Source organism: Scomber japonicus, chromosome 4 (genome assembly GCF_027409825.1).
Source record: "Scomber japonicus isolate fScoJap1 chromosome 4, fScoJap1.pri, whole genome shotgun sequence".
In the NCBI taxonomy this organism is placed as follows: Eukaryota; Metazoa; Chordata; class Actinopteri; order Scombriformes; family Scombridae; genus Scomber; species Scomber japonicus.
In genome coordinates this window covers 24,054,497-24,198,675 of record NC_070581.1, presented here as the reverse complement: position 1 = coordinate 24,198,675, position 144,179 = coordinate 24,054,497, and the positions used below count along the sequence as shown (strand labels likewise).

Sequence of the window (144,179 nt, the reverse complement as noted above, 5' to 3'; positions counted from 1 at the left end):
GATTAGTCATTTAGTCTACAGAACATTAACAGGCAACTATGTTCATATTTTAGTCATTTTTGAACAAAAATATGTCATTAGATTATTAATAGTGAAGCATCAGTGTTAGAGCAGCATGTTACTGTTGTAGCTGCTGGAGGTGGAGCTAGTTTATACTACTTTATATACAGTTAGCTAGTTTATACTACTTTATATACAGTTAGCTAGTTTACACTACTTTATATACAGTTGGCTAGTTTATACTACTTTATATACAGTTAGCTAGTTCAGTCCAGTGGTTCCCAACCTAGGGGTCAGGCCCCTCCAAAGGGTCAGCAGATAAATGTGAGGGGTGGTGAGATGATTAATGGGAGAGGAAAGAAGAAAAAAACTTAAGTTCTGATACACAAATGTGTTTTCAGTTTTTGGACTTTACTCTAATCTTTGATTTTTGGTGAAATATTGGATCATTTGAACATTTATTGAAATGAAACCATGTGAGAAGTTTAGAGGGAAAAATCACTATTTGGTGGAGCTGTTAACAACTCATAGACATCTGAAATGTGAGCCTGAGTCAAAAACCAAAAAGGTGTCATCTTTAACAATGTGTTGCATTATATTACTTTATAGAATTAGCTAGTTTAGTCCAGCGGTTCCCGACCTAAAACACAGCCAGCATGTTCAAACTGTGGAAAGCTTCAAACCACCTACAGGTGAGTGTATTTTCAACAAATGCTCACAGGGAGTTTGTCTTCTCAGAAGACTTGGCAGCCACTGTGTTATTCCAAACTTTTGGGGTTGAGCGTATTTTTAAATAAATTGTAAGTCTAAGAACAAAACATTACAGGATGGTAGAGTTCACAAAAGGCAAAGCTCCAGCACAGAACAACTTTTTATCTCCATGCACCTTGGAAGTAGGAGAATCTGTGCCAGAAACCTCTACTCTGCTTCTACAGATGGTAGAGTTGCAGCAATTGACAGAAAATGATTTGGCACCTATTGATAATTATTATAATAATAATAGAATAATCATTTTGGTATTTTTTTTATTGCAAAATGATCAGAATCAGAAGTCCTTTATTGATCTTGGGGGGGGGGAATTGGTTAGATGAGAGGATATCACTCTCATCTGTCTTTTAAATATGATGCTGCAACAAGGAGACGCTTGTTTTGGCATGAAGACTGGAAACAAGGGTAAGCTGCTAACGTGGCTCTGTCCAAAGGTAACAAAGTCTGCTCATCAGTACCTCCAAAGCTCATAAATGAACACATGATCTCATTTTAATCTGTACAAAGGTGTAAAAATGGCAATTTGTTGTTTTTATCAATCTTTTCATCTAATATTTTGCTAGACAGTGAATAAGCATATTTCCCAGAATGTGTAACTATTCCTTTAACATTCGTCAAGCTGTTTTTTTGTGTATTTTCTGTGGTTTCAGACCTCAGAATCTGATCGCCCAGTCTCAGTCTGGCACAGGTAAAACTGCTGCTTTTTCTCTGGCCATGCTCAGCCATGTAGACACGGCCAACAAGTGGACTCAGGTAAGCAGAACATTTAATCTGCGCCTCCAGCCAGGATTCACTAGTCTGTAGTCTGAAAAGTACTCATGGGTTTAAAAACTGTTTGATTCTTCCAGTGTCTCTGCATCTCCCCAACATACGAGCTCGCTCTGCAGATTGGACAAGTGATCGAGCAAATGGGGAAATTCTACCCTGATGTTAAATTGGCATATGCCATTCGGGGCAACAAAGGTAAGTAACTTGACTGTAATGGTAAATGACGTCTGACGGGATCGACGACAAAATATTTCGAGTCATTTGGTAGACATGGTTGGCTCTGTCGCTGCATGAATTTGTGCTCTCTGTTCAGTGGAGCGAGGCATTAAGTTGCAGGAGCAGATTGTCATCGGGACACCGGGCACCGTCCTCGACTGGTGCACCAAGTACAAACTCATCGACCCCAAGAAGATCACCATGTTTGTGCTGGACGAGGCTGACGTGATGATCGCCACGCAGGGTCACCGAGACCAGAGCATCCGTATCCATAGGTGGGCCAAGTTCAGATAAACCTACAAGTATCCACTGATGATGATGATGATTCATGTTTATTTTATTCATATAGCACTTTAACCCTCCTGTTGTCCTCGAGTCAGGGAAGGAAGTTAGGAAAGGAGGGAGGGAAGGAAAGGAAAGAAGGAGGGAGGGAAGGAAAGAAGGAGGGAGGGAGGGAAGGAAGGAAAGGAAAGAAGGAGGGAGGGAAGGAAAGAAGGAGGGAGGGAGGGAGGGAAGGAAAGAAGGAGGAAGGAGGGAAGGAAGGAAGGAGGGAGGGAAGGAAAGAAGGAACAGTCAAAACAGATGGGGTCAATTTGACCCGGGAGGACGACACAAAGGTTAAAAAGCAAATAGACTTCACACCAAAGTGCTTCACAAAGACAGATTATAATATATACGCATATACAAGCATGAAAGGATCAAAATTAAAATAGAATTAAATTTAAGTGTAAAATTCAAAGAAAACAAATAAAACAGTTTCAATACAATTTAAAAAGCCAGAGAATCAAAGTGAGACTTTAGCTGCTGTTTAAAAGCGTCAATAGACTCTGGCCTCTGCTGGTGCTGGAAGGGGCATTAAGCTCCTCTTGTCACAATATTGCAGGGCTTAAAAAGATCAGGCATTGATTATTTTTATATTCATATAACACTTCTTGCTTTCTTGCTTTAATCCCTCATTCTCTTCCTTACTGTTGCAGAATGCTGAATAAAGACTGTCAGATGCTCCTTTTCTCCGCAACCTTCGAGGAGTCCGTGTGGAGGTTCGCCGAGCAGGTGGTCCCCGACCCCAATATCATCAGGCTGAAGCGCGAAGAGGAAACGCTGGACACCATCAAGCAGTTCTACGTGGTCTGCAAGGAGAAGGAGGACAAGTTTACCTCCCTGTGCAATCTGTACGGGAGCCTCACAATCGCACAGGCCATGATCTTCTGCCACGTGAGTCAGTTACTGCCACTGTGAAAGCATCATCGAGCCCCTAGACTCAATTTATACAACAGCTATTAAATGGATTGCCGTGTCGGTTTGGCTCTGCACATGAAATCTCTTCACATTAAGTAAAAATACAGAAAATTGCATCTATTTCCACAGCAGGGGTTATTCTTTCTTTCCAGGAAATGAAAAGCTTTAAGACAGGGATGTCAAACATGCGGCCCGTGGGCCAGATCCGGCCCGCCAAGGGGTCCAGTGCAGCCCACTTTCCTTATTCCTCCCTTCCTTCCATCTTCCCTTCCTTCCTTCCTTTCTGTCTTCTTTTTCTTCCTTCCTTCTGTCCTGCCTTCCTGTCTTCTTTTCTTCCTTCTTTCCTTCCTGTCTTATTTTCCTTCCTTCCTTCCTTCCTTCCTTCCTTCCTTCCTTCTTTTTCTTCCTTCTTTCCTTCCTTCCTTCCTCCCTCCCTTTATTCCTTCCATCTCTCATTCCTGTCTTCTCTTCCTTCTCCTTCTTTTCCTTCCTCCCTCCCTTTCTGTCTTCTTTTTCTTCCTTCCTTCTATCTGTCCTTCCTTCCTTCTATCTGTCCTTCCTTCCTTCTATCTGTCCTTCCTGCCTTCCTTCCTTCCTTCCTTCCTTCCTTCCATCTTTTTAATGGATAAAATTGGGCAGTATGTGGCCCTTGAATGAAAATGAGTTTGACACCTCTGCTTTAAGAAAGGGGCGCCTTGCTTTTGGGATTTTTTATACAGCAGCTTTTCATACAGCGTCATTGTTCCTCTCTGTTGCCAGCTCAAGAGGGAGAGAGCGAGAGAAATGACGTCATTTGCTCTCCAGCAGAGGTGTCTTGACTAAATGCCACCATCATTCACTGATACGACCCGAATCTCAGAGGAGCGCTACAGATGTGACGAACTGTGCCACAGTTTGTAGCGGTTTAATACGTTCTGCCTAAGTAACCACGTCAACAAGCCGAGGGATGGCGAAGGCAGTTGGGTCTTAAACATTTCAACATCTATTTGATGGATTGTTGTGGAATTTTTTGTGCAGGCAGCCATAATTTAGAGAATGAAACTGGCTACAGCTGCAGCAATTAGTTGATTAGTCGATTAAAGGAATAGTGACAATTATTTTTTTTATAATTGTTTGACAGTTTTAAAGCAAATATGCCAAAAAAAACTGGATGGTTCCAGGTCTTTAATGTGTGAATTTGCTACCTTTCTTGGTCTTAGGTTATAGGAAACATATTATTTTGGGCTTCTTTTTTTTTTTTAAACAAAACCTATTTATTGGCGTCACTTTCTCCAAGTCTCCATTATCACCGATTTTTTTATTATTATTATAATTATTATTATTATTATTATTGTAATCATGGTTTATTTAATAGGGACAGATACAATATATATAGACAGGCTAGAATAACTGGCTGATGTAAGTATCACAGTGTTTATAGTGAATGTTAATTTGCAACACCTGTTCCTAGGAGGGCTTTTGTGAAAGTAAGAGATGAAATATTTAAAGAGTAAGCGAGAGATCAGCAAGGTCAAACATGGTGCACGGTACTGTTAGATACTCATACAACTGGGCAGAGTACATTTCTGTTGATGAATTAACCAAGATTTCAAGTTTCTAATCTAGTGGAGTATCACAACATCTTCCAAGGCTTAATATGAGCTGTTCAGTTTAGCTAATGTGTTTTTGTGTTCTTTTTTTTGTCTTCTGCAGACTCGCAAGATGGCTTCTTGGCTCACTGCACACCTGACCAAAGAGGGACACCAGGTGGCGCTGTTGAGCGGGGAGATGACCGTGGAGCAGAGAGCTGCTGTCATCGAACGCTTCAGGCAGGGCAAGGAGAAGGTGCTCGTGACCACAAACGTGTGCTCCAGAGGTGAGAGAGAGAAAACATGGTGTTACTGTTAGGAAGTGAGGGTCAATATTTCATCACTTACTCATTACGTTGCACAGGTATCGATGTGGAGCAGGTGTCGCTGGTGGTGAACTTTGACCTCCCTGTGGACATGGATGGGAACGCTGACAACGAGACGTACCTTCACCGGATCGGCCGCACCGGGCGCTTCGGCAGGAGAGGGTTCGCCGTCAACATGGTGGACAGCAAGCACAGCATGGACATCATCAACCAGATCGAGATGCATTTCAGTACGGGCTCCTTACTCCTTTCCTTTCTCATTCCTTCCTTCCTTCCTTCCTTCCTTCCTTCCTTACTTCTCTCCTTACTTCCTTCCTCTTTTCCTCCCTCCCTCCTTACTCCTTTCCTACCTTCCTCCCTCCCGTCCTCCTTTCCTTCCTGGCCTTGAAACACACGGAGTGACACATGTATTTTGTAGCTGACAAACCTGCTAATTTAAATGTTTGTACTTTAAATTAAATTAATAAACTAGAGTCAGTTACTTCTGTTTATGGAGACGCTCATGATTTAGCTTTTGATACATATTGATTGATGATTGATTGATTAATACTATCAGTTTAAAATCAAACGCATAATATCAGTATGAGTGTATATAGTGATGAATTATGAAGGATATTATAGATAAATGACATACTTAGTGTAAATGTTTTTACTTATTTAAATTAGGATGCCAACATGTTTTTTCTTTCTCCCACAGACAGGAAGATCACAAAACTTGATACCGACAATCTTGAAGAAATGGAGAGTCTGATGACCTAAGCGCTTCGTTTCCTTGCACTTCCTAACCCCGAAGCAGTTAGACGTGTTACCTCAAATGTGACTTGAGTTCTTTTTCAAGGGTTTATTGTTTGCATTATATTGTTTACATAAAGAGAGATGCGTGCTAATGTTTGAATATGCAATCTTTCAAGGCAGTAACTGTTTTCACTTTAAGATTGAATTTGATTTGTCCGACTTTTTGATTGATCACTGAAGTCACCTTAAGCCTTAAAATGTCTCCTAGAGGCGTAAAAAAAACTAACCACTAGCTGTTTAACAGCATCTTTGATGGGTGGTGCTTAATATTGCAGTTTATGGTTTGCTGTGTTTTTGATTATATGAAGTGAAATGTATTAGTGTGTCTCAACTCTAGATGTTTTTGCATGGTTTGATCAAGGTTGAGTTTATTTAAAATATCCACGAGTGACTTGAAGCATTTTAAGGGGTGAAAATGCCTGTTTCAGCTTAGTGGTAGTTGACGTCTTACTTTCCTTCAGCATTTATTTTGATGCTTTATGAGACTGTGAATTCAGAGCCGTTGCTCAGTTTTTGTGTGGACAAAAAAAAAAGAAACTAATAAATATATACTGTGAAATGTGAAACCTGTTGAGTTTATTGCTCCTGAAATGCTGCGACCAGGATTTTGAACTTTAACAGTGTGATAGATTGTTTGAATAAATCTTCCAGAGTGAACAGGTGTCATACGTCTCAAGTGTATGTTGAAGGATATTTGATTAGTCTTGAAGTGTTATTTTCGAGTCGTCATCACACACACTCCTCTCTTATCCATACAGAAATAATATTGTGACTCAGTTCAGTCGGGTACAATATAACAGTTGAGTGCTCACTATTTTTCTTGTTCAGCGTGCATTCATCAGATATCTCTCTTTTTTTTTTTTTTTGCGCTGCATGTTGCGTTTGTCTAGACTCCATGACTCAACACACACTGGTTAAAGAGGCACAGTCACAAGATGAAGGCTAATTTTCACTGTATTAATGTTCATTAACACTCTTGAGAAGCAGGACAGTAGTTTTAGTATTTAAAAAAAAAAAAAAGTACTCACCAGATATTTTCAACCCTTAATGAGCGACCGTAATGAGCTGCTGGGTCTCGGCATCCTAATGAGAAAACTTTTAATTTGGCATTTAAGAACATTTAAAGGAAATGTGGAAATGGGAAAATAAACAGATTGCATTTGTCAGCATGCCTGTGTAAATACAATAACATCTGATTATACTTTGGTATTGAATGCCAACACTACTGCAAAATTTACATACTTAAACCAGATGCTCATGTTTAAATCAATACATAAAACCATATCTATATCTGAGTGCTTACTGTGCTGCTGCTTCCATTCAAATATTGTGAAATCTAACAAATAGAATATATATATATATATAATTGTAAATGTCCATAGGGCAGCTGTGGTTATATACAGACATAAGATACATTTAAATGCAGCTGTCTGGATTATTATAAGGCTGCAACTAATTATTATCATTATTGATTTTTTTTTTTTTTTTTTATATTAATTGACTAGTTTGGCCCAAAACATTTCAGAAAATGGTGAAAAAAGTTGATCCTTGTTTCCCAAAGTCCAGGCTGACTGTCCTCAAATGTCTTTTTTTGGGTCCGCAACCCAAAAAATATTCAGTTTATTACAGAAGACTAAATAAAATCAGAAAATATTCACATTTGAGACGCTGGAATCAGCAAATTTTGACTTCTTTCTTAACCCTCCTGTTGTCTTCCCATTGACATGCAACTTTTGTCCTCGAAACTGACTCGGTCTGGTTTGACAGATTTTACACTTTTTTTTTTTTTTTTAATTATGGTCAATAAGCGTCATTTAAATGAAATAATACCTCATTTTTTAGTTCATGTCTGCTGTCCCAGGGTCAATTTAGACCCAAGAGGGTTAAAAATGACTCAAAAACGATAAATAGATTATGAAAATAGGTGCTGATTAGTTGGCAACCAATCAATCAATTATTATTATGTGCAATAGTACAGCAAAACAAGTTACCAAACTTAATAAGTGGATTTAAATGTACTGAATAAGCTTTAGTAACTGGAATAGACAACCCTGTGTATGTATAAAAACCACCAGGTAGTCTCATTTCAACTGCAACAAACTGGACTTTAGTGACTCAGACTCTCTCCTGCTCCACCTCGCTGTCAGTCTGAGAGATGCACAGCACGGATCTGTTCACGATGCCACACTGGCCCAAAGTCATATCCATGTCTGTGAAGGTCCTGCGTGGCACGTCCATGGTCTCCACGGAAACCTCTCCGTACCTGGTCCCGTACCTGGCCTCTGCGCTGGCTCTCACCTTCCACAGAGCGTCTGAGGGGTCAAAGTGCTGCTGATACCTCCTCCCACATGGGGCCCTGATGGCTAACAGCAAACTACCAAAAGAGCCATCTTCTTGTATCTCTTTGGTTATTTTTGTGTCTGGATCAGGAGGAGGTTGAATCCCATCAGATCTCTTGTTCACCTCAAAGCTGCTGGTGTTTGTCACAACCATGGCTGAGGGGAGATCCGGCTCCTCATACCTCTGCCTCTGCTGCAGGAGAGCATCATCACACAGGTGCAGCTTTGACATCTGTTTATCCAGATTTCTTGCAGGACTCGCCTCTGACCTCCTCCTCTCGATGGATGGGAGCACCTTGTACTTGTTTAAAGACTGTGGAAGGGCAGCAGGGGCTTGTTGCAACATCTGCAGGACTTGATCTTGGCTCAGCTGGCCGGCCTGCCACATTATGGGCTGAGACTGGGAGCGCAGGGTTTTATCAGGCCTACTTAATCCAGACTCAGGTGGTCTGTCTGTGTCACCTCCATACAGAGAGGTGTTGACAGCGGGCCTGCTTCGTCCTTTGGAGGATTTAGGTCTTGTTAAATGCATTAATAATCAGCTGTTGAGGTTTCTTTTCTTGCAGTTGGAGTTGTTGTTTCTCGGCTTCAATCCTTCATAAAAAAAAGAGCACAGAAAGTTAAAACACAACAATAAGAGAGAGTTAAAAAGCTGTCACATACAACACGGAAGATTTAAACCACACTACTGCCGCTAAATCGAAGCTTTAAAAGTTAAAAATGCCGTGTCTTTGCGTTACTTTTGTGTCGCTTTCCATGTAGTTTCACGGCGTCAGCAGGAAGCTCTTCTGCTCAGCGTCAGCGCGGTTGCCATGGCAGCCCGGTTGCCTTGACGACGGCCTGCTGCTGGAGACAGGGGAGCCTCCTGCTGTCAGAGCTCTGTAACTGTGCTGCAAGATGCTCATCTGCACATTTCTAGTGTTAAGTACCTAAAAGCTTGTCAAGGCAAATGTGAAAAAGACTGTTTAAATGTGCAGAAGTAGTGTCTGTGATTTTTTTTTTAGACTGCGGTCTTTTTTTAAGGTGGAATTTGTAAATACTGACTCAATATGGGAACATATATGCTGCGGTATTTCTACTTTTAAAGATCTTACTACTTCTTCCACTACTGGTTATAGCCTATACAATGCATATATATGTTTAACGATATATATATATAACGAAGCTCCACGGTAATTTATATACTTTGCCACCTTTATAAAATGTACAAGTTGTGACAGAGGGAAGAGTTAGTGCTTCAGTACATTTCTACATGTTGGGCTTTAATAATAAAGTAAGAGGAAAATGGTTCATTATTTTCATTTTTTTTTAATTTCATTTTTACAACAAGGAAATAAACCCAATGCCAACAAAACACGAGGATTGAAATATTCAACAGTAATGTGCTGTGGACATTTTATGACCAAAGTTATAACTATTATAAAAACATGACGTGTTCAAAGTGAAATTACCTACTTCAGACGACAGGTAACAAAGTGTTCTCAGGTAACAGACCAAAGTGTTTCTGACATTGATCAATAATCAGTTATAAAAAATCAATTTAACATCACACACATTAACAACCATCAGATGGACGTTTTGTGTTAAGCTGTACTGTTTATGTAAGCAGATATTTCAGTTTGAAGTAACCATGTAATATATATTATTGTAAAACAATAAACCATCACTTCAAATAATGAGTAACCCATTATCAACACATTTACCTTTAACTTTAACATCAGCTATAAACATAGCATGTTTTATCATTTATACAGTAAATGAAATATTGAGATCATTAATAGTGGGGTTAACAACTCTGAGTCCACTACCAACAACTTTTGTTTCATTCAAAAAAAAAAAAAAAAAGAATAAAATTAGTGTATTTTAGTTTTCTTGGTTTTAATATTTTGACCTTTTTTTGTCATTGTTGAAATAATTTGAAAACTGCTGCTCTCACATTAAAGCTACAGTTTACTAAATAGTATTTTAACTGTAATTTTGGTGTTTTTTTGTATTTATTTACTGTTAAGGCTACTAAAATTGCATCATTTAATCTTAGATAAGAGCAATTCTAGCTGTGTGACAGCAGCATAAATGTGTTAATATCTAAATGAAATATCTATGATCTTGAGAAACCTTTACAGTGCTTACAGTGTCTGATATTAACATTAAAAATGATTGGTACCAGCTCTAATTAATGTATCTCCTAAATGACCAAAGACTTCTGGACCCCACTGTAGTTTCCTTTTATCTATTTAAATTTTAAAAAATCTAAAAGTACAAGATGATGATTAAAAAGATAATTGAGAAGTGCATTAGAGAGTAAAGATCAACATGCAGCTGTATAATTAACAGTAGTTTTATATTAAAAAGGAGGGAATGCAGTCAGTACACATTAATGAGTGAAGTTATGTTTGTGCACAACATTTGTACAGATAATACACATCCCTCAAATCACCAAACTGTAGCAGCAGCTAGTTTGACAGCCGGTCATCAGGAACTTAATCCTGTCATGTATGAAGTGGTGAATCATAGCACTTCTTTTCCCTCTAAGGTAAATCCAGCATGTTATGTTGAGCGTAAAGGTCCTCTGTGATCTGATACACCTCAGAGATAAGAGGCAGAGCTTCCCCCAGCATGGCAACGACCTGCTCCGGCTGGCCTACATTCATCACTTCAAAGAACGAGAGGCGGCCTGGAAGCATGCAGAAGGCCATGCCCGCGGCTTTACGGACCACCCAAGGATGGTGCTGGGAGAGGGACTCGTTGTAGGCCTCCGCACACATGACGGAGGTCTTGGAGTCCTCGTTGCTGGTACGGAGGCGCTCCAAGAAGAGCTCCAGCCACCTCAGCGCACGGTGGAGCCTCAGCAGAGTGCGGCAGCCGGACTCAGGGTGGCTGCCTCGCTTGGTGAGGTCGACCAGTTCGTTCTCCAGCTCGTATTTGACCATGGACTGGACGGTGATGTACTGGGACCCGTTCTCGTCGTTCATGTGGTTGACCAGGATCTGGATCTTGTTGACAGCGTCCTTGGAAATGAAGCCAAAGACGCTTCCCAAGCAGTTCAGAAACCTGTTAATGGGATGAAGAAAGACAGAGAGTTGATGTATCTGTTACATTTAATAGACTGTTATAGCTTAAAGTAACAAATTAGAGCTGCAATGATCAATAACAGATATTTAATATACAAATATATTGATAGCTGAATGACCATTTTAGTCTTTTTTTTTAAAGCAAAATGACAAAGATTTGCTAGTTGCAGCTTCTCAGATGTGATGATTTGATGCTTTTCTGTTTCATAGATGACAGTAAACTGAATAACTTTGGATTTCAGGCTCTTGATCAGACAAAACAAGACATCTGAAGACATCATTAACCCTAAAACTTGCATTTTCACTATTTCCTGACAACTGATAATAAAAATAATAATTACTTGCAGTTGTAACTGAACATCAGTGCCTTACCCAACCTTCACTTTAACACACAGATTGATGAGTACTTTTAGACTGAAACATTTAATAGACTGTTACAGTTGAAAGTAGCAAATTAGAGCTGTAATGATCAATTAGGCAACCAACAAAAAATTAACCTGCAATTATTTTGATAACTGAATGACAATTTTAGTCTTTTTTTTAAGGAAAATGCCAAAAAATTTGCTAGTTGCAGCTTCTCAAATGTGATGATGTGATGCTTTTCTGTGTCATAGATGATAGTCAACTTGGATTTTGGGCTGTTGATCAGACAAAACAAGACATTTGAAGACGTTAGTTCGGTGTCTCAGTAAGCTAAACTGTTAAAATCACTTGATAATAAAAAATAATAATAAGTTGCAGCTGTAACTGAGTCATGCTATCCCCATCCTTCACTTTACCACACACAGATTGACGAGTACTTTTAGAATGAAGCATCTAGATGTAAAAAGTAGTTTTGTCACTTAATTCCTTTAAAGTTTGGCTTTTTTATTACCAAAAGATTTTATGTTCATGTGTTTATCCCAGGGTGCAAAATTGACTTTTTCTGTCCACCAACCAAATGACTAGTGAATCCTCAAATGTGCATATCTTACCAGTATTTCAGTGGTGCTAATTTTGTGCCCTGGTTAGTCCCACATCTTTGTATTTGGTGAGGTGGCGCGGCATAATTTCCACAATCATGTGACTTTATCATGTGAGGATTATGAAGAGCTAAAGCACTGGTGCCCAACATTTTGGCTGACATGACCCTTTATAGACACATAAAGCCAGGTTTGTATGAAAAAGAGCTGCAATGATTAGTCTGAATAATCCATTAGTCTAAGAACAGAAAATTAATTACCAACTATTTTGACAGTAGATTCTTTCGACTGTCATTTTTTTTATATCTAAAAAAATCCCTTAAGTTTATTTGGGTTGTGGAGAAAACATTTAATGAGTTTTATATTTGCCTTTTGGAAACAGGGATTGACATTTCCCTCCTTTTTCTTGACATGTTATTGACCAAACAACGAATCAATGAATCAAGAAAATAATTGACAGATAAACTGCTAATGAAACTAATTGATAGTTGCAGTCCTAAAGTGTATAATCATGCTCTAAGTGCCTTGAAAACATAACCAATCCACACAAAAAAATGAGTCTAAAAGGAGTCATATATCCAACATTATATATTACAAGAATTGACCCTAAATGACTTACTTTATTAGTCCACGCCAGCCAGCAACGTAGTGTTCAAGGTAGACTTCTTTATTTTCTGACAGACACAGTTTAAAAGTGTTGAGCACCTCCTTTAAGCAGAATTTCTGATCTTCTACAGTCACAGAATCAGCCATGGTGTCTATCAGGAAGTGCTGCTGACAGATGAACCAACAAACGATAAATTAATGAGAAAATTTGTTTAACGGTCGCCAACGAGCCTGAGATCGATAACAAATGTCCGCACTGAAGTAAGGAGTCTAATAACACAGTGTTACCTGCGAGAAAACTTCAAAGTGAAAAGAAAATTAAGCATTTCTCTCTGTTTGTCCGTGAGTCTGCAGGTCGCACTCTCTCTAATCCGCTGCTACTGCGCAGCCGCAGAGTCGAGCCGGGGAAACGCCGGAAATTGGCGACGTTGCCTTCAAATTAAAAGCGTTAGTAGTTAAAGGGCAAGTTCAAAGTTGTTTTTTACGTCTGATTTAAAACAACAATAGTTTTGGACGCCTCCAAATAAACACTGAAATAGGTTTTAGCAGTATGAGGGGTGGAAGTAACAAAAAATTGAGGTGAAATTGCCTTTTTTAAATGATTTTTTTGTTACTTCCACTCTTGAGGCCACTTTTCTAAAATGATAAATGGCAATTTTGTGTTGTGAATGATGAATGATGAATGTAAGACAGAGAAAATTATGAAACATGTTTTCATTATAGACTTAAATTAATCAAATCATGTGATAATTGATTACTCTGTTTTTTGTTTCATATCCATTTGCACCCCTTTATTTTTCGTTCCACATGCATTTTCATCACCTCCTTTTTTATCAATTAATTGTTACTTCCACCCCTCATAAAGCAGAAGCTTTGACTCTTAATTAACCTTGCTGATTGCTGCTTTTATGCTCTTATTTTTTATAATCTTTTATGTTTTTTTAGTCCATCTTTTATATTGATGCTTTTATTGTACTTTGAGATTTGCTTCAAATGTAAAGCGTGTTACAAATTAAATGATTATTATTATTATTATTATTGTTATTATAAGTGGCTATTCAGACAGTGACATGCACATCACATCAATATAGTATACTGCATTTGACTTTTATTGCACTAATAATATTACCATGCTTGTATCATTATTATCATAAAATCTTATTTTTGCGTTTTACATGTTCTTTAAATTGTCCTGTATTTTGCAGCTTGCTGACTGTGCTGCTCTACATGCCTCTGCAAATTGCCCCTAAGAGACAAATAAAGTCTTTTTGAATTAAATTGAATTAATTAGAGATCCATGTGCCTCATATTTGCTTCTGTGGCAGAGAAACAACATTCTCCTTCATGAGCAAGCAACTTGGCGACAGCTGCAAGAAAAAAAACTCCCCTTTAAATGTGAAGGGAAAATCAAGCAGAACTGAGCTGTTGGTGGGCAGCCATCTGCCTTGACCGGTTGGAGTTGAGAAAGAGAAAGAAGTATTCTGCTTGTTGCAACCTCACTCTTAACACGATTCATCTCTGTACAGCCACTGACCAGAAGTCTCTGCAGAAAACAGTGAGAGCAGCTGGAAAGATCACAGGTGTAGAGGACATGGCATCTAAAGGGATCAGTGTGTCAGAAAGGCCATCAACATAATGACTGCCCCTCCCATCCTTCCCACCACCTCTTTGCACTCTTGCCATCTGGAGCATCCACACGTACGCTGCCCTCCAACACCATGAGATGATACATCTGGAGACAAATGCACCAGCACTTTAATACATCAGCACTACCTACCTGTCCTTTAACCTCATTACACAAGTAAACACATCAGCACTTTCCTTTAAAAGCTGCTCTTTTTATATGATGTTAAGTTTTTATTCTAGGATCAGACCTTTAGTGGGGATCAGCTCCTAATGACAATTTAATATACAAGTGTTCAAACCCCCTGCTAAATGACTAATTCATTGGATAACATAAATTACAAGAAATACAAGAAATATTAATACATAGTTGAGTGGAATGACATATAAAGACAGATATTAATGACAGAACTACATTACAGTACATTAGACTTGTTAAAATAAAACTATTTTAATTTTTAGGGGGAATAAATGCTGATATTTTAGAATTTTTAGAATTTAGGGGTACTTGGGCATCCATAAAAAGGGTCTAAAATCGCCCCTGCTTTAAATAATGTCAAGCTGATCGTTGAGTATAAGTCTAGTTACTAACAGGGCTTTTATTTTGAAATCGGAAACATCGGAAGTCTCAAAGCGGGTAGTTTGACACTGATGTGAAGACTACATGAAATATCCACATGTATACAACAAGCTAAACAATACGTATTTCTTTATAAACTAATTGTAATTCATCGGAAGGAGTCAGGGCGTCTGTGTTTACTTACTGACCCTCATTTAACTGCAGAAACAAGCTGCTCAGATGAGAAAACATGCCTGAAATTAAAGTAACACCGCTAGGTGAGTACAGAGCTACTTAGCATCTCGAAAGCTAGTTCCGTCAACATTAACTGCGTACTTAACTTTAATGTTATTTGTACAATAAGTGTGCAGATATATTTGTGTAGTAATGACGCGTGTATTTGCTGTTTAAAGTGGTTTAAAAACAGCTTTAAGTTGAATAGTTTTACTGTTTTGCTGCAGCTGTTAGCAGCAGAAGCTAAAGTCAGTGTGCATACTGGTGGTGCGTTTATGGCCTGTTGTGTTTTTAAGTTTTCAATCAGCTCAACTTAAGTTGTTCTCTCTCCAAGGTGCTGGACAGGATGTCGGCCGCAGCTGCATCCTCGTCTCTATCGGAGGCAAAAACATCATGCTGGACTGTGGCATGCACATGGGATACAACGATGATGTGAGTGAAGAGGCAAAAACAACAGATGGATAGTGTGTCAGGGATCTTTCATTGGTTTGGTTTAGTAATAGAGCTGCAGTGATTAGTAGGGTTGGGTATCGTTTAAAAAATGATGATACCAATCCATCCAAGTACCCTTAAAGTGATGCTGATACAAACTGAGTACTTCATTTGATACCCATCCTTTGAATAGAAGCGTTAAATTGCATGAAATGCCACGACTCCTCCACATCTTCAAATTATTAATGTCTATTAAATACAAAAATGCTCAAAATCAGCATGTGGGTCACAGCATACATCACACACTTAAAAATCAAGTTCTTACAAATAGTCATATTTTCTAGCTCTGGGTGCAAAAAGGATCGATTGAAGGTATTGTTTGACGAGAGACGTTTCTGTACTACTTGGTATCAATTTCTTTTGGTCGATAGGTTAAAGGTATCAAGTACCGATACTCATCCCTAGTGATTAGTCAATTAATCAGTTAATTGCCAAGTATTTAGATACTCCATATTTGATAAAACATTATTTGAAGAACATTTCCAAATTCTCTGATTCCAGCTTCTCAAGTGTAAATATGTTCTGGTTTCTTTAGTCTGGTTCCCAACTTTTTTTTGGCTTTACAGACATCAGGGCTGCAACTAACAGGTTATTTTTGTTATCAGTCTGTCAGTATTATCTGCTGGTTATTTTCTTGATTAATTGATTCGTTGCTCAGTTTATAAAATGCCAGAAAATGTCTATCACTGTTTCCCAAAGATCAAAATGCAACCTAAAATGTCTTATTTTGTCACAGCCCAAAGATAGTCCATTTACTATCATAAAAGACTAAATAAACCTGAAATATTCACTTTTTTCCATTTCCCTTAGAGCTCGCTACCTTTTAAAAGGTATCAGCCGAAATAAATCAATACCAAGTAGTATCGAAACATCTCCCATCAAACAATACCTGCAATCGATCCTTTTTGCACCCAGAGCTAGAAAATATCACTATTTGTACAGACTTGCTCACAGCCAATCAACACAATAAAAGTAAATGTGTAAATGTGCAATACAAAATAAGTAATGGGTATCATATGAAGTACTTAAAGTATCACTTTAAGGTTACTTGGATTGGTATTGGTATTGGTATTTTTTAAACGATACTCAGCCTTTGTTCCCAACCTTTTTGACTTTATAGACACCAGGGCTGCAACTAACGGTCATTTTTGTTATCAGTTAATCTGCTGGTTATTTTCTTGATTCATCGATTCGTTTCTCAGTTTATAAAATGTCTGAAAATGTTGAAAAATGTTCATCATTGTTCTCCAAAGGCCAAGATGCAACCATAAATATCTTGGCCCAAAGATAGATAGTCCATTAACTGTCACAAGACCAAATAAACCATAAAAATATTCACTTTTTTCCCATTCCTCTTCCCATTTCCTTTTTGAGTCTCACATGTTTTGTACCTTGTGTGTAAATCTGTCATTTCAGAGACGATTCCCAGATTTTTCCTACATAATCCAGAATGGACGCCTGACCGACTTCCTGGACTGTGTGATCATCAGGTTTGTTTGAGAAGATGTAACGTTGCCATTTCAATCAGTACTGTGCAAAAGTCTTAGACCAGGGGTGTCAAACATACGGCCCGTGGGCCAGAACTGGCCCGCCAAGGGGTGCAATCCGTCCCACTTTCTTTCCTGTGTTCTTTTCCTTCCTTCCAACTTTCCTTCCTACTATCCTTTCTTTGTTCCTTCCTTCCTTTCTTCCTTCCATCTGTCCTTCCTCCCTTTCTTCCTTCTGTCCTTCCTCCCATCTCTTCTTCCTCCCTTTCTTCCTTCCTTTCTTCCTTCCATCTGTCCTTCCTCCCTTTCTTCCTTCTGTCCTTCCTCCCATCTGTCCTTTCTACTTCCTTTTATCCTTTCTTTGTTCCTTCCTCCCTTTCTTCCTTCTGTCCTTCCTTCCATCTGTCCTTCTTCCCTTTCTTCCTTCTGTCCTTCCTTCCATCTGTCCTTCCTACCTTTCTGCCCTCCTTCCTTTTGGCTCTCTTTCCTTCCTTCCCTTCTTATTTCCTTCCTTCCTTTTTTCCCTCCATCTTCTTAATGATCCGGCCCACATTAGATCAAATTGGTCTGTATGTGGCCCTTGAATGAAAATGAGTTTGACACCCCTGTCTTAGACACTAAAAGTAAAGTTCAGCAAACAGAAGAAACTTAAATTAAATCAGTATTTATTATGAGCAGCTTTGCCTTTAAAACAGCAGCAGTTCTCAGTAGGTCGGTTGTTCCTCCATCTTGGTTCCTCTGCTTCTGTCTCATCATGTTTATCCCAGACTGACTCCATTATGTTCAGATCAGGACTCTGTGGGGGTCAAACCATCTGCTGCAGGACTCCTTGTTTCTTTTATTGATGTCGATAGTTATTTATGATTCTGGCTTGATGTTCGGGTTCTTTGTCATGCTGCAGAATAAATTTGAGATGCCTCCCTGCTGGTGTTGCATTATTGTTAAGAATCTGAAAGAAGTAAAACCCAATCCTGACTTCACTTGTTCCTCTCTCAGTCATTTCCACTTGGACCACTGCGGCGCTCTGCCCTACATGAGTGAGATGGTGGGCTACGACGGACCCATCTACATGACCCATCCCACTAAGGCCATTTGTCCCATTTTGCTAGAAGATTTCCGTAAGATCACCGTCGACAAAAAGGGAGAAACAAACTTCTTCACCTCTCAGATGATCAAGGACTGCATGAAGAAAGTAATACCTTTGAACCTCCACCAAACCGTCCAGGTGCTGTGCTGATGTCATTTTTTTTTTCATGTGCCCAGATATCCGTCTTATTTATCACCTCGGCACCAGCTGCTCGTCTCTTTTGATGGCAAATAAAGCTGTTTTCTTTTTTTTTGCGCTGGTTGGCAGGTGGATGATGAGCTAGAGATCAAGGCGTACTATGCAGGCCATGTCCTGGGAGCCGCCATGGTGCACATCAAAGTGGGATCAGAGTCTGTGGTCTACACTGTGAGTGTAAACAAGCCTGCACTGTGTTGGGAGTCAGTGTATTTGACAGGCACAGTCTCACACAAGAATAACTTAAAACTTCTTTTTTTTTTTTTTTTTTTCAGGGAGACTATAACATGACACCAGACAGGCATTTAGGGTAAGTGAGTTTTACTGTATTTAAAAGGGGAATCCAACAATAATACACATCAAAGTGGGTTTGAAGGCAGTAACATTTTGACTCGCCTGCCGATGAAAAAATCCACCGACCAAGAATATTTTTTACCAGCTGAAATAACTAATTGCTTTTTTGTATCACATGTACATTTCATTGAGATAATAAGGTATTATGTTGAATACAAAACTACATACAAACAGAATTTAAAGCTAAATTATTTTAATACTTAGATCAACATTCAATCAAATCATGTCAGGTTTGTATGTAGACATTTTAACACATTTAAAATCAAGAGTTTAACACACATAAGTCCCTGTGATTTGGCTCTGTAGACTGCCAAAACACAATTGACCTACGCTCAACACTGTACGTGAACGCCTCCATTTTAGATACCCAGAAAGAGCAGTCTCTGCTGCTGCTCTGCTGTGTTTTCTGCGTAGACCTTTCGGTGTCAGGCCGTCTCAAGAGCTCATATGTTTGCAGCACAGTTTAGATGTGTAAAAAGACACATATGGTGAGTTTGTCTACACTGTATAGTGACAAAAATAAGTAATTTCGGAGCAATCATGCCGGATATTTTATTACATGAGAGATTTATTCACCGAACAGGAAATCTGCCAGCATTTGGCTCTTTGGGATGTTAATTTCAGATTCTATTTACAGATGTTGGGGAGTACTACTGCATATGTGGCAGAAATGGTAAAACTGTATTAAACCCTTTAGTGGAGCTGCACAAACTTTGAACTTTCCCATAAGTGACGTCACTTCAGTCAGCATCGTCTGAGGCTGATGACAAGTTTGAAAATGTAAAAAAAATCTGATTGTGTGGAGTAAAAAAGACGAGAGGTTACCAGTACAGCTGATTAATTAATTAAAGTTACTAACAACTAGGAAAAAAAAGTTTCTCTGATTCCAGCCCGAGAAAAGTGAATATTTTCTAGTTTCTTTTTCTGAGATTAAACTGAATATCTTCGGGTTAATGACTGTTGTGGACAAAAGAAAGCATTTGTAGCATCACCTGGCGCTCTGGGAAACAGTGATCAATGTTTTTCTGACATTTATGAACATATCAATTAAGCAAGAAAAGAATCGACAGAATGACAATGGAAATAACTGTTAGTTGCAGCATTAGTTACCAGACCTCTGAAGCCCACTCCTCGTCTCTGCTACCCAAATCTGTAGAGAGACTCTCAATGGACGACTACGAGCTGCAGGTAAAGGATCACAACACCTTGAACTGCCTCTGTCGGTCACTTGATCATCTCCTAGCAGGTTGTAGTTGTGTGTCGAGTCTCCCTAATCTGTAGAGTTGAGCGAATCAAGGATTGTGGGTAATGTAGGCGTAAGGATTTGAAGAAGAAAGCATTAAATAAAAAAAGACAATATCTCTAGTTTTTCCTTTTTTAAACAACATTTCAGAGTGTAATATGAGACTAAATAGAGAACTCTATTACTGTGTTTCTGTTGTAGTGTTCGCCTGCATGCTGCACAGCCTCTTCATCCTTGTGTTGTATATCTTTAGTGCCGCATGGATCGATAAGTGCCGTCCAGACATCCTCATCTCAGAGTCCACGTATGCCACCACCATCCGAGACTCAAAGAGATGCAGAGAGAGAGACTTTTTGAAGAAAGTGCATGAAAGCATAGAAAGAGGAGGAAAGGTAATGGCTGCAGTTAGTTTAACACCATATTTTGATTTTTGGAAGTTTTGGTTTTATTCCTGTTTTTGTATTTTGTCACTGTGTCATTTTTTACTTTCTTATTTTTCCAGGTTCTCATTCCAGTTTTCGCCCTCGGAAGAGCTCAAGAACTCTGCATCCTGTTGGAAACATTTTGGTAGGGTTGATGTTAAAAATAAAAAAAAATACTTTTATATATATCCTTAAACGTCTCATTATAAGTGTGTGAATGGTAGAAAGACAGTGACGGGTCGAGATGAATAATAAAGGCCATTTTTCTTCTTTTACTTAATTGTTGGTGTTCCAATTAAATAGAAAGTCCTTTCAATCTGGAGTAAAATTGCACATAATTATAAAACATGATTGTCATTAATTGTCTTGACTTTTAAAAAACATATCAGCTTCCTGAAATAGCTGTATTCATTTTATTAAGCCTGACGGACTAACAGTTGATATATGAACTGTTTTATCATTAATTGGTGGCTCATTGGGAAGAGACACTGTAATTACCTCCTTGTCACTCCACAGGGAGAGAATGAACCTGAAGGCACCAATCTACTTCTCCACCGGCCTGACGGAGAAAGCTAATCATTACTACAAGCTTTTCATAACGTGGACCAACCAGAAGATCCGAAAAACGTTTGTACAGAGAAACATGTTTGAGTTTAAACACATCAAGCCGTTCGATCGCTCCTACGCAGACAATCCTGGACCTATGGTAAGTCATTTTTTTCGCCCTTCTAATTAAAAAAGTTTCAGGGTCAAAAATTCGTATCATCACAGCTGATGAAACAATATGAATCCTTTCAGGTGGTGTTTGCTACACCAGGTATGCTGCACGCCGGTCAGTCGTTGCAGATCTTCAAGAAATGGGCGGGAAATGAGAAGAACATGGTGAGCCTCTTAACCTTTGTTTTGATTGTTCCTTCCTTCCTTCATTCCTTCCTTCCTTCCTTCCTTCCCTCTTTCTTTCCTCCACCCTTCCTTCTTTCCTCTGTCCTTCTTTCCTTCCTTCCTCTTTTACTTTCTCCCTCCCTCCTTTCCTTCCTTCTTCCTTCCTCCCTCCCTCCCTCCCTCCTTTCCTTCCTTCTCCCTCCCTTCCTTCTTTCCTTTCCTTTCCTCCCTTCCTTCCTTCCTCCCTCCCTCCCTCCTCCTCTTTCTTTCCTCCCCCCTACCTTCCTCTTTCCCTTCTTCTTTCCTTCCTTCTTCCTCCCCTTCCTTCCTTCCTCCCTCCCTCCCTCCTTTCCTTCCTTCTTCCTCCCTTCCTCCCTCCTTTCCCTCCTTGACTTGAGGACAACAGGAGGGTTAAAGAAATGAAAGTATATATATTTTAAAAATGTAAATATTTGACGTATACTTGGTTTTCTTTTCGTAGGTAATCATGCCGGGGTATTGTGTACAAGGAACAATCGGTCACAAGATCCTGAATGGACAAAGAAAACTGGAGATGGAAGGAAGATCAACAGTGAGATTTTTTTTATTCTTCGTTGTTACAAAGATCGTTTTTGATTTCCTCGACATCCTTGTGTTTGTGATGAGATCATACTGTGTTTTATGGCTTGAATGATTTCTTTCAGCTCAGCAGATAAAATCACATATTTCATACCTGTCACTCATTAACTCTATCAGGACATATCATCGTTTTCTCATCTTTATTTCTTAGGGCACAAGGTGACATCCTCAAATTCAAAAGATACTCAGTTAACTATCATATACGACTTATAAAAGCTTAAAATTTTCACATTTGAGAAGATACAACGAGCAAATATTCAGCATTTTTCCTTTAAAAAATTACCAAAACAACAATTTCATGATCAAAATTGGAGGCCAGTTTTTTTCTATCACTCAACTAATTGATTAATTGACTTATTGCTGCAGCTCTACTCAACTTCCCTGTGATTTTTATCTCTTAATTTAAAGATTCCTGAAAGAATAATTCAACATTTGAGACTTGAGCTTATTCCCATTCTTGCTGAAAGTTAGATAAGATAAGAAGATAAGATACATAATTATATGTTTAAAAAAAATGAAACTACAGCCAGAAGACAAATAGCTTATAAAATAGCCTGGCTTTGTCCAAAAGTTCTTTTGAAATCTGCCTGCCAGCATCTTTAAAGCTCCCAAGTAACAAGCTTTTATGCTGGACTGGGCACAGTGACTTCCTGGAGTGTTATTCTCTCCTTCAGGTCGCCAGGCAACAAGCACAGCCAAAATAAATGGTCCATAACTGCTCATAATACAACAAATTGTTGTTTTTACGCAGTGGTTTTGGTACAGGTTGAACAAACGTGATTCAACATGTTAATTATAGTTTAGAGGTGCAGACTTTCTTTTTTTAACCTTTGAACAGAGCCAGGACAGCTGTTGTCTCCTGTTAACAGTCGTTAAGCTAAGCTAAGCTACCCGTCTCCTGTCTCCAACGTCATATTTAACAAACAGATATCTCTATTTCTCTCCTAACTCTCAGAGGGAACATAAGTATTTCTCAAAATCTCCCAATATTCCTTCAAAAAGAACCAAAACCAGAAGACATGAAGCTGCTGATCCATGTGAAAAACAACACTAGTCTAGACTCTTAATCTCTCTGTGATTCCTGCAGCTGGATGTGAAGCTGCAGGTGGAGTACATGTCCTTCAGCGCCCACGCCGACGCTAAGGGCATCATGCAGCTCATCCGTATGGCCGAGCCTCGTAACATGCTGCTGGTACACGGAGAGGCGGTGAAGATGGAGTTCCTCAAGGGCAAAATAGAGCAAGAGTTTAGTAAGTGAGACTCACATTAGACCTGTCGTACACACATCAACAGCAGGAGCAGAGGGAGTTGTGGGAGTCGTGTTAATATTTGATGTTTTTCAGGCATTGATTGCTACATGCCCGCCAACGGAGAGACAACCACTGTAACGACTAACCCCAGCGTACCTGTGGATATGTCACTCAACCTGCTCAAGAGGGAGATGGCTCTAGGAGGTAACGTTAAAAGGGGAATTTGTTTAACTTATCACCAAATGAGTAATAGAGCTCAGTAAAGATACAGCTTGGTACAGGGAGCCCACAAAGACTCACTTTCACATTTCTTTTTTTTTTTGGGTCTGACATTTTGATTTCCGTTGACATTTTCAAGTGAGTCGTTACCTACAGTATGTATGTACTGTATATATACATATGGAAAATATCATTTAAGTGTCATAACACTCTAAAATCAGGTACAATGAGGACGTCACATGTATGAGTACAGAAGTAAGAAGTCCCCATGTTCATTCTCAACTTTCTGTTCAACAAATTTCACCGGAAATGAAACTTGTGGCTCTAGTGTTGGTTATACTGTAATCATATTTTTTATTCTTCACACTTCAGTTAAAATGATTAATTGTTTGATTAAACACCCTAATCCTTAATTTACTTTCATGGAGGACAAAAAAGCAAATTATTAAGCTACAACTAGTAAATTTTTGCTCTAAAATGATTCATAAAAAATAGTTCCAGATTAATTTTCTGTTGATTAATTTTTTTTTGGCTCCATGATGCTGCTTTAAGCCCCAAGGTTATTAATAAGGCTTCTTCTTCAGGGTTACGTATGTTATGTTAGAGCACGGAGCTCTGAGACAGAAAGAAGAACAGATAGTTGGAAGAAGATTGTCTAAAGCAGACGTTACAGATCTGAGCTTCAGACAACTTCAATGCAGAAACCCCCCTCCCCCCCAACACACACACACACATACACACACACACACACACACACACACACACACAAGGTCGTCCAGCAAAAATATTGAAGTTGGTTCAACTTTCTCACTTTCAGCACAATGCAACATCACATGGTGCGTTGGACAGTTAAAATATCTGCAAATGTACGTTTAAGAAGAGAAATGTAAGGAGCTGGTGTGTTGGCATGTAAAAAGTGAAATGATGGACTATGATCCATCAATGCTAGGTTTATTAACAGATTAATGAATTTAAAGGTTTATTAATCACAAAACACTGCACAGGGTTTTATGAAATGACTTATGAGGATTTTACTGCTCTGAAATGTCATCTTGTAAATCTTTAATCACAACAATCATGAGTTTAACAGTAGAAATACAGCGTTAGAGAAAGATATCTACATTTCCCAGGATGGACTTTTATGTTTCAGTGCTCTGAGGTGCACAACTTTGACCATCAGCATTTGTTTTTATTCCATTTATCACCTGTTTATTTATTATATTTGGTGTTTTTTTCATTAGGAATTAAACATAATAACATAGAGGTGCGGTTTCCACAGAGGAAATTAATTAATGTATTAAATTAATGTAATCACAAATGTAAAAAAAATAAATAAAAAAGATAAACAAACAAAAATCAAGAAATAAGAGCATCAGTTTGCACTCCTACTCCTACAAATCTCTTGGCTTCAGTTGGTGAAGAAACTAGCAATTGCAAAAAGAAGTGAAACTAGAAGGAAACATCCTGAAGGGGAGATGCCCAAACCTGATGCAAGATAGTAATAAGTACCTTTTAGGCAGTGGCTCCCAAATCTTTTCATCTGTCTTATTATTTGATAAGTTGTGAGTAGAACCAGAAATGACTCAACTAACTGTAATCATAAGAGTATCAAGATCTTTAATATGATACCCAGCCTTTAATTTAAATGCATTTAAAGGCTTGAGAATGTAAACCTATCCAGTATGTTGGTTGTTTTTGCTTTGTTTTCTTGTCAGTCATCTCATGACCCCTCTAGTTGATCTTGTGACCTCTCCCTTTTAACTCCCACTCACCTTGAACATTATGAACAAGCAGATTAATATTTTTTGTAGGTCTAAAGAGGTTAAACTGTCTATTCTCGTTGCAGGGCCTCTACCTGATCCCAAAAAGCCTCGCACAATGCATGGAACCCTGATCATGAAAGAAAATGTAAGTTTATTATTATCCCACCTTTACATGCACACAATAAACACTCCATATCTCTGCTGGTTTTTGATGCTATAAAGACTTTTTGAGCTGCAGTCTAGTTGGATTTATTTGGTTTTTACTATTTTAAAAATGGTGATGTAATTCCATTTCGCAGAGTCTGAAGCTGGTGTCGTCGGAGCAGGCCCTGAAGGAGCTGGGCCTCAACGAGCATCAGTTACGCTTCACCTGCCGCGTGCAGCTCCAAGACCCCCACAGCGACCCGGACACGCTCCACAGAATCTACACACACCTGAAGAGGTGAGAGTATCATCACAGGAAGACTAAAGTCACCGAGCCTTCTGCTTTTATCCGCTCATCTGCATTATTTTGCAATTCACCAAAAACACAGCAGCAATTTTTACATTTTCTTTACATTATTCATGAAAACTGTAACAACTCCTACTTGTGGTTTATTTATAACCGTTATGTTATTTATTGTGACACATCCTCAGGTCCATATCAGTTACATAAACAGGCAGCAAATGGTGTGTTTCATATGTAATGTCTGAGAATTGAACATTTGAAGCTAAAATGTTGCGTTTGAGATTTCAGTGACACTCTTAATTTCTTCTGCATTTTGTGACACATAAGATTATATCTGATGTTTATTTTTGCCTCAGCGTATTAAAAGGTTACACCATCCAGCACCTCCCTGATGGCACCGTCATGGTCGAGTCTATCGTCATCAAAGTCTCCTCCTCCGCTGAAGACAGTAAAACTAAGGTCATACTGCTGTCCTGGAGTTATCAGGTAACACATTTGCATTGTCTGTGTATCACTGTGTTAATTTTAGTGATATCTAAATGGCTTTTTAAATGACTTAAACATCCACACAGCTGCTTTGAGTTCAGTTCAGTTCAAATCTTTATTGTCCCATAAGAGGAAACGTATTTTGCTCAATACAAGGATACAAGGATCTTCGTCATCTCACCACAGTTAAATTCATACCTCTCAGTTCGGTGCTGCATATGATTTCATAAAATTTAGTTTCCTGAGAAAGTAGTTTAATATGCAAAGAGTATTTAAAATTAAAATCACTCTTATGAAACGGGCTAGAAAATTGAGCTAGGACTCAAACTGCTCCTCACTCCTCAGTAAGACTTGACAACTGGTAGTGTGATATCGCTGTTTTATGACACTCAGAGCTGATGAGCAGAAAATTGTAGGTTTTTTGACAGTTATTTGACATTTTTGGGGGGGTACGTATACATACAATAATTAGTTACCAATGTTACAAATGCAAAAGTAAGATACTAAAATGAAAACATAGCTTAAGCATGAAAGCTTCTACCTTATGTCCCTTTTTAAAATGGGAAAATATATTTGTTAGCTTCTGCCCAGTCTTGGGGAAATACACTGGACTGATATGAACTCATCTCTCAAATATAAGTTGGTTAGTTAGTTAAGATGCAAACCACAGACTTATTTTGAATATTATACCCCTCTCTTTACCCCTCTTTCCTCTCTCTTTTGTTCTCTAAAAGGCAAAAATGTCAACAGAAACTTAATAATTTGAAATGAATAGATTAAACGTAAGACCCCATATTAGATTTTATGTGTTATAATTAAGTTGAACTATCCTTCATGACCATTAAAGGACCAGTGTGTAGGATTTTAATGGCTAGCTCTGTGGAAGAGGACCCGCTCCCTCTGTAGATATAAAGGGTTCATTGTAAGGTTCAGGTGATTGTAGACTAATTAAAACATACTGATGAACATTATATTGCATTTCTGCCAATAGAGCCCCCTAAATCTTACAAATGGGCCCTTTTTAAATGGAGCATATACTCATTTCCATGTCTCAATTTTTAATCTGGAGCTCTACTGTAATATCTCTGCACCATTTATTTATTTATTTATTTCATACTGATTCTTTATGCAGCCTCTTATTTCAGCTAAAGGACGTTATTGTGTTAAATGTAAAAGCTTCTCGACTCTCGAGTTATGCAAATTGACAAGAATTATTTCTGATGACTGACTGCGTCATTGGCTCTAACAGCAGTGTGGCAAAACTACATTTTTTTGCAGTAAGTCAGGAGATTGTAATAAGATCTGTTTCTGCAGAGACAGCATGTCTCTCCTCTTTCTCCTCTGCACTCTGCACGAAATCAGCCGCATAAATACCTCAGTTTTCATCAAAGTGAGTGTTTTTTTTTTTAAATCCTGAAACATTTCTCCTCTTATGGATTGTTTCTGCCAGACACCTCTTTCAGTTCTCCTACATCATATGTCATCTGTGATAAGAATAATTTTCCCAAGATAAGGAAGTAAGCTCTTAATCCTTAAAGTAGAACCAAAAAATGTGCCGTGGTCGGTTATGACTGATTTTTCTACTCCGAGACACTTTTAATACAGACCTTGAACAATCTCCCTGAAGCTTTCATTACCACTTCAAGCCACCAACTTGAAGTCATTGAGCTCCTCATTTGGGGATATATTTCATCCCAGTTGGTATAATTATTGACTGAGACGAGAAAAAGACTAAAGTAGAAATCACACATCTCAACCTGCTCAGAAACAACAGTTCTCCAGTAATGTGGTCTGGTTTGGGGATTTTTCGAGGGGACCTTTCACTTCCTGATTAGACCTCTTTTCAGACTGAAGATGGGCAGGACTTTGCTAGAAAGTTGCTCAACTCCATACAGTTAAACAACAAAAGGAACCAAACTGTGCAACACTAATAAATGCAATAAAACTAACAAAAGCATTAAGGAAGTTTATATACTGTAACTGCACAGGTAAATAAGTGAAAGCAGCAGCAGCAGAATGAGGGAGTCTGTTAGACCACAGTTAGCACGAGGAGAGTGACAATACAGCTTGTGGGATGCTTCAAACCCATGTTGCTTCCTGGGCCACATGCTTTTCACCACAGCACGGGTAAATAGACCAGTCAACCCCCCCACCCCCCAGGCAAGGTGCAAGTTAAACCTGTGTGTGTGTGTGTGTGTGTGTGTGTGTGTGTGTGTGTGTGTGTGTGTGTGTGTGTGTGTGTGTGTGTGTGTGTGTGTGTGTGTGTGTGTGTGTGTGTGTGTGTCTTGAGGAAAGGTAAAAGAGGCGCTAACAGTTGTGTGGGTGGACAGTATGAGAGTAGGGGCTTTGAAAGTGAAAGGCAGATAGAGGGTGGGAAACCTGCCCATTGAATGTAGGCAGAGGTGTAATGGAGAGAGAGAGAGCAGTTTCAGTGGCTTGATATGTTCCATGAGTAAAGGGCAGAAGTTTAAAAAAAAAAAAAAAAAAAAAAAGATCTTATATACCTTAACAAAAATGTCTCACAGATTTGATAGACAAGATATGAAATAATGCACTTTTTAAGACATTATTAAACATGAATGTGGTATAATCAGTTACTCTATAAGAACTAAAAACTGCTATAATTTGTATTTTTACTTTAATAGTGTATCAGTTGACGATGTTTAATATGAGAAGTGGAGAAATATCAGTGACTCTGCAGCTTAGAGAGTTTTATAGTGAGTTTCAGCTCATTGTTTTGCTGTCCGGCTTCAACTTTACTGTTTTTTTTTTCACTCTCAGCGCTCTCATTGTGTCATTTTTGGCTACAGCAGGCAGAAAAACCTCTTAAAACCTTCAGTACACTACCTGCTCATCCTCAAACAGCAAACAGACTATCCTCTTTCCATTTTCTCGTCTTTTTAACCTTCTACATTGTTTACTCCACTTTATTCTATATTTTTTGTGTTCTCTGTAAAGCGTCTTTGAGCACTTGTAAAAGCGCATTATAAATAAAATGTATTATTATTATTATTATTATTATTATTATTATTATTATTATTAGACACAGTTCGCTGAATCGCTGTAGACTAGCTGATGAACATAGAGAAGCTTTTGGCAGCGAAAGAGTCCGATATTTCCTCAGGAGCTGGTAGAAAGCAAAAACGGCTCAGCATCTTAATTTGTGCTCTTTATCTTCACCAAATTAATATTGAAAAACTATAATTTCAAGAATTTTGATTACAGCCTTCAAGTAAATATGAACTAGATATTATACAACCCTTTTTAAGACGTTGTATAACGATGTGTAAGAATAAAATATCAGTGGTTTAACTGTAAAGTGTAATGTGTCAGTGGTTCCCTGTGTGGTGTGAACGACCTCTCGAAGGGGTCAGAAGATGAGTAATGGGATGAGTAACACATATTAAAGTCAGCCCTGTGTGAAAGTGTTTCCTGCTGTGCCTCTGTGTTGACTTTATGTTCTGTTTCTCTCTGTCAGGATGAGGATCTGGGGAGCTTCCTTTCAAACCTGCTGAAAAAAGGACTTCCATCTGGACTGTGCTGAAATATCTTCTTTCTTCTTTTCTTCCAAAGCTATGAACATTTGAAGAGAAATTCACACAAAAAAAAAGAGCGAACGGTCTGTCACAGTCTCGATCTTGGATTTGTGGAAGCTACGTACGACTGTTAAAATTCAGATTATACAACATCAATGGCTGAGTCTGCCTTCTTTCACTGTCGGGATAGTGAGGCTTAAATATACCCAGGCTCTTGTTCTTCTTTTTTTAGGGGATGTTTCTTCTCCCTCACTCTTTATAGACTGAATCGCCCCAGAATAAAGGAGAAAAAAAAAAAAGAAGGTACACCAATTCAGATTTGTCCCTTTTTATTGTGATGTGTAAAAAGTCAAATTTGAATAAACACTTTTATAGAAAAGTCTCATCTTTTTGAAATACTTGCACCATGTTACATAGAAGCTACATATACAATAACGGAGAAGAATATACAGAGCTATATTTACAGTCTGAATGTGCTGCCACTTCACTTCACTTCACTTCACTCAGCTGATTGCGACGACATAAACGCCTCTATTCCTCCTGAATCTTCCCCACAGCCATGTCATCTTCAAGCTCTTCCATTTGAAGTGGCTGGTGGACACAAAGTAAAGCAAAGGGTCCAGGCATGTGTTGAGGATGACGAGGGCCATGGTGACCCGTCGGGCGTGATAGATGGCGTTGCCGTAAGAGCAACTCTGGATGACGTCCAAGCGTCGGAGGAAGTGCAGCAGGTACACTACGTGGTTTGGGAGGAAGCACAGCACCATTATAGCCAGGATGGTGTAAATGACCCTCACGGCTTTTTGGGCTGTGTTAGTCCCCATCATGGAGATGCGCCTCGCAGCCAGAGGGTAACACACCAGGATGATTAAAGAGGGCAGCAGTGAGCCAAAGACGAGGCCCAGCATGCTGTACACCCCTAAACGCGTCTCCCACTCAGTCTTGGCGAAGTTCTCGAAGCAGCTTTGGCTTCCAGATTCGTTGGTTTCCAGAGGGCCCAGGAGGAGAAAGACCAGCATGGCGACTCCAGCGACACCCCAAAGCGTCACACTCACAATCAAAGAGTACCATGTGCTCCTCAGCCTCAGATAGGTGTGAGGATGTACGGTGGCCATGTAGCGGTCCACGCAGATGCACATCATGAAACAGATGCTCATGTAGATGTTGGCGTAGAACAGGATCCCCGTGATGCTGCAGATGGGGGCCCCGAACACCCATTTGTTACCGTTGAGGTGGTAGTGGATCCGAAAGGGTAGAGTACACAGGATGAGGATGTCGGCTAGAGCCAGATTCCTGATGTACACGCTGAAAGCTGTGCGGGGGGTAATCTTGAAGGTGAAGACGAAGAGGGTTGCTAGGTTACCCGGTAGACCCACAGCTAGAGCTAAACTGTAGACAACTGGGAAGAAATAGTACTGGTAGTCCACTGAAGGGTCACTGCAGTTGGCATGCGTCTCGTTCATGGTTGCAGGTTGAGTGTTTTTTTTTCTCGTGAATGCAGTGAAATGAAAATCGAGATAGCGTAGGTTGATTCTCATAAACGCTGCAGCAGCATGGCACAGCAGCAGCAGCGTCTTCTGTAACGACAAGTGTAGAAAAACAAACATGTTTCCATTGAGAGTTTTTCCACTTTTGCTTTCACACATTTCTGGAAACAGATCAACTAGACTGAATAATAACACTTAATGACTTTATTCTGGTTTTAACTCATTGGTTTTGTTTTTTTTTGTTCCATGAATGGATTATAGTATTCTGAATTGTTCAAGTTGTTTAACAGACAAACAAACGTGTTTCCATTGAGAGTTTTTCCACTTCTGCTTTCATACATTCTTGGAAACAAATATTCTACTAGACTGAATAACAACACTTAACTTAATGACTTTATTTTGATTTTAACACATTTCCTTTTTGTTCCATAAACGGATTACATTATTCTGAATTATTCAAGTTTCTTAAAAGAAGATGAAAAGCTAGGGGTGAACATTTGTGTTGTACATTTCATACAAATACACAGTTACTCATTTTAAGGATCAAGGGAAAAAAACTCATGTTTAATAAAGTCAACAAAGTTACTCCAATGATCCTTTACTGTGCTTGAAACAATGAGTTTTATTACTTTATGATTAGATTTTCAGAAGTTTAACAAACAAAACCTAGACTATACAACTAAATCAACTATAAAGCATTAGAAAACTAAAAATATCTTACTTACTTAGTTTAGCCGAGACTCCTTGGTTTGATCTTAAAATGAAGAAAGTTTCGAGTCATGAGGTGAAGCCGTGCTTTGCTGCTGCACTTTGTTTGTGCAGCTCGTCTCTGTGTCGCTTCTCTCTGGGTACAGTGAGTGCATCATGCTGCTCTTTGATCAGACGTCTTAATTTCCTGTTTCAGTGAGCTGTATGTAAGTGTAGGTGTATAGTAGTCTACTTTTAGCACCCAGCTAGTGCGGTGTGGTGGGACATGTGCTCACTGCTTTATATATTTAAATAAAGATATATGAAAGTCCGAGAGTGTAGATTAGTATATTTATTTATATTTGTTTGAAGAAAACAGGAAACATAACTACAGATGTTTCTGCACAGTGGTCCTTTTAGGCAAATGACATCTAATCATGCTCTGTGGTGTGTATAGAAATACTAAGCAGGCCCAGTTTATTCTGATTATGTGTCAACTGTCAAGATGGTGAAAAGATCTAAGTGACTTTGAAAGGCAGGGATCACAAAGACTGCTCCACCAACTGCTGTTTCAATAAGAAGAGTGACTAAAGGGACATCTGTATTTAAATATATAGGAAAAACATCAGTAAATAGGGTCTGAAACTGTGATAACGCACATTTGATGACCTTCAGAAAGGAAAAACAGAGGAGCGACTCTTCCTCAGGGTCAGCACAGTCTGGCAACAATTACATAGAGAGTGATATTATACTGTAGGTGGATTATAGTTCAGTGGGGTAAAAGCTGTAAGCACTGGTCTACAGTGATGTTAGGAAATAAGTGATATGTTAGATGACTCATCCTTCAGCTTATTCTAGACAAGTGGGCCCTCGCCCACTTTTGGTACATTTTGGGGTATTTTGCAGGCATGGTTTGGGTTCACTTGTCCCCTTAGAGGGAAGGATCACTGCAAATCAAGACGGAGTGATCATTTGATTTATCCTACAGATCTTTATCCTGATCTGCCTCTTCCAAGATGACAATGACCCCTTCCATATAGGGAATATGAAAATGTTTACAAGATTAAAAGATTTATTTATTGTCATTTCTCTGAGTCACTAGCTCCAGTCAGTGCAAGCAGAGTAAAATGGTGTGTGTGTGTGTGAGTGGGAGAGAGAGCGAGAGAGAGAGAGAGAGAGAGAGAGAGAGAGAGATCATATTAATTAATTTGTTGGTTAATTTTCAGCCCTCAGCTGTTAAGTGAACAAAGCGCGTGCACGCGGGACCCAGCGAGTCTGAGAACTAGTTTGATCATAACACCTTCATGTTGAAGTCTGTTCCTCTCTCTAATAATGCAGTAAAACAACAGCTCCACTCTCTATGTTTGGGGTTACTTATGGTAACCAAGTGTAGGTGGTAGAGTTATGGTTCATTTTGTGGTTAAACATCATAAAAATAAATAAACTTATTACAAAGGCTGGGCTCCTCACCGGAAGTAAACAGATGTATGTTTAGTGTCCGGCGGAAGTAGTTGTTCACCAGCTGGATGAACCCGAAGTTTTAGCAAGTAAACAATGCGAATTATCGTGATTATATAAAGTAATATACGCTGTAATATTATCTAGCTGAAGGCCTAAACATGCATGATGTTATCTTAATACCGACTTAATTAAAGCGCGTATTCAAGAAAGACTTTTACGCTAAACATTTATATTTGGCGCATTTATTTTAAAGCAGGCGTGTCTTAAAACATCAACTTCTAGTCCAGTATAATCTGTAATATGGATAATTTATCTGTGTTAAACGCGGACGGAGCAGAGCCAGATGTGGATAAATGTCACATCTGTCTGAGTCCCTTCACAGAGCAGACTGTGGCTTCTCTGAACAGCTGCCAGCATGTTTTCTGTCTTCAGTGTATCCTTCAGTGGTCCAAGGTAAACATTACTTTATCTCACAATCACATTTATTCACCAAGTAGCAAGTACAATGTGTTCAATGTGGTCCAGATGTTGACAGAAACAGTTAAAAATACATTAATATTTATCCATAAACATAACAGTACTAGTATTAGGATTATGTGCAAGCCTATAGAAAGAAAGCAGAATATAATTAGAAGTATATTGACATGATATAAAACAGTGTGCAGAACAGAAATAGGAGTATATAGACGATAAATAAAAATATATTTGTCTGCAATGAAACTATGTGTGTGTATTAATAGGATATGTCAGTCTCACTCACAGATACTTTTATCAACTTTAACACTTTAATGCTGCAAATGTGGTGTAACAATCCTACTTTGGCAATATCACATATTTGCAATGTTTTTTTTTTAATAAACCCTTCATCATTTCCTTTCCTTATCAATTAATATCTCAATTATGTGATCGGTAAATCCCAGGACCATTGCACATAGTATATATCAGATTTTCTGCACATTGCACATTTATTATTATCTGTGTGAAGGTATATTCTGTATGTAAATCTCAGGAATATTCACATGTGTATAACCTCAGGAACTTCTGCATATTGCACATTTATATATTGCAGATTTATTTACACAAAGATCCAGTTTATTGTAGCCTATGTAGTATTATATTGTAGTTATTTGATCCTATTTTGTTTTATTTATTGTTAATTCTATCTTTAGTACACTTTCACCCTTACACTGCTTCTTTTTTTTATTCTAATTTCTCCCAAGGGGGATCAATAAAGTACATCTTATCTTATTTTATCTTATCTTAAAAATGTCCAGTATGATTTCCCAAATTGGTGATTACACAGTGTTTGTTTTGTCCAAAATTACATTATACAGACAAAAAACAACAAATCCTCACATTGCAATTGAATCCAAAGACGTCAGCTTCCACATGATAACAGGATTAATTGAGCACAATATTGTCAGATTAATTGCTAACGACCTCCAAGGGAATAAAAACATGTTGTTGCTCTTTCTTGAATCTCAGACAGCAAACACTTGTCCAGTGGATCGGATCAGCTTCACCTTCATCCATCCTGGAGGCGATGCTCAAAAGAAGGTGATTATTTGCAGCGTGTGAACTAAAGGAAACATCATACCAAGCATTTTGAAAATATGTTAACAGTATCTGTGTCTGAATTGTTTGTACTGCTGCAGATCAAAGTGAGGACGCACAGAAAGGAGGAGGAGGAGGATGATGATGATGATGAAGAGGAGCGGAGCCATGCTGTTATCTGTGAGGAATGCGGACGCAGCGACCGTCGGCACCGACTGCTGGTGTGCATACACTGTGACTCAGGGTATGATAATAAGAGAGTGCAGTATGTACGGAGCTCCTGAAGTCCTGAAAAATCTTGTTCACATGTTATTATCTTGTGTGATGATGTGGAGTAAGATAACAAGTTCAGAGCACTAGATATGTATTTTTTTGCGAATGAGATCCATATCCTGTGCACATTTTATTATCTTGTTCACAGAAGATAGGGGAAAAAAATATTATCTTTCAAAACACAGTGATATTGTTATAGGGTTACAGTGATTGTTGTACTATACTCTTTTCTCTCTCTCTCTCTGTCTCTCTCTCTCTCTCTCTCTCTCTCTTATTCACTTTCTCTCCCTCACACACACACACACTCTCTCTCTCTCTCTCTCTCTCTCTCTCTCTCTCTCTCTCTCTCTCTCTCTCTCTCTCTCTCTCTCTCTCTCTCTCTCTCTTATTCACTTTCTCTCCCTCACACACACACACACTCTCTCTCTCTCTCTCTCTCTCTCTCTTATTCACTTTCTCTCCCTCACACTCTCTCTCTCTCTCTCTCTCTCTCTCTCTCTCTCTCTCTGTCTCTCTCACTTTCTCTCTCTCACTTTCTCTCACTTTCTCTCCCTCACACACTCTCTCTCTCTGTCTCTCTCTCACTTTCTCTCTCTATCTCTCTCTCTCTCTCTCTCTCTCTCTCTCTCTCTCTCTCTCTCTCTCTCTCTCTCTCACTCACTTTCTCTCCCTCACACACTCTCTCTCTCTGTCTCTCTCTCACTTTCTCTCTCTATCTCTCTCTCTCTCTCTCTCTCTCTCACACTCACTTTCTCTCCCTCACACACACACACACAGACACACACACTCTCTCTCTCTCTCTCTCTCTCTCTCTCTCTCTCTCTCTCTCTCTCTCTCTCTCTTTCAGATGTTTTTCTATTCTTATCTTTAATATTTCAGTGATTGTTGTACTATAGGAGAAAGAGTGAGTTGTGTTTGACTTCCTTCATTTTCCACTCAAACATCCTCTGTTATCAAGCTCTGGTGAAGCAGCTTAATTACAGGTACAGATTAAAGGCTTTTCATCTCAAGAACTGTGAGGTTATACTTTATGTTTCAGGTATCATATGGACTGCTTGACACCTTCATTAAGCACAAACCCAGAAGGTGACTGGGTTTGTGCTGATTGTGTTGTCACTCCTCATCATACAGGTAAAGATGTGATTTGGTGTTTTTTTACCATATTTGCTAAGTAATTATAATATAGAGAAATTCAATAAAAACCATTGAAATGTACAATTGTAACCCCCTCCCCCCTCCCCTCCTTTTGTTAGTGTAAGTCAGATGTGTCCAATCTATTCCATAAAGGGTTTATGTGAGTGCAGATTTTCTTTCCAATCAAGCAGCAGCACACCAGGCGTAACTCATTAAATCAGCTGATCTCAGTCTTCATACAGTTGTTGCTCTTGCAGTCACTCAGCCCTTAATGGAATAATTTGGACATTCCTGGTGAAAGTGCAATAAAAGCTTTGTGAAGAGAATAATATGAAAAGATAAATGTTTTTCTATCATCATATTGCACAGCCCCTAATGTTCATGTTAATATTTTATGTAAGAACGAGTTGTAGCTTTTCTTTAAAGGACCATCCTGCTGTTTTTCCATTATCTTACTCATGTACACATCATATTGACGCCATCCTGTTTCCATAATAACAGGATGCATCACAAAGTACTTGATATCTGATGTCTTCCTCTCTTCCAGGAAGCCACTGTTTTTTTGTATATGTCAGTAAAAGTATGACAGTCAACATGACAAGAGAAATAAAACTAAATCTAAATGTTCATTGTGATCATCTACAGTATAGGAATATTTCAAAATAGCTCTGTGTTTGGAAGTTAAGCATCACTACCTGTAGTCTCTCAGTGGCTGTAAAATATGGATCCTTAAATCCTAAATCAGCCATATGGGTTAGGTGGAAATGTTTAAATATCAGTGATGGTTCTGCTTCAACAGGAAATAACCATTAAAGCACCAGTATGAGGATGTGAAGGGGAACAGATTCAGATATTTTAGTTTTTCTTCTTGTCTTGTGAAATTGTTCCTGTACAGAAGGCTCAGTGGTAGAAGAATATATCAGTGATGGGGAGCTAACGGACCTGTTAGCCGACGTAGATGAGATGCCGTCTACCAGCAGTCGCCTTCGACCCTCCACCATGAATCAGCCCAGCAGCTCCACCGGACGACGACGACACAGCCAGAGGATCCAGAGCAGAGCAAGCAGCAGTCCTAACCCTCGCCCCCAAACCTCCTGGGTCAGTCCAGCATTAAATTACAGCACAGTGTGTTTATCGTGTGTTTATAGAAAAGATGGGAAACATGACATGATAAGGTTTGTGATATTCTATGATAGTCATCTTGTGCATGTGTCGGCGTTGTGGTTTTCCACCACAATGGTGTCAACCTGAGAGTACAAGATAATACAAGATAATACATCGGCCTTGTGGTTGCTTACCAGAAACTGTGTCATATACTGTACTGGCTTTTATTCAGTTTAAAGCAACATTTTAGATCTCGGTCGTGTTTAACCCGGTGAAGGATTTTAGTCATCAGACGTCTGGATCTTAAGCTGTCAGATAAACAAGCTGAGCAAACGTTGGCAGCAGCTCGGCTCACAGCTCCTCCAGATGTCCTCTGCCCACCAACCGGCCTTGGAGAAACAATGAATTTTAACACAAAACTGCTTTATTCATTGTTTTTACTGGTTTTAATCATCTATGTTCATTAGTTTTAGAGATGACAAGACCTCTGCAGATAATTTAATTCTGATTGATGAACACTGAAGGAATCATAACAGGGAAAAGCTGGTTGTTTAACAATGAAGACTACAACTCCCATGATCCCCCACTACTTCTCAATGTCATCAAACTCCCTCTTATGTTATTGTTTTTATTGAGAGAGCCTATATGGTGCCTTTAATTAATTAATAGATTATCAAAATAGTTGACAATTAATTTAAGAGTTGGCAACTAATCATGTAATTGACTAATTGTTGCAGCTCTACATTTCAAACTAATCTTTAAATGCTATAATTATATGCAACCTGTATCCAATCAATAGATAACAGGAACAGGTTGTTATGACGAGTTGTTTCACCACGTCGGAAATAAAATGTGTTTATAGTTTCGAACACTTCACTCAAGCCGGAGAGAAGAGGGGGGCAGAGGAGGTGCAATACCATTTAAATACACAGATAACAGCACATATTTTCAGACTGTCTCTCTCCGCGTCGGCAGTCATCGTGTTGCACTCGACTGTTCACACGCAGAAAATGACAGAAATAGTGACAAAAGAGAACCAGAGAGAAAAGTTCAAATCATGACTCCTCTCTCACCTCCGCACAGCTGCTCCAATCAATGTGTGAAGTGGGTGTGAATGTCGAGAGGTGTGTAACGCCTGTGTGATATTTGTTAAATGTCTGGGATTCCCAACCAGTCAATCTGAACTATAGAGGCCTTTCGGATGAGAGCGAAAGGCCTGAACTCAGCCCTCCTTTATATACCAAGACCTTTTTAACTGAGAGTCTTTGCATCAGTACAAACTACAAGACAAATAAAATGAAAAATATGAGCTTTGGATTCATATTAACTTGTACTATGGAAATTTCTCATTGACATAATAACAAAATAATTCAATCAGACGTCAAGGAGAAAAGATTGTGAGTCTTAAGTCTTGTGGTTTCTTTGATTTTCATACTTCAAACCTGTCACCATGTGGGGCAGAGCTGCAGCGTTTAACTGAACTTCCTGCCGTGCTGAGTGCTTTTCCTGAATGTGTACTCTTCAGCAGTGGTGCCCAAATACTTTCCGACCAGATCAATTAACTGTCTGACTGTCTGCAGACACGTTCGTATCATCTTTGGCTGCATGTAGGTCGAACGGGGCATCTGCTGGTGTTTGTGGTTACTGTCTGATGAAGAGACGCTTCTCTGCCCTCCTCGTTGGTTACAGCTGCTGCTTTTACTTGTTTAACACCAGTTTATAATGGCTTCTCATATACAGCACCTGGTCTTTACACTGGCGTCAAGTCAAGAGGCCTTAAGTTTGCTGGATCCATTGAGGTTCTTCTTCTTAAGCTGTTAGAGTGCTGCTCTTCAGGTGGCTCGCAGTGATAAACACACTTTACCTGACGAAGCATCTGTGAGCTCGAGTAGTGAAGACGAGGCTTTGTTTACTCACTCAAGGACATCCATGTGTGTTTTTCCGTGGATCGTCTCCACTCCTTTAGCAACAAATGAAGTTATAAAACATTCCTTCTGTTTTTATGCAAATGAAAAGACTCTTATTAATTCAGGGGTATTGAACATTTCTTTTTGTTCATGTTGAAATATTCAGTCTTTAAATAAAACGGATAACAGTCAATTTACTATAATAATAATAATAATAGTTATTATAATAAACATTGTTTAAATATCAAAGTCATGTATTATTCATTTCATTATGCTCGGTTCAGATCTTTATTGTCCCACAATAGAAAACAGCAGCATAAGAAACATAAATACATTAAGATTTTAAAAGTGCCTGTACTGAACTTACAATAGAGAAACAATCAAAACAATCAAAAGTTAATGTAGTAAAAGGAAAGAAGAATTACTATTATTATTAGAAATAGGGGTAAATAAGGCTTCACACAGGAACACCATCACATGCCAAATTATAATCTGTCAGTTAATAATATATATTTTATTTATAAAGCTCTTTTAAAAAGGCGCTCAAAGCTCGCCTCACGTAGTTAAACAAATTTGCAAAAAGACGTCAACACAACAACAACAACAACAGAGCAGCAGGAAAGACAGTGTATTATAATAATAAATAAATTTAAAGCAAATCATTATTTTATGCTACACTCTCATATTGTATGCTCTATTTTTAGTTGAGCTTTTTGTTTTCTTTCTCTTTTTATTTTTCTGTACTTTATTTTTTTAATTGGGTTCTCTTATTTTAATGTTTCCAATTTGTACTGTTTAATATTTTGATTTTATGTTAAAGCACATTGAGTTGCCCCTGTGTCTGAAATGTGCTCTATAAATAAAGCTGCCATGCCTTATAAGTAGAACACAAAAAGCAGTAAAGGAGAGTAAAATATATATATTTTTAAAAGACATTTTCATATCGGGCATCGGACAAATTGATGAAAGAGGGAAAAGTCCAGAGAGACAGGTGAGCAGGTGCAGATTTTTATCCAGGTTTCATAAAACAGAAGCTCCAAAAATCATCATGACATCCACAACGATCTGACGAGGGAGCAAAGCATCTGAGCCCGTATATGAAGAGAGTTTGCTGAGGAGGGACTGAGGTGCAAAGTGAGGATGGAGAAAGAAGGGAAAGTCTGAGGGGCATCTGATGGACAGCGTGAGGACGGCAGGTGTGGGGAGTTTAAGGAAAGTACACAGCGTGGGAGAAATGAGCGTCGGCTGCAGACAGAGAGCAGTGCAGAGGGGACGAGAAGGACTATAAGCAGAGCAGACTTTCCATAACTTTGTTTTTTGTAACTATGAATCATCATCTGTTTTTTTCCTTCTTATTTCTCAGCACGTGCCTAAATACTTGATACGAGCATCAAAGCCTGCAGTCACAACAGATGAACCGCTTCCACACAGCGACACCGGCAGCAGTGCGTCAGATAGTAAGTTATCATCACCTGTCAGCTCGCTTCCTCACAGCTTCAGGAGTCTGAACAGGCTTTGATGTTTAACCTCGTCTGTTTTTTTGTGTGTTTCACAGATTTAAAGATGAGAAAAAGAAGGAAGCGTGCAACTTGAGCTGCTGGATTACAGTTTATATCGTCAGCAGCTGAACGTGCCACTACCAGAAACGACCACACGGTGGCAGTATTGCGTTATGAGTTGGGAGTTGAGGAACTGAACATGAACCAGGTTTTATGTTTCTTTTAAAAGTGATATTGTTTAATATTCTTTGTAAAAAGCTCTTGAATGTTTCTGTTTTTACTTTTGTAAGACGGTAAGGCTGAAAATAATCTAGATTTTTCTTATTATCAACAAATCAGTTAGTCTGTCCATCAAAGTGACAAAAATGGGTCAAATTATATAAAAGGGTGAAGGTGGAACAATTTCCAGTCCAAGAGATTAAATGTGAAGGAACTGAACTTAAACAAGGTGCTTTTTTAGTTTCTTTGAACACTGACATTGAAACGGTAAGGCTGCTTTTCTTATTGTCAACAAATCAGTTCAGTCAATCCTGAAAATCTTTGAAAAGTGTCTAAAATCTAAAAAAAATGGGTCAAAAATATAAAAAGGGTTTCTAAAAATGACTTCTAAGCAGTTATTTGTGTGAAGGTGGAACATTGTGATTAGAGCATTAGTTTCAGCCTTGGATTAATACATTTGGTTATGGTGAGTCTTTCCTGCAGCAGGATGGTGTTTATGGGATTGACTCAAAATAACCTACAGTTACCGTCTTCAGTGTAATGAAGGGACGTGTCAGCCGGTGCAACAGTGTGACTCACCGCTGTGTTTTTAATAGTTTTTGAACAACAATAAAGCTCCACAGCACAGAGGGATAAGATGCATCTGGCTTCAGATACAAACACTTGTCAGGAGGAACAATTGTGTTATTGGTTTCGGTCTTTTCGTTGGATTTGTTGATAAGAACAGGAGAGACTATCATTAGCTATCATTAGCCTGTTTTACTTTTAGTTGTCACATAATTTATGTAAATAAAGTATTAATTTCTGTTCTTTTTGTCACTGTTTTTCTGTATGTCTCCATCTCTCTGCTGGTTGACTTACTACAGAAAACATGAGGTATCAGAAAAGGCCATTTAAACACAGTCAACACATTAAATCATCATTATTTCTAAGTATCAGTATTTGAGTCATATAATCAGAGGTACATTTCACTTCAACTAAAATTTACAAAAATAATGTGGTTTCTCATAATATCCTTGCCCCTGTTCTGCCACATGTACACTTTTCTTTTCTTTTAACTCTCCTGTTGTCCTCTAGTAGTCAAGGAAGGAATGGGGGGAGGAAGAAGCAAGGAAAGGAGGGAGGAAGGAAGGAAGGAAGGAAAGGAGTGAGAAAGAAGGAAGGGAGGAAAGAAAAGAAGGGAGGGAGGAAGGAAAGGAAGGAAGGAAGGACGAAGGAAAGAAGGAAGGAGGAAGGAGGGAGGGAGGAAAGAATAAAGGAGCGAGGGAGGGAGAAAGGAAAAGAGACAGAGGAAAGAAGGAAGGTAATGGGGAGGAAAGAAAGAGAAGGAAGGAGGGAAGGAAAGAAGAAAGGGAGGAAAGAGGGGAAGGGAGGAAGGAGGGAAGGACAGAGGAAAGAAAGAAGGAAGGGAGGAAAGAAGGAACAGTCAGGACGACACAAAGGTTAAAGAGCTTCACAAATTGTAATTTTTTTCAGACGTGATACGTTCATTTAGGACAGGTATATTGCTGTTTTTTTTCATCAAAAACTGCCTCACAGGTTATTTTTTGGCAGTTTTAAGAGATGTTATACAAAACTCCAACCTGTATGGATTCACAATATATCTTAAAAGGTGTCAGAAGCATTTTAGTGTTTCAAATGTTAAAACATTGTGTAACATTGGCTGGAGACATTGGCTGGACAGACTTTTTCTCTGGTTGGCATAGTAACTGGTGAATGGCTCAACACATGCTTTTAATTCATATTTTCTGAATTTGATTTATTCAATTCAAACAGAACAGTTACAATATGTTTTATATTTACATGGAGAAATGTGGCAGTTTTTGTGTTAAGTGACTTCAGTGAGGCAAAGAACAAACACATTTCACTTAGAGGGGAAACATAGCCAATAACTGTCCTTTAGGGGGGAAACTAATGTGTTCAAATAGAGACACAAGGATCCAAGTAGAGCCAAAAAACAAAATAGTAAAATAAACAGTATTACCTAAAGTACCAGTGTGGAAGCTTTAAGATTTATTGGCAGAAATGTAATCTAATATTCATAAGTGTGTTTTAATCAGCGTATAATCACCTGAAAGCAAACCACTATAGCTTCTCCTACACCAGGGATGTCTAAATTATTACACAAAGGATCATGTGGCTGCCAGTTTTCCAACCGAGCAGACCAGGCTTGACTCATTTAATCAACTGATCTCAGTCTTCAAACAATTGATTGGTCAAATCATGTGGTCTTGATTGGTTGGAACAAAAACCTGCAGACACACGGCCCTTTATGCAAAAAACAGGGTGTTTAGAGGAGAGGTATTGACTTGATTACAATCTACCTCTACACCACTAGATGGCACTAAATCCTACACTGTGGTCCTTTAATTGCAACATTCGGTTGGACCTCTGAAACTAGACCATATACATACATGCATATCAATATAACAGATTAGACAGGACGTTCCCATCTGACCCGTAGTCCTTTTTAGTACACGTAACATGATGTAGGTGGACGTTGGCTATAGATTGCATGTGAGGCAGTGATGGTGTCATTGAATCAAAGAGCAGCTTTTATATACTCATCTGCAGGTTTCTCTCATCCTGCCTCTCAGCAGCACTGAGCCATCGCCTAGCAACACCAGCCTCTGTGATTTCTCAGGCTCCCGTCCAGCCGTACCCAAGAGGAGGCTGCCTCAGACAGACACACTCAGATCTGTTGTTTCCGGTCTTTTGATATTAAATCCGCCCTTTGATGTAAAAAAGCATCACATGTTCAGGCAGCGAAATCAAAACTAGTTTGTGGAAGATGCAAGAAAAGAGGAATGTGAGGTCAAGAAATCATGCGTCTAGCCATTAGTGGGATTCCTGATATTATAGTAAAGTTATTTTAGTGTGTATATATATATATACTGTATCCATCCTCAGTTGATGTTTGTGTGTGAGTGTGTGTGTGGTTATCAGTGTGATTCGGGGGGGAGGCGGGGACTGAACAAGCCCGCAGCTCATCTTGCCCTACTTTCCCCTAAAAACAATGTGCGCAGAAAAACAAATGTTCACCTTCATTGGTCAGACATGTTTGCTGAGCAGAACTGTTGAAATGAACAAAATGTCCTGACTGAGACACCGTAAAAGTCTCTTGTTTGTTGGTTTAACCTTATTTAACAATCTCTTTAGGGTTATAGGAGAGCAGCTCCTCACATTATTTGACATTTGCTTCCTTACTAGCAGCTAGTATTTATATTAAGTGTATATATTTAAGTATTTAAGTGTTGAGCACTTCTGACAGCTTGTTTTTTATTATTTAAGAACTGTGAGGTTTATTATTTTATGACTGATACAAAAAAATCACTTTCACATTAAATTTATTTATCCAAAGCATTTCGATATTAAATAAATGTTTAATGAGTGATGTAATTGTTTTAAATAGTTGAGTTGTTATTCATCTTGCGTCTCTCACTTTCCGTTTTGTTGAGTTGACTGTTGTAAATTAATGATGCGTGTTTTTGTGCAGCTATGTGACGATCTCCCTTGTGAAAGAGATAATATGGCTCAAGAGATGTCCTGTTAATAAATAAATAAATATAATAATAAAAAGAAAACATAAATTCATAACGATTTTTCTTATTTCAAATTTCAAGGTTTTTAAATTTACTTTTTTAAAACCTGCAGTTCAGAACTTTTATATATAAATGAACTGACTTACATTCAAGCCCTCGTCAAACAAGTTCATATAATGCTGATTAAGCCTGTCATCAGCAGACATTTCACACAATATAGTTTTTAATTCCCACTCTAGTTGTTTGATCGCCCACCCAGAGCCAAACCGGCTGACTTCCGCTTAGCCTTCTGCCAGCTTTAATGAGGATAAAATAATTTAATCACGCAGCTCTTATTGGCTTTCTAAATGTAATCTGACCGAATGGATCAAATTCTAACAATGAACAGAGTCTTTTTGCGGGGGTTGTGTGACCCTCAAAACTATTTATCCACTGTTTCACAGCTGGAAAGTAGCAATGAAGTAGACTACTGGAGCATGTGTGACACTACAGTAGCTTTAAACAGCGAGGTGATAATAGAAAGAGACTTCATGTCATAATATAGACATCCTCGGTTCGGCTGTCTTCTCCATTAATGCTGAGCTAAAGTGTAAAAACAATAGTTTGACGTTTTGGGAACTTCACTTATTCACCTTTTGTTTTCAGAGATGAGAAGATTGATGTTTCTCTTCAGGCTTGGATGAACACATTGTTCTTTTTGTGGCTACAGTTCAGCCAAATATCTTATTTTTCTGAAGAGGCCAGCTGCATCTCCGCTGTAATGATGTCAGTCTCACTCCCAGCAGTCCACCCCTGCGACCGTGCTCGACCTTGTTCCACCATTCATTGAATCCTGACATCCTCACATCTGGGGTGGATGGAGATTTGGACTGCTTTTGGGCATCTGAATATTTGATACTACTCTCGCTGACACAGCTTCCTGAAAAGTACTTTCCTTTGTTTCTGTTCCAGCTGTTCCAGTGCTGACCCAGTACTCACCCTATCCAGTCTTTATGGGATCCTGTCACTGTTTCCCTCGCAGGAATCACGGACGGGAACAGCAGCCGTTTACAGAGCCTTGCAGTGGATAAGGAGCTGAAGGGTTTTAAGCCTGTGACTCTTTAAGCAATTAAGCTCACCCTAACATGATTAACACACAATGGAGCCAAGGTCAAAAATACCTCTAATGACTCGCTGCTCCAGAGGAAGTCTGATACTAATCACTCCCTCCAGGAAACTGGGATTTTACGATCACAATGATTAACGCAAACACAAGACATCTTCACCGTATTTGCAAAATACCACAACTTTCCCTCATTAAATTCTGCATGATTTTGATCAATTGCCACATTTCAGACACTCCAGTTTTATTATTTAGCCTACAAACATGAAAGGTGTTGATCTTCTCATCTCACAGCAAAGAAATGAAATGTTTTTTTCACAAAATGTCAAATTAGCTCTTTAATTCCCTGAAGATGTTGCTCTTTAGCTAACTCAATAAAACCTTTAGTCCATGCGTTTGCAAAATTCTTTCATGAGTCTCTGGAGGTTTCACATGCCCCACATTCATCATCTGTATATTAGGACCATGTCAGCAGCTAAAGCAGCTACAGCTAAAGTAAACGCATGAAAATCCCCTGAAGTTGTTTTTGCTGCAGCAGCAGTATCACACCCAGGAGTGATGCTTCGAGCTGCAGAGGCAGAAAAGCACTCTGGCTGAGACATTAGCTACATGCGCTAATCTGCATTGGCAGACCTGCTAAATAAATCAGCACTGATGTTAGCATGACTGCAAACAGCTTCTGGTAATGAGTGTTTCAAACTTACGAAGGTCATCTGTCAGGGGCGTTTGGATGTGACCCAATGTGCAGAATGAGAACATAATTTATAGAAGTATGTATTAGTTCAGTGGTTGACTTTTGACCTGGTAGCGTGGCCTGGTTATTAACAGTTCAATACATGAGAGATTGTTCAAATTGTTTCATTTTTTAGAGGTAAAATTGTTCAGTAATGTAAAGAAAAAAGCAAATATTAGAGAAGCGTCAGAAAAAAAACATTATTAGGTGCAACAGAAGTTGTTTTTTTTCCATTCCTATCCTTGTTTAAGTCTTGTGAGCATAATTGTCTTGTAATCTTTTGTGGATAATCACTGTTAATGTAATAACTGTAATTACTATTAGTAATTACACACATTCAGTATAGAATCAGTGAAGAGTGGATCTCATAAACTGTGCACACTGGGCAAATCCTTCCACAGTTTAGTTAACAGAAGTAAATGTTTCCTGCTGTGTTCTGCAGTACTCTGTATTTAACCTCCTTTTTGGACAGTGTGATGGTTTGATTGAACACATACTTGAAGAAAACAAAACAAAAACTAGATATTACTATTAACAATGAGCAGAAAATCAGCACTTTCTTGCAGGCATGCAACACATTTCCTCTAAATTGATCCCCATTAATCTCTACTAAATTAATACAGTATGGTGTCTTTTCTGATGCTTTAAATCCTTCACCAGTCCTTTACATCTTCTAAATAAGAAGACATTAATACCTAAAGACTTCAATGTTTTTGTCACTGTTCTACGCTGAACAAAAAAGGCTTCAGAGCTCTGTCAAAAACAGACAGTATCATACTAATACTATAATACTATGATCGTGTCAGTATTTCATTATGCCTCTTGCTGCCTCTCAGGTACACGCACAACACACACACACACACACACACACACACACACACACACACACACACACATACACCAGTGTGAACAGAGTAGTCTTACTGCAAGAAAATTCATTTAGAATAGATTTGGGAATACATTTTGGCATATGCATGCATAATACAGAACATTCATGCAGCATCTGCACATGCCTCATTGGTAGCGGCTTGTATAGCCTTGCACCTGCAGTCAGAAGGGATAACATTACAAGCTGTGTGCTCAGCAGCGCGACTCGCAGCTCCTCTCCAGCAGACCAAAGAAGGGAGCAAAAGTAGGTCACCCTCCCAGAGACCCACACATGTCTCCCAGTGATTCCACGCTGCGGTGCTGCTCATGTCTGCCATGAGAGGGCCTCAAAAATGGGAGTCGACAGCCGCCTTCCTCTCGGTTTTCCTGCACAGAGGCAGGAAAGCTTCATCTTTGCTCCTGGTAGATTACGCACAGTGTCGGAAACAAAAGATCAGCAGCAGGAGGCGGTTCATGAACAGTCCAGTACTTATATGATAGCTGGGCTGTCTCCTCTGTAAACCCTCTCCCTGTGAAGCAAACCAACTTCATTCATCCCATGACTCATAAATGTGCCTGATAAAACCTCACTGATTGCCTTCCCATATTTTAAAGAGTAAGCTGGCATGTGTCCATAGATCCACATTTAAACTGAAAGAGATGTCGGTCACTGCAAATGCTCCTCCTGTCCATACTGGCCCGAAAGTAATCCATCTCCTATTGAGATTCATACTGTAAGTAAGCAACAGTGAACAAAGAGACGTCGTCCTAAAAGAAAAATCTGTGTAAGTCACTTCAGCAATACGTAATATATTCCAGACTAAACAATACTCCTGAGATAAACATGCTCGTACACATCACAGTCTATTAGATCAGCTTGCTAGGTTGCAGAGGTGGCAAAAGTACTCACATTCTGTACTCAAGTAGAAGTAGTCTACTTACATAATTCAGTCAGTACCACTAAAAGTACCCAACCCTATATATATAAGATAAGATAAGATATATTTTAATGTCCCGTCAGAGAAATGTGTCTTGTGCATACATAAATTATACATTAAACATACATACAAATATATATAAACAAGAACCATGAATAAATTAAATACAGCAGCAGAGACAGTGATCATACAACAGTACCCAAGGATAATAAAGTGTAAGTAGTAACACCAAACAATCAGAGTCTTCAAAGGTTGTTTGGTGTCCGAAAAGAAATAATGTATTTATGTCATGTGAATGTCATGTCTTCTTTTTATAGTCACTAAGGTTGAAACAAGTAAGGAGCCTGTTTTGACAATGTAAGGAGTAGAAAGTACACTTATATGTGTGTTCAAATGTATGGAGTAAAAATAAAATGTTGTCAGAAAAAGAAATACTCAAGTAAAGTACAGACACCTGGAAAATCTGAGCACCATAACAACAGTGAATTGTGATCTGATTAGCTCTGATTTTGTCACTTCATATACCTTTTACCCCCTATTTGGTAAATGGACTGTATACTTCGCTGGGGGATTGAACTGCTGATCTTCCGATTAGTGGACCACCACTCAACCTCCTGAACCACAACCACAGCCGTTCATATCACTACCAAACTATTCAGCCTTGTAACTAGGTGGGTTTCTCTCTCTGACAGTCCTTCAAATGGTATAGAGTCTCTTTTCTCAGTCTTTTATTTCAGAGGTCCATGAGTTCATTTCCATCACTGAGGCCGCAGTAGTCGTTCAGAGCTATTTCTCTGGTGGACACTGTCCTCTGTGTGTCTTCTCTGTGAGTCCACACATTCTGCTGGATTCCCACATGTCATCCTTGTTGTGTGTATCATCCAATTATCTCATGTCAGCAGCTGGGTTTGTATCCTGTTTCTCATCAGCTCTGCGGAGCAAGTGGTGTCTGTTTGACACATCAGATGTGCATTCCTCTGCTGTGGGATTCGGTGTTGGTGGACCTTGGTGTGCTTTGGATGACCAAGAGAGTCGTCCTTTGGGAAACTCTGATCCTACTCATCAGTGTCTGTGTTTGCTGGGTGCGTTAAGTTACGAGTCCCTGTATGATTCTGTTACTGTATCTTGTCCTTACTTGCTCTTTGCTCTGGAGGGGTTTTGTGTTTTCAGCTAAAAGGAGAAACAGATTTCTATGGAGGACTTTTGTCTTACAGTATCTTCTCCACTCTGCGGTTAGACTTCGGACATTGGGTTCCCATCCCCTTTATGTGATGATGTAGACTTGCCCTTCCCAGTATGACCAGAGGTTGCCTGGCCCTCCTTTCTTCATCGTATGCTTCACTAAGACTCAGCTTCCCACCTGTAACTCTGGACCATAGATCAGTTAGTCATATTGTGTTTTTTCCTCCCTCAGCTGACTTGCATGAACGTTTAGATGCTATATCATTGGCTTCTTTCATCCTCTTTCTATATATCTCATGTTTACCATGTATAATGTTTATCCTATTTACCATGCCATGTACTTAAGTGTGCTGACATGCTAAGATTTGCTGATAAACACTAAACACAAGGTACTGCAAAGCTGAGCATGATGGGAATGTCATACCCTTTGCAGCTATCTGAGATAAACTAAACTACTGACAAATCTGATGATGATTGTGCTAGATAAAACATAAAGAGATTACCAGTTATTATAATTCATCCTAAAGGGGACATTGATGTCTGTACCAAATGCCATGGTAATCCATCCATGAACTGCCATGAACTTTCAGGAGGAATGGTCAGGAGGTCACCAAAAGTCAGTAGTCTTAATTCTCTGAGGATCAGCAATTCATCAGATAGATGTTGAGATATTTCAGTCTGGACCAAAGATGATGTGGCTAAAAAACAGAACATATTAAACGTGCAGTATGTAGAATTTAGTGACTTTAATGGCAGCTAGTGGAGCAGACTCAGCAGAAATTGAATATAATCTTCAGAAGTATGTTTTCATTAGTGTATAATCACCTCAAAATAGGAATAATCATGTTTTTGCTGCTTTTAAATGAATTAATTTGGTTGCAATCTGCAGCCTCACCACTAGATGCCACTAAATTTTACACACAGGTCCTTTAACTCCACAAGCTACTGCACAATCGATCATATCTACATGATATCGTTGGCATTTGGTCATGTCAGTGAATGATGGCGGTATTGTCAAGACACCTTCACTGAGTGAATGAGATCATACCCATTCATGGCCTGAGTTGTAGCCCTTTTCTTTTCTTTTTTTAAGTCGAGGATATGAAGGGACAATGGTGCTCTATTAAAACCTGCAGTGAAATCCCAAGCAGGCGCTCATTCTTCAAGCTTTCCCTTTCCTATGAATTAATAATAGCCCTGCTGGGGAAATGGATGCATTTAAGAGCCCTCATTTAACAGCTGTATTGGAAAGTGGTAGAATAATTGTAAAGGATGTGTTAAAAAGCTATTACATTCAATGAGTCAGATGTTTTCCCAGTAAATACATTTCACATATCATATGGTAACAAAGGTGTGGAGAAAGATGACAGGGATAAATCTGACTGTTAGGATTCAAGAGTAGTGACTGAAGCTATCATGAGTGTTATTCACACTCTGGAGAGTATAAAAATGACTTCATTTCACTTTTATGATGAATATGGAGCTGAAACATCTAAGACATAGTGAAGAGATGAAGATTTGACAGATAATCAATGTCAGCTGTACATAGTTTAATTATTTTTCTGTCTTTATTTATAGAAAATTCAAAGATTCAGATTAAGATATATTTCAACCTGGTGAATTAAAAATTTAATGTTTTGTTTTTGCTGTTTTTTTATTTGAAAATCAATGAAACATGTGAGTATGACTTTAATCTTTGGTGCAGTTGTATCTTTCAAATGTAATTAACATGAGATTATTATAGAGGGGGGGAAATCACGTTGTATTCATTCAAATGAGCCGAAATGTGACGTCAGGACTCCATTCGCTCACGTGCAGAGGGTTGAGCATGTGTTGCTTTCATGTGCTGTCGGAAATTGAAATGATTGTGAGTTGTGTGCAAAAATCGCATTATGCAATTGCCTAACAAAATATATTCACTTAACTATATTTAAGAAACAGTTTTGAAGTTCTTATACTTTACTTGAAAACTCTATTTTCATGTTTATTTCACAGCATTTCAAAGTGAAATAGGCCGATTTTAGGCTTCTTTTTACTCCACTACTGTACTTGACATTATGTGAGAACTAGATTTTACATACAAAACACATGTAAAGTCTAGCTGTATATTAGATACATAAACTGTGGTGTAATTTTGTAAATGAATTTGCCCAAAAATATATAAAATTGACCTTGTTAAAATGAGCTCAACCTCAACCAGATGCAACATTACAATGCTGCTAACACATCAATAATAATAACATACTATACAAATCTTCTGCCTAATGAGTAAACCTACTTTTACTTTTGATACTTTACATATAATCTGCTGTTGATACTTCTGTACGTTTATTCAAATAAAATATTGACTTTTACTTGTAACTTACGTAAAGGATTTGGATACTACTGCCAGCACTGGTTCCATAATAAGATGAAGGTGATGTTCAGAGTAATCTTATTAAAGGTCTACTACTTGTTTACTTTGTTTACATTCATCCTTAAGGACATATAGCAAAGTTTTAAGAAGAATACAGTCATGGTGTTTGACAGTTTGAAAAAGGTTCATTATAGTTTTTTAAGCTTTCATTTGCAAAATAGTAACTGCCAAACTAATGTAGTTGAGCAAAAACTACAACATTTTCCTCTGAAAGTAGTGGAGTCAGTGTATGAAGTCGCATAAAACAGAAGCACTAAAGCAACTCAAAACTGAGTAAATGTATTTAAAGGACCGGTTCACATTTTTTCAAGTCTGTCTTCAATCAGGTTCCCATATGAGCAAAAGAGGTTTTCCTTACAGTCATCATTCCTCCTGTTCATACTGTTTATTAAAAGATCCCCTTCAAATGTGCGTTCAGTGTGAGTAATAAGGGACAAAACCCACATAGTCATTTTGAAGCTTACAGGAGGCTTCAGCAGTCTGAGTTAGTCATATCAAGAGGATATCTGTCACACGTACAGTCCTATTTAGCTTGAAATTCCTTCTTTGTGTTTCCCTTTTGAGCTGTGGTGGAAGCATAGGAACAAACAGAGTCAAAGCTCCAGCAACACTTGCAGTATAGAACAACTTAGTTAATGGACTAATGCATTTTGGCTTGTGGCCTTCATCATAAAACACATTACAAGTATTTAAATATGGTATTAAGGAAGAATAGTAACAAAAAGAGGGACTTTGGCATTAAAAAAGACTGTAACGTTGAAAGATATCTACTTTATTTAACTCATTTGGACAGCTGAAACTTTATATTAGCTTAAGATAAACTTTTAAATACATTTTTGCACATAATGAGGACTGTGGATTTATACTGTAAGCATATTATTAAGGGATCTTCTAATGATCGGTATGAACAGGAAGAATGCTTATTATTATAGGCCATGAAAAAAAACTATTGCAATCATTTGGGCACTTGATTATTGTTTTAAGATAGACTTGGAAAAACTGAACACCACTCATTCGTTTCCCACCAAAACTCAGCTGAATGTAAATCAGGCATTGGACGTAGAAGCTTAAAAATACGAGTTTAGCGGGAGTCCCTTAAGGCAGCGCAGGGTCCAGTAGTGAGTGGATCAGCTGCAGACCTTCAGACTGAGTTGCAGCGTTGCAGGAGAAGGAGACACACGGAGGGGAGAGGATCACTGTATCGGATACTTAACATCTCAGCTTTACTCTAACCCGGGAGATGAAACCCGCATTTTAAAAAACCCGCAAAAGAACTTCACTCCAACCCAAGATGACGGTGGATTTTGAAGAATGTATTAAAGATTCACCCCGATTTAGGTAAGAGCATGAAAACTCCTGATCTGCTGCTGAACTGTTGAACGCCTCAGAAAATGCTCACAAAGACTTTTACGATTGATTGGTTTTAATGCACACAATAAGCCTGTGTTGTGTTGTATGTGTGTTCAGTGTGTGCTGCACGTTGGATTCATTAAACTGCGACACTGTGAGTGAAGCTCAGTGGGATTAATAATCACGATCTGATAAATGGTGTCTGGATTACAATTATAGTTAGGAATATAAATATCAGATTTGAGGCATTTCACTGAGAGTCACATCAGCTAGTCCTTACTAACATGTAGGCATGATGATGAAGATGGTGATAATGGTGGTGATGAGGAGGAGGATGATGATGATGAGGAGGATGAGGATGAGCAATGCAGCCACATGAGATGTCACATGGACTGACTGAGATCAAAGTCATGTCTGTTGGTTCTTATGTTGTCAGATTGCTGATGAAATGGTCATTATGAGAGTGGTGTTAGTAGTATTCAGATTAAAGTACTAATACAGCAATGTAAGAAATACTCCATTACAACATTACTGCATGAAAAATCCTACTTAAGTAATGGTACACAAGTATTATGAGTGATGTAGTAGTATGCAGTATTACAGTAAAAGTACTGGTTTGGTCCCTCTGACTGATATATTATTATATGTGACATCATTAGATTATTAATAGTGAAGCATCAGTGTTAGAGCAGCATGTTACTGTTGTAGCTGCTGGAGGTGGAGCTAGTTTACACTACTTTATATACAGTTAGCTAGTTTATACTACTTTATATACAGTTAGCTAGTTTATACTACTTTATATACAGTTAGCTAGTTTACACTACTTTATATACAGTTAGCTAGTTTATACTACTTTATATACAGTTAGCTAGTTTATACTACTTTATATACAGTTAGCTAGTTTACACTACTTTATATACAGTTAGCTAGTTTACACTACTTTATATACAGTTAGCTAGTTTATACTACTTTATATACAGTTAGCTAGTTTATATTACTTTATATACAGTTAGCTAGTTTATACTACTTTATATACAGTTAGCTAGTTTATACTACTTTATATACAGTTAGCTAGTTTACACTACTTTATATACAGTTAGCTAGTTTATACTACTTTATATACAGTTAGCTAGTTCAGTCCAGTGGTTCCCAACCTAGGGGTCAGGGCCCTTCGAAGGGTCAGCAGATAAATGTGAGGGGTGGTGAGATGATTAATGAGAGAGGAAAGAAGAAAAACAAAGTTCTGATACACAAATGTGTTTTCAGTTTTAGGGCTTTTCCTCTAATCTTTGTTTTTAGGTGAAATATTTGATCATTTAAACATTTATTGAAAGAAAACCATGAGGGAAAAATCGCTATTTTACAACTCATAGACATCTGAAATGTGAGCCGACTACACGCTGCTTTTTGGTTTTATCTTTAACAATGTGTTGTATTTTAAAAGCTTGTTATATCATCCATTGTGTTAAATCTTCATCTGAAAAGTAACTAAAGCTGTCAGATAAATGTAGTGGAGTAGGAAGCATCACATGGAAATACTCAAGTAGCCTACAAATACTTTAAAACTGTACAGTGCTTGCATAAATATACTTTGTCACTTTCCATCACTGGTTTAGGATATCTGTAGCTGTTGTCTGTGATAATATATCAAAGCCCTAATCCAAAAAGTGAAGGTAATTGGTGGAAATGCTTAACTGTAACATCACCTCTATATCAACTTCCTTCATAAATGAGCTCCTGTCTGCAGAGTGCAGTTCAAACAGTGACACTAATCATTGGATCAGAGGAAACTGGAGGTTTCCACACAGACTGTGCCAAAGCCCCCCGACAGCCTGTGCACCAAAGGTTACATAAATAACGCAGGAATTTTTCTACACCCACATCAAAACCTGAGCAAGAGTCAAGAGCCTCAGCCTGTCGACCTTTTATGCTCCTGCAGCAGTGGGAGAAGCACTCAGATCCTTTATTTAACTCAAAGTACCAATATAACAATGTATAGACTATAATTAGATGTAAAAGTCCTGCAGTCAACATGCACTTTCAGTATAAAAGTAAAACGGATGTATTATTATATATGACATCATTAGATTATTAATAGTGAAGCATCAGTGGTAGAGCAGCATGTTACTATTGTAGCTGATTTTTGTAAAATATTGGACACTTGTACATTTTTTGGGCCTTGAACAATTAGTAAATGAAACCATATGAGAAGTTTAGAGGGGGAATTTCTCTTTGGTGGAGTTGCTAACAGCTCTGAGACGTCTGAAACGTGACAACAGACCAAAGTAGAACAGTTTTTCTAAAAAGTCACAAGCCAAAATGGTCTAATTGTTAACAATGGATTGTGTTTTCTGTGTTATGTAAAATCTTAATCTGCAAAGTAACTAGTAGCTAACGAAGCAACTAACATGATCAATTCATCTGCAGATTACTGTCATGATTCATCCATTTAACGTTTTAGTTGTTAGGGAAGTTAGTGAAAAATGCTTAGTTATTTAATTTAAGGGCTAATTTCCCACAGCTCAATGAGATCAAGTCTTGCTTCATCTGACTAACAAAGCCAAAACAATACAGTTAACTTTCATGCACAACAAATAAAAGAAGCAAATCTTCACATCTGAGAAACTGGAAAGCGATTGATTGATTGTCTAAATAGTTGCCACTTCATTTGACTTCATATCTACTCGGCTAATCAATTAATTGACTAGTGGTTGCAGCTGTGCTAATAGCTATAGCTGTCAGATACATGTGCAGCAAAACATGCAAAATTTGTCTTTGAAATATGTTGGTGTACAAATAGAAAGTAGAAACACTCAAAATTAAGAGCAAGTACCCTTTAAACTTGTAGTTAAGTGCAGCATTTGAGCAAATATACTGATTAACTTCCCACCAGTGTGTGTGTGTGTGTGTGTGGTCTGTCATTGGCTACTTTTGGGGACAAATTTCAGACTTAGGACTTAGTTAATTGGGGACTGCTCGTCCAATCGGAGACAAAAAAACATGCCTCCAATTGCGGGGGGGAAGCTGATTTTTGGGGTCAGTGGTTAAAGTTAAGGTTAGGCATGTAGTGGTTATGGTTCGGTGTTTGTCCACCAGCCAAATGGCTTATGAATGTACCAGCCACTCACAGAGATTAACATTGGGTTTTTTTTGGCTGGTGATTGAAGCAAATCAACCACTTGCATATTTCACCATCATTTTAGCTGGTGGCCGGTGCTAATTTTGTGCTCTGGTAAGTCTCCAGGAAATGAGTGTAAGTCTATGTGATGTCCCCAAAACTGACCATGATCTGATACATGCACATGTGTGTATGTGTGTGTGTGTGTGTGTGTGTGTGTTCCTGGAGATGGGATCTCTGCTCCAAATCAAAGACTTCCAGACTTGGCAGCAGCACCTTAATGACTGCCATCTGGGCCGGAGAAAGGCCCATCTCAGGAAGCGCTGAGTGAAGGGTATTTGCACTAACCTTCTCCTTCCTTGTTTCATATGCTAAGCAGCAGCAGCAGCAGGGAGGCCACAGCGAGACAGAGCTGCATGCTAAAGAGTCACCCACCTCATTATTTAGAGCTCTAGCTAGTATATGCCTCAATGTGTGTCTTCTTTCCTTTTTCCCTCCTAAACTCGAGTGGATGAGGTTGTTTCTTATCTGGCTGGAGCTGTGAATGTGGAATGAAAATATTCCCTCCTCCTCCTCCTCCTCCTCTTTCTCACTGTCTGAAGAGGATCAAACACCCACCAGCACAGCACAGCAGAGCACAGAGAGAGAGAGAGAGATGTTTCTATATGCTTAAGTTTACGTTAAGAGTCTTTTTTAAATGACACAAAAAAAGTGATGCTGATAAAAGAGATAAAGGAAAAACACGTGTTCTTGTAGCCACTGAAGCCTGTAACAGTGTTTTCACAGAGCGTTCAAATGGCTCCTTTGTGAAGCTAAAAGCAGCATGCAGCAAGTGTTATGTAACAAAACCCTGGAGGAGGATGACTGGAAGGAAGCGGGCGCAGAATACAGGAAAATCAAAAGTTTTTTTTTTTTTTTCATGATTAGCATTTGCATGACAGATCGCTTCCCACACGTGCAAAAAAACCCACTCTCTGCGCCATCATCTTTGCTTTCCTGCTTTCCATTCGATCACCATTGAGCACGCAGACAGAGAGCAAAATACTTGACAATTAAGGTGCTTCATCTCTGCTCTCCGACATGATGTGATGGATGAACCGTCCCACTTGAGCGGCCCCAGCAGATCTCTCAAACAAACCCCTTGGTTGTGTGTATGTGTGTGTGTGTGTTTTCTGTGTTTAGTCTCTATGGATACTCCGACTCGGACAGATGTGAGATCGCAGCCACCGATTCTTTCTCTCCCCCCTGCACATCTGTTTTGAGAGAGTGGTCTGTAATGATTACACGGCCGCAGGAACTCGTGTGTTTGTGTTTGCTCCGGCACAACATTGGCAACACGCAACGTTTGAGCTGTTTTCTCCCCACCGACATGTCAATTTGAGGTCACACTGTCGGAGGACGATCCTGAGGAACCTCACCAGCACAGCAAACCAGTCGCGTATATTCAACTATAACTTAACTTTATGTATAAGATAACTTCTCGACACTGTATTTGTGAAGCGAAGGTCTTTTCTCTATCGTTTGTTTTGCACTTTTCACAATAAAATGGTCAAAAATAGAATCCGGGGGTTGATATATCGGCCAAGTGTTAGCTCATTGTAGATATATCACTGCTGGCGTATGTCTGCCAAAAAACAAGAAACTGAAGTAGAGAAGTGCCAAAGATGTTTGGACACTGAATCCACAAACAAAGTAGTGACAAATTAGTGGTTATAACTCTATAAACAACGATATCTGAGTGTTTTTGGCCACTTATGGAGAAGAAGAAGAAACAAGTAGTGAGCACTGCATTGAGTTATCATCACCTGTAGGCGCCAAAATGTATGTTTACCTGTGTTTGTTTAGGCTACACAAGAGCCGACATGTGCGTTGGTTGACACGTGGGTGTGGTTTCATCTTATTTTAACCGTTCACTTTGGGTGGCGGCAGGAGTTTTGGACACAGGGGGTCAATAGGGCTCCGATATTTTCTGTTTACCGTCATCATCATCACCGTATTATCACATCGGGTCACATCGGGTGCTCTTTAATAATTATAGTGCAACAGCTGTTTGTCTTTTTTTGTTTTTCAATCAATAACAAACACAGTATTAAACTTCATCTGGAGGCCTTTTCTGCATAATAGTTGCTATGAATCTCTTTATTGGCATTTTAGGCAAATAACAGAGTAATACAAAAACATCAAAATTAACCCCATCAGGTATGCCACTTATAAACCCCAACCCATTTCCCACCCAGTTGCATGGCTGTACAATGAGATATAAAAAAATATATATGTAAAAAAAAAGAAAAGGTATAATCATAATAGCTTCAATAAAATGATTAAAAATAACAAAGTGGTAAGGACAATGTGACACAGGAAGCCTGACACGTGAGCAGAGTCAAGTATGAAAGTCCGCTAAATCACCTTTTAAGTTGATTTGATATGTTAGTTAGAGCTTCAACGATTATTCAGTTCATTGAATAGTTGTCAACTATTCAATCAATTTCCAACTATTTTGATAAGCTTCTCAAATGTGAATATTTTCTGGTTTCATTAGTATTTGATGGCAATAAACTGAATGGAAACAGTTTAATGGGCAGCTTCTCAAAGATTCACCAAAAGTAGATAATGGAGCACATGATTCACTTTAGTAGTTTATAAATGGCACAGACTGGAAAAGTTAAATAACCTCCTCTATACATATAACTGCTTGATAATGATGGATAAACCAATACTTTGATGGCAGTCCTTCAAAAGGGCCGGCCACATTACCCCTCACAGGAAACAAACTTCACAGGAAACAATGAATGTCTTAAAACCAACACAAGTTCTTCTTAGTTCTTGTAACTCAGTTCTTCACTAAGCATGTGTGGCTCAGTTGTGTTTGGTGTGTCCAAAAAGCTTCTTTTCTCAGCAATTTGTTGAATCTGAACATTTGAGATTGCATCTTTAGGAAACAGCGATCAACATTTTTTCACCACTTTCTCAGCCAAACAACTGAAGATTAATCAAGAAAAGAATCTACAGATGAATCAACAATGAAAACAAATCATTAGTTGCTTATTTCCAACATTATCATTCACTTTGAGTCGTGTTTCTGTCCACCTGGTGAATGTGAGTCCAGTGTTCCCGCTCTTTTCGCTCTCCTCCAGCAGAATATGACTATTGTCCAGAGAGCTTCTTCTTGCTTCCGCTGAGAGACAGACTTCTTTCTCTGAGTCTGAATGGCCCCGGGGCACAGAGCCCAGATGATCCTTCCTCCCCTCCCATGTGAACAGCTGGGGGCGGGGAGCCAAGGCAGCCTTCATGATGACGGGCTTGTCATTGACTCACAGAGCAGAGAGCGGAGAGCCCCCTCTGACAGGCGGGGAATCTGAGGCCAATGACCTGTGGCGCTCGCTGCTTGTGTGTCTGCAGCGTCTGTGAGAGAGAGAATGAGTGGACGGATGGATTTGTGACACAAAGTCAGATGACAGCGTGAGGAAGGGGGTGAAGTATGTCAGATTCCCGGAGATTCCTGTTATGGAGGAATGCAGGGAATCTGTGTGTGATGTCTCGCTTTGTAGGGAGTGAAAGGCTACAGCTGTTTAGCGTAAAATTAAATACATAATCAGAAGTTAAATACATAGCTGTTCAGTCAATAAATACAAACGCTGGTCACTTTATTAGATACACTTTTACAATTAATCCAGTCGAATACCAGCAGCTCTGCCGTGAAATCTACTTTATGTGTAAACATGGTGGCTGCAGTAGAAGAAAGGAGTCGTTGCATTAGGTTTCATCAGATTGTGCAGGTTATCTAATAGAGAGGCAACCTAGTGGATGTGCAGGAAGAAAGCTGAGGAGAATTGAAATTACAATGATGATATATGAATATTCTGATATTGATCTCAGAGTGTGGTAAAATCACAGGCAACGCTGCTTTGCAATCGATCAGAAATCAGTATAAAATGAAAATTAAGCAAGTTTTTAATGAACATTAGTAGAACTGAAACAATAAGTCCATTACAAAAAATCTTAAAGTTGGTTAGGTATTTTTCAAGCTTCTAAAAGTTGAGGATTTGCTGTTTCACTCTCTTTAATATCATTGTAAACTGAACATTTTGGGCTATGGGAATCCTCCTGAAGACCTTTTCCAAGGACTTTGAGACCTTTAAGGAACTAAGATGGACATTTTTCACTATTCACTGACTGAAATGACCAGCAGATTAATAATTAATCCATCCTTCTGTTCTTCCACTTACCCGGGACTAGGGTCACGGTGGCATCACGCTGAATAAAGAAACTCTAGCTCCTCCTGTGAGATTCCAAAGCCTTCCCAGGCCAGGAGAGATATTTAGTACCTCCAGTATGTTCTGGGTCTCCTGCCAGTCGGATGGGCCCCTGGTTTGGACACCTAACCAGGAGCCCATCCGAACCTCCTCAGCTGGCTCCTTACGATTGTGAAGTAGCAGCTACTCTACTCAGAGATTAATAATAAATACAATGAAAAATTATGAAAACATTAATTAATTCTACACTTAAAAATTAATTGATTAAGTGAATATCAATAGATGATATGAAACACAGATATTGCTGTTGTTTTGGCGTCGTTTTGCGATGATCGTATTCTTCTTCAGTTTGTCTCCGTCCATCTGCTGTGTAAGCTCAAATCTACATGTTGGTGTTCGTTACTTCCACATTCGACTCTGTCCAAACATTCAATCTGTTTTTTGAATTCTGTGCATTGTTTAGCAAACTGGAAAGTACCTGACTCATTTCGCCTCTGGATATTTTATATTTCAAGATGTACCCGATCCATCTGTTTCCTTTTTTCTGTAGGGGGCAAATTTATAATGGGATTACATTAGCAGACTTTATATTTAAAACAGTTTTACTAAAAGAAACTTGTTGCCAAAGTGGGCCTCCTCAGCTGACCATGGCACCAACATTGAAAATGAGGCTTTAATGCTCAGCTAAGCTCAACAAGCATCTGGTTCGACTTGGTTCACAACAAATTGTCTGTGTTTTGGGAGGATGGAGGATGTTTTTCTCATGTTTCTGGAAGATCTGCATCTCCAGCTGCTTGGAGCTGGAAGGGATTTCTTCTATGTGGTCTTGTTGCTTCTGCTCTATTTCAGACTGACCTCCTTCCATCTTGAATCTGTGTCAGTTGCCCTTCTGCTCTGCCAAGAGCTGCTCCTCCCAAGACTGTGACTCCGGCCAGCAAAAAAGACATTTAACGATAATGATATCAAGCTGGTCTCTGTCACATCTGTCTCCTCTTGCAGCAGCAGCAACTTCTTCTGATATCTCTCACAAAATATTTAGTAACTTACAAATCATGGTGTCTGTCTTATATCATTTGGATAGTTTCAGGAAACTGTTGTGCTGTGTGATGTGGATCCAAAAATGTTTTTCAAGCTAGGGAACACTTCACAGTTTGAATAAAACTGTGCAAAATGCAAAAGTGCTAAAACCCAACTTTATTTTGTAAGATTTCACAGTTGAGAGCATGAATAATGGAAAATCGTTATGCTGCAACTAAGACATCTAGTTTAAAAGAAAAGCTTAATCACACATAGAGTAGAAAAGTCAGCTCACCAAATCTCCTGCTGTTTGTGTTTGGAGATAAACACCAGCCTGATATCACATGCTGGGTTGCTAACTTTGCTAGCTGGTAGGGACCATGTCTTAAAGAGAGCTGGATACTGTGTTCAAAGATGGTGTCCATTAGTTTGTGTTAATGTTCCTCAGTGGTGCATGAAGCCAAATAAAGCCCACATATTGTCTAAGGGCTTCTTCACACTTTTGTGTTTTTGGGAATTAGTATTTGAATCCATCTCCAGCTCATCCATGACTTCTGCTGGCCTATCTAGTAGACTTTCGGTTTCATTTGAATTGGGATGAAATAATTTAATTGTGGGTCTCTTTAAACTTTCTAGATATTTTTGGACCAAATGTACCAAATTCGGATACCAAAATAAGTCATATCGCTGTGTGAATACCCTCAAAATAGAGTATTCACTACTTTACAGTCGCTCCTTTTACAATGATATTTTCTGGGAGAAAATGCAGTTTGACCCAGTGTGCATCATGTAATGGACCAGGACGTTGTAATTACACAGTTTGGCCACTATGTCAAATTGGTAGGCTTGGTTGGCTCAGCAGTCCCAGTAGCCAGCCTTTCATTGAGCTACTTTTTGGCTAAAGCCATTATGTTTTGTTGAAATAAACCAATTTTCACGATGTAGATGTTTTACACATTGTGCAAAATCTATAATATGTATTAATGCAATATGTCACTAAAGCCTTTGTCCTGATTGATATCCATTTAATGACGCCTGCTGGTGTTTTCCCCTCTAGATTCATTAAACTCACACTCTACTACCATCTCTGTGAAGTTACTTTCATTCATGTCCTTGATTTAATGACACGATGAATGGCGCTGGCCCGAGGGCATTTGCACCATCTTGTTAAGTGAGCTCTGTGCGCGGGTCCTAACGACTCCAGGTAATGAAAGTGACAGGGATTAAACTCAGCAGCAGTGTGCTTTTTAATGGCGGTGTGTCTTAATCAGGGATTGGCCCACATTCCTCTGCTCAATCCCCCCCCCCCCCCCCCCCCCCCCTCTGGGATGGCGAAGGTGTCACACCTGGAAGCTTAACGTCCAGTTGGTGTCATCCTGTTGTGAAGCACTGCAAACATGTCCAATGATACACAGTGCAGTATGATTTCTTAATCACAGCATCGGTGCCCTCCTGCTGAGAAAGCGCAGCACCATTAGCTGGAGAGACTTTCATCTTTTTCAGAATGAGACCAGATGAAGGGCTTTTGCCAGTCGGGGACTCGGAGGCTCACCAGGCGCCAAAGCATGTAGGGCAGCTGTTGGAAGGTCGCTGCACATATGATTATCAGAGTGTTTGAAGGAGTATTTTCTTCAGCAAACACAAAGTCAAAGACAGCAGATATATATATATACAAGACTTCAGGGTAGATCTCAGGAGAAGTAGAGTAGGAGTTTCTGGCACAACTTCACCCACTTCCAAGGTGCACAGAGTCTGCCGAAACACGTTGGTCTAACAATAAAGATCTTGCTGGAGCTTTGACAATTTTAGATCTCAGGAGACAAAGATGGCATCTGTATTTGCAGCATGATGGATTGACACTACCCTTTTGCCTTGATGCATCAGAGGCAGTTTCTCCCGCTTGGTGGAGAGTAAGATAATGAAACAGGTTTAAGTGAATATTGAAAGTGGACTGTCACTAGCTTTAAGTTTTCCCTGTGCTCAGTTTTTCATTCAAATCGAGCAGTTTTTGCAGCAGATGAGTAATACATTTGGTTGGTCTTGGGTCGAATCATATTTTAAGCTAAAATGCCAAAGCTTTGCTGGTGTCTTTGCTTGGATGAAAACAAATCATTTGAAGGCATTTTATAGACAATATAGATATATAGATTCATCAATTAATCAAAAATAGTTGCAGGCATAGATTATTATTTCTTTTCTGCATCCTCTCCAGACCGTAACACTCTTGTCGTCAGTGCCTTAACTTCTCCAGAGATGTCTAAAAGAGACGATTCCACCTTTTTTATAGTAAAGAAAGCTGTTTTCAGAAGCTTCCTGCAAAGTTTCGTCATGGTTATCAATGCTCGTATTTATCAAGTCGATGGACACTTTGGCACTTGGCTGGTTAGGACGTCAAACTTCCCACAGATTTCTTGGCTCAATGTATTCAGAAGTTTTTGAATGGACTCAGAGTACAGGAGGCTTCCTGCTGTGTTGTCAGTAACTCAGTCATTGAAGCTTTGTTGCTGTACAACCGAAATGATTCAGGTTTTAAACAAGTCATTTTAGTCAATGTTAATTATTGATAATAGCCAACAATGTGTCAACAAAACTTAAACTTAATACAGGAAAATGAAAAATGTACCCAATTATTGGGACTTCTAATGGTCAAGACTACAGAGGTTTTGCTATTATTTTCAATTACATAGCTTAGGTTATAGACATGGCAGGAGATGTTGATGAACATGGAGCAGTTTTAATTATTTTATACAGTCCTGCATTAAGTTGTGTTACTTTCTTTATTGATTAATCAGCATATTATTTTATTTGTCTATAAAATGTTTTAGAAAAAATAGTGAAAAATGTTTGTTATAATTTCATGGCGATACCTTTAAATGTCTTGCTTATCCAAAGATATTCAGTATATTGTATGTATGGCAAAGGAAAGCTTCACATTGTCACATTTGAGAAGCTGCAACCAGTGAAACTACTAAAACATTTATTTGATTATCAAAACAGTTGACAATGAATTTGATGTAAATCGACTTATTGTGGCTCTTTTATATATATATATATCATACCGTGTCGAATAGCATGATTTATATCCAGGAAGATAATTAACGGTTTCGTGTAAATGGAGATTAATCCCCAGCGAAATGCTTTGGGATGCAGAGATGATGTCATCCCTGAGCCTTTTGTGTCGAATCAAGGGAACTCACCACATGAGCCCCGGCTGTCCCTCTCATTTCATTTAATGAATAGCAAGACGTTTCACACACTGCTCACACAAAGAGCCTTGAAAGGCATTGTGAACACTGCTAATCTGCTTCGATCTGACATCCTGAGAGGTGACAAAGACCTGGACCTGTTCTCCTGCCACAACCGGCCAGAGCGTGAGCGGTTTATTAAGTACGATGAAATCTAATCGCCTAATGTGCAGAATGGTAGTCCGCCGATGACTTCCGTTTTCTACCACGGAGGTCAAACTGTACCAGTGTGTGGTATCTACTGTATGATATCGACAATGGCATATTATTCATGATGCCTTTTAAGATTTACCACAGATTAATGTTAACGCACTTTCACCTGAGCCCAGCAGCAAACAGGAGGAAGGTTTCAAGTTTTACACAGTTACATCCAAGATGAGTAATTAAGCCTAGTCTAGCATATAGCTTAGTTTGAGGAACGTAAATTCATTAGTATCATTATATATTATTTTGAGTTTAAATTATTAGATTATATTTTTTCGGCGCGCAGGTGGTCGAGTGGTTAGAGCGCATGCCATATACGCAGCCGACCCCGGTTCGAACCTCGGCCGGAGGTCCTTTGCTGCATGTCACACCCCCCTCTCTCTCCCATGTTTCCTGTCTGTCTACTGTTTAATAAAGGCGTCTATGCAAAAAAAAACTTCAAAAAAAAAAAAATTATATGTTTTAGAATTACAAGAATTATTTATTTTTGGCCCATTGAAAAAAAGGACAGAAGTGAAAAGTGTCCATCAAAAGTTGCTAAATACCAAAGGGATATATTTTAAATGTCTTGTGTTGTCTGCAACAGCCTAAAACCAAAGATATTTAGATTACAGTAAATGCCATATCCATAAACTAATCAACTCAATGAGTGTGTCCTCAAGTGTACTGTGTGTTGAGGTCCATTCTCGTAATTGGAATGGAGACATGCCACAGTAAATAAGACAGAGAGGGGGAATTTCACTACCAAACAGTTTGTTTTCATTAACCCTCCCAATTAACCTCTCTCCACATTGACTCTCAAATGAGCAATGGACCGGATCATCACATGGTTGATATTTGGTTTCATTCAGACAGAGAGGCAGGACGGTGAACTTTGCCAGGCACGAGGTCATCATCTGCTATAGGAAGTCCTTATCAGACCGTAACAGACATGTTTAAAGGACGGGAGAGATATGATGCCTGATGGCCTGAAGAGTCCTCAAAGAGTGCTGACACAAATGTTAGAGCACCATGTGATGCCTTAAAGGTGCAGTAGGACGTCTAGAGCCAACTCTGCTTTTGTGTGGAAATAAAAAAGGGAATGAATGGTCCTGACTTTCAATGCTTTTTCTTCCTTGTGATGTGCAAATGCAAATTTTGTTGCTGCTAAAATATCTTCTGCATGACTTGTTACCGTGAAGCATTCCCTCCTTTTTTTATATTTTTAACCACTTGACACAAAAATCAGGGCCTTTTGAAAAGCAGTGCAACCTCAATACAGAGTTGTTTCGACTTGAATTTGGAGCGAAGTGGAAAACAACAATCATGTGAACCGCTTCCCCTTCAGGCTGATAGCTGGGAAACATTTAAAAAAAAAAAATGTACTCTTCTCTTCGTGTTGATTTTTATTCAGGTAGCTATTTGTTAGGGTTTCGTTGGCAGCGGATTGGATTCGGCAACACATGTGACACCTTTTTGGCGGACTACAATCGTGCACAGGACCTGTAGCCAAAAGCACATGGCTTCAACTCGACTCTTCTCGGTTCCTCTTGTCTCGCTTTCAAATCAGACATCCGGTATTGCCACAGGTTGCGCATGCTGTGCCGCAGACATTGAATCAGCACTATGGCAACATCCTGAGCCCTAAATGATGGATGTGTTGTAGTAAATTGGCATTAGTATTCCTATCACAACCCACGGTGAATGAAACCAGCAATGACTAATGCGAGGCGGGTGGAGTCAGAAAACAAGAGCTTGGGCCAGTGAATGCAACACACACACACACACACACAGGGACACACTGAGTAGATTTTTAACGCTGATAATCCAAACCTTTGGTCTTACTTCACAGTGTGTGTGTGAACAAAATCGCTCACAACTCAGCATTTGTTTTCCCTAGCAGATTGGATTATGGTAATGGAGACCAAACATCTGATCTCAATTCTGTATGGCTGCGGATATCTGATGTCTCATACTGTTACGGAGAAGAAAATCCAACCCCCCACTCCCCCCTCCTCCTCCCTTGATATAAAAGAGAAGGGCTCCAATTTGCAGAGAGAAAGGCTCAATCATGTGTTCAGTTTAAGACAGAAACACTGAGAAACATGAAATTGTGTGTATTAGAGCATATAACAACAGGTTGCTGGAATTAATCCCTCTTTATTTTTGGCATACGTATCATCTGTGTGACCCTTTTTGACCCTGCACGGGGGGGAGTTAAGCCTCAGCTGCAACGTGACTCCACGCTTTATGAAATGAACTATAATTCTGAGTTAATATAAATAGTCTGACTAATGTTCCTGCTGGATTATCCATACTGTAAAGTCGAGCTGTCAGATCTGGCCGATGCAGTCCTTCTATTTCTTTCTACTCTGATCAATTTTTTTTGTTGTTGTTGTTGTTGTTGTTGTTGCTTTTACATCACGTCAATGACTACAAGAGCCCTGATTGTTTAAAAAGGCTTCCTCTCTCATGACCTAGAAAGATTACACAAAGGTTCAAGCTTTAGGTTTTTTAAAAATCTGATTAATCTGTATCAGGTTTTCTCATTAGGGGTTGCAGTGTGTTCGGAGTTATACATTCAGCACTAATTGGAAAATATCCAATTTCCTCCTTGCATAACAGCCACATCTCTCCTATCTCGTGGCCCATCTCTCAGCTGTGTGTTTTTTAGACGTTGCCGGGTTGTTGTTTTTTTAAAAAAAGCTTGCCCTCCAGTCAGCGGTCGTGTCTGTGCGTCATTTATCAGCAGACGATGACCTGTTGTTATTGCACCGCGGCCGACTCTTGATAAATAAAATAAGCCGTACACATAGTTGAATCTGTGTTGGACTGGACCGAAAAGAGAGTTATGACTACCAGATTTCACTGTTTAACATCACTGAGCGTCTCTGAAGCGTCTCCCCCTGATGACCGGGCTGCTTGGAAAGCCGTTGGTCTCGTGTGTGTGTGTGTGTGTGTGTGTGTGTGTGTGTGTGTGTGGGGGCAGCTGGGTAGTTTCCAGGTGTGTCAACATGGGTCAGGAAATGTGATAAAGTTATTGATAGGAGCTGCGGCTGTTTGTCGTCACCCGGGGAATATGAAATGACAGTACGTCCAAACGCAAATACGAAGTGTGAAGGGAGGAGATAAAGGGGGAGAAATCGTTCGGCTCCACAGGCACTTAGCTCCGTCTCCGCTCTGTTTTTTGAAATGCTGAATCACACGTGTACAAGCATCTGTTTTTGATTTGTTCCATCCCTCTCACTCCCTGCCTCATACTCTCCCCTTCCTTCTCTTCCCACCCCCCCTTTTTCGTTTTTTTTCCATCCTCCCTGCCTTCCTCTGTGTGCGGGGGCAGACCTCTTGTCGTGGCTCGGCCAGAACCGGGTCTAGGGACGGGTCAGGAAATGCGTCAGTCTGCTCGAATATTAAAAACCGGTTCATAGTAAAAAGGGTAAAACCCCTGGGAGGAGGTGTGTGAGGAGGATGCTGACACCCAACCCTGAGTCACAACATAAATCCCCCGAACACCCTGAAACAACTTCCAGCGTTAATAAAACTTGTATGACAGTCCACCGCTGAGCACAAGGAGAAGAGTGATTATTGTTTCTTTAGCCCTCCAAAATAAAAGAAAGGCTGGAAGTGATGGAACATGTTGTTGTTTTTTTGGCTTTTAGTTATTGGGGGAAAAAAACATTATTAGTTGTGTTGATTGAAAAAAAATTAATATATAGCGATTTAATTGTTTTTCGTCAATTCATCAAGCAAAAAAATTCAAAATGTCCTCTGCGTCCAGCTTCTCCAATGTGAGGATTTGCAGATTTCCTCTGTTTTATATCATTGTAAATTAAATACTTTATGGTTTGGGACGGTTACTCAGACAAAACAAAACATTTTAAGGCGTCACCTTGGATTCTGGGAAATTGTGGCGTTATGGGTATTTTTTCTTTTTTTTCTGACATTTATGGACTAAAACCATCCCAACGCCCCCTAATTGAAAGACTTAATGTTGTAGTTTGGCACACCATTTATTGTTATTTTCCCAGAAAATGCCATTAAGTTGTGTGTGAGGAATAACATACATGATCTGAGACAGTTTTAATGGAAAACTCCTCTGTAATTAAATGGTTTATAGTTATTTGATCCAGCAATATAAGAATCATGCCAATGGGACATTCATGTCATTAACAATACGCTAATAGAATGATCATATACACTAATGTTTAAAACAGACAAACATTGGTAGTGAAAAATGAAAAAGAATCTGATATTCATGCATTTGCTCACTGTTTTTCTTCGTCTGCTACGATCATGTTCGGGGCTGCAATTAACGATTATTCACATTATGAATCAATATGCAGATCATTTGCTTGATTAACTGATTAAATGTTTGGTCTATAAAATACCCAGTACAATTTTCTTAAAAACCCAACTAATCTTTCTCATTTTTTGCTTATTAGTCCAGTCCAAAACCACCAAAATGACCCTCCAAATAAAGCAAATAAAGAGTATAAAGAGCAGTGTTGCTTTTCCCACTCTGGAAACCGAGGCAAACGTTAGCTAACTAGGAACACTGAATGACGCACGCTAGAGCTAACATTGAATACTTCACTTCAAGCAACTATACATCTTCCACCCTTATTAACAGAGTAATAATTTCCTAAATGACCATCATCACGCTTATTAGACAGTCTGAATTTAGCAATTGAGACCATAATGAGTCTTTCTAGTGAGAAGTTGACACCTTTTTGAATGGGAGTCAATTGGAGCCAGCATGTCAGTAGCACTTCAAGGTACTTCTGCGTTGGCTTCAGCCTCAATCTATGGCAGCTACTGTTTGACTACATCATGAGTCCTGTTTTTTTTTAGCTTATATTTCTTTACTTTTTTGTGACTCTGCGCCAAGACCAGGCATATGTGCTGTATAGCTGTTAGCAGTCCAATTGTACTGTTATCATAGATATACTGGTAACTATCACTTTAATACTTTTTGATGCTGAAAAACAAATCTGTGAACATGATGAAGAGAAGTTATACAGTAGGAAGCATCTTTTTATGTCTGATTTTTGAGTAGTGTTTCTAGTGAGAAGTTGGAGCCACCATGTCAGTCGCACTTCAAGGTACTTCTGCGTTGGCTTCAGCCTCAATCTGTGGTAGCTGCTGATTGACTACACCATGAGTCCTGTTGAGTCCTATATTTCTTCCTATATTTCCTCCGGACCAAAAGCGACATTCGTACTGTTGCCCTGGATGTACAGACATCTATCACTTGAATACTTTTGATGCTGAAAAAAGTCTATAAACATGATGATTAAGAGATGAAATGTGAAGCATCTTTTTATCTCTGATTCTTGAGCAGTTTATCTACATTATACATCAAATACTTCACTCTGCCTCCTGTAAAGTGTAACTTTGGTGAAGACATCTGAGGAGAAGTTGTGTGAAGGGAGCGCCAAGCCATTTTTGTCCCACTCTATTTGCCCCCCCCCCATACACACTGGTGCCCTTAGCAATTTGCTGTGTCGCCAATACCACAAACTGGTCTTGACTGATGTAAATTCCCTCCATTGGCAGCACCTCAGAGTTATGTTGTCCCTGTCCTGGATGTTGGGACTCACACTTGTGTCACTTCTTTCCATTGTGACATTTCCCATCTGTTTTTTTAAATGATTAAACAAGGGATATATGACATTATTTCTACGAATTGAGTCTGAATTTTACGTTCCACTTGACTCAGTTTTCATTGTTTTCTCACTGTTGTTGAAGTTAGTTGTGGCGCTCCCTGGAGGATGTGGTTTGGTGAAGAGACCAATGAGCCGTGACTCTGGTTCATTTTTTCTCACAAAACTTGAATAATTCTGCTCTGTTCTTTTCTCACTCTTGAGACGACGGGCAGAACAACTGTAGCCGTAAATCTCTGGAGTCGTTTTCGGTGCCGTGTTTCAGCCCAGGCTTCGCTTCATTGGACTCTTATGTTTTTCTCTTTTTGCTGTTTTTTCTGCACGTCAAGTGTGATGTGTTGATATTTTCTCACACAGTTTAACGGTTCACAAAAACAGATTTAAAACAAAGAATAAGCTATTGTTGTCTTCTTAACTTATCCTCTTAATCACATAAAATCCCATCTCAATACAAACACAACAGACTATAGGGGCGTTGTTTTCTCAGCGCTTTGTCCCCCTGTTCTGTTTCCTTACTGACAGTGTCAGGGTCCGGTTAGGTCTCTGTGCTGGTTGACACAGGAGTCACATCAACATTCAGGTCCATGGACTGATGGAAAGGGGTCAGAGGTCATGGAGGAGAGCCAGAGAGTGACGTCAGGGGCATGTTGCTGACTGCAGACCAGAGGAAACACCTGGGGGAAACCCAGAAGGAAGTGACAGGATCCAGCACCTCTCCTGCTGTCTCTTCACTGTCTTTCAGTCCACTGTGACACTCACATGATGTACGATTGTGTAACATGAACAAGCACCAGCTGCACATGCTTACATAAACCATGAATCTGCTGTTTGGATTGTGCCTCAGAGGCTTTTTAGTTTGTATTGTTGGATTTTTTTGGATCAAATTTAAAACAGTTGATGTTTTAATGTTTTGAAGCCTGTTCACATTTAAATGGATATGAGCGTAACTCACATGGAGGCTGCCTGTCGTTTGCACTGTTGTTTCTGCAAGTTCCATCTCTCAAGCTTTCAGACAGGAAAGAGCTGAATGCTTCACACGTCTGGTATGTCTTTCTAGTGCAAGCCAAGCTGCATGTTTAGCCCACAAAAATGCCGGGAAGACTCCCAGCTCAGCCCCACCACCGCCGGACACATCACGCCTGTGTACGTGAGGGATTTTCACTGAGGGAATTCAGCTATTTCACCAAAATGTCAGGGTGTTACGCTGTAGGATTGGCTCACTGTGAGCACCGCTCTATTGTGCGCCACTTTTTACCCAGGCAGCCTGGTGTGCTGCCCAGAAAAAAGCAGCGAGAAGCAGCATGTCTGTAGGCTTTATTGTCTTCCTCCCTTCAATGGAACATTGTCCAGGCCGGTTCTCACAGCCCCGGCCTCTTCTGGATTCTGTGTGTGTGTGTTCTTTCTTTCGTCTCAGTCGTCCCGAATATCTTCATTGACATTTTTGTGTGTTGGAGTCATCTCGGACCACCCTGTGTTAATATAAACCTGCACCGCCAGCCGAGACCTCTCATATCCTGATCTTTCTTTGGCCTGTCAGCCTTTCTCCTGTTTACCCCCCCCCACCCACTCTTACAATACTGTTGTGACGTCGGACACATCCTCTTGCATCCTACACTATGTAATAACAAACACTCGATTTCAGACTGTCCATTCAAGTTTGTTTTCCTCACGATGGTTGCGCAGGAAGCTCTTGCAGACCAAACTCACTTAGAGGCCAGATGTTGGTGTAAACGCAACAGAGCTGTGCTGAAAGGGTTAATCTATGTCATATTTCCCCATACATGACTGTCTTTGTTGGCTCCATATCTTAAGTGACATTTCCCCATGGGCTGTGGTGGCCTAATTGTGCGACCTAACCCCCCATAGCTGATGGGGGGGGGGTTGGATGGAGCTGGCATTGCATTATGCATGGCTGCTACACCCAGATGGTTTGTTAGAAAGCCTAATTGCAGCGAGTATTAAAGATCCTCTCGCTGCTCTGTGCCAAATTTGACGATCATTAATCAAGATGTGGCATGTCTAAGTTTAAACTGAGAACAAGAACGCGGAAAACATCTTTGAAATCAAGAACACTGAAAACATCTTTGCCCAAAAGAGCATCTACAGAGAAACCTGAGGTTAGCTAAATTGTAGTGTGACTCCACTGGGGACGGCAATGTTGGACTGTCGGTCCACCACTTTGGTCCAGACTGAAATATCTCATCAACAGTTGGATGGATTACCATTTAAATTGTAAACTGACTTTTCCTCCATGGGGTTGACATTTGCGGTTTCGAGAGAAAGGTCTCGACATCCATCATGCAGATCGCCATGAGGAGAACTGCAGACACTCATGTTCTCGTTACATTAGCGCCATTGTCATGACATTTACCATCAGCCCCAGATGGACTTTGTGTTTAGTAAGAGTCATATTGGCATGCTAACACGCTGAGCTAAGATGACGACATTGGAAAACACCAGTGTACCTGTTAAACATCAGCAGGTTAGCATTTAGCTAACCAAATTACAATCCCACAGAGCTTTTAAACTGAAATCACAGTTCAATTGGTTCATTTTTTTAAATTGGTATAAAGAATGTATAATTAGAGCCTGGATTGTTTTTATAATTTGACTTTTCCTTTTTGCTAAAGATAGACAGAGGTTGTACAGAGTGTAAAGCCTCTTGAGCCAAATTTTTTGATTTGATTTTGATTAAATTGACTTCACTTGACTTTTCAATGATTTATGCCTGAAAGTAACATGACTTCTGGCTCTGTGTGTGACAGAGAATTAAAGTGATAACAATAAGCATGAATATTAATGTCAGCAACAAACAAGTTATTTGCTATTTTGTTGAATTTGTTTATCTTATTTTTTTGAACTCATTTGACCCCAAACATGTCACACTTATTACGAGACACCAACGTTTTCATATTACAAAGATATGAAACAGACAAGAGAACATTTTAGTAGCTTTAACCAGTGAATGGCATTTTACTCTGATGATTTTGTTTATTGACTAACAGAATAGTCAACTCATTGTTTCACTACTGTAAATGTGAAACTTTTCTATTTCACCATTTAAGCAGCTTCCAGTCCTGATTTCTCACTCGTTTTCTTTCTCCCTGTTTTCAGTTATTTATCTATCACCCTGCTATTGCACAAGAAGTAGAGAGATACCATGGCACATTATAAAATGACAGTAATTTCAATGTGATGTTTGGTCAAGTCTAGTTACAGCTTGTTGCATCACACTCGCTCTCCTCTCCCCTTCCAGTCATTGTGCAGCGGCGGCGGTGGTTTTTTTCATTCACACTGATGTTTTCTCCATTAAAGCAGCTGTGAGTGAAAGCTGCGTCGTCGTTGCTGCTGCTGTCGTTCTTGTTGTCGTCGTTTCCCCTCCTGTGGTGATATCAAAGTGGGGAGCTGTTGTTTATGGGATTTCCAGAATGACTTCACCACTTGACCCCAAGACAACATCAAGGGTCACGCCGGACTCGCTGGCTGCGTTCCCGTTTCATTGTCTCTCCTTTTCAGCCGCATTCCAGCCTCAGCCTCCAAGAACAGTGCAAGTCAGCAGGAAGTTCAGCCGAGGAGAAACACACACACACGGCTGTTTACAGATTCACTGTAAATACTGGATGCTGAAGCATTTATAGAAACTGTCTGCATCTCGACCCCACCTCATCCTCTGCTCCTCCCCTTATTGTTATTACACAGTCGATTTAGTCTCTTTGTCTGGACTGTGTGTGCCATCGCTCGTTGCTAACTGATCTCTGTAATCTCCGGCGCTGCGGTCGTAGTGCACAGCAGCACAGACTGGGGATGTATTAGCAGCTAATGCAACTCTAACCACAAAGCTCCACAGGCTTTCAGGAACATGGAGGATGTGTGGAAAACGAATAAAGGCACAAATTAAAGTCACAGTTTTAAGAGTGTACTGATACGGCTTATGTGACACTGTGAGATGTCAGTTACAGTGTCTGTAGTAGGGCTGCAACTAGTGATCAGTTTGATTATTGAATACTCTTTCGATTAGTTTCCAGATGGATCGATTGCTCACGTAGTCTGTAATATGTCAGCAATGTGTGAAAAATGTCCAACACAAAATCTCAGAGCCTCGAGTAACTTTCTAAAAATGTTTTCTTTTGTCCAAGTAACGGATAATGTATTGTTGTAGAAGAAAATCAAACCCAGAAATCAGTCAATTTTTGCCATTTTTTGCTTTAAAATGATTATTTGATTGTCAAAATAGTTGCCCATTAATGTTTTGTCTATCAACTAATTGATCAATTGACCAATCGAGTAATCGTTGCAGCTGAACTTACAAGCTACTGATGTTTTTCAGCGAATTTCCATCATAACAGGTGCTTAAGTTATCAACATTTTTAACAAATCGGTAAAAATGATATTATATTTTTTCTTATCAACTGATTCTTCTTTTGGTAAATGAAATATCATAAAATACAGAATCCAGAAGGTCAGGTCTTTAAATGTCTCGTTTTGTCCTTTCAGTAGCTCAAAAACCAGAAGGTAATAATATCAAAGTAGCAAATCCTCACTTTCAAGAAGCTGAAAAGGTGTCAGTTTTGATCAATAATTCACTTAAATGGTAATTAATAAAAATAATGAGTAATCATCTGTCAAACGACTGCTTGATTAAACACTTTGGGGTCTTAATTGACTTGTTGTTTTAGCGCAATTAAAGAAAATTACATTTATCAGACCAGGAATGACACTTTCTAAATCACTACTATGATATCATATAATATGCTTTTTATATCTATACCAAAATATCCTATTTATTCAAATATTAAATCACACAATATATATTCAAAAGTATATATCACATTATATATACTTTGTAATGTCAAGATTGTGATACACCTCATGTGATCACCAAGTCAAATCTGCTTGAAGGTGTCAATTAAAAAAACAGGAAATGGTATCACAATATCATTATCATTAATTATATGTAACAACTATGTTGTAACGTTGCCTAACTCTGTTTAACATTTAGTTAAAGCTGCAGAAAAGATCATTTTTAGGCATCATGTTGTCTATAAAATGGGGAAAATGTGTATAAAATGAAAATTGCTCATTATAATTTACATTATAAAGAGATGACATACATATATATTCTTTTTATTTCCACATCAAGCAAAGAATAGCAGCAAATATTTCACACTTGAGCAGCTACAACCAGTTAATTGATTGAAAAACTGCAGATTAATTCTCGAGCAGGAAGATCAACAGTCAATCATTTGAGGAAGAAGGTGAAGCCCCCCCCCCCACCCCACCCCCCCACCCCCCCTCTTAGGTTGAATAAGAAGTGAAGCTGCTTTTAGCCTCTTTAAGTCTTTTATAAGACCGTCTTCAGCCCTGAAATCTATCCAGCTGTCTGACTACAGAATGAAAGGCGATATTGTGCAGAAGACGTCTGTTCCAAAGCTGACCCGTCGTTAAAGCTTTGAAATATTAATGGAAAGGCTGACACAGGAAAAGAAAACGCTGGCGGATCCAACTGTGATGCAGCAGGAGAGAAACGTTCTGCCACATAATGGGCATTAGGGGTTATAATTGTGGATCTCAGGCATGTGCTTTGACACGTCTTTTTTCCTTGGGTCATGTTAAATCTATCTGTCTGTGAGTAGAAGCTAAAATGAGATAATCCAGATGTTTTGCCGTTCATCCGCCGCATAAATCCCAAAGCCAAGAGAGTTTAAAAATGGAAATATTTTCATTATTTTAGACATCAAATAAAAAAAAACATCTAATGAGATGAGAAAGAATGCAGCAATGCTTATTTGCATATTTTCCTTTCTGAAGAAGCCTTTTTATCATTGAGTGATTGTTCTTTTCACTCTAATTAACTCGTTACTCAGTGTTTCTGAACCGTCCTCTTGTTCTCTTGGTGGATCTGGATGTGGGTCTGGATTTGGTGACTGCTTTTGAATTTGAACAGGCTGGATTTTGAAAAAGAAAAAAAAAAGAGCGGGAAATGCCTCCTCAGCTGTTGCTCTTGGTCTCTCTCACTGACACGTTATTCTGTGGCTGTGAAGCAAACCGGAGAGACATGCACTGTGTTTTTTTTTTTTTTTTTTTTCTTGGCAGGCTAACCCAGTTTTTGTCTGTGCCTGGAGTGTGATCAGACGGGGGCTGACGAGGGCAGCTGCTGGCTCCTCAGGGGTCAGCTCACTCCCACATGGTTGCTGCAGGGTCAAGACTTAGGAGGACTCAAGAGTTTTGGCAGCCAGTGTTTACTGTTTGTGTGCTTGAATGGTGCTTAAGGTGTGCTGGAGACTTCACAACTTCAGGTGAATGTGTCAAATGAATCGGTTTTCATATACTTTTTAGCCACGTTAGCAGCTTGAGAGATGGGAGTCGGTTGGTCCGTCACTTTGCTCCAGACTGAAATATCTCAACAACTATTTGATGGATTGCCTTGAAATTTTGTACAGACATTCACGGAGCCTGGAGAAGTAATCCTGATGACTTCGGTGATCCCCCTGAGTTTTCCTCTAGTGCCACCATGAGGTTTAACATTTGGATGCTTTGAAATTTGGCTCAGACGTTCATGTTCCCGCCAGGACAAATAAAAACTGAAATAACTTTGATCTCCTGACTTTGTCCCTATTGTGCCATCATCAAGTCAGATCTAAATACCTGCAAAACTAATGACATTCCCATCAGCCTCAGCTGTACTTTGTGTTAAGGGTTAATTAGCATGTTAACAAGCTAATCTAAGATGGTTAGCATGCATAACTTTGTTATACGTCATTGTCATTGTGAGGATGTTAGCATGCTGCCGTAGCATCAAGCTCAAAACACTTCTGTAGCCTTACAGAGACTGCTATCAGTTGGTTTTGTGTTCATAATTTAAAGATCTACAGTATTCAAAATTTTTATAAATTCACATATTCCTTTTCTGGCCTGCAGTTGGATAAGAAGATCAATACCACTGCTTACTGTCGGCCTGCTATTATTGCTAAAGCTCCCTTATTAACACTTTGTATTGGTTTTAAAAATGTAAAAACAACATTTAGTGACACTTATAGGTGTTGGTAGGTAGATGGAGCCAGGCTAGCAGTTTCCCCCTGGTTCTAGTCTTTATGCTAAGCTAATAAGCCAACAGGCCGCTGGCTGTAGCTTTATATTGAACAGACAATGCAGAATTAATCTGTCATCTAAATCACTGGAAGCAAATAAGTGAATCTTTCAAAATGTTGAACTTATTCCTGTAACTTAATAGTTTTTCACTCTACATTGTGAAACAATCTGTACAACAAGTCGTGTTGAAATAAAACGAGATTTTCATCGCTGGACTTTTTCCTTTGGACGTCTCAAAGAACAACCCTGGCAGCAGTTTTTGCAGGAATCAGCTTGGCTGCAGACGTCTTCTTTGATTTGAGTGTTTCAGCTGAAGAATGTCTCTCTGTTCTCGTTCTCTTGGTGTGCACATTTAGAAGATGGACTTCATCTGCTCAGATTAAACGGGAATGTTATCCCCAGCTCAGGGACTGCCTGCCTGGCTGCTTTACTGCCTGTGAACCGTTGGTCGTTGGACAGCGCCAGAACTATTGTCTCTCGCCAAGGGAGGGTCAGAAAATATGCACACATGTTGTTCAAGGTCCAACAGTCTGATACAGGAGGCTGAAACAGCAGAGAGAATATTTGATTATAATTGAAAGCTTTTCTTTCTGCAGCTGATAAACAAGAAAATGTCCTTCCTTAAAGGGATATCCAACAGATTTAACATATGAAGACCAGCTTACTCATACTACTCTGCCTGTGAAAACACTTTTATAAGGTCTGCTGTGACCTTTTTAAGAGTACATAACCATGATCATGCCTCTCTTTGCATCTCTTTTCATAAGCTGACTATATGCCAAATGGTTTGTTACACAGAACGATCCCAGAAGTTTTCCTTGGAAGTTGTTTGGAAAAAGAGGGCAGGCAATATTTGGCAGGTGATTGGATGAACCATCTGTCTATCATCGTCTGTCATGCTCTTATCTTAGGATACAGCTGGATTCACAAGATCAAACGAGGCTTCTCATAAAACACTGATTGGACTAACATAAGCGCATAACTTCAAGCCTGACGAGGTGGATTCTCACGTGATCTCGTGATGCCTCGCAAAGTAACCCTTTTCGGGCTTGGAGGCTAAAACGTAAAAATAATACAGGCTGCATGTTTCTAACAATAGAAAGTCAACAAACTGGGCATATGGAGATGTGTGAGTGGCATAATGGGAAATATAGGATCCAGCGTTTTTACGTCATACTATAGACACTAAAAGTCAGAATATTTTGGCCTCTGCTGCATCCTTGGACCCTAAATGTGTATTTTGTGAGATAGCCGAAGCGACGTCGAAAACGCTGTTGAGTAGATCTTTAAAGTTGTGTTTGGTTTTTGAAAAGTGTGGCCCTGTAATTTAAAAGCAAACCCTTAAAAAGCCCTTAAAAACTCTCAAAGCTGGCTTCTATAACTGATTCACGATGATCAAAAACTGACAAATCAACTGACTGTCTCTTGTTTATGATGCCAAATGAGACCAGAAAACTGAACAAGCGGTGTAGCTCTACTCAAAATCCCTTTTAACATAAATGATTTTAAAAATTACTTGAATACTATATTGGCCCTAATAATAAATGCAGGATAATAACAAGTCATACAGTCCTCCTCTGACATGATTTAGAGTTATCATGACCACAGCTACATATTATTAGTCTGTAAAACCAGTCGTAACATTTATTTATCATTCATTTTTCTGATTTTCTTTTAATTACCTTTGGTTTTACTGGGCAGTTAAAGTGTCTCGAAAAAATCTGAGTGTCATTTCAATGTAGAAAATTATGGGGGAGACTCTGAACATTTGTAATTTTTGGCATGCAAGTGGTCATATATAAAGTTATTTAACACTAGCATTAATCAGTCAGTCCTCTCAGGTATTTAAAAACCTCACCAGATAAGCATGCGATAGATTTATTTTAAGGGTTACGTCTGTTTGTAGCTTGAGTGGGTAACTTGTTTTTTCCTTTTTACACCAAATGTGTTTTTGATTCTGTTTTATTTTAGTATTTTTTTGGGGCTTTTTTTTTTTTTTTTTTTTACATTTTATTTTAAGGAGTAAACTGAGACACATCGAGCCCTCAGGCTGTTCAGTCTCTCAGGATTTATGTGCTGTGGTCTGCAGCATACAGACGAGCACCACACAGTTAACCCACGAGCGTGTAGGGAGGGAGAGCTGGCAGGGGTGTGGCAGGGACAGATGAGGAAGAGGAGGAGGAGGAGGAGGAGGTGGAGGTGGTGTAGGGAGCAGACAGGCAAAAGTTCACCCACAGCAGGCAGATTTGGTCTTCTTAGGTTGAGAGCTCTACCCGCCGCCAGACTAGATATCTCCTTCAGTTAAAAAAATACCAGGAGTGTTGGTTTTGGAGAGGTCGCTGTGCAGTCAGGAGGAGAGAGGAGTAAGTATCATCAGCCAGACTCTGCAAAGTCAGACCTCTTTTACCTCTCACCTTTTTCGATTTTCCCCTCTCCTTTCTGGATGAGAGATGTTCTGATGAAGCTCAGCTGGGCTCCACATGTAGATCCGGCAAGTTATTCTGACACCCTAAACCAGTTTGTGCCTCGGGGAATTCCTTACAGAGAAGCCACAGCAAGCACATGCTGTATGTTTTCACAGTTTCAGTCTCGTGCTGTCAGGTATAAGGGTAGACTCCTTGGTTGACTTCAGGCTGTGATTGTGACAAATGTGGCACAGATTTAGGGAGTGCTGGGTCACATGTGGCTCACCTGGTGTTGCATCTGGGATGTCTGGCCTTCGTTCTCGCTCTGAGATGATGAGGGAAAAAAAGAAAGAAAGATGACCAGCCTGCATTAATTTAATCAAAACCTTACAGTGACATAACTTCAGGAAGTCACTCCACCCCGGACAAGAAATCACTCCAGCACATTAACCCAAATAAGAAACACAATTTTACATATTTAAGGCATTAAACAAATTAGATGTAACCCTTTTCTCTCTTTTTCCAGTCTTTATGCTAAGCTAATCTAACAGACTGCCAGCTATAGACTTTTTTTATCATACAGATATCAGACATCAGTGTGGTATGGCTCCTCTTATTCTAAAGATGCGTATTTAAAACCTGTAGTTAGTTTGCTCTGGTCTGAATCAGTGGATGAGCTGGTAAATCTGATGTGTCATTGCTTCCGTTTCTTTTCACTCAAGAAAAAAAAATCCAAAATGAATCACTATAAAAGCCATGTGGGAACATTCCCGTCATTCATTAGTTAGTTATATCTGGTGTGGGAGGAAGAATGTAAACACAAGACGAAGGTCTAATCTGCTTAAATATCTTAACATGCAACTTGCGTTAGTCCAGGTCGGATCTCGGTTTACTCTCACTGTTTATTTCTCTCGTCTGCATCCCAGTAAATCAAATCATTCCTGCCTATCGGAGCCATTTAGTTCAAGCTTGCAGAGTTACTAGTCCTATAGTAGTTGGGTCAGATCACATTCCCACCACAAGCAAACTCGTTCCAGAGTTCGTTTGGGACAAAATCGAGACCACTTCCACTAACAACGGTCTTTTTTAAATGGTTTTGATCCAAACTTGTGTACGACCGCTGTGTCAGATCTGCCCAAATGAATCATAAAAAGTGGGGAGAAATGATTCAACAAGACTAAACAACGAAGGTTTGAAAACACCCTATAACACTCATCAAGAAAGCGAATAAGTCTACAGTACTTCCCAAATTGCCGAACTGTTCCTTTAAAGCATCATCTCTGTTTCTGCCGCTTCATTCTGCTTCAACAATCTCCTGATGCATAACAGCAAAGACCAAGAAGAAAGAAAAAAAACAACAAACAGACTAATCTCTTTGTACAGGAGATGTTTGTTATTCTAATCTGAACTCGCTGCGGAGTCTGAACGAGTGAAATGCGAGTGAGTGACTAAAATGCCGGAAAACATTGTTGCTGAAAATATGAAGCGTGCACACATACTGTATCTATTTTGAGACACCCTGTCCAATCTAATTTGTATTTTATAGGTTTCTCATTGCATGCAGAAACAAAACTGTGCAGAATTAGCCAAATAGATTAATTTCACACTGTTGGAGTTCTGCTATTTTAGCCTGTTTGATTAACTGTAGACTCAATGTGTCTAAATCTCACATACATTATGCTTCTGTTGGTTCTTTTACAGTCCTCCTGCTCTTGGCCTGCATGAGCCTCCGTCCTTGTCTGTGATTTATGAAGCATCCCATTGTCGTGGGAGAGGGTACACACACATGCCCTTCTGCTAAAATAGACCCAGTTTTTTTAGGCTTTTCCAAGAGGACAGACTCGGTCAGGTGGCGGTTAGGCCAGTCACTGTCAATTTAGTCACCGCTTCGCTGAGAGGCCCCAAGGGGAGTTTGGGGTTTTGGCATTCATCCTGGCAGTGTTAGCCGGCACAACGTCGGCCACACGCTCGGATATTTTAGAGCATGTTTGATTTCTGTAAAGAGAATTCTTCATTTTTTTATCTCTCCCGAACTGACAGTTTGATTTAATTTGTATCTGCTTCATGTAAGATATTTAAAACATTATTATCAATGACCACATGATCTTTTCTGCATGTAAAATTCAATTAAATTCAGTTCAGTGACTTTATTGTCATTGCACAGCAGTACAACGACATTGTGAATCCCCAGTGGCTGATAATACATAGAAACAATAGCATACAATGAGACATATAAAAGACACTGGATAAAAAAGAGATTATAAAAATGGCAGTAAAAACTATAGGTGGCAGTAATATAGATGCAGTAATAAGTAGTTGCAGACTTTATTACATACCCAGCATATTCAAGGTACATACACATTTTCTTTTACACTAAATCGAGAGAATCAAATTCAGTTTGCAGCTCTGCACGTTATATTCACTGATGGCTAAAACAGCAGGGATTAAATTCATGAAATCCTTTTGTGTATCAGTTTTTTTCTTCATTACTGAGTTAAGTTTGATCTAGAAGATCCACTGAAAAGGGCTAAAAAAAAAAGCATCTCACAAATTCCCAAGATCCCAAATTAACATCTTCACATGTCTTGTTTCGTCCAATTCACTTTCAAATTGCTTAAAATCAATTAATCACATGACAACATTGTTACAGATTCATTTCCTGTAGACTGATATCGATTTAGTGGTTTGGAGTCTCATATGAAAGAATGTGACCTCGCAGGTTTGTAGGTCTCGTCCTCTCCTGAACTCGACACCAGACCGTCTTTACAGACGTGGCAGAGATCAGACACACGAGGCCCCTGTGAGGAAATACTTCTGGTGGGAGTGTTGGTGGTCTCCGTATTGAGTCCGCTGAATGAGTGGGTGGGCTGCGGGGAAGGGGGGGCGTCTGTCTGCGAGGGTAGATGAACGTTACCGTAGAAACGGGGCTTGGTGAATGGTTGCCGCTCAGCTGTTTGGCTACAAGTATTTGGCACAGTAGGCAATCAGAGGTGGGGGGGGGGGGTTTGCGGACTATACTCCACTTGTAGAAGAGCCAGTCAAGCCTTAATATACACACACTGGCATAACTGATGCGAGCACCTGTCCTGAGCCATACATGTTAACCCTGTGATGGATCCCATATGTTTACTACATGCATCTGAATGTATGCATTACAGCAACATTCAGGCCTCTAGCATGTTGTAATCGAAGCATAAATGAGTAATTATTGCTGCAGCAGACACGTCATTTCTGTGGATCCATTAGTAGAGAAGTGTGCCGAGGAGGGTTTGAGGTTAATGCGGCGACACCAGCTCGCACTTATTACAGTCTGGTGCAGAAATGTGAGCAGTGTTTACAGAGTGGCTGAGCTCTCCTCTTTCAGGACAGAGAGTATGAGGAACATCTCTAAGCTTTCAAGTGGAAATAAAATCCCGGGGCTTATGAAACAATAGTGGTGGGCTTTGAACACATGTTGGAGAGGGTATTACTGGAGACATTTGAACTCCATCTGCACCTTAAACGTATTAGAATTGGGTTACCGCAGATTATGGGGCATTGTAGTTCTGAAATTATTAGTATGATGATGCAAATGTGATGCCAACTTGATGAGTGGAGGGCACACGTTCAAAGTAAGGTGTTTAAGAGCTAGTGCCATCTTGACCCTGCATTAGTCGGTACCTCCAGGATTTTTCAGAATGCTTGATTTTGGAGTGGCGTTTTTGCGATACGATTTGTAGTGTTAGAAGGAAAATAATGCATCTTTTAAAAAGCTACAACCAAATAGGCAATGACTTCCTTTGATTAAAAAAGAACATATTGCATATCACCAGGTGGGGAGTTCCGGTCCTCTGAAATGAGGCCAACGCGGAAGTAACTTAGAGCTGCATTCTATCAAAAGGCCTCCAGGGGGCGACCGTTTTGGTGTCAAAAGGACTTCCGTCTCTATACAAGTCAATGGAGAATTCACCAACTTCTCACTTGATTTCTAACCTCAGTAAACGTTTTCAAAATGTGTTTATGGTCTCAATCGCTAGTTTAAAGCCTTCTTCAATGCATTATGATGTTCATTTGTGAAATTTTGGCCTCCCTGATTTTATATTTGACGATAAAGCAGGGTATGCATTAGGGTGTGGCTACGTCCTGATTGACAGGTTGATTGACCAATGTCCTCGAGATCCAGCCCTTGCAACCTTCCCGCTCCGCCCATGGCCCCGCCTCATGCCCATATAAATAGAATCTGTGTTTTTATTTTTCCCAGCATGCACCTGAAATTTTCAAGATGGCGCTGCCTGGATTCGAAACTATTGGCTTCCGAGCAGCAGTCCACAAACCAATGGGTGACGTCACAGATGTTACGTCCATTTCTTTTATACAGTCTATGATTGCATATCACAGAAACAACTATACTTCAGTGTTTATTCTTTCATTTATTCCCTAAACATGAGAACCATGGGCATAAAGTTACTCTACTTAAACTCTACTTAAGTTCTACTTATAAGCCTTTTTTAAATAAACTTTAACTTTAAAATTAGCACCAAATGAAATGAGTCAGTAATGCCATTCAAATATAGTGTAATTTCCAAAGTGTCCATGTTTATGTTTGAGTTAGATTGTTTCCATCTTAGCCGTCTGAACAACGCATCAACTTCTGACTAACTGAATGCAAACTTCATTCGGGAACATTTGGGAATTGTTTATCAGAGTCAGTTATTTTTGTTGGCAGGTGAGATTCTTCCATCTTCCACCTGAATCGTGCCTAAAAACCTTGCTGAATGCGTGCAATGTGCTGTGATGATGATGTTACCTCAACAGAAAATGTGACAAATGGTCCGAATCACAGGCGGTCTGTTGATTTGGCCATTTCATGCATAAAAGTTGCAGTAATTTAGCAAAACTGCAAACTCCTCTGCAAGATTTCTGGAATTTGCATTAAATTATTGTGATTGAAATTTCCTGGAGGGACTGATTAGTTCATGTTGTGGTCTAGAGGAGAGAAGAGGAAGAGGAGGAGGAGGAGAGCTGGGCAGGGTTATTAGGAGCTCAGCTGTTGTTCAATGTAGCTAAAGGGAATATGCTCCAGGAGCCCCCCTCCCACCCCTTTCACCCCTTATCCACCCTTTCCTCCAGTTAGCCATTCAACCCTGCAATCCAGCCTCAATTAGGACACTAAAGCAATCAATATTATAACAAAATGCTGCCATTTCTCCAGACAGGAAGTTGCTTTGTCACAATGGGGCCCTCAGACAGACAGGGCCGCCCCTGTCTCCAACCTTCTGGCCCCCCCCCCTCCTCCCGTTCCCTCTTTAGCCTCCCAAATCTTCCAAAGTGATGAAACCTTCAGTGGTGGGTTTTGAATTAATGTGAGATTAAAGATACTGGAGAGTGTAGAAAAGAGCAAACAGCAGATTGATATCAAACAGTCTCCTGATTGCTGAGGATCACTTGAAGCTCGCCTCCAGTCTGCTCTACAGCTGTTCTCATTTTGAATGCTGGCACACAGACGAGAGCGCTCTGACACCAACACATTACTCGCTGGGTAACTCGCTCTCCCCCAGCGGGGCCGCTGTCAGTAGGTTCAATTGCCGTGCCCCAGCTGGCGTACACTTTGGGATTGGTTTGGGAGTCGGGTTTGTATTTTAGGGGTCACTACCTAGACCCAGCGCTGGTTCCGTCCTCAGCATCCCACCTGCTCATCCTCCATCCAAGCCCACCAGGCTGCTCTGCCTCGATTCACCCTCCAAAAACACAACCCTCCGAGGCATCTGTGCCCAGCTGCATCTCTCCCGGCTACCAGCTTCTCACACAGCAGCCAAGCCACACTTACTGGAATAATGGAAACGTTTCACTATGAGGTGAAAGTCATAGTTGACACACCAGCATGGACAAAATGTTATTTTCAAAAAGACTACAGCCTAGTATTGTGTGAAACCCATAAAGATGTGAGGTGGCTCCTAATTTAAAGAGAAATAGAGGTGTTTTGGGACTTTGGGCCAGTAAATAGCACCTCAGCCGCTCTCCTGGACGCTCCGTCAGCATGTCACTAGCCAGAAACCGCCAAAGCTGCAGCTTACTCAGCACAAACTCAGTGTTTATGTTTTAACACCACTACTTAACTGCACTGTTCCATGTCAGAAAAAAATATCCCAGACTAATCCTGCACACTAATAGGCATGAAACTGCAATCTGCTTTGATAAGTAACAAACTTATTGTGCCGTTGCCATTAAGAGCAACTATCGACTGGTGTGTAAATCAGTGCAGATTTGCAGTTCTGGTGTTTAACGGTCTCCCAATGAGGTTTTAATGGTGTGAAGACTGTCATCTCCTGTCACAGTAGCCTTGTTGTGAGTCGTGTTATTATCTACTTAGCTTCTCTGCTCCCTGCGGTGTGAATAAGGGGTCAACTCACAAGCACATCAGGGACCGCTGCGGCCCACTTAGGAGATGGTTGCCGTGGCTACGGGCCCAGGGCACTGTGTGCATCCATTATGGGAGGCCTGTGCAGTGAGACAGGGCAGTGGGGGTTACAGCCTGGAGCATTGGGGTGGTAGTTGGGGGGGGGGGGGGGTGGGGTGGGGGTTTAGGGGGAGCAGCTGTCTTGCGAGTTGGCGCCCGCACATCTGGAACAGCTAGCTGGGCTGTCACCATGTTGAGCCACACTGGTTCAGTTATCTTTAGAGCAGCACTCTGCAGGAGAAGCATGGCTGAATCTACAGTGTCGTCTCCAGCCTTCACTGACTGCTGACGTTAATATTTTTAAACTGACACAACTAAGATTTTATAATTAGTGTCATCAGTCAGTTCTCTTTGAAATTCAACCTTTTTATTGTGACACAATTAAATGTTTCAGTGTTCATCCCACGCTTTATGGTGAGGTGGAAATGCCTCTGATACCTAATTTTCACAAACATGTGACTTTTAACTGACATGAAGATGCTTTAGGTTGGTTTAACGCAGGGTTATAAAGCACTAAAACACTGGTACCTAACCTTTGACCTGTGACCCTTTACAGACACCTGATGCTTACTAGCCACCCACTGTGTGTGAATGATGAGTCGAATAGCAATTTTTAAGGAAAAAGACGGTAAAACTGGTTGTAGCCTCTGAATTATGAATATATTTTCTGGTTTCTTAAGTCTTCACCGATATTAGATTGATTATCACTGGATTATTGACTGCTGGTCGAGACAGAATAAGACATTTGAGGACGTCTTCTTGTGCTTTGGGAAACACCATTTACATTTTTCATTTTATAGACCGACAAGAAAATACTCTACAGATTAATCGATAGTGAAAGTGATCTTTAACTGCGCTGTAGTATGAACTGTGAGCAGTTTAACCAAAGAGTGTTAGATTGTTTAATTAGAATAGTTTTTAAAATATTTAATAAGTAGACAAGAGAAAAGGGAAAGAGAGAAGCTGAAAAATCCCAGGAAAAACAACATTTTGTGTTGCAGGAATGTTTTTTCTTCTTCTTTCCTGTCTTGTTAATCATCTCATGAACCCTCAGATGATTCTTGCAGCCCGTTGGGGCGTTTCCACTCCCAGGCTCAGAGCCACTGCACTTCATTTGTTGAGCTTTAGGGCTCAGCTGTCCAACAGCATTGTATTCATGAGCTTATTGGTTGAATAAAACAACAATTGACCCCAAACAACAACTATGTAAATAGAGCAATGTTAAAAATATGATGTGAATTTGATCTGCCACAAAACTCTGCACATAGACAAAGTGTGTCTTTGAGGAGGGGATCTTGAGTTAATTAATTGTTTACTGTGATGAATTACCTCTTTTAAAGCATGTCTGCAGTTTCTGTAAGATGATATTCAACCACAATAAAATAAAATCAAAGCAGGAAGATCACATGTAAATACTGATGGCATTAATCATCCTTTATTAAACCAAGAAAACCTCATTGAGACTAAAAATCTCTTTGTCAAGTGTCCTATCAAAGACAGACCGCAGGTTAAAAACACACAAACCCAACATTATGGTCTATTAAATAATGATTATATTTCAGAACATATGCATCACAGCCTCTTTCCAATTTAAACTGGTCAATTGTGAACTGTGTTGGTCACATGTAGACATTTAAAACAACATATGGCATTTCAAGATCAGTCTTGCTGCTGCAGCTGAAAAGCGTTAGAAGGAACGAGCCTCCTGAAAAGCGAGCGCTCGCTAAGCTCTGCATTATCGCATGAAAAAAAAGTGCAGTTTCAAAAATGACATCAGCAATGAAAACAGCTTTGCTCACTGCAGGATTAACCCTGGGTGTGGTTGGCTGAAGGCCGTTCACCAGGAGATCACATGAGGTTACAACAACACACGTCCACATGTGGAATAATATGTATTGATTATTTAGGTAATGTATGTTTCCATGCGGCATGAATCGGAGCTTTTGACAGATATTTCCTCTCTGGAGTATTATCCCCCCGCTTCACTCCCTCTGCTCCATATAAAAGGAGATGGTGAGAGGAAAGGCTGTGGGGGTGGAGAGGAGTATGAGAGCAGCACGTGCCATCCTTCGTCCTTTGAGCTCTCCGCAGCCTGGCCAAGCAGGCTAATCCACCCAAGGCCAGAGAGAACGAGATCAGGCAGAGATACAAGTTTTATATCCTGCCAGCCGTGGCCGATATATGCCACAGATGCTCTCGTCACAGACCTGCTGTGTATGTGGCACTGTGTCTTGTAACACAATCCCCTTGATGCCAAATTGAGAACTAGCTTTTAATGGGACATATCATGCTTTTTGTGATTTTTCTGTCATTTTTATGCAGTTACAATGTTGGATGTCCAAGTTAAACATGCTCAAATGCCTCCTTCTAAGTCAAAATCCAGAGCTTCAACCTGCTCTAAATATTTCATTTACAGTGTTTCCTCTATTTCCTCCTTGTTGCGCTGCATTGTCCACTTGCATTTTTCAGATCGGATCAGGACGTATATGAGAAGTTTTATATTTTATATTTAGAGTAAAGAATACGACAGTTTTTTTTACATAGCTTTTTGGCTCTAATCAATCAGAACAGAGTGGGCATCTTAGAAGTAGGGCCTTAACCTTCCTGTCATCCTCCCGGGTCAAATTGACCCTGTTTGTTTTGACTGTTCCTTCCTTCCTTCCTTCCTTCCTTCCTTCCTTCCCTCCTTCCCCCCTTCCTCCCTTCCTTCCTTGACTCGAGGACAACAGGAGGGTTAAAGAGACAGGAGCTAAAACGACCTGTTACAAACAGAGGCTGAACAGAGGAGCTGCATAAAGAGTCAGTATAAGATAAAGAGTAAAGATTAGGATTCTTCACATTGTAACTCATGCAAATACACACCAGACTATAAATATAGACCTGGAAATGTGCATGCTATGTCCTCTTTATGTGCATTTTGGGAAAAAAGCGAACTGATCAGATGACAGACTGGCAATAGATCTTATTTATACTCCAGTTAAACCATGAGCTCCCTCAGTGCAGCAGAAGCAGATAATCAACAGAAATTAACTCATCAAGATGGTGCCTTCAGATCTGCTCGTAATCCACAAACTTAATATTTACATCAGTTGTGGAGAAGTTGGGGAGTGGTGTTTTTAAGGGCTACATCATGCAGCTGGGTATAAATCACACCTCTCCCAGCAGCGGCCGGGGCTCCAGATGCAATTGGGTGTGGTATTAGTGGTGGTGGTGTTGACAGTCGGGGGTAGGTGGATTGGGGTTTATTTGGGATGAGCCAGCCCAGTCGTGTTCCCCCCCCCCTTCACTGTGTAGACACTTTTTCTTGTCACTTTGTTTTATGCCGAGCTGAACTGCTCCCAGGGCGGCGTCTCACTCCCTCACTTAAGCCAACCAAAATTCTCGCCCTGTTGCTGCTCCAACATGTCTGGGTTTGGCTCCACCGAGCTCCATCTGTCACTCACAGATTATGGCACACCGTCATGCTTTCTGAGAACGTGGGAAATCAAAAGCAGACTGGAGGGTGGCTGTTTTCCAAGGAGATGAATTACCTTAATGGAATTTATTTCAGCCATTCACTAACACTCAGGCATTCTTTCTCTTTTTGTTTTTCAGGGCAAATATCGATGAGGTGGAGACTGAGGTGGTGGAGATTGAGGCAAAACTAGATAAGGTAAGAGATTTGATACTTTATCAGTCAGTCCATCTGGTTGCATGTTTTCTGAAGCAGAAAATGTTTTTTTTAGCAGTTCTTTGTGTGTGTCAAAATATGAAAAAAGGTCAATTAACACTGAACACAGAGCAGAGAAGTGTTGATATGCTGATAAAACTTTCAGGCGGCCTGTCACACCCTGATCGGTCATGCAACAGCCGGTGTTTGCAACGATGTCCCTCCAGGGCCTGTTCTTCTTGCTGGCGTGCCACATGTTAGTAAACACTGTCAAAACCGATCAGCTGATAATCCGACACTTTGATGCTGTATAGACTCGCAAGTTCTTCAGTGTCTTCGCTCATTTAGACTGAGGACAATCACCCAGGTTTCATTGTTGATTCTGGGTGGAAACAATTACAGAGTTTATTTTTTAAAAGAAACATGAATTGCAGAACCAATCCAAAAGTCTTTAGTGTGGCCTTTCATATTGGGGCGGTGACATGCAGTTCACTACCGAGGAGAAAGAAGGGGGGGCATCATTTTTCCAGTAAGGCGTGTCCGCTGACAAAATGTAAGGGGTTGTAGGTTTGTTAGAGGCCATTCTCACCACATTTCAAACAACTATGGTGAATTTTTAAAAAACCTCAGACTTCAATTGGCAGAGATCTCCGATTGTCTGGTATCGTGAGACTAGATTTAGAGTATGGCTTAACAGTGAAAGTGATGCTGGTTGACGATTAAATGTTCAACTCTCGAAAGTGTCAGAGAAGCCAAATCAGTGCATATTCTTAAGAGCATCTTAAAACTCACTTCTTTTCTTTGTCTTTTCTAGTTTTTATTTTATGTATTTCCCCTATTCATCTTCCTATAAAGCACTTTGTAACTTCCATGCTAACCCTCCTGTTGGAAGGAAGGGAGGAAGAAGGAAGGATGGAAGGGAGGAAGAAGGAAGGAAGAAGGAAGGAACGGAGGGAGGAAGGAAGGAAGGGAGGAAGAAGGAAGGAAGGGAGGGAGGACGGAAGGGAGGATGGAAGAAGGAAGGAAAGAAAGGGAGGGAAGAGGAAGAAGGGAAAGAAGGACAGAGGAAAGAAGGAAAGGAGGAAGGTAGGGGGCAGGAAAGAAAGAGAGAAGGAGGAAGGGAGGGAAGGAAGGAAGGAAGGAAGGAAGGAAGGGGGATAGAGGAAAGAAAGAAGGAAAGAGAGAGGAAGAAAAGAAAGAGAGAAGGATGGAGGGAGGAAGGAAAGAAGGAACAGTCAAAACAGACGGGGTCAATTTGACCCAGGAGGACGACACGAAGGTTGAATTAAGGTTGCTTGCTTTTTTGCGACTAAATTGCACCAAGAAATAAAGCCAATTCAAGAGTAATATATCAAACAACATACCATTAAGGCTGACATCTTTGGCAAAGACCTTCTCCATTTATAGTATATTCAACCATGCCAGTCAGTGTTGTTTCTACATGCTTGTTTTTCTTGCCCTACAAGCAGTCAGTTGAGATCGGGCCAAATGGCATGTGCCTTTATGTGTGCCAAATTGAAATGGCTGTGAAATCACACCCGTTTACCACAAGTCTGTGCCAGTCTGTGATTTAGAGCCCACCTGAAGGCAAAACTACCGCTGTGTGACATCACTGAGCGAGATGTGCCCCGAAGTCCAACATGCCTGAACATTTAAAGTGCAGAACGGCAATGATGATGGGTTTGCAGTAGCAGTGCAACACACAGTATCGCCTCCAGAAGGATGGATTTATTTTACACATGCTGATACATCACAGCTCAATATTACAGACAAGAAAACCTGTTAAATGATTCAGGTGTTAATAAGACGGGTGTCAGCTAATCTCAGACCTCTTAATTACCACCTAGAGGATCCATTTTTTGAGGAGTCTTGAAAATGAAGCTCATTATTTATGTATATTGTATATTTGATTAGCATGTTGTAGTGTTAAAGGTGACTGGTTGTAACATGCAGCTAATTTATAGCATTTATAGCACAGTGTGTAGAAGGGCAGGGCAATAATCAAAACCGACATTTAGAAACTCTAATAGACTTAATCTTGCTCATGTCAATTAATCGTGGTGTTCGCTGTTGCCATGACAGCAAAGGTTGCATACCTTTAAGGAATTTGAAAACTTGTCTCCAGTGATCATTTTAACCCAAACCATGATCTTTACATAGTTCATATCAAGTCAACTAGACATTAACCACAGCTTCCTTCCGCTTTTCCTTTCTTCCTTCCTCCCTCCTTCTCTCTTTCGTTCCTTCCTCCCTCTTTCCTCCCTTCCTTCTGTACTCCCTTCCTCCCTCCCTCCATCCCTCCTTCTTTCCTTCCCTCCTTTCCTCTGTCCTTCTTTCCTGTCCTCCCTTCCTTCCTCTTTTCCTTTCTCCCTCCCTCCTACCTTCCTTCTTCCTCCCTTCCTTCCTCCATCTTTCCTTCCTTCATTTTAACCCAAACCATGATCTTTACATAGTTCTAATCAAGTAAACTAGACATTAACCACAGCGTCACACCTTAAAACATCATTATTTTCACTCTCTAAAGATACTCATGTGTGAGGGCTAATTTATAGCATTTATAGCATAGTGTGTTATATAGCATTTCTTGGCTTGAATATGAATGGTCATAGCGGTGTAAATAGACTTATTAATACATTTAAACTCTGAGATTCTGCTCCTTTGTGTGTTTAACAAGCCTCATTTAAGTCTTAAAAGTCCAACAGTAAATATATAAATATGTTAAAGTGGGGAAAAGAGGTCTTTAAACAATACTTTTATGACCAGACAGACAAAACATTTGCTATGAATAAAAAAAAGTCAGCTTTTGTACCTTTATACTCCAAATAATTTCAGTGTAGTTTCATTCCAATGTGAGGACACTGTGCATAAAATACACAACATTTTATTGAATTAGGAGTGTGTATCTCTGCCAGTGAGTTGATACAGTGGTGGAAATACATCATTGACTGCAAATACTGAGGATGATCTGCACATATTGATATTTATTTCTAGCATTATTTTTTTTCCTACAGCACATTGTGCACCTCAACATGACCCCTAACACACTTTTGCCTCCACTTCTAAGCATACTTTAACTATGAGTGCGATTTGGAGATAATTGCATTTAACTTGCAGGTTTCCTACACTGATCCTTTCCCACTACGGTTGTTATATTGGATGAAAAATTACCAAAAAGGAGGAATGTGGGAATGTTCTGTCACACTATATCTTGTTGCTACAGAAATTAGTCACAGCTTTGGCATCATATACAGCTGCTTAACTCCCAGCCTCACCTCACTCTGCAGGGCCCGATCTCACAGCGCTAACATTGCTAACCTCCTCTTAAGGCGGCAGTGTGGACTCATTTTAGACGGCATTATTTCACTTCCTGTTGAAGTCCAGCGCAGGTTTGTTTTAAACACAACATGGCAACAGAGTAAGACTGGGACATTAGACTGCATCATTCTGCCTTTCTAACCATCCAGTTTGCCTGTAATGAGGCAGCCAGATGTTTCGTCTGTAATGCTCATGTCACAGGTCCATCTGTTCCCTTTTGACATTGAATTACAGTATGTGTCAGCGAGAGACCGGCATTAGTCAGTTCTTTTCTTACTGCCATCAGTGCTGGAAACCTCGACTGTGGTTCATATTCCTGTCAAAAGTGATCCATGAATATTCAATATTCCATAATCAAACTGTCTACCTCCTCCATTCCCTTAAGACAGGCCTCTTATGTCCATCAAACGACTGGAAAGATGGCCACTTATGCTTTTATATACACTTACCTCACCTAACCCTGACCTCTAAATTTGATAATGTGCAGTTTAGCGATCTCTCCATAGTGTTTTCTGTACTGTGGGAGCGATTCTAATCTAATATAGCTGCAGAGTTTAAAATTAGCTCATGAAAATGGCATGCTAAACAATGCTAAACAATGCTAAGCTAATTGTGGTAGAGATGCAAGGATTAGTCAAGTAGTCGATCGACAGCAAATGTAGTCATCATTTTTATTCGCTTTTAAATATCAGCATCTCTAGTTTCAGCTTCTTAAATGAATATTATATAATACAAATTAATATTCTCTTTAATTATCACTGATAAGTAAAATCAGTATCTTTAGATTTTTTACTGTTTTCTGGGACAAAACAAGATATTTAAGGACAGCTCTCCTTTTTTTTTAACCATTTTTCGACATTTTACAGATCAAACGACTCAATTAATTCAAGAAAATGTGCAATAGATGAATTGATAATGAATTGAACTGTTAGTTGTAGCTCTAAATTGTAGTTCTAGCTTACCATACGGATACGAAAATGATATCAATCTTCTTATTTTAGGACAAAACAAGACATTTAAGGATGTCTTGGACTTTTTTTTAAAACCATTTTGCCGACATTTTATAGATCAAACGACTCAATTAATTCAAGAAAATATGCAACAGATGAATTAATAATGAATTTAATTGTTAGTTGCAGCTCTAAATTGTGTTTCTAGCTCACAGTAAAGACATGAGAGTGATATCAATCTTCTCATCTAGCTAGCTCTCTGTAGGAAAGTAAAGAATCCTACTTCTTAAAAAATATCTCACTATTCCTTTAAAGAAGAGGGCAGAAGAGTTCAGCCTCATGTCTGGTTAGCAGCTGGGAGGAAATGAAGATGAAGGGTGCTGAAAAACAGAAAGTCTGGCGTTAGAACACAGAGTGAAAAAAATAAGAAATGATTTTTTTTCCCCTCTCATGAAAGTCGAAGCAAAACAACACAAGACCTAATGACAAATGTTGCTGACAGTGGCAGAGAAAATGTACATTGTGGTGTGTTACCCGGCGGCAACTGTTACACTCTGTGGTCGAGATACAAAAATCTTACACAAAACATACATGTCGAATTATCAGTGTCTGGTCTCAATTCTCCATTCCTGGATAACATTAAACCTCTGTGGCTTTTACATGCTAAAGTCACAGGCTAACATATGGACCCCACATGAGACACTCTACGTTACCTCGGGCGATAACCAGACAACGGGGCATCGTCGTGGTCCGTGTGTGTGACAACGTGCTGAAAACAGAAGAAAGTGTGGCCTGCATGGAAGCCAACGTTTGACTGTTTCTTTTATGAGCATATGATGTTTTTCAGCCGTAAAAGTCACTGCCTTCCAGCGCTGATAGTACTTCAGAAGTAAAATCACACGGTCACATGGAGCCTCTGATCTCAGCCAGCCTTTCCCCATATGACAAGATAATATGACCTTAAAGGATAGGTCCGCTATTTTTTTTTAAAAGTCGGTCTTAAAGGCAACATACAGCTGCATATATCAACAGTGCTATAATGGCTGTAATCATTCCTCCTGTTCATACTGGCTATTTAAAGATTCCCTTAAAGTGTGCTTCTTAGTGTAACTGATGGAGGCCAAAATCCATTAATTTAGTGCAAAAATGCATTTAGAAGTTTATCTGAAGCTAATATGAGGCTTCAGCAGTCTGAGTTAGTCCATTTAAAGTGGATATCTGCCACATTTAGTCTTTTTAGCATCAAATTCCCTCTTTGTGTTTCCCTGTTGAGCTGTGATGGAAGTATAGGAACAAAAAGAGGGACTTTAGCACTAAAAAGACTTATCTATCTACTTGATTTGACTCATTTGGACGAAGATGGAGCTTCATATTAGATTCAGATAAACTATTAAATATATTGGAAGTAGATTATGAAGGGATCTTCTCATCGCCAGTATGAACAGGATGAATGGTTGTTATATGAAAAAACAATATATTTCAGTATTCATTTAGGCACTTAAATATTTAAATAAATGAATAATAAATATGAGTAATGGGGGATGAAATCCACACAGTAATTTTGAAGCCTATATGAGGATCAGCAGTCTGAGTTAGTTATCAAGTAGATATATTTCAACATTACAGTCTTTTTAGCTTCAAATTCCCTCTTTGTGTTTCCTCGGACAGTGTGTCCCTGTTGAGCTGTGGTGGAAGAAACAAAAAGAGGAATTTTGACACTAAAACACTGTAACGTTGAAAGATATCTACTTGATTTGACACATTTGGAAGGTTGAATCCTAATATTAGCTTCAGATAAACTTTTAAATACATTTTTGCACAGAAGGAGCCTTGTGGATTTTTCCCCCCCTTCACTTAAATTGTAAGTAAATTATAAAGCTATCTTCTAATGGTCAGTATGAACAGGAGGAATGATTCCAGCACACATGACTACTCTGTTTTAAGCCAGAATTTCAACTGACTTGAATGCGATGTGTCGATGAAAGCTCTCGATTCTGTCTCTCATCTCCACAGCTGGTGAAGCTATGCAGTGGGATGATTGAAGCAGGGAAGGCCTATGTCAGCGCCAACAAGCTCTTCGTCAACGGCATCCGGGATCTGTCTCAGCAGTGCAAGAAGGATGAAATGATCTCGGTGAGGTTCTTGAGTGTCTGTTTGAAACATTATAGGCTTTTTATTGTGGTTTTTATTGTCTTCACTTGTAATCATTTTCTGTCATTTGGTGGATAGTATTGTTATAGTTAACTGTCTCCAGGGAGGCAGACTTTCCTCATGTTTGTGTGTGTGTGTGTGAGTGAGTGAGTAAACCTGATTACTAACAGATTAGTAAGTGAGGATCCCAACAGGCCTGGAAAACTTACTTCTGGCAGCGGCGGTAGCGTCTCCGTCTCCGTCTCCGCAGCTTTGGACCTAGTTTCATTGCTACTGACATTAAGTACTATTAAAAGCCGTCTTGGCTCCGACGGTATGACTAATTGAGAGTTTCTTATTAAAGTCTTGTTCATATTTGTAGTTTCCATTGTAAAAAAAGAACTGAATCAGCCCTGCAATTATAGTTCCCTTTCCTGTACAAGGTTCAAGGGAAAAAAGGCTGCTCGAGCACAAAAGTACACCTCAGTGACATTAACCAGCTTTTACTTAATTTTAGCACTGCAGATCTTTTCATTTCCTCCCATTTAGTATTCAATACAGTAGCAGTTATGAGTATATTTCATTATTTTATCGAGGTTAAATGTTGTGTTTGTGCTTGCAGGAGTGCCTGGAAAAGTGCGGGGAAAGCCTCCAGGAAATCATCAACTACCACATGGTGAGTCCGCTCCACAGTCTGTCCTCCATATGCTCCACATACAGTAGATTGAGACGGACCAGCTCAGTGATATCATCCCATCTTTGAAATGCTGACATTAACTGGCATTTAAGGACTCGCAAGGGTCTTGTATGTATCCCTCCCCCCTTCAGTACAGTACCAAGGGTCAGTCTGAGCCGTGTTTGAACTGACGTGGGTTCACACATCATTAAATGTGCCGTGCTGTTGTGGCGTGACTGTCGGTGATGTAGCTGTCCGTCAGAGCTGTGTCACATCTTACACATGTACATGCACACAGGACACAAAAAGACACTTCCTCTCTCTTTCTCAGATGGCTTTATATATTAGAAGAATGCTTCATATTGTATTGTACATTAAAGACTGTTCCACATACTAACAATGCATCTTTTTATCAGGGGATTATAAGTTGTATAAGTAATGCTATTAGTAATGGATAATCAGCTATTTACTAATGCTTTATGGGTCAGTTATGAGTCATTAAGAACAAATTTAGGGTCGTCTGGTCCTTTACTTCCTCTCCATCTGGGTCTCTGTTTAAAAAAATCATCCATATAAAGGTAGTGCTTGTTCATAAAACTACTCAAAAGATTTTTATTTTGACTTCAGAATAAAAGTTGAGTCCCATTCGTTTAAAACCATGTCCATATCCAATCATATTTCCTCTCCTTCACACCAAATCTGCACAGGAATCTCTTGAAAGCATTTTAGTCCCAAATTATTTATCTAACTCCAAAAATGTTGTGGATTCTTTGGTGAAATCTGCTCCACACATTTATTGCTTGCCCTTCTGATGTTTCCTGTTTATAGAACATGTTTTTATCAAAAACACATAGTTACATTGCTTAGTAGTCTATCATCTGTACAGTTTTAAAAACAGGTTAATAAGATTAATAAAAGGTTTTAATCATTGAATTTGCAGTTGTTAGTTTAAATAAATTGTTATAAAATGGGTTTTTTCAGTTTTAGCAGCTCTTTTTTATGCCTTTCAACTGATCTATGGGTTGCACTCTGAAGTGTTCGGGTTAATCACGGTCAGCCATCACCCGCCCTAACGGATGAAGTTAGTCTGTGAGAATGTGGAAGTTTTTCACTGTCTGAAATTAATAGAAACCAGAGTAGTGTTTTTGTCTGACCGCCTCAGTCTGGATGTGAGAATATGGTGTGGAGTGGCCAATTTAACCCAGCAGGAACTATATAAGCTTGTTTATGAGCTTCTATCATTTTAATCTGGATAAAAGCATGATTTAATTTAATGAAAAATCGGAAACACATGATACTGTAAAAGTATTGTCGTACCTAGCTAACAGGAGATCAGTGTGGCGGCAGCTTACCCATCCTGTTTAGGCAGATTGCTTAGTCTTCAGCAGTACCTGTTTGATCTAGAAACATGAGGATTTAATGGAGATTTATGAATATGTAATTGATTTTATGGCGCAGAGGCTTGTGACTTTCATTTTCTGTTGTTTCCTAACAGTCTGTTTCTTTGTATAACAGGTGGTATAACAGCACGATAAAGAGCCGCCTGTAAAAACTGGACTAAATTTCTCAGAAAAGTTAAATTTGTAGATTATAAACTGTATTTTAATGGCATATAATGACAGCAACATACAATTGATATTATTTCAGCGAAATGTTTGAACAGTGAGATCCTTTCTTTAATAATGACGAGTCGGCTACTTCTGCCTGCGACCCAGATTTGTCTATAAAGCATTATTAAATCACTTATCAACTCTTAATAAAGCCATAAGATAAAAGATGCCTTATAGCAGGTACAGTAAAGTCTCTCTACTCTTTTTAAAAGCAGTTATCTCCAGGTATTTTAAAACCTCATCAGATTCCCGAGAATCACAACCCTGAACAGCAGTCACAGTAAAGTCATATTTTCCTTATTCCCGGCTTTCTTACTGTATTTTCTTTATCCACATCTGTTCACTGACATTTAACAGAGCGTTTGCTTTACTGCTGTGTCGTTTCCCCTCCCCGCCTTCAAGGCTCCTGACCCCCTGCCCCCATCCAGCCCCTCTGAGGCCCTTTGAAGTCCATTAGCTTGAACCCGTTGCATGCTTGACAGTGCTGTAAAGTGCAGTGTGAGTGTAGATCACATTCCTTTCTAAAGCAACAAAGATGTGTCATCGCAAATCAGCCACTCCCTTAACCCCATTCGCTCTCAGTCTATTGGCAGAGAGAGAGAGGGGTCAGGATTACAAATGGAGGGTTAATGGCCCAGGTCGCTCAGGCAAGCATGGATTAGCTTTAGCCAGTGGACAGTAGTAACCCTGTATAACCTTGACACGTCACATATGGCCAGGCGTTTATATATGTGTGCGATTGTCGATTACATTAGCTTCGATTGCATGTAGCCGTACAATAGTGCGCTCTTGTCTGCTGAGGTTAATGTGTGTGGATTTCCTGAGGGAGTCACCGTGGTGATGAGTTGATGTTTTAACATTAAATGAAAACTTTATCATGATCTGGTGTCTCAGTGCCAAAGACGTGGTGAGATCTGAGTCAATAATAACATAAACATTTCTGACCTGATTTTTGGACTTTAAAGAGAAGGAATCAACCACATCTAGCCATTGATTTGGTCAATGCATAGCCTGAGTAGAGTCACTTAATGAGAGAGCTATGTATAATTGAGTGTCGTCTGCATACCTATGGTAAGAAATGTTGTTCTTCTGCATAATGAGGCGAGCTATCAGGAGCATGTAGAAGTTGACTTAATGATGTCCTAGAATTGATCCCTGAGGTACCCCAGATATGATGCTAGTTCGCTCAGATGTGTAGTTTCCTTATGTTAAAACGAAAAATAAGTTTTGTTATTTATATAAAATACATTTTATAGTTGAGTCATATATTATGTTTTTCTACTATACACCACTGTATTGTTAAGTTTGTTGGTGGTGGATACATTGATTTGTTGTAGTTTGACCGACTAATAAACAGACCTTTGACTCATTGAAAAAAAAATGTTGTGGACCTTTTAAGATTATATTTGAGGAACACTGTTATATTGGATTGATTTGTATTATCCAGTAAGTTCTTCCTTTTTTTTTTGTTGACCAGCTGTACATTTTATACACTGTACTGTACATATTAATTTTGGCAGTTTTAGGATTGCTTGCTTCCTCTCTGTTTCCTCTGCTTGCCAGCTCCAGTCAAAAGCACCTCCATCAGCCGGTCAGTCTGTCGGTGTTTCTGTTAGACTGACAGATTCCCTGTTTGTCTGGTTCAGTATGTCACACTTTACAGACCAGAAGAGAGTGAGGTTTGGCCTGAGATCAGCTGGCCTGTCCACTGAAGGCTCAGCTGGGTTTTCAGCCTCCTGTTTCCACTCTCCCTCCCTGCAGTCCGTTAGAGCCAATACTCTGACTGGACATTAATCTGATTGGCTCTCAAAAGTTTTCTGTGTTACTTTGATGTAAAAGCAGAGCAGGGCAGAGTGACTCACACGATCGGAGGGATTCCCCTGAGATAAAAGACTTGACAGAAATCGCTTTATTTGCAACGACGTGACCTGATCACAGTGAGGAAAGCGACGTTTTCTGCTGACGTCTTTTACATGTTCCCATTTTAATCAAGAAAGACATCGTGTGCAGCTAACTGTGTGACGCTCCTGCAGCTGAGGGACTCCAGCAGTGCTCCGATGAATAAGAAATGATGATTATATCTCCTACTCATGACGGATGTCCCTTCGTTGTGCATGGTTTGCCGTGCAGCTGCCACTCCGCTTACTCCGCACTGCAGACACTCCAGAATATTAAATGGCACCGTACAAATGGGGGCTACTGTGTGCCAACTGCCCTTGTTGCTGCCATGCTCAAATGCCTTTAAAACCCATAAAATAAACACAAACTGCACATATGTTTGAGCGTATACGTGAACATGAGCTCACACAAGCAAACACACACATCCAAGAAAAGCAGAAAAGAGTCTTGGCCCTTTCTTCCCTCCATTTCCTCTCTTGCCAGTCCAACACCACACAACAGAACAAGCAGGCTCTGTTTGTATGAATGTCAAGCCAAGTATAGCTCCTTTTACTTCAGCGCCGGAGCCCGTTTGTCCAAAGATTTCACAATAGATTTTTCTTTTCAGACAGGAACAGGCATCAACAGAATCAGGCCAACATTTTCTCTGTTTAATTCAAGCATGAAACTCCATATGAATACTCGATAAATTATTGACTCATGTTTGACTCTCTGAACATCCATTAAAAATGAGCGGAGACTATCACATGGATGCAAAGAGAGACGAACATCTGAGCTGCCAAGTCTTTATGCATTGAAAACCATATTCACACAGAGGATTATAAATGACATAGGGGCTGGTGGGATTTCGGTAGATGGGGAGAAAACATTTTTAGCTGAAAGAATTCAGATTACAGTTACATATGGTTTTCAGATATATTTTCTGGTGCACACAGTATTCCCCTGATTTTAATGCAGCTGAATAGTATAAGTTTACTTGGATAGAAAGCTGTACATACCGTGCGCCTGAATTCCCTTGTGGGATGCCAACGCTGCTGTCTCTTGGTTATATTTGGAAACTGGAAAACAAAACAAGACACAGTAGGAAGTGCAGCAGCTCCGTCTACAACTGCAACCCCTATCATTCCCTGCAGAGCATAAATACATCCTTTGTACATAAAGTAAAAATATATGAAAATGTGTCTTCAAAGGGACACACATAGAGATGTCAGTCCTTATGTTCTACCAACACTTTCTTGTTATGGCATTCCCCAAAATACTTTCATGCATTGTGCTCTGCAGCACCTATTCTCATAAAAAGGACATATCATGCACATATCCAGGTCTGTATTTATATTCTGGGGCTCTATTGGAATATCTTTGCATGATTCACGGTTTAAAAAACTCCTTATTTATCTTATACTGGCTCTTTTTGCAGCCACTCAGTTCAGCCTCTGTCTGAAACAGGCCGTTTTAGCTCCTGTCTCTTTAACCCCCCCTCCCACTCCCCGATGAGCCCACTCCCCTCTGACTGGCCAGCTAACCGGTTGAGGAGGCTACAGAGGCTTTATTTGGAATGGAAACCTCTCAAATACAAATATTCAAGCCTGAATTAAATCCAAAATATTCGAGTTGATGACACATGGAAAAAACCTTAGTAAGAAAGAAGAGCTTGTGGTCATGCACAAACGATCTGACATCTTGATGCCCTTGAAGAAGTTTAATATGAGGAATTAAGATTTTAACACACTATAGATTGATAAATACTAAAAGCATTAAATGGGATATGTTCCATTTTTTAAAATATTTCTATCTAAAATATTTCTTCAGTCCTCTATGACAGCAAACTTTATTTATTTTTTGGCTGTGGACTTTTTTATCATTTTCTGGCCTTTTTATAGACCAAACAGCTGATTGATTAATGATTGATGAGGAAAAACATTGTTAGCTGCAGCCCTGCAGATTCAACTTAAGTTATTTTGGAGGCTATAGTTTGTTGTGAAGTTGAGTTATATTCGGTCATAGAAATGTTTTTGAGGTCGGGTTGAAGATTAGAAACATCTGTCAACCTTCCTGAATAAAGTCTAAAAAAACATTTTTATTGCCACACTGTGATATGTTTTATCTGTTTGACAGATGTGGTTCCACTCGTGCTTGGATGAGCAACGACCGGGATAAAGATAATTGCTTTGAGTGTTTTTATTACATCATTCTGTGTCCCGACATGCCGGTGGAATGAGCGGGAAATTAGTGAGCTGACAGTCAGGACAGTAGTCCTTTGTGATGTCGTTTGCTGCCGTTTCATTCCTCAGTTCTGATATCAGGTCAAGAAAGATTTGCCAGATATTCCCTCCTTCCTCACTTCCTCTCTCACTTACATGTTTGACAGTGTTGTCTTTGTTCGAACTCCAATACGTAAGTTGGCCTGTAGATCAAATATGACAGTAAAATGTTGTTATAGTTTAGTAATTGATGTGAAGATTTCAAATCCAGACTGATGTCATTTCAATAAAAGTCCGTAGTCACAAAAAGAGCCTGTGATGAGCACGGCGTTATTATTTCAAAGCAGTTTTAATTAATGTTTTTACACTAACACATCAGATGACTAAATAGAACATAAAAAGTGTTGATAGAGCAGAGAATTATCACCCGACTCAGCGTCTGGATTTTTGACTCTCGACTTTACTGTTTTTTGTTTTCTCTCACGCCAAAAACTGAGCTAAAAGGAGAACGACTTACAAGATGGCCCGAAACACGACTCAGAATGAATGCTAATGTTGCTACATAACTGCTGATGTATTTAAGTAACTAATCAGCAACTCAGAAGGTGAATATATGTCAGTATTTTAAGCCATTCCCTAATTGAAAGTTACAGTTTTAAATGTCTAGCATGCTAAGTGTTTAGCATGTTAATGTGCTAACATGTTAGTGCTGTGTTAGCATGATACAGCCGGGAAAGGTTCTGTTTCATTGCTACTTTTCTAGGCACGCTACTATCACCATCTGTCGAATGTTTGTCTTTATTGTGTGCTTCTGTCTCTTTTTAATCTATTTATTTTAAATATATATTTTTTTTAAATAATTGTATTTTTATATGTCCTTGTTTTAGTTGTATCGACCATTCCAAGAGTTGCAAATGTAATTATACTGGAAATATGCAATGACAATGAAAGCATTGTTAATGACTGCTATACTATGTGCTCATGCATATGTATGATTATACAATAAAACAGAGAGCCATTCATAAAACTGTTGCTCTATATCCATTTGCCATCAAAAACTTCACACACTATCCAATGTCTGAGCTCAAGAGCAGCTTAAACATTTGTAATTTAGGTATCCTGTCAACCGAAGTGTCTAATATTTACTCACTACACATCAATCTGTGGTGATCATGAATGCCTTTATGTAATATTTTATGGCAATTTATTCAATATCTATTTCACTGAATTGACAGAGCTTCCATCCAACATCACCCTCCCCCAAGCCTGAAATGATTAGTATCACCAACCCTTTAGTCTTATTGTGTACATTTAGTTGTGTATTGTTAATCCTGTCCTCGTCGCTGTCAGTCGGGCTACAGCACATCCCACCGAGACAACCTGTGGCATCTTGGTCCAATGAAAATAGGGTATCAACTTGCCACAAAGCAGCTCAGGAATGCTACCGGCTGCTCTTTCCCCCAAAGCCAGGAAGTCTCACCACCGCTACCATCACTCTCTCTCTCTCACACACACACACACACATACACACATACACACATACACACACAACACAAACACAAAGGTGCGCTTGTTGATTAGACGGCTTTTAAAAGACTGGGGTTTACACTGAGCTGTCATCCACCTCAGTCCTGTCTGCACCCCAATCTTACACCCGAGTGTTTATGGCCGCCATACACCGCTGTTTTGAGTCACTGCATGTTTGTGGGAACCTTTCGATGGCACAAGATTACAGCTCTCACTTGCACTTTTTTTTCTAACGGCTTTTTAAAACTGCATCCAGGACAACAGATTGTCCACACATGTACAATCAGACTCGACATGATTTGCAGTCAAACCGGGTGGCCTTTGAACACGACACGTTGCAAGAAGCCATTAAAAAGCGGTTTAATAACTTGACAAGAAAGCTTGGCTCATCTCGTTACTCCCGAGTTGGATGTGACGGCGTCTGGTGCAGGATCGGAGGAATTTCTTTGTTCTATAATCACGTGGATCGTTTTCTGATGCGATGGCAGGATCACAAAGCAACAAACAGGATGGCATGGCCGGCCTTGTTGTTCCCCTCACACTTATTTGGACCCAATGAGTTTATAGAGCTGTAAAATTTAGCTTTCACCAACCACCAAAACAAACATGTCTCTCATCGAGGTGGTGGTAGGAATAAAGTGAAACTGACCACTTCCATCATACCCACATTTTTATTTTTAAATCTGGTCAAAATTGAAGTAATCTATACTTATTTTTTAAGTGTTATGCTGATTGCTGGCTCCCTCTCCCTCTGCGCACCACCGCCGACTATTGGCAGTGATAGAAAGAAGTGTTTCAGTCATCATCAGCTCTTGTAATCCCAGAGTTAAAACACCCATAAGCCCAGTTTTATAAGGCCTCGCAAAGTCAAATCTTCTAATCCACACACACAGTTGTATATCCAATTATTCAGGCAGGGTGCGCATGAGGATGCAAACCCTTTAAACCTAACTGCTCAGTTATGGTTGATAGCACATGGACTCTGACAGTATGTCTGAGGGGGTTTCTACCCTGCATTGGATGCAGAGTCTGCAGTGTCACATTGTACCAAAAAGCCTCCTCTCCTCCCTCTCTCTCACTTCCTCCCTCCCTCACTGCCCGAGTGACCTATTTAGCGGCAGCAGCAGCAGCATGGCAGGAGTGATCAGAGAGGATGTGCTTAGTGCGTGAAAGAGAAGAGGAGGGATCTTGAATTTAAAACATCCAACTGAAGGCAACGTGTTATTGCGTTAAAGCGGGTGTGTTCGAGTCTGAGTCTGAGTGACATTCCTCCTCCATTCATTCCAACAGGCATTAGGGGCTAATTTGCATCATCTGCATGCATCATGCTGGGGGAAAAAAAAAAGCTGTGCTCTGTCGCCCTCTGTTGGTTTTAAATGCATTGCAGGTTTATTGAGAGGTGCAGACGTTTTCCCTCCAAAAGTCTTTGTTATTCGGATCGGGAAATGTCAAGGTGCATTTGAGGTTGTGCAGACGTATAAAGTCAACAGAAAAGTAATCAGCAACAAATTTTATGATCAGTGAATCATTTCAGTTATTCTTATAGCAAAAATGCTGGTTTTAGCTTCTACAGTGTGAGGATGTTCTGCTTTTCTCTGTCATACTTAGAAATAAACAGGATATCTTTGGGATTTGGTTTATTGCTTGAACTAAACGAAACCCTTTAATACATCACCTTTGACTCTGGCAGACTAGGATTAGCATTTTCACCATTTTCTGATATTTCTTAGGCTAAAGTGTTAATTGAGAAAATAATTAGAAGATTAACCAGTCAGCCCTACTGGCAACATGGATTAATTTCAGTGTCGTATTGATTCAATAATGCAGATAATAAGCAAACATGAACTACATGTTTTATACAGTACCTAATTAAGGTTATTTAAACCTGGCTTTAGTCTTCCAATCAATTCTGTGTAAATGTTTATAAAATCTCAGAAAGCCAAAGGTGATGTCTTCAAATGAATTGTTTTTTTATGACCAGCTGTCCAAAGCTTAAAGGTATTCAGTTTCTGTCACATAAAACTAAGAAAAGCAGAACATCTTCACATTTGAGAAGCTGGAATTGTTTGTTTTTTTGGCATTTTTGCTTGAAAAATGACTTGATTATTAAAATATGAAGAGTTTATATTACATTTTCTGTCAATTGACTCATCATGTCAGCTCTAGATTTGATATATTCATTGATATATATTATATTTATAGCAGTTAAGCACTAGTACAAGCTGTGTATGACATTTTTTGTTATGTTTTTCAACTCCAGGTGTACAAAGCCTTCATACTCTTCATCAGTGATAATCAAGGTATACTAATGTCTTCTTTTCATCTTTTTCAGATACTGTTCGATCAAGCTCAGCGGTCTGTAAAGCAGCAGTTGCACAACTTTGTGAAAGAGTGAGTAAACCTGTGATTCATGATGCTTTAGCAAGGCGTCCCTGCAGAACTTTAGGTGTATGAAAAATTCAGCACAGGTAGAAAAAGCTAAAGTCCAGACCTTTTAAAAGGCAAACATACCCTTGTTATCCGTGCAAGTCTTTTAAATATTAAACCGAGTACAACATTTTGCAGCCCAGATATGTTGTCACAGGAATATCCCAAACAATGCAGCTAAAGTAGGTTACTTGTAGTCTCACATTGACTTTATGGTGGCTATAAATATCTCAGAATCTGTAGTCTGCATATGTCTTTAGTTGAATTGTGATCCAGTGTAAAGTTTTCTGTATTGACGTTTGTTTGTCAGGGATGTGCGGAAGTTCAAGGAGACCAAGAAGCACTTCGACAGGGTGCGTGAGGATATGGAAATCGCCCAAGTGAAGAACGCTCAGGCGCCGAGGAACAAACCTCACGAGGTCGAAGAAGCCACCGGCACGCTCAGCATCACCCGCAAGTGTTTCAGACACCTCGCTCTGGATTACGTTCTCCAGGTCAGAAAACTGACTTAAAACTATGAACTTCCTGTAATTGTTTAGTTTGCAGTATTTTATTAAAAAAAACTTCCTGTTTGAGAATATATGTTCCTATAGGCACTATTTTATATATTTAAAGGTACTACTGAACTACCTGACAGAAATAAGTGACACCTTAATTGTTGATTAAAGTAAATTGTTAGTTGCAGCCTTACTCCCATGTTCGCCGGTTAGCTGTTAACAAAAATGACAAAATAACATAATATTGTAACCATCTACCTAAATTAATCATATTTTAATCATATATTGCTTTGGACACAAGTGTCAAAGTGCCAAATGAATGCATGGAAATATAAATAATAAAGCATGATTAATATTTTAAGTCTAACCTGAATGTCAATGTCACTGTTAAGGATCAAGATGGAAATGAGAAGTGGAAATAGAACAGGAGGTTTTAACATCAGGGAAATGCAAATAAGAGTTGCACTGAGCCAATATTCCTCTTTTAAAAGCTGAGTGTTAAATAATTACAAGTTAAGTGCATCATACAAAACAAATCTGCAGATATTTATTATTAAACTGCAACCTTTAAAGCAGGGGTGTCAAACATGCGGCCCGTGGGCCAGAACCGGCCCGCCGAGGAGTCCAATCCGGCCCACTTTCCTTCATGTGTTCTTTTCCTTCCTTCATTCTCTCCATCCATCTTTCCTTCCTGTCTTCCCTCCTTCCTTCCTTCTTCCTTCCTTCCTTCCTTCCCTCCCTCTTTTCTTCCCTCCCTCATTCCTTCTATCTTTCCTTCCTCCCTTTCTTCCTTCATTCTGTCCTTCCTTCTATCTGTCCATCCTTCCGTCCTTCCTCCCTTTCTTCCCTCCCTCCTTCCTTCCATCTTTCCTTCCTCCCTTTCTTCCTTCCTTCTGTCCTTCCTTCTATCTGTCCGTCCTTCCTTCCTTCCTTCTTTCCATCTTTCCTTCATCCCTTTCTTCCATTTTTCCTCCCTGTCTTCTTTTCATTCCTTCCTTATTGGGCTTTATGTGGCCCTTGATTGAAAATGAGTTTGCCGCCCCTGCTTTAAAGGATTAATATAGTATTTTGATGCTGGCATTTTGAGGTTTATTTTTATGATGAAGTCAAAGCAATCCAAAGTCCAAAAAAATTAAATGTATCAATGTTTTCAAGTGGAGACCAATCAGCAGCAAGAAGACTTCTGTAATCTCTTTATATTTAGAAAATGTATTCCCATTTGTTTTCAGTATATCTCTACCAATCACCAGTAGAATCGGGGAATGACTGTGACGTAGCCGTTAACCCTGCAGCGATGTCTGCGTCCATCCGTCTGCCTGCGTGACACATTCTCCACTTTGTTCATATGCAGCGCCGATCTATTGTGCCCACAAGTTGTTGCCTCCGATCCACAACCGCCCCGCGGGAACAAAGAGACTGATTCAGTCTGATGGCAGTGTGATGGCCGTGCCCTCTTTCTGCTCTCAGACAGCTTACCCTTTTTAAAGTCTTAATTGAAAGTGTCTCGAGGCAGGAAGGGTCGGAGCGATGCGCTACATGTATGTGACCTCTTAAATGTAGCACTAAATGTCATTTGGTTTTGCATCAGTTAAGATATACAATGCGATGTGAATATGAGATGCCACGGGGGGAATAAATGGAGCCCTTACAACAAGTTATAGACTGTTACAGTAAATAAACAGAGTAGAGTGGAGCATAAAGGAGAGCAGTGTGTTTTCAAAGCTGCATTTACACTATATTAACTGTAAAATATGGACGTAGCCACCATGACGCCATCCATTGGTTTGCGGACTCCTGTTTTATAGCTTAGAGTTTGCATTATGATTCACTTTTTTGGAGCCAGAAGTGACCATATTTGGATGAGAGGATGGAGATGACCCTAAAGCTAGCTGGTAGTTTGATAGCATGGTGCATTTACAGTCTTATGGTTAAATATGATAATGCTAATGCTAATGCTAATATACGCCAGCTAAAAACAGGCTTAAAACCATTAAAATAAAATGTACTTAAACAAAAAAACACCTGAACATCTGACTCCTTTGACACTGAACAAGACCAAAAAATGACATATTAGCTGCTTTTCCATTACAGAAACTTACTGTAAATAAAATAATACATTAAAATTAGATAAAGTAAGAGAAAATTAAGTTTTACATGTTTCCAGAAATGTAGTTATAATAATTGATTGTGCATATACTCTTTTTGTTTTGAGGACATTTTAGTGAGTTTTGTAAAATATGTGAAATCATGAAGGAAAAAAGAAAAAAGAATCTTTTTCAAAAAACAACATTTATGAAAATTTCCCATTATAACAATTAGTTTTTTACAATAAAAACAACATTAGGCTGTTTGCATTAAGTTTTAAATTATTTATATTTTGGAAATGACAAAGTCTGACCGAAATGTTGGCTGTAACATAACAGTTGAAAATATGTGAGTGATTCATTTTCTTTTCTACAAAGAGACAGTGTGTGAAACCAAAACATCTGTGCAGTATATGTTATATCGGATTTTTCAATGTATTGGGTGCACAAAAGTAAAAATTCACTATTATTAAATTCCTTCATTAGTCTCTCTTTTGATTTTTTTGTTTTCCTCACTCACATACACACAAAACTGAAATGGAGGTTGTGTAGTTGAGTTTGTTGTAGTTGAGCCATGACGACACATATTTGAATCATAATCAGCCCTTGTGAAGACGGGGGCCAAAACTCAGCTCCAAGAACTTGTCTCCAAAGCAGACAGCGGAAACAAAAGCAGACAAGTGTAAAAGTTCAGTTAGAAGTTCACCAACTGTCTTTATCAAACTGATCATGATGGTGTCACAGTTCAAAAAAAGAAAGAAAATACTGTCCACAAGAGGGAGTTGTCTCAACATGTAGTAGTTGTCATGTACTTTATACTGTATGATGTGTTGATGTGGATATAATCAAACTGATAATCAATACTCTAAAGCAGGGGTGTCAAACATGTGGCCCGTGGCCCAGAACCGGCCCGCCGAGGGGTCCATTTCGGCCCACTTTCCTTCCTGTCTTTTTTTCCTTCCTTCCCTCTTTCATTCCATCTGTCCTTCCTCCCTTACTTCCATCTTTCCTTCTTTCATTCCTTTCTCCCTCTTTCATCTTTCCTTCCTGTCTTTTTTTCCTTCCTTCCTTCCTCCCTTCCTCCCATCTTTCCTTCCTGTATTCTTTTCCTTCCTTCCTTCCTTCCTTCCTTCCTTCCTTCCTTCCTTCCTCCGTCCGTCCTTCCTTCCGTCCTTCCTTTCATCTTTCCTTCCTGTCTTCTTTTCCAACCTTTCCATTCTTTCCTTCCTTCCCTCCTCACTTTTATTCTTTACTTCCTTCCACCTGTCTTTCCTTTCTTCTCCTTCTCTTTCCTTCCACCCTTCCTTCCTTCCTTCTTTTTAATGGTCTGGCCCACATTAGATCAAGTAGGGCTGTTTGTGGCCCTTAAATGAAAATGAGTTTGACACCTCTCTAAAGTGTCATCTGGTGATCATCTATAAACACATTTCTATCTTTCTATCCTGCAGATCAATGTCCTCCAAGCAAAGAAGAAATTTGAGATCCTAGACGCTGTAAGCATTGTGTCTCCCTAATACAAAATAACCACAAACACCTGCATTAATACCTTCAAGAACATCTGGATAACATCTGGATAACATATTCCTCTCTCTTCCCCCCCCACCCCTCCCCCCTCTCTCTCTGTGGTCCAGATGCTGTCGTTCATGCACGCCCAGTACTCTCTGTTCCAGCAGGGCTACAACCTGCTGGATGAGATCGACCCCTACATGAAGAAACTGGCTGCTGAGGTCAGTTAAACATCTTCATCATCATCATCATCATCATCATCATCACTCAGCTTGTGCACCATCAGCTAGGGCCTGTGTGATCCCCCCCCTTCCCACCCCCTCAGGCTTTTATGTATTAACTAGAAGTGATTTGATCCTCATTTTGACCGATCGATGAGGGACGGTTACATAATTCCTCCTTTCGATTATATACCGTTATACCTATTTTGGAGCTTCTATACTTAATAAAAAGCTTCATGTTTGGATATATTTAACGTTGTGACTCATAAAAAAATCCCTAAAAAAAATCCTCAGCTGTTTAAATCTACGTGTTATTGTCGGCTAATTTGTTTGTGACAGCAGGTTGACCGCTGCAGGAGAACTGAATCAATGCTTCATCGCCAAACACTGACCTAACATGTCATTGCGGGCTTAGCCTGTGTGTTTGCCGCTGTGTTACAGTCAGCTGCTCTGATTCACGCCCGAGCCCTCACTGTGTCTTTACTAAATGTATAATGTAGAGTTTCACTGGATGTACTGTTTGCTGAGATGTCTCTTCAGAAACGGTGATCTTGTTTTTCTTTTTTTTCTTTTTTCTTTTTGTCCGTGGGAACTGACTTTCAGCTGGATCAGCTGGTGATTGATTCAGCCATGGAGAAGAGGGAGATGGAGCATAAACATGCAACCATTCAGCAGAGGGTGAGTCTCTTTTTTTATTATTATTTTTAGATCAAACAAATAAAAGAAAATGTGGCTTCAGTTTTTTCTTTCATGCAGGTTTTGACCCTGAAGAATCTTCCTTTTTGTCTATTACATTGGCAGGTTGATACTGAGAGTCTAACATGGTGTGAATGTGCTCACATGACACCTCTAAGATCCAGTCTGCCACTTCGCCCAGTGCATCTGTTGTGACTGGGGAGGGATTAGACCTGGGCAGCTGGGAGGTGTTTGATTAATCTCCCTAACAAAGTTCAAGCATTGCTTAAAGCACTAAATCAGGTGGAATTAAGTGTTTTTAAGAGATATTAATCCCTCTGTTGTCTGCTGTAGACGGTAACAGTCAGCACATTAACTACTCCGTATGTGCTGATGCTTTAGCACGAGCCGCAGTGTGCTTTTAGTCCGCTAAAGTGCTGAGTTTATGGTTTGTTGAGCATGTTTAGCCATGCTCTCAGCCTGGTGGTTTTTGGTTGTGGTTGGTTTGTCCACCACTGACTGAAACATTTTAACTATTTGATGGATCAAGATGAAATTTTGCAAAGACATTTATGGTCCCCACAGGATGAATCCTGCTGACTTGGGTGATCATCTTATACTTTGAGGTTCACGTTTATGGTTTTGAGTGAAATGCATCGATGAACATGAGTAGAGACATGGGTCGTTTTTGACATCGATAACAACATAGAGGTTTGAAAGAATTTGATAATGATAAATCTGCTTATACTTCTTATGCTTACACAACCTGTAACATGAATAATGATTTTTTATAAGGTTCCCTTGAATTTTTGCTTAATAGCTGTGAGCATATTTGGCAGATTCCTTTTTAAATGTGGCATAAATGAAACATGTCACACTATATCATGTAAATCCATAGGGAAGAACGCTATGATTTGGTAACAGACCTGCTAATTAGCAAATATTAGCATGCTAATATGCTAAACTAGTATGTTAGCATTGTCATTGTGAGCATGTTAGCATTTAGCTCAAAGCATTATTATGAGTACAGCTTCACAGAGCAACTAGTGTTGTTGCTGTAATCAGAAATTATTATGTCCTTAATACGTCATCGCTGCATATTTCACCAGAATTTAGTTATTTTCACACTTTTCAAAGGGGCTTTGTTTGCATATGTTGTTTGTTTTCTGCAGGAGTTTCTAAAATGGACTCCATAAATGTCGGGTGCACTCCCCTCTTTGGTATCTCTTTACTGAATAATTCAGAGAGCCGTGTTTTCAGCAGGCCGGTGTCTGTCTCCTCTGTACCCCAGGATCAGTGACCATCTGTCAGACAGCTCCGGTCAGCGCTCTCCCTCCGGGCGCTGCGGTCTGTGCTGTGGATAGAGCCACGGGGAAGGGCTGGGTCACATGTGGGGACAGTTATTGATCTGTTTTTGCCAGAGCTGTTAGACTCTTAAGCTTCGAACACCACACTCTACATCAGGGAAGGATGTATAGTAGTAAATAAACAAGGTCCCCTGTTGAAGCCACGTTGAAATTTACATGGTAATAAAATATTGTGGTGGTGCATAAACATACACTGAAGCTTCATTGCTAGGAGACCATTAAGCAGGATAATCAGAGGTGCATCCAACCTGAAGGATTATTGATTTAACCCCACATAAATCTGCTTTTAAAACGTGCCATTGCTGCTTCTAACTCGTTATTCTCTTTCCTCCTTCTGTGCTCGCATCCTCCCAATGCCACCATCTCCTCTCAGACCCTCATGCAGGTGAGTACTCCTCCGTTTGTTCTCCCATCTGAATTCTTTTTTTTTTCTTTCTTTTTTTTTTTTTTTTACATGAAACACATCTTTGGTTTAGTGAGCGGGCGAGGGTGCATCACAGCCCGCTGTGTTAGTACAGAACATTATCAAACCCCCTTTGAAGTTTTCTTCAGCTGTAGTCAGGCTCCAAAAGCCTTGAGGGCGAGCTGAAGTGCATTCTGAATAATTTATAGAAAACAATTAGAAACACTGAACTTAGTTTGAATTGGGTGCTTGTGTATAACTGTCTGTTATATCACCTGCTGCAAAGGGATGATTGCAGCTTCCTTAAATAGACAGCAGTGTAATTATTGACCACTGAAGATGCTTTTCCTGCATAATAATAAGTCACAGCTGTTCTATTTTTGCTTTCTCATCATGTTATTTCATTTTAAATGCATCAAAATTAATCATGTAATCTTTCTGAAGCTGAACTATTTAATGACAGGCTCTTATTAATAGGTATGGGGAGTTTTTTCATGCACGAAATTGAAGAATATCTTTTTTTTGGTATTATATTTGGCCATCTTTGTTCTGCGCTGCTTTTAGAACAGAATGGCCTACTTTGTTATTCTTTCATCCTTCCTTTTAAAGAGATTTTTTTTTTACGTGTTTCTTTTTCATGTGCAATAAGCCTTGTGTAAACTTACACAGGACAAAGGAGGCGGCCCTTACTGAGTACAAGCAAAAAAAAAAAACAAAAAACAAAAAAAATCAGGGGAGCAGAAAAGGGAGTTAAAGTGCTCCAACCGTGGATTGTCGCTGTTGCCGGCTGGGCACACAGTGCAGCAAAAGCATCTAAATGCCAGAGCCATTCATTTTTAACTGCAGATTTAATGGAGAAGTCCTGTCCAAGGCAGTCGACTCTGCCTGCTAGTCTACATTTCTACATTTATATCACCAGCACGGCACTACATGGCTCCCCTGTGCACTGCTAGGTTTATTTTTACCGCTTTAAACTACAGATAGATGTTGTGATAAAATAATGATTCAATATTTTGTTTGTTTGGTGCTTTTCATGATAGTCAATAACAAGGTACATCAGCCAGCAAAGCATGAAATTATAACAGCACTTATGTAGGAGGATGTACAGCAAAGGGATCATACATAAGTAAATATATATATAGTATGTGGACACTTACACATGTTTTACTCCCCAGGCTCTAAAGTGCCATGTCTCAGCTTTAATTTGCTGTGTATGCCCTATAGCTCTTTTTACACATTACAATTTGCTGTCTTCAAATAACTTTTTTTAGTCCATCAAGCAGTGTTAAACCCAAAGCTATTAAATTGATGATAGTGTAAGACGAGGTATTTATTAGTCATTAGCTGGGGCACACGAAAATAGAATATTAGCAGATTAATTGTCTCATTCAACTAAGTTTATTAAGCTCAGATGGAGTAGAGGGGGCCGGCTGTGAGCTGTTAATTGTAAGGTTAGTGGTTCAGTCTCAGATCTTCCTTTAGTCTGAGTGCATTTGGGAAAATATGGAGGCTGCCTTGGACAAAAAGGTTTTAATTGAGTCAGCCAGGCCACATTTTAAAGGACTGGTTGACATTTAAAAAAAATATCTTAAAATAAAACCCTCATACCTATAACCAGTACATCCTGTAAGCATATATAAGAGGAAAAACATAGTCTGAAAATACCATTTACTGTGTTTAATATAGTTTTACATTCAGTCCAAAAATATATTTAGCTGTGGAAGAAAAAGGTGCCCTAGATGTTTGGTCCCCTATGTTTTAAAACTCTCATCCTACAGGAGGAAAAAAAAGGAAGTGCAACGCATGCTGTGTAGACAGATATAGCTCTTGTTTGTTAATTAGCACATGACGTTTCAGCCCTCGGCCTTCATTAAATGAGGTCATCAGATTAAAGCCAGCGGATGAGACTTCGCATCACTTTTTGATGAATAAATAATTTGAGCTACTCTGCATTTTTCAGCAGAGCAAGTGTTGCTTTTATTCCTCGTATCTTTAGCTGTTTGAGAGCTGAGTTTTTAAAAAATCTAATATTTTTTTTATCAACATCCTTTTTGCATTTAAGAGAAAGCCTTTTTTTCAGCTGTTCATGGAAAGAAGTTCATCCAGAAGTTTTCTCACAATAATGCATTCAATGTGTTTAGTTTTTTATTGTGGTTTTTGTTAACATCTGCTCCTGAGATCGGCTGTTAAATCTCATTTTTAATCAATGAGTCAACTTGAAGCTGCCTGATGTGTGCAGTATGGGCTTTTTTTGTTGTTGTGGTAGTTTCTGTCACAGTGCCACATTTAAATAAATTACAGAAAAATTGTGGTGGATGTTTCACGGCTTGATAGGATTAAAAAGAGACTACGAAGACGTTGTAGCATGTGGTAGTAAACTTTGCCATGAAGTCAAGCAGGTGGATTGAGGATTAACTGAAGAGAGCGAAGCAGACGTCAGGCAGGTGAACGTTCAAAGCCATTCGCTGACAGACGATAGCTTACAGAGTGTAGTAATAATGAGACACAGAATGATCCCACTACCTACACACAGTAAACAAACAGCTGACGGCAGGCTGAGTAATCAGTGCTACCGACTGAGCTCACCATTTGGCATCCTGGCTCTGCCGTGTTGCCCCGTAGGCCTGAACCGACAGTATGCACAGCAGCAGGTGGATGAAGCATCATCCAGCGTTACAGTCTGTTGTTTTTTTCCACAGCAGCCACCCATTTCACTTATTTTCTCCAAACATTCGGTAGTCTCTGTTTCCCCGCTCGTTCAATAATTCAGCCGATGTTCAGTTTCTGTCTGTGTGACGTTGTGTCATTAAAAATGGATTGTTGTGGGCTTGAGAGATTGCAGAGTACCACCCAGTGCACTTCTTGTTCGGTGTGGCCTCCTTTTATTTGTGGTGTGCTTCTGCATATTCAAAAAAAAGAAAGAAAGAAAGACAGAAAGGCGTCTAACTACTGAAGGTAAGCTGCGTCGACTTGCTTTCTTACAGATTTGAAAGTTGCAATATATAAAGGTTGTTTGCAGAGCTTCTGTCGTTAGATTGTAAATCAAACCTTCAGTAGTGTTTGTTTTGGTGCACTGGGCTGCCAACCAGATAGATTCCCTCTGGGTCAACATGAGACTGAGACCTCCCCCCCCCCCCCTCCTTCTTCAGCAGAGGGGAGGTGGGTTTGGGGAGTTGTAAAAACTGAAGCAGACCCACAGGCTTGAAGTGTCAAAGCAAGTCCTTCTTATCTTCAGGTCAAGAGCAGCTACAGTATTCTACAGTGTAGTTGACTATTCTTCGTCAGCACCCTGCCGTGGACACACTGGCAGCTGTATGGTAATTAGACCTAATCCTGAGCCTCACAGGGCAGGAGGCAGGAGGCAGGAGGCTGTAGTACAGGGCACACATGTCAGTGCTGGAATTACGCACCCGCTCTGCTGCGACACAATGCGCTACCCTCTGCTGTGAGAGCTGCAGCGCCGACACAGTGAAGACTGCCGTTGCCACAGACATGCCTCAACTCTGAGGGTGCAGGGTTTTTTCGGAGCCTGTTTGTTGTATTTTTTTAAGAACTTTTTGTGCTTTTCGATGTTGTTGGAACATACTAAACGTTTTAAAATGAAGATCTTTTGCCATTGGGACAGCACTTTGGTGGGTTGATTTGCATTACAATGGATGTTTGTCATTTTAATGTGTATATCCTCGTTGAGTTATCTTACAGTAAGAATAATAATCATCTGTCTGTCATGACTTTAGAGATGTTTTGTAGGTTTTGCATGCTAATAGTTGCACACTCAGTACAGTTTTGCAATATAATCTGAGGATTTTTGGAGTTAAAATAATGTTGCAAAAATGCAATCATTAGCACACTTTGAAATACTGACTTTATATTTTTTGTAATATTAGACTATTTACTTAATATCTATTTAAAAGTAACTGGTTTATATATATTCATTTTCTTCATTAATAGATGTATTACAGGTTTTCCATCACAGTTATGAAAATCTGAACCACTTCTTTTGTTGCTTAAAATCACTTATTTTACATTTAGCTACAGCATAAGAAATATACTGACACATGTTGTTTGTCTCCTTTTGAGGATGTTTTTTAAAATTAATTATTGATGCTCTAATTGTTTGAATCGAATGTTCGAGATTGTGTTCCTCTTTTTCTTAAATTGAAAGCCTGACAAAGCTCCATGACTGAAACATTGTGTTGTTCCAGACAGTGTGCAGGAATTCAACCTTTTCTTCATATGCACGTGTATTAAAATAGTGATATGTGGAGAGAAGTAAGTCGTTCTATTATTCAAGCATGCAGCGGCGTCCTGGGAGCTGCTGAATGCAGACACACTGTGTTACGAAACAGAAGAGTTTTTTTTTATCTGGGTCGTTCCAGCAGACACTTTCATATTTTCATTGGTCCCTCTTTTTGTGACTGATACGTCTCTGTATTTTAAGCATGCAGCCTGACCTGACTCTGGTGGGAAGACTGGGTCTGCTGTTTTCTCAGCGCTTCATGCGTGCACTGTTGAAATTCAATTTGGGTTAAGTTAATGTTCTGTGCCTTCTGCATATTACATTACTTCTAAAATGTTATGTTTTGGTTTTCTCAGGACAAACTGTGTTGTACTTCTCAGCCTTGACATGAAACATCAAGACAGATGTTTAAATAATGATTTTTTGTGCTTCCTAAAACGCTCTAATATGCTGAAGCAATGACCAACTTGCACCATCACTCATACCTGTGCACCACTTCCTGTCGGCTAGCATTAAAGCACTCGTTGTAATGCTAAAAGTCGTGAAAAAGGTTAGAGGCTTATTTCACATGAATCATACAGTTTATGTAATACTTTGCGTCATATTCACATCTGTTGAGTTATGAAATGGCTCAGTATGCGACACAGGGATATGCATGCAACTCTAATACATACATGGACAAACATGTGACTTTTCCATATGATCGCACAATTTATGATGATTTACTGCCTTGGTGGAGTGTATGTACAGTACAGTGCACATCGAATGCTACTGGTAATCCAGGAACATCATGCATGCAACCTCTTCACTACAGAGAAGTCTTTTGTTTCTGACAGAAGAACATCCTGCCCACCTATCAGCTGCTGTGCTTTCAACCTTTTAACCTTTTCAATGAGAGCAAAGGTTAATTTGGGGGTCTTCCTGTTCTCTTTCAGGACTTCTCTTATGACGAAACAAAGGTGGAGTTCAATGTGGACGCTCCTAATGGTGTGGTGATGGAGGGCTACCTGTTCAAGAGGGCCAGCAATGCCTTTAAGACTTGGAACAGGTGAGAGAAACTGCAAAGATCTCTATGACATTAGTATGCACTGGGAATTGATGTTAAAATGTTACCATCGACGTATTGTAGGGCTGCATCTAACAATTATTTTCATTATTAACTATTCTGCTGGTTATGTTTGTGATTAATCAATTGGTCATTTTGTCTATAAAATGTCAGTTAATAGTGATGTTTTCAAATGTCCAAAAGGGTCCAAAACCCAAATCCATCTCGTGTACAGTCCTAGAAAACAGAGAGAGGCAGTAAATCCTCACATTTAATAAACTGGAACCAGCAAACGTTAATTTAATATCCAAATAAGTTGCCAATTAAGTTCAATTTAAGGTGCAGCTCTACACAGATGGTGTGTCTGTAGCTCTAATAGAGTTAGGAACAATTAAAAACATGGGCAGTTAAATGTCATTTTCACACAATACACAGTGCTTAGTTAACTGTTACCATGGTTACTATGCATGTCAAGGGTGTCGGTACAGTGTTTTTTTTGAGGAGGCACAGTTTCATAATGTTGAGTGAGTTGTTACCAGTGATTTTCAGTTTGTCAAATGATATAAAACTGTATAAAACATTATATTGCATTTCCCAGCATGTTAGTGAACAGGCTTTAAATTCAGAGGTGATATTAGCTGGTCAGCTTTTTAATTAAGTAAAGAAATCTCACAAACATGTAGCTTCAGTTTTGATTTACACCATTAGGACAACAAGCTAACACAGTGTTGACTTCTTGTAGGTTATAGTTAAAAACAGCTGATGCTAAGCTTGAAGTAATTTACAAATTCATTTAAGTCATACTTGTTTATGGCATGAGCTGAGTTTGGTTATTCATACCTTAACACAGCTGCAATTTTTAATGTTTTTTGCACAACTTGCACAGCTGTGTTTAGCAGTTTACAATATTTCAAGTATGTCCTAAAACACAGCCATCAAATCTCAAATACATGATAGGGCACAACGCCTGTAATGCATGCTGTTTCTTATTCATTAGCGTGTTCCTCTCCTCTGTGGTAGGTTAGAGAAATCAGAGAAGCCATGATATATATATATATATATATATATATATATATATATATATATATATATATATAAAGCGCTGGTCGCAATATCATGTTGCCAGCATAGACTGTATGAATATAATGGACAGAGCCAACATGACATCATTCATTTGTTTGTGGATCCCTATTTTGAAGCCTCAAGATTGGCATTTTCACTTGTTTTTTTTTTTGGAGTCAGAAATGATGAGAAATGACTATATTTGGACCAGAGCATGGAGCTGGGGAGGGGTCTCTCCAAGTTCCAACTACAGCACCTCACACACTGCCATAGTAGCTACTTGTCAATCGCGAGCTAGCCATGCCTTGCTTTATCGTCTATTTTACTCTATTTGGGACCATAATTTACAAAAAACTAGCAGTTGAGACCATAAACTCATTAGGAAACAGTTTACAGATGTAATAAATAAAGTAAGAATCTGACTTATTTTTGGATCCGGTGGAGTCGCCCCCTGATGGCCATGAGAGAGAATGCACTTAAAGCTTAGTTGCCAGGAGCAAAACCCGCTGACCCTAAAGCATCACAAGGATATCCATCTTAAACATGTTTTATTAATGTGCCCCCCCCCCTCTCTCCCTCTCTCTCCCTCTCTCTCCAGGCGGTGGTTCTCCATACAGAACAGTCAGCTGGTCTATCAGAAGAAGCTCAAGGCAAGTCCATATATCTTTGCACTGTCAGCTGTCCCTGGGGTAAAGTGGGGAGGGCTGATAGCTAGTAACTTAACCGAAGAGGTTACCTACAGGTGCACTTAGCCGAAGAGGTTAAGTGCACCTTTCATGGCGGGGGAGAGGGGGGCTTTGAATGTTTTTACTGGGATCCATCATCACCTACATCCAAGTGCATGCTGATATCTGCGTACTCAATCTGGAGTCCTGTGTGGTTTTCAGGTCATTTTCAGTTCTCTGCTTGACATCCGTGTGTGTGAATATCAAATGTTCAGGTACTCTGAGGCCTCCTACTGCCAGGACAAATGTCTTATCAGCGAGGAACAGATGTTTATGTTTATGTTGCGTCGGGGCTTTTTGATAAGAGGAGAAATGAGAGGTTGTTTGTGTGTCGGCAGGATTCTCTGACGGTGGTGGTGGAGGACCTCCGGCTGTGCTCTGTTAAACCATGTGAGGACATCGAGAGGAGGTTCTGCTTTGAGGTCGTCTCCCCCTCCAAGTAAGGCACTCTTTCACTGCCATAACATATTATTTGTATTTGTATCCTTTTAACTGAGCTTTAATGTTGCAGTAGTTTTATTGTTGCCTTTAAACATTATATATTTCAAATGGGTTCATCATGTGACTCCTTTTAAATGTGCAGAAGCTTTTTAAACTTTTTAGCCATGTTAGCAGCTCAAGGAATTGTCCGTCCACTGCTTTGGTCCAGACAAAAATATCTCAAAAGCTATCAGATGGATTGCCATGAAATTGACCCTGTCATATTAGAGTTGCAAACAATAACACAATTAATTGATTAGTTTATCTGAAGAATATTGATTGGCAACTATTTTGATGATAATTTAAGTCATTTTTAAACAGAAAATACCAAAAATGATTTAGTTCCAGTTATGATTTTGCGGTTTTGGACTATTGGTTGAACAAGATATTTGAGGTCATCACCTACTGTAAGACACACAGTAGGGAAATGTGGTGGACATTTTTCAATATTTCAATACATTATAGAAATAAAATGATTCAGTGAATAATCCAAAAAAAATCAGATTAGTATTATCTTTTATTTAAATTGTGCTTCAGTAAAGCAAAATAATAAAATAACACTCCTTTTAGTTTCTGTGACTGTATAGAAAATCATGATTATAGTTGTTTTATTCGCTTTTTAATGGTGTAAGTTAAGTATTTCACAGATCTGTAAGGGAAGAAAGAAAACTATAATAATTAAAACTGCAAGCAGTGATGAACGGGCCCTCGCGCCCCCATGCACCGCCCCGTACTCGCATGTCGGTGCGTGCTGCAGTCACACGGCAGACACAGTGGGCACGTAGACGTCTTGGCACCTGGGCTTGTAATGAATGTTGTGTGATGGGGCTAAGTCACATTGCATGTGTCCACTAGGTGGCGCTAGAGATCACCCACCAATTACATGTCATGTTGCAGTGTGTGCTGTGGAGAACACATCCTGTAAATTTCATGTAAATCGGATAATGTTTGTCATATGAGGCTGACTTCCTGTGTCCAGTAGGTGGCGCTGTGTATTTGACGCAGTATTGATGCATAGATGTGTTCAGGGCGGGACCCTCTACATGCGTGATCAATTTGGTGTAGACAGGACCATGTCTGTAGGAGTTATAAAGACTTCCTGCTTCATGGCGAAGCATCGAAATTGTTTGCACAGCCACGCCCAACAGGAAGAAGTCATAAAAAAGCTTTTGATAACTTTTCATCTCCAATGTCTCAAGATGATTGTGTGTGAATTTGAAGTGGATGGGATGGAATCCCTAGGACTAGTGCGTTCAAATATGAGGCCTGGAAATGACCAAAAAATGCACCAAAATTGAGCATTTTTCCCAAGATGGCCGACTTCCTGTTGGACTTAGGGTATGGGTCCAAATGGCGTTTTTGTGCGTCTGGAGATGATACATAAACCTACCGAGTTTCATTCTTCTACGTCAATCGGGAAGGCTGAGGTTCGATTTTGAAATATTCAAGGGGGCGCTATTGAGCCGTTTAGTCACGCCCATCCCATTGAAGTATATAGGATGTTAAATGACCCCACTCCAGACGTGTGTGTTGAGTTTCGTTACCGTGGAGGCATCCTTTGCCCCTGAAAACTGTAATCGTATTTTCATGGCGTTGAATGTGTTGTCATGGCAACGGTATTTGATGATGGGTCATGAGTTGCAGAATGTAGCATCACCAAGGTCTCATGTCTCAGCTGAGTCAATTTCAGGTGGAAATACTTAAGATTATGGGAGTAATTAATGAACAAATGACGCAAGTGACTTCCTGTTGCCAGTAGGGGGCGCTATGACTGTCACTAAATATGAGACTGTACATGTGTTCAGATCAGGACGCTGAACAAGTATATTAAATTTGGAAAAGCTGAGACCATGTGGAGTGAAGTTATGAGGGTTTGAAATTTCATGGCGAAGGATCGAATGGTGAAGGAAATTGTCGGCGCCGCCACGGCCAAACCGGATCCCTAATCAGAAAGTTTTTGATAACTGTTCATCTCCAATGTCTCAAGATGTTTCTGAGTGAATTTGAAGTCGGTCGGATTAAATCTCTAGGAGGAGTTAGCTCAAATGAGATGCGTGGAAATCGCCAAAAACGCATATTCGATACAAAATGGCCAACTTCCTGTAGGAGTGAGGGTATGGGTCCAAGAGACTTTTTTGTGCGTCTTTACACGATACATATGTGTACTGAATTTCGTTTGTCTAGGACAATCTCAGGGGTGGGGCTCGCTTTTTTAAATTTTCTAGGGGGCGCTACAGAGCCATTTTGCCACGCCCATTTATGCAAACCATAAAATATCAAATTTTTCGCCGGGTCGAACATGATTGCACATTTTGGTGACTTTTGGGGCACGTTCAGGGGGGCAAAAAGGCGTTTACTTTATAGGAACTATAATAATAATTAAAACTGCAAGCAGTGATGAACGGGCCCTCGCGCCCCCACGCATGTCGGGCTGCGGCTCGGTCGCAGAATGTAGCATCACCAAGGTCTTATGTCTCAGCTGAGTTAATTTCAGGTGTAAATACTTAAGATTATGGGAGTAATTAGTCAACGAATGAAGCAAGTGACTTACTGTTGCCAGTAGGTGGCGCTATGACTGTCACTAAATATGAGACTGTACATGTGTTCAGACCAGGACGCTGAACAAGCATATTAAATTTGGAAAAGCACAGACCATGTGGAGTGAAGTTATGAGGGTTTGAAATTTCATGGCGAAGCATCGAAATTCGCCGCTTCACCACTGCAACCAGGAATGACGGGGGAAAAAGCTTTTGATAACTTGTCATCTCCAATGTCTCAAGATGATTCTGTGTGAATTTGAAGTGGATGGGATGGAATCTGTAGGACTAGTGCGTTCAAATATGAGGCCTGGAAATGACCAAAAAAATCACCAAAATATAGCATTTTTCCCAAGATGGCCGACTTCCTGTTGGACTTAGGGTATGGGTCCAAATGGCGTTTTTGTGCGTCTGGAGATGATACATAAACCTACCGAGTTTCATTCTTCTATGTCTATCGGGAAGGCTGAGGTGCAATTTTGAAATATTCAAGGGGGCGCTATTGAGCCGTGTAGCCACGCCCATCCCATTGAAGTATATAGGATGTTAAATGAACCCACTCCAGACGTGTGTGTTGAGTTTCGTTACCGTGGAGGCATCCTTTGCCTCTGAAAACTGTAATCGTATTTTCATGGCGTTGAATGTGTTGTCATGGCAACGGTATTTGATGATGCGTCACGAGTTGCAGAATGTAGCATCACCAAGGTCTTATGTCTCAGCTGAGTCAATTTCAGGAATAAATACTTAAGATTATGGGAGTAATTAATGAACAAATGACGCAAGTGACTTCCTGTTGCCACTAGGTGGCGCTATGACTGTCACTAAATATGAGACTGTACATGTGTTCAGACCAGGACGCTGAACAAGCATATTAAATTTGGGAAAGCTCAGACCATGTGGAGTCAAGTTATGAGGGTTTGAATTTTCATGGCGAAGGATCGAAATTCGCCACGTCACCACGGCAACCAGGAATGACGAGGGAAAAAGCTTTTGATAACTTTTCATCTCCAATGTCTCAAGATGACTCTGTGTGAATTTGAAGTGGATGGGATGAAATCTCTAGGACTAGTTCGTTCAAATATGATGCCACAATTAGCATTAAAATCAATATTTTGATTCAAAATGGCCGACTTCCTGTTGGTGTTAGGGTATGTGTCCAAGAGACTTTTTGGTGCGTCTTGGCATGATGAACATGTGTACCGAATTTCTTTTCTCTATGTCAATCTGTCACGAGGGGCTCGATTTTCTTGATTTTGCAGGGGGCGCTAGAGAGCCATTTTAGCACGCCCGTTTATGCAAACCATAAAATATCAAAATTTTCGCCACGTCTGGCTTGCATGCAAACTTTGGTGACTTTTAAGGCACGTTCAGGGGGGCAAAAAGGCCGTCGTTGTGAGAGAAGAAAAAAAAGAATAATCATGGCAAAAACAATAGGGCTTCGCGCTGGTCAGCGCTCAGGCCCTAATAATTAAAACTGCAAGCAGTGATGAACGGGCCCTCGCTCCACCACGCACCGCCCCGTACTCGCATGTCGTTGCATGCTGCAGTCACATGGCAGACACAGCAGGCACGTAGAAGTCTTGGCACCGGGGCTTGTAATGAACACTGTGTGATGGGGCTAAGTCACATTGCATGTGTCCACTAGGTGGCGCTAGAGATCACCCACCAATTATATGTTATGTTGCAGTGTATGATGTGGAGAACACATCCTGTAAATTTCATGTAAATCGGATAATGTTTGTCATATGAGGCTGACTTCCTGTGTCCAGTAGGTGGCGCTGTGTATTTGACACAGTATTGATGCATAGATGTGTTCAGGGCGGGACCCTCTACATGCATGATGAATTTGGAGTGGACAGGACAATGCTTGTAGGAGTTATAAGGACTTCCTGCCTAATGGCGAAGCATCGAAATTGTCTGCACAGCCACGCCCAACAGGAAGAAGTCATAAAAAAGCTTTTGATAACTGGTGTTATGTCTTACCTGAGTCAATTTCAGGTGTAAATACTTAAGATTATGAGAGTAATTAGTGAAAGAATGAAGCAAGTGACTTCCTGTTGCCAGTAGGTGGCGCTATGACTGTCACTAAATACGAGACTGTACATGTGTTCAGAGCAGGACCCTGAACAAGCATCTGAAATTTGGAAAAGCTCAGACCATGTGGAGTCAAGTTAAGAGGGTTTGGAATTTCATGGCGAGACATCGAAATTCGCCATGTCACCATGGCAACCAGGAATGACGGAAGAAAAAGCTTTTGATAACTTTTCATCTCCAATGTCTCAAGATGATTGTGTGTGAATTTGAAGAGGATGGGATGAAATCCCTAGGACTAGTTTGTTCAAATATGATGCCTGGAAATGACCAAAAAATGCACCAAAATTGAGCATTTTTCCCAAGATGGCTGACTTCCTGTTGGACTTTGGGTATGGGTCCAAATGGCGTTTTTGTGCGTCTGGAGATGATACATAAACCTAGCGAGTTTCATTCTTCTATGTCAATCAGGAAGGCTGAGGTTCAATTTTGAAATATTCAAGGGGGCGCTATTGAGCCATTTAGTCACAGCCATCCCATTGAAGTATATAGGATGTTTAATGACCCCACTCCAGACGTGTGTGTTGAGTTTCGTTACCGTGGAGGCATCCTTTGCCCCTGAAAACTGTAATCGTATTTTCATGGCGTTGAATGTGTTGTCATGGCAACGGTATTTGATGATGGGTCATGAGTTGCAGACTGTAGCATCACCAAGGTCTTATGTCTCAGCTGAGTTAATTTCAGGTGGAAATACTTAAGATTATGGGAGTAATTAATGAACAAATGACGCAAGTGACTTCCTGTTGCCAGTAGGTGGCGCTATGACTGTCACTAAATATGAGACTGTACATGTGTTCAGACCAGGACACTGAACAAGCATATTAAATTTGGGAAAGCTCAGACCATGTGGAGTGAAGTTATGAGGGTTTGAAATTTCATGGCGAAGCATCGAAATTCGCCGTGTCACCACGGCAACCAGGAATGACGGACGAAAAAGCTTTTGATAACTTTTCATCTCCAATGTCTCAAGATGATTCTGTGTGAATTTGAAGTGGATGGGATGAAAACTGTAGGACTAGTTCGCTCAAATATGATGCCAAAATCGGCATTAAAATCAATACTTTGATTCAAAATGGCCGACTTCCTGTTGGAGTGACGTCATGGTACCCACAGACTTTTTTGTGCGTCTTGACATGATGAACATGTGTACCAAGTTTCGTTTCTCTATGTCAATCTGGGGCGAGGGGATCGATGTTCTTGATTTTGCAGGTGGCGCTAGAGAGCCATTTTGGCACGCCCATTTATGCAAACCATAAAATATCAAATTTTTCGCCGGGTCTGACTAGCATGCAAACTTTGGTGAGTTTCGGGGCACGTTCAGGGGGGCAAAAAGCCCGTTGTTTTGGGAGAAAAATAAAAAGCGGAATAATAATAATCCGGGCAATTACAATAGGGCTTCGCGCTGGTCAGCGCTCGGGCCCTAATAATAATAATCGGTACGATTACAATAGGGCCTTCGCACTGTGTAGTGCTTGGGCCCTAATAATAATGTGATTGTCTGTTTTTAAAGGAGCTGTATGCTTCAGGCTGAGTCCGAGAAGCTAAGACAAGCGTGGATTCAGGCGGTTCAAGCGAGCATTGCCTCCGCCTACAGAGAAAGCCCAGACACCTACTACATAGAGGTAAGTCACAGGTGTGGGTCATAAACCACGTACAGATACTCTTTATATAGCTTCTTTATGAGATAATAGTGTATCAGTGCAGTGGTGGAAAGTAAATACATTAATATATGCACTGTAGTAAGCACTGTAATGAGGTGATGGACATATTTAACTTTTTGCACCATTTACTTGACAGATAAATAATTATTTGGCGATTTAAGATTTTGACAGAAAACATGTGATCAGTTTATAAAATATTCTGCGTTGTTTATAGGCATAGATTAAAATACCTGGTATATAAAGTAGTTAACCCTCCTGTTGTCCTCGAGTCAAAGAAGGAAGGAAGGTAGGAGGGATGAAGGAAGGAAGGAAGGAAGGAAGGAAGGAAGGAAAGAAGGAGGGAGGAAAGAAGGAAGGGAGGAAGGTGGGGGGAGGAAAGAACAAGACAAGGAGGGAGGGAGGAAGGAAGGGAGGAGGGAAGGAAAGGAGGAAGGTAGGAACAGTCAAAACAGTCGGGGTCAATAGTATTTTTGGGAAATACACAGTGACATCCTGGAGTCACTAAAAACTTTTAAACATTTTTATTTTTGTTGTAAATAAAATTATTGTAATACTTGTACTTGTAATATCTTCTGATACAGTTGTCATATGTGTATTTGAGACAATATTAAGAAACATCCTAATATAATTAACTCCAACTATCTGGTCCTTTAAAAACAGAAATAAGGAGTATAATTGTAAATCATGTAACTATAATGCTGACTGATGTCTTTTTGTGTGTGTGTGTGTGTGTGTGTGTGTGTGTGTGCGCGTGTGCGCGTGTGTGCGTGTGTGTGTATTCAGCATCTGGACAGAACAGCCTCCCCGTCCACCAGCAGCATCGATTCAGCCAGTGAACCGCGGGAGCGCAGCGCCCGAGGGGAGACCATCCTGCAGCGGATCCAGTGTCTGCCGGGTAACGAGCAGTGCTGCGACTGCGGACAGGCCGACCCTCGCTGGGCCTCCATCAACCTGGGCATCCTGCTGTGTATCGAGTGCTCCGGCATCCACAGGTAAGGTTCAGGAGAACGTCTGCAGCTGTCAGAATAAACCAAAAAGATAGCACAGTTTTGAGTTACTTTACTTCTACTCTAGTGTCTCAACTTCATATATCTGAGTTCTGGAGTTACTTTGCAGCTTAACATTTTACACACAGTAATACACTATTACTACAAAAATGATCTCGCCAAGTAATGGTCATCTTTTATTAAGCCCTTAAAGTCTTATTTTCTTTTAAAAATCTGCCATTGTGGTGAGATAATTTCAATCTTATTCTGTCTCTTCTTTTGAGTTTCTCACTCATTTCTAAATATTTCTTGAAGCAAGTTGATTTTTTTATCATAAACAGGTTCAAATAATCAGAGTAGACTGGCAGACTTTTTCACTTACAGTATTTTAACGACTTTTACGATTCAATTTAACTAATAAAAAAAATACTTTTGCAGTACAAAACATAATATGATTATCATATAAAGAGGTTAAATCAGCTCCACCTCAACCAGCCAACATTAAAATGGTGCTGACATGTTAAAGCATATATAATAATAACACAATAACATGTTTTACTGTATATAAAACACTCACTTACACTACTGTTTTTTCACTTAAAAGATAGAGATGGTGATTTTCTGTATAATATATCTGTTCTACATTATTATCCAAAACATGAGTCACATCTCTGAAACTGTGTGACATGATTGTTCCTTTGCTACAAAAAGTTTGGTTACAGTGATTTTGTTTTTAGAAACGTCTCCAAAGACTAATAACAGTGATCATGTTTTTATAAGTAGGATGAGTTCATTGTTGGTTTGGCTCTGCACATGAGATTTATTGACAATGGGGGAAAAAATTAGAAAAGAAAAGAAAAGAGCTTTATTCTTTAAACTTTGCCGGACTTTTACTTCTAAAGGAGTAATTTCACACTGTGGTATTAAGGCTTTTACTTAAGGATCTAAATACTTCCTCCTCCACCCAAGCCATGTTTGTGCTGTGATTTCACTGGCTCCGAAGGCAGGAAGACGTGCCAACCGTCTGTCGCTTTGGCCTTTAACTTTGTGCTGCTAAAGGCGCTGAGCACATTCTGCCACACACACAGCTGAAGGGGATTAAAGTGCAGTACGTTGCTCGTTGGATCAGGGCTTTGATTGAGAGTTTTCAATGAAGGAGGGGAAGTGAGTAGACGAAAGAAGAGCTGCAGAGCTGTAACCCACACAGCGAACAATTGAGTGAATAGTTAAATTCAGTGTCCGTATCCTATATCGTCACATGATGTAATGCCGTTGAATGAAAGCATCACAAGCTCGTCCTCTCATCATCCAGATCAGCGTAGCGAGCTCAGGCCAGGTTACATCACACTGTTACGTCACTGAAGTTAGTTTTCAAGCCCGCGGTGGGAAAAAGATTTCCCTCCGGGGGATTTGTTGTGTTTTATTTTGAAGGTACAATTATCACTGCTTATGTAATCACAGACTCCATCCACTGAGCGCTTCCCACCTGTTGAATATTCATGCTCCCCCTTTTTGGACTCGTCCTCTCACAGTGAGATCAGACGTGTCACAAAGCAGAGCGATGAGGGGTGAAAAAAACAAACAAAACACACTATCAGTTTTTTCCCTAATGCATCACTGTTGCCTGGATACCGGACAGCTTCATCAGTGGAACGTAGTGATTTGCATGACATTAGGAGCGGCTTCTCTCATTTTCGCCCCGGGATAACACAGTTGTGATTTTTTTTTTTTTGGGATTCAAACCAGGTCACCATACAGCACAGCGGTGTATGATTCATTAGTAAAACGTCCTCTTTTCCTATTTCCTAAGAATAAAGACTTCCTTTGTTTCCTCATGCTGGCTGCAAAGTCCGTTTTTTTGGTTTTTTTTCTCCTACTTTTACCACTCAAATATTTTCCAACAGAACATAACAGCGTTTCTCTAAACTGTAAAATATGTTTTGTTGCAGGAGTCTCGGAGTTCACTGTTCGAAGGTGCGCTCACTCACGCTGGACTCATGGGAACCAGAATTATTAAAGGTACAGTTTATCTCAGCATTATCCTGCCAAATAATGCTGATAGTAATGTATTAAAGGAACAGCTTGGCATTTTGGAAGAGTTAGATGAGAAGATTGATGCCATTTTTATGTCTCTGTGTTTGATATGAAGCTAAAACAACACCCATGTGTCCATATGAGCAGTGAAATAGGTTTTCCATACCGACCATAGAAGATCCTGCATCACTTATAATGTAAGTGATGCAGGACAAAATCCACAGTCCTCCTCCTGTGCAAAAATGTATTTAAAAGTTCATTTGAAGCTAATATGAAGCTTCAGCCGTCCAAATGAGTCAAATCAAGTTTTCTATCCTTCAACGTTAGTCTTTTTAGGGCCAAAGTCCCTCTTTTTGTTACTATACTTCCTCCACAGCTCAACAGGGAAACACAAAGAGGGAATTTGACTAATAATAATAATAATATGACTAACTCAGACTGCTGAAGTCTCATATAAGCTTCACATCAATTTTTAAATGACTGTGTGGATTCCCCATCACTTCCATTTAAAGCACATTTGAAGAGGATCTTTTAATAGTCAGTATGAACAAGAGGAACCACTTTCACTGTTCATATGGAGACCTGATCTAACCCAGGTCAGCTGTTTATCCCTTTTTACAGGCTTTATGATAAGCTAAGCTAACCGTCTCCTGGCTGCAGCTTCATTTTTAACAGACACTGTGAAAATAGTATCAATCTTTTTATCTAGGTCTTGGCAAGAAATTAGAGTATTTACCAAAATATCCAAATATTATAGTACAAATAAATTGTTGTGAAGAGCATTAACGTCTCTAACATGTCTCTTGTTTTAACTTTGTAGTTAATGTGTGAGCTTGGAAACAGTGTCATCAACCATATCTATGAAGGCTCATACCAAGAACAAGGTCTAAAGAAACCGTTACCGTCCAGCTCAAGGTAGGAATTCATATAAATATAGTTCAAATATACAACATAAACACAATCGCATGCCTTCCTTCCTTCTTTCCTTCCTTCCTCCCTTCCTTCCTTCCTTCCTTCCTCCCTCCTTCTTCCTTCCTTCCTTCCTTCCTTCCTACCTTCCTTGCTTCCTTCCTTCCTTCCTTCCCTCCTACCTTCCTACCTTCCTTCCTTCCTTCCTTCTTTCTCCCTTCCTTCTTCCTTCCTTCCTAACTTCCTTCCTTGAATCGAGGACAACAGGATGGTTAACTAAATGTTTACTTCCAAACACTAAAATCTGTCATATGTTGTGCTTTCCCGTTGCAGGCAGGAAAAAGAGGCTTGGATTAAGGCAAAGTACGTCGAGAAGAAATTCCTGAAGAAGCTGGGCTCCACAGAGATACTCATCAACGGAGAGAGGAAGTCGGAGCGGCGGTGGAGCGTAAAAAAGTGTCGGAGGCACAACAGCGCCACCACGGTACCCAAAACACGGCGAAGATACCGACAAGAGCCTGGAAGCATCTCTCCGTCTACCCTCTCCTCAGGTACTGATCTGGATTTGTTCAAAGTGGAGCTTGTTAGTGATGCTTGTTATTATCAAGGATGCAGCCTTTGTTAATTAAACCCCAAAACTATGGAACAAACATTTAGATATCAGGGGGGGTCAGCTCGTTAAATATTTTTAAAAGAAAAACTCTTCACTTCAGCTTTTAACGAGCTTGTCTGACACTCATCTTCACACTGATGCACAACTAAACTTCTTTTAACCTTCCTGTCGTCCTCCCGGGTCAAATTGACCCATCTGTTTTGACTGTTGCTTCTTTCCTCCCTCCTTCTTTCTTTCTTTCCTTCCTCTTTTTCCTCCCTTCCTTCCTCTCTTCCTTCTTTCCTCCGTCCTTCCTTTCCTCCCTTCCTTCCTCCTTTCCTCCCTCCTTTATTTCCTCCCTTCCTTCCTCCTTTCCTCCCTCCTTTCTTTCCTCCCTTCCTTCCTCTTTTCCTTCCTTATTCCTCCCTCATTTCCTTCCTTCTTCCCTCCTTTCCTTCCTTCTTCCCTTCCTTCGTCCTCCCTCCTTTCCTTCCTCCTTCCTCCTGTCCTGTCCTTCCTTCCTTCTTCCTTCTTCCCTCCTTTCCTTCCTTCCTTCCTTCTTCCGAAGCACTTGATATACATAATTTAGTTAATTGTAAAGCACTTTGAGCTGCATTTCTTGTATGAAAGGTGCTATGCAAATTAAGTTATAATTATTATTATTATTATTATTAGCACTTTTTCTCTGAATTCTAACTTGTGACTTTTGTTTGTCTCACAGCTGCTGCTAAATTCAGACGAGACTCCCTGTTTTGTCCCGATGAGCTGGACTCTCTCTTCTCCTACTTTGATACGGGATCAGGACCTCGAAGTAAGCGACTCGCTATTTTAACGACCTGTTGTAGATAAGATGCTTGAATCTTGTGGGGTTTTTTTGTTCGTACATGAGTGTGTCACTGGTCAGCCTGAAAGAGAGACAGCGGTAACTAATGTGTCCATGTTCTGGCGTCTCTTGGTCCGGCAGGCCTCAGCAGTGACAGCGGGTTAGGAGGCAGCACAGACGGCAGCACGGACATCCTGGTGTTTGGCTCGGTGGTGGACAGCGTTACAGAGGAAGGTGAGTCCAAACAGCCCTGTAGGTACTATGTGTGTATACTGTCGGCATAAAGTGATGCATAATGAAATCAATAAATCAAAGAAGGCTGGTGATATTTTTATATTTTTTATATTGTCAACAAATCCCATAAAATAACTAATTATGCAATCTGTGTATCCAAAGCCTGCTATATCTTATTCCTCTGTGCTATAGAGCGCTGCCACTATTAAAAACACATCAATGAGCCACACTGTAGCACTTGGTGACATTTCCCTTCATTACTATGAACACAGTCAATCCCATAAACACCACAAATAGAAGTAACTGTCAAAAGAGACAGGGTCAATTTGACCCAGGAGGACGACAGGAGGGTTAATTCTCTTCCTTAAATGTAAGTTCAACAGCTACATGAATAATTGTACATACTTTGTGTAATCAGCTGTATGTTCCTGTTCACTGTCCTCAGAGTGTGAGGTGTCCGAGGACTCGAGTGGCGAGGCTGAGCTGGAGGCCGAGCCAGAGACGTCGGACCCGGAGGACATAAGGGACATTCATCCTGGAGCGCTGCTCTACAAAGCCTCAAAAGCCCGCAACCTGCCCATCATGGCTGAAGCACTGGCCCATGGAGCCGACGTCAATCTGGTCAACGAGGAGGACGAAGGAAAGACGCCGCTCATACAGGCCGTCATAGGGGTGAGTCAGTCGACCGAGAAGCGGCAGAAATTAGTCATATGGGAAAATTTGACATTTGTGAATGTTTTTGTTTTAGTAACAGAACAAAAATACTGAAATGAAATAGCTCATACAGATGTGGGAGTTAAGTGTACACAAAATGTATTGATTTCTATGATTTCTATACTAATATTAGATATGTGTCGAGCAGCAGATTTATACGTGTCACATTTCAACATCACGATGTAATAATTTGTTTTTGTAATGGTAAACCTTTAAAATCTTACATAGATGCTACAAGGGACTTCCTCTAGCGCCACCATGAGGTTGACTTTAGTGGTTTTGAGTTAAACGTCTCTATAATATCTCTAATTATTGATCAATCAGTCAGATAGTTACTGTTATATGTACAGAGAACAGTCAGTTTTTAGTTTGTGCTCCCTTCCAGCTGCCACAGAGTAGAGAATTAAAAAATAAAAACAATTTAAAGTGTAAGCACAATATATACAAATTTTACTTGATAGATATACAAAATTAGATCCAAAAGTTATGCATGTCCTCCTCAGGATGAATTATAATGACCATCATCGGGGGGAAAATATAAATTCATCCAATATTTAACCTTTGTGTCGTCCTCCCGGGTCAAATTGACCCCGTCTGTTTTAACTGTTCCTTCTTTCCTTCCTTCTGTCTGTCTTTCCTCCCTCCTTCTTTCCTTCCTTCCTTCCTTCTTTCCTTCCTTCCTCCTTCTCTCTCTTTCCTCCCCCCTACCTTCCTCCCCTCTAGTTGTTAATATTAGTATGTTGTATTTTCCTCCAAAGATCATTGTGAGTAAATACAGCCTCACAGAGCTTGTCTTGTTACTTCACCCTTTTATTGTTTTCGAATGGACTCTTACTTGGCAGTCAGCCATGAATGACCAATACAAACTGTATATAGGGGAGAAGATGACCGCACATTGAGGTCCAATGATTTTTTTATTATACAACCAATGCTTTGACCTCTCTTACATAAATTATATGTTATATGTTATATAAATAAAATCACTGTAGCTTAGTGTGCAGTCATGTATGCCTCTGCTATGACCCGTGCCTAGTTTTTGGTGACAACTCTTGCCAATTCTAAAGACATATATATATAAAACTGTCATGTCAGCATTTATGTTAAACATTGATTTACTGCCGTGATCAATCCTGATATTTTTTGTCGTGGGTGCCGAGCTGACTGGTGTTGTGACATTATTTCAGGGTTCATTGATAGCCTGCGAGTTCCTGCTGCAGAACGCTGCTGACGTCAACCAGAGAGACACGAGAGGGCGGGGCCCCCTGCATCATGCCACATATTTGGGACACACGGGGTGAGTCATGAGGCAGACAAGCTGCATGTGTGACATCGTGTATAAACCACCAAGTGGTTTGAAAACGTGATGTGATTTCCAGAATTTGCAGCTGCATCTGAACTATTTCTTTTATGTTGTTGAGGTAGAGGCACAGACCTTGTTTCCTTTCATTTATCTCCTTTTTCCTTTGTGTTTCCAGGCAGGTGTGTCTATTCCTCAAACGGGGAGCCACACAGAATGACGGAGATGAGGACGGCCACGATCCTTTGAGTATAGCTGTACAGCAGGCCAATGCAGATATAGTCACGCTGTATGTTACATTCCTTACAAGCTTTCCATTTTCTATATTTTTCTCATTGTCCACAAATCTCATGTGCAGAGCCAAACCAACAAAGAACTGATCTACTTATAAGTATAGTGTTTGTCTCCAGAGACTGAAATATCTTATTTCTCCGTGCTGAAGACCTCCATTGTTTTCCAAAAAACTATTAAAACCATGTCAGCTGCACTGGGTGACATGTTCTTTCATCATGCAGATTACAGTTACTGTATTTTTGTTTAGAAACGACCACAAAGACAAATGACAGGAATCAGATTTTCAGTCTCAGGAGAGCAGTTCCGTGTAAGGCAGACGCCACTGAGCGTGAGCCACACAGCATGAACCGCTGACTTTGTACTGAAGTTCTTCGAGATATTTAAAATGTCGAGGTTGTTATGAATAGTACAAGAAGTCAGTGAAGCTCTGTAAATAGACCAGTTTTCCAGACAGATGCATTTTTTGGTGTGAAGGTTTAGCTTGTTTTTAACCCTTTACATACTGTTTATATTCTGACTCATAATTAGTCTCTACACCAATTCACATTCATAAATTCCCCAACAGTCGTTAATAAATGTTATATGAATATGATGAATACAACATGTTTCAATGCTTATTATTGAATTTTATTTTATTTTTTGATAAACACAGGTCAAATTTGAACATTCACATACAGTATATGAAAATGTGTATCAGCTGTAAATAAAGATGCATTTTATTTCCATTTGTGTATACTGTGGGTCATATTAGGAAAAGTCTGGGTAAAAGAAATGTGTCGAATGTAAAAGTTTGTCCAATTTGACCCTGAACAGTATGTAAGGGTTAATACTATGGAGGTGTGCAGCACTGAAGAACAAGATATATCAGGCGTTGGAAACACACACTGTACTTGTAAGCAGGTTGATGATTTGGCTCTGCACTTGAGATTTAGTGACAGTAAGAAAATTATAGTTTATATGTTTTTTAGTCTTCAGTTCTGACTAATTTCTTACATTCTGCTTCTCTTCTCTATTTCTCTCATCTTCAGGCTGCGTCTGGCCAGGATGAACGAGGAGATGCGGGAGTCGGAGGGACCCTTTGGTCAACCAGGTCAATACCCAACCAGCAGCCCCACTGAACAGCAGTATAAGAAATGCATTCAGGAGTTTATTTGTCTTAATATAGCAGAGTGCTAGAGTCACGTCCAGTCAGGTGAAACCAGTACAGGGGGTGCCAGTAGAAATATGACTGACTGACTGGAGAGAGAGGCCTGATGAGGGCTTTGTGTCCTCCTCTCTCTCTCTTTCTCTCTCTCTCTCTAAAAAAAAAGAGACTTTTGACCATCAGATTATCTTCTTCTCTACATGAAATATATCCAGAATAATCCCTCTCCCCCCATCACAGTCTGCCAGCAAAATCAGCCCCCCCCCTCTCAGGATCACACAAGAACTCAGTGTTAACTTCCTTTTTAATGATGTCTAATCCTACAGTTACCAAAATAAATAAATAAATGAATAAATAAAATCAGTTGAGATGAGTCTAGTGAGGTGCTGATAGGATTTGGGAAATCACTGCCAGGGAAGGGTTAGCCACTTTTTAAAAAAAGATTATCCAGCAGCACTGTTGTCAAGCAATCAAAAGACACCAATAAAGTCATCAGCTGTGTATTTGGGACCAATCGTGTCGTACATTTGGAGTAATTAGAGGATACAGGGTGCTCTGAACCAAAGACCTGCCACAGCTCATTCATCCCAATAATCATATAAGTTTAATTTCTTTATGTAACTGAGCTCTTATTGTATTCTTATGCTATACTTTACACAGTATGTAGCACAGAGGACGCTGTAGTACAGGGAGGTGCAGCTGATTCGCTCGCCTGTTCGGGGTCGACTAAATCAGAGCCGGCTGTGCTTCTTTTTAAAACCTGAGGATCTGTCGTCGGTGCACGATCGAGTGCCGGCGGAGCTCGTGAATTCATATTTGTGACGGTCACATGAGGGGAAACTGTGAGGCTAAAGAGAGAGTGATCACAGAAGAAGTATCATTTCTCTGTACTGATCGAGAGATAGGTCAAGTGAAGCTTTTATGTTGAATTAAAAGCGAAATTTTGCACTTTTTCTTACCAACAGTGATTTGAATTTTTTTTCTTTTTTTTCTTTTGCGCTCATGTTATTGTATTTTTATTTCTTTTTTTTTTTTTCTTTTTTCAGGAATAGGTTAAAAATGCTTTTGTTTTTATTTATGACAAAACGTCCAGAGCAATAGTGCAATGATTATTTCAGTACAGATAATCTGTATTTTTTGTATTATGTTTCACAACAATGCAGATGGTATTTTTTTAAGCTGGATATATTTTGTTAGATTTTATTTTGCTGAGCACTCACACAAACACACATACACAAATATACACACACGCACACACACATGCAGCGCCAGTGTTATATTCTCATTATGAGAAAGAGAGCCAATACTCCACAGTTTCATAATATATAATCACTTGGAGTAACTCTGCAGTACGAACTGCAGCGGAAGATGGACATTTTTTGATAAAATACACTTAACTAACTTGTGTTACTTGATATACAGTATTTGTATGTTAAAATGTTTGTTGAGAACATTTGTTTATGGTAATCTGATGTATCACAACTAGGCCTATATTAGATTTGTTCTTTGTTTATAGTGCATGGGTGGCTGTTGCCCAGGTCTTCCTAAGCTCTGTTGCTTTTGTTTACTTCTGTACCCAGTGTATGTGAATATTTGACATTTAGTATTGTTGAATAATGTTAATATCCATATTATATGCTGCCAAATCATGACAACAGTGCATGGAATTACATTGATGAGCCACTATCTTAAGTTGTTAGACAGACAAATGGATGAAATGAACTTTCCCCCGCTGTCTTCCATTGGCTGGGTGATGCGAGTGCAAAAAAGCTTGATGACAATGAACACGGCAGGCTGGACGCTGCCTAAAACTGTATTTATTCATCTTATCACTCACTCATAGCCCCAAATGGACAAACCACTGACTATGTTTTTTAACATGTTTAAGTATTGAACAGCTTCTTATGTAACAGATCACTGCGTTGGAACAGTATTAATGAATTACTTTTTTCTCCAAAGATGTTGCTTGTCTTTCACAGATATTAGTGACTTTGGGGTTTAGTTCAAACCAAAGACCACAGACAGTTTTTACCATTTCCTTTCTCATAGCTGGTTATGAATCCAAAGGGGTTTTATTTACTTACAAGGGGCTGTATGAAAGTTATTGTTGAGGGGAGGCGGTCTGGTGCTCATGTTGACTTTTTGAAAAAGCAAGACTTTTCCCACAGTTATTAATATTTGCTTTTGGACTTAATTACATCCTCACCTCTAATTTCTCAACTCAACCCTGACGTCAAGCTTTATATGTGAGTAGAACAATAATTTAGGAGTGGAATTAGCAATTACCTATAATGGTGGTAAATAGAAAAAGCAAACTGCAAGAATATTTCCAAGAGCCTGAGGTAATATCTTTAAATGGCTCATTGTTTTTTGACCAACACTTAAAAACCCAGAGATATAACATAAAGCAAAGATAAACCAGGAGCGGGGAACAAAATGCCAAAATAGTTGCTGATTCATTTTCTCTTTAACAATTAATTGATTAATCATTTTAGTTCTACTTCATTTCTTCCTAAATTTAAAGATTCTCATTTACTTTTTTCTCAAAACCAACATTTTGTAGCTACTAAAGAATAATTCACAGATGCAGAGGCAAGATTGTTGTTTTCTGCATATGGTAAAACATGTTTTGACTATTTTGATGTAAATATTTTATCACTTCTAGATTAAAACCTAGATAATTTAATTCAATAGAGTTTCATTCAGTATGGGGGAAAAAGATATGAGCTAGCTAGCTTGCTAACTTAGCAAGCTTGTCGCTAATTGGACAATTTGTTCACACAGGTTATTCAAGATATATTTGCACCATTGATTCCTGTCTGATAATTTCCTTCTTTGTGCAGCAAGTCCATACTCTTGACAGTGAACGATGCAACACAGCTCATAAGCTACGATAGCCTCCTGCATTTTTCTCCCATTAGCGAACTGAACTATTGATTTTGACCATTTTAGATGCTGGTACAGTCAGGCCTTAAATATATTGCATGAAAATGTTCAAGTAATTTCAAACCACTCTGCTAATAACTTTCGTACAGCCCCTAACTTAAATCTATCAAGACTCAGTGTACAGGTTGGAGTCTTAAAGCGGTGATATGTTATCTTAAAGGATGTGGCAGTGTCTCTTTTCCCTTCTTTCATGTCAGCGATTGATTTTTTAAAGCACTTTGAAACACACAATCTCTCTCTCTCAATCCAGCCTTTTCTTGCAGTACATGTGTGTTTGGTGGCTACACACCGACTTTTTACAAAAAGTTAACAGGAAGCCGATTATACGACGTGAATGATGCCATCACTGACCAAACAATGATTTGCATCAAGCCATTGAAGGATTATGTGTTGTACAGTGCAGTGTGTCTACAGTGTTATCAGTCAGTGGGTCATCGAGTCGACTGTTGTGTATATAAACTAAAAACTATTAACACTTTAACTGCTTGCTTCTAACATGCAATTTTTGAACTTTCTTGTATTTTTTCTGTCTCTGACTGTTATCTGTACAATTTATTTGAATATTGTAAGAGAACGTGTGTCTCTGAATATACAGTACCTGTGCTTACTAACACTTAACTGCTACCTATGTTTGGGTTTTGACTCTGTTTTTTTGTTCTCCTCCCAGTGTCTTCTAAAAAAAAAAAGCAATCTGAAAATAAACAGAAGATGTGACTAAAAAAACTAACTTCTCCCTTCGCCTCTTTCCTTCACCTCTAATTCCTCTTGTAGACACTTTGACAGCTTCTTTACTACATCTAACAGCATTAACAAACCTCTAGCTTCACGCACTGCTGGTGCACTAATTATAGATCAAATATGTCTGATTTTCACAGCATGACATCGTAACATATTTATTGTCCTAAATAGAATATGAATGACTTGTTTGAATATGCATGATGTTAAGAGATTGTGGAGAGAATTTGATTTTCACTCAGACTGAAGACATGTTAAAATCTTTAGCTCTGGTTCAAAGAAAGCAGTATTAAAAAATATGGAATTATTTATAACGCACTATAATATTGATATAATATAGCTGTAGTTATAATCATATATAATTACACACATAAATGAATCCTTTCAGTTTACTCTTTCGAATAAGATTCACAGGTTTTAAAACTGTTTACCGATGTATTCAAAACTGATGAAGACATGTTTGAGCTTCAAGGTTTATTCTTAACACACTGACAGAGTTTATTCAGAAGTAGAAATATGTGTAACTAAGTCTGTACTTCTTTAATAACTGAACAACGCCAGTCAAAGTTTTGGACTGGCTTGGCAAGGTGTTGTGTTTTTCAAACTTTTGTAGTTATATTTTTGCAGTTGAAACATTTTTCTTATTAGTTTAATTAAATATTTCATAATCATATAATATATAAAGCCATTGCTGTCACCATTCCTCCTGTTCCCCTTCAAGGTGCTTTCAAAGTAAGTGATGGGGGGCCAAAATCCTTATTTTGAGCATAATTAATTTAAAAGTTGATGTGAAGCTTATATGAGGCTTCAGCAGTCGGAGTTAGTCATATCAAGAGGATATCTGCCACATTTACAGTCTTTAGCATCAAATTCCCTTTTTGTGTTTCCCTGTTTAGCTATAATGGAAGTATAGTAACAAAAAGAGGGACTTTGGTACTAAAAAGACTTTAATGATGAAAGATATCTACATGTTTTGACTCATTTGGACGGCAGAAGCTTCATATTATCTTCAGATGAACTTTTAAATACATTTTTGAATAGGAGGAGGACTGTTGATTTTGTCCCCCATCACTTACATTGTAAGTGCATTATGAAGAGATCTTCTAATGGTCAGTATGAATAGGAGGAATGATTACAGCAAGAAAAACAGGTTTTAAATGTCAATTTGGGCTCCTGACTGTTGTTTTAAGATACTCGAAAAGTTGTGAACTCATCCTTTTGACTGCCTTTACATCTGCTTACAACTAGTGTGTTATAAACCATCTATTAATACTGAATAACGGGGTTAAATAACATGTAACCAAGAAACCATATCTACTATAAGACTTATACACAGTGATCTCTCAGCCTCCTTCCCACACACACACACACACACACACACACACACACACACACACACACACTAACAAGGAAAAGCCAGGAATGTTCATTCCCCTTTTTAATTAGCCGAGCCTGGGAGCTCTCATGGGACACAAAGGAGTTGAACTGCTTTTGTTATGTCCGTGGATTCAGCGGTTGCCATGGCCACAAGAAAAGTAAAGCCTCAGAATTTGTAAAGTTGAAAGAGGGAGGCTTCATGGTGCCTCAGCCTGTTTTTGCCCCTCCATTTACGAGGCTTTCTCACCCTCTGCTTTCTGTTTTTCCCCTCATTTCATATATAACAGATGTTTTGACTGTATATAAAAGGGTCATGCCAATTCCCCCGCCCCCTCATTTTTAAGTTAAAATGCACAAATAGCACGCCTTTTATTATTTTCATCATTAATTTTCTTTTTTTCCTTCTTTTTTCGTCATCAGGTGACGCCACATACCTTGACATCTTCCGGGAATTTTCCCACATGGCATCACACAACCCAGAGAAGCTGAAACGGAGGAGTGTGCACTTCCGACACTCCTTCAGGTAGTCCGCCAAGCGTCTGCAGAGGACAGAAGACATAGTACTTGAAAAGTGCAAGCAGCCACTTTCCAAACACAGTCACAAGTGATCCTTAAGCTCCACATTTTGAACCACTACTTATTGGAGAAATCTGATTCTGTACTCTGTTATAAAAGCTATAAAGAAAGGATCCAATCTTACTATACCCTACCTTCACAGTGTGGATTTAGTGGAAAGTGTAATAATCATGACTTTTTTTTAAATGCTGTTGTTCTTTTGTTTAGGATAGCTGCATCATATCTGCAAGAATCTCGTGCTGTTTTGTTCTGTGAGGATTTGCTGGTCTTTTCCTCTTATATAAATAAAGCATTTTTGTACAGCGTTAGATGAATCTTTGATTTTAAAAAAGCACTTGTTCTGTTTCTTTTTCTTTATTTTTTTTGTATCAACCATGATTTGTTTGTTGTTTTCAGTTTCATAATTGGTTGAAGGAAGTTCATCAATGCTTTACAGTGTATTAATGTTGTTTTTTCCTGTATGTGTAATGCATGCATTTACTCTCATTATATTTCATACTTAAACTTGAATTCTGCTAAGTTTGTACGGCTCATATAAAAAAAAGTGTCATATCATCATTAGTTATCTGCATCACCAATCCAACATGTTGAAATCACAGTTATCTCTATTCATGGACAGTTTATTTTGATATGAAATGTGATATTTTGCATTGACTATGCTGGTATAGTCTTGGTAATAACGAGTAATTTTGTTTAAAAATGTACTTTGCAGTACCACTATGAAATGCAGTGCTTATGTTGCTGTTTACATGCTGTAGAGGCACAAATGCTAATATATCTGAATGAACAGGAGTCCTGATGAAAGATGAATTAAAATAAACATTGTGTTTACATACATGCACTGAGAGTCTGTGTAAAGTTTGACTGTATCACACACTCATGTGTAGCTGAGACAACAGCGTCCTCCTGTGTCGAGATGTGAGAATGGTCTGTCACAAAACAGCTTGACATGCATGCATCTTTTTCTTTTAGCCTGGAATTTGATGACTTCACCTAATGTGTGTAAATGACCTTTAGTCTGGGAAGAATATTTCTAAAATGTTTTATTTTTTATGTTTATTCATTTATTTTCTGATCATTCTTTAGGGCCAGGTTATTATTTCCTCAATTATAGCAGACGTTCAATTTGGTGCTTTTATTTTGAAAGTGTTTCACCGGGGAAAAAAAGGGCATCTGGAGTTTTTTATCTGTATGTGTAGTTAAAAAGTGTGTCTACCTGACGGGAGGAAAATAGATAATGTTCAATTGGCACCTGGCTGATAAGGGCACAAGGTTTGTGATCATTTCTTCTCATGTCATGTTTAATGCCTAGCTCATATTGTGGTGTTTGATGCCGTTTGATGCAGTTTTATGATTATGCGTTTTAGCTAGCAGGGATGCCAATTAGCATCTTATCGGTTTAGATTAAAGGAGATAAAGCCAGTTATTTCATTGATTTGTTTATTAATGCAAATATGTATTTTGTGTTTTTATATTACCTTTAAAATATATGGTTAAAACTGCATATTTGACACAAAATGACAAATTAAAAACTTTGATTTCAAGTTAGATATGATTGTACATATAGCGCTCTATTAGAGGTTGTCTTTAGGTTAAATAAGAGCTTCACCTCATCAGTCCCACCACACTGCTAACCAAGGATAACTACAAAGGGACTTGATGTGATGGTCCAAAGTTGTGGCACTCACTCACAAAATGGAAGCATCAGAAAACTTACCTCCAGAATACAGAGACTCCGACCAAGAAATGGATAAGGACAACGACGAGGAGGAACCTCGTCGTTCTGGTCGCCTACGGAATCCCACAGAGAGGATGCTTGCATTTCAGAGAGAGGAGGCTCACAAAAAGGAGAAAAGGTTGATTCACATTTATGAGCAATGGAAGACCCAGGCACGTAAGACTAGAGAGCAGCTAAAGCTAAACATTTCTGAGAGCCACATTGCAGCTCTTATAGACACACTAGAGGAAGGAAAGAACGATGTTATTAACCTGTATATGGAAATCAGAGATCACCTCACTCCATCCAGTGAGACAAGACGTCGTATTGATGCCTGTGAGGCAGTCACAAGGGACATTGTTAAGATTGCCTTTGAAAGGATATCAGGCATTGATGGAGAATT

General features: G+C 39.6%; 7 protein-coding genes across 8 annotated transcripts in view; 4 read left to right on the top strand and 3 right to left on the bottom strand.

Annotated features, from left to right (window-relative positions):
• ddx19a (DEAD-box helicase 19a) overlaps positions 1-5,644 on the top strand; it is an 8,171-nt gene extending 2,527 nt beyond the window's left edge. For both annotated transcript variants that reach the window (XM_053317382.1, XM_053317381.1), the window contains 7 exons: positions 1,419-1,521; positions 1,617-1,731; positions 1,850-2,027; positions 2,730-2,967; positions 4,684-4,846; positions 4,924-5,115; positions 5,583-5,644. In XM_053317382.1, coding sequence (XP_053173357.1) covers positions 1,419-1,521; positions 1,617-1,731; positions 1,850-2,027; positions 2,730-2,967; positions 4,684-4,846; positions 4,924-5,115; positions 5,583-5,644 — 1,051 coding nt within the window. The remainder of the gene's footprint in view (positions 1-1,418; positions 1,522-1,616; positions 1,732-1,849; positions 2,028-2,729; positions 2,968-4,683; positions 4,847-4,923; positions 5,116-5,582) is intronic.
• Positions 5,645-7,795: 2,151 nt separating this feature from the next.
• On the bottom strand, positions 7,796-8,551 carry ubxn10 (UBX domain protein 10). Its single transcript, XM_053317995.1, has 2 exons — positions 8,235-8,551; positions 7,796-8,153 (listed from the first exon to the last, which is right to left on the bottom strand). The coding sequence occupies exons 1-2, from the start codon at positions 8,549-8,551 to the stop codon at positions 7,796-7,798; spliced, it is 675 nt and encodes a 224-aa protein (XP_053173970.1).
• A 1,637-nt stretch (positions 8,552-10,188) lies between these two features.
• cptp (ceramide-1-phosphate transfer protein) lies at positions 10,189-12,994 on the bottom strand. The gene is made up of 2 exons (XM_053317847.1): positions 12,672-12,994; positions 10,189-11,070 (listed from the first exon to the last, which is right to left on the bottom strand). Exons 1-2 carry the CDS (start codon positions 12,803-12,805, stop codon positions 10,548-10,550), a joined length of 657 nt encoding a protein of 218 aa, XP_053173822.1. The 5' UTR covers positions 12,806-12,994; the 3' UTR covers positions 10,189-10,547.
• A 1,933-nt stretch (positions 12,995-14,927) lies between these two features.
• ints11 (integrator complex subunit 11) lies at positions 14,928-29,852 on the top strand. Its single transcript, XM_053317105.1, has 17 exons — positions 14,928-15,118; positions 15,409-15,506; positions 16,983-17,056; positions 18,050-18,278; positions 18,408-18,506; positions 18,611-18,645; positions 20,186-20,324; positions 20,435-20,499; positions 20,871-21,060; positions 21,153-21,236; positions 21,718-21,807; positions 22,942-23,104; positions 23,198-23,308; positions 25,170-25,231; positions 25,386-25,528; positions 25,891-26,020; positions 29,499-29,852. The coding sequence occupies exons 1-17, from the start codon at positions 15,091-15,093 to the stop codon at positions 29,562-29,564; spliced, it is 1,806 nt and encodes a 601-aa protein (XP_053173080.1). The 5' UTR covers positions 14,928-15,090; the 3' UTR covers positions 29,565-29,852.
• Positions 29,853-30,059: 207 nt separating this feature from the next.
• Positions 30,060-31,874, bottom strand: LOC128356920 (lysophosphatidic acid receptor 6). The gene is made up of 2 exons (XM_053317107.1): positions 31,769-31,874; positions 30,060-31,133 (listed from the first exon to the last, which is right to left on the bottom strand). The coding sequence occupies exon 2, from the start codon at positions 31,092-31,094 to the stop codon at positions 30,060-30,062; it is 1,035 nt and encodes a 344-aa protein (XP_053173082.1). The 5' UTR covers positions 31,095-31,133; positions 31,769-31,874.
• A 1,409-nt stretch (positions 31,875-33,283) lies between these two features.
• On the top strand, positions 33,284-40,823 carry LOC128356921 (PHD and RING finger domain-containing protein 1-like). The gene is made up of 7 exons (XM_053317108.1): positions 33,284-33,644; positions 34,677-34,748; positions 34,847-34,989; positions 36,058-36,149; positions 37,048-37,250; positions 40,527-40,620; positions 40,719-40,823. The coding sequence occupies exons 1-7, from the start codon at positions 33,492-33,494 to the stop codon at positions 40,754-40,756; spliced, it is 795 nt and encodes a 264-aa protein (XP_053173083.1). The 5' UTR covers positions 33,284-33,491; the 3' UTR covers positions 40,757-40,823.
• A 12,040-nt stretch (positions 40,824-52,863) lies between these two features.
• Positions 52,864-142,162, top strand: LOC128356929 (arf-GAP with coiled-coil, ANK repeat and PH domain-containing protein 3-like). Its single transcript, XM_053317116.1, has 25 exons — positions 52,864-52,999; positions 90,015-90,072; positions 96,348-96,467; positions 97,087-97,140; positions 106,710-106,768; positions 107,115-107,298; positions 110,834-110,878; positions 111,017-111,112; positions 111,716-111,790; positions 113,528-113,539; positions 118,733-118,845; positions 120,503-120,554; positions 120,968-121,068; positions 127,248-127,359; positions 128,182-128,390; positions 130,334-130,403; positions 131,239-131,333; positions 131,661-131,878; positions 132,641-132,730; positions 132,875-132,976; positions 133,422-133,648; positions 134,875-134,984; positions 135,166-135,276; positions 136,310-136,371; positions 141,904-142,162. Exons 1-25 carry the CDS (start codon positions 52,953-52,955, stop codon positions 142,008-142,010), a joined length of 2,529 nt encoding a protein of 842 aa, XP_053173091.1. The 5' UTR covers positions 52,864-52,952; the 3' UTR covers positions 142,011-142,162.
• The last annotated feature ends 2,017 nt before the right edge of the window (positions 142,163-144,179 follow it).

Excerpts from the sequence above, each read along its gene's own strand:
- LOC128356929 (XM_053317116.1), top strand. The coding sequence starts at position 52,953 with ATGACGGTGGATTTTGAAGAATGTATTAAAGATTCACCCCGATTTAG. Across the intron at positions 121,069-127,247 it reads GAGGTCGTCTCCCCCTCCAA|GAGCTGTATGCTTCAGGCTG; the intron begins GTAAGGCACTCT and ends CTGTTTTTAAAG. Across the intron at positions 127,360-128,181 it reads CAGACACCTACTACATAGAG|CATCTGGACAGAACAGCCTC; the intron begins GTAAGTCACAGG and ends GTGTGTATTCAG.
- cptp (XM_053317847.1), bottom strand. The coding sequence starts at position 12,805 with ATGGCTGATTCTGTGACTGTAGAAGATCAGAAATTCTGCTTAAAGGAG. Across the intron at positions 11,071-12,671 it reads GGCTGGCGTGGACTAATAAA|GTTTCTGAACTGCTTGGGAA; the intron begins GTAAGTCATTTA and ends TCCCATTAACAG.
- LOC128356921 (XM_053317108.1), top strand. The coding sequence starts at position 33,492 with ATGGATAATTTATCTGTGTTAAACGCGGACGGAGCAGAGCCAGATGTG. Across the intron at positions 34,990-36,057 it reads TGCATACACTGTGACTCAGG|GTATCATATGGACTGCTTGA; the intron begins GTATGATAATAA and ends TTTATGTTTCAG. Across the intron at positions 36,150-37,047 it reads TGTCACTCCTCATCATACAG|AAGGCTCAGTGGTAGAAGAA; the intron begins GTAAAGATGTGA and ends GTTCCTGTACAG.
- ubxn10 (XM_053317995.1), bottom strand. The coding sequence starts at position 8,551 with ATGCATTTAACAAGACCTAAATCCTCCAAAGGACGAAGCAGGCCCGCT. Across the intron at positions 8,154-8,234 it reads CAGATGTCAAAGCTGCACCT|CAGCTTTGAGGTGAACAAGA; the intron begins GTGTGATGATGC and ends GACAAACACCAG.
- LOC128356920 (XM_053317107.1), bottom strand. The coding sequence starts at position 31,094 with ATGAGAATCAACCTACGCTATCTCGATTTTCATTTCACTGCATTCACG.
- ints11 (XM_053317105.1), top strand. The coding sequence starts at position 15,091 with ATGCCTGAAATTAAAGTAACACCGCTAG. Across the intron at positions 20,325-20,434 it reads GCATAGAAAGAGGAGGAAAG|GTTCTCATTCCAGTTTTCGC; the intron begins GTAATGGCTGCA and ends TTATTTTTCCAG. Across the intron at positions 23,309-25,169 it reads GAGGGAGATGGCTCTAGGAG|GGCCTCTACCTGATCCCAAA; the intron begins GTAACGTTAAAA and ends TTCTCGTTGCAG.